Source organism: Phocoena sinus, chromosome 3 (assembly GCF_008692025.1).
Source record: "Phocoena sinus isolate mPhoSin1 chromosome 3, mPhoSin1.pri, whole genome shotgun sequence".
Lineage (NCBI taxonomy): Eukaryota > Metazoa > Chordata > Mammalia > Artiodactyla > Phocoenidae > Phocoena > Phocoena sinus.
The window spans coordinates 12,904,611-13,048,789 of record NC_045765.1 but is presented as its reverse complement, the minus strand read 5'-3'; the positions used below and the strand labels follow the sequence as shown (position 1 = coordinate 13,048,789).

At 45.4% G+C, this 144,179-nt stretch overlaps 3 protein-coding genes across 3 annotated transcripts in view; 2 read left to right on the top strand and 1 right to left on the bottom strand.

Annotated features, from left to right (window-relative positions):
* SMIM7 (small integral membrane protein 7) overlaps positions 1-9,930 on the bottom strand; it is a 15,664-nt gene extending 5,734 nt beyond the window's left edge. Inside the window, exons 1-5 of the mRNA XM_032626711.1 lie at positions 9,791-9,930; positions 9,668-9,709; positions 9,117-9,169; positions 4,973-5,063; positions 1-288 (exon numbers count right to left, since the gene is read on the bottom strand). The exon at positions 1-288 is cut by the window's left edge and continues 5,734 nt beyond it. Coding sequence (XP_032482602.1) covers positions 273-288; positions 4,973-5,063; positions 9,117-9,169; positions 9,668-9,709; positions 9,791-9,816 — 228 coding nt within the window. The 5' untranslated portion in view covers positions 9,817-9,930 and the 3' untranslated portion in view covers positions 1-272. The remainder of the gene's footprint in view (positions 289-4,972; positions 5,064-9,116; positions 9,170-9,667; positions 9,710-9,790) is intronic.
* A 952-nt stretch (positions 9,931-10,882) lies between these two features.
* TMEM38A (transmembrane protein 38A) lies at positions 10,883-33,571 on the top strand. The gene is made up of 6 exons (XM_032629141.1): positions 10,883-11,057; positions 26,396-26,552; positions 26,811-26,995; positions 29,274-29,361; positions 31,084-31,201; positions 31,981-33,571. The coding sequence occupies exons 1-6, from the start codon at positions 10,934-10,936 to the stop codon at positions 32,206-32,208; spliced, it is 900 nt and encodes a 299-aa protein (XP_032485032.1). The 5' UTR covers positions 10,883-10,933; the 3' UTR covers positions 32,209-33,571.
* A 29,735-nt stretch (positions 33,572-63,306) lies between these two features.
* On the top strand, positions 63,307-138,109 carry NWD1 (NACHT and WD repeat domain containing 1). Its single transcript, XM_032628158.1, is given in 25 exon segments — positions 63,307-63,340; positions 63,343-63,386; positions 65,563-65,679; positions 70,198-70,495; positions 74,214-74,473; positions 74,475-74,748; positions 74,751-75,473; positions 84,981-84,987; positions 85,045-85,248; positions 87,083-87,242; positions 89,142-89,259; positions 90,308-90,466; positions 95,302-95,499; positions 98,239-98,361; positions 105,976-106,184; positions 108,842-109,113; positions 118,187-118,278; positions 129,494-129,648; positions 131,346-131,460; positions 131,463-131,621; positions 133,236-133,565; positions 133,568-133,782; positions 136,155-136,260; positions 137,813-138,029; positions 138,031-138,109. Coding segments are annotated over 25 exon segments (4,668 nt in total).
* The last annotated feature ends 6,070 nt before the right edge of the window (positions 138,110-144,179 follow it).

Sequence of the window (144,179 nt, the reverse complement as noted above, 5' to 3'; positions counted from 1 at the left end):
CTAGATACCACAGCCCCTCACATAAACACTCTTCAAACTCTTTTAAGTAGACAGCATTTCAAGGCAGAGATCAAAGTGAAAATATCTTTGAAAAGAAAACAGTGACGTGGCTGGGAAACTGTGTTCATCTTGGTGAACATTTTTTCCACCCACCACAAGCTTGGACTTTCTGGGAAGGTCACCGGTTTTCTGGTCAGAAACATTCTTGAAGTCGTCAGGAATGGAGGAAGAGACACTCTGAGAAGGTGTGTTTCCGGTTCTGTACATGGAGCTCAGGAGCCAAAGAGCCTGGAAAAGTCAGAGGGCAGAAACATCCATGAGGATGGGAAGCGGTTGCCTTGAAAACACTTTCAGGAAATATTTTCTGGTTACTATCATTAAGATCATTTTACATCATTTTCTGATTTTGTAAGTAACTCTGTTACACAACAATGTGAACACACTTACCGCTGCCAAACTGTACACTTAAAAAAAAAGTGACTCTTTTAAAAAGTATCTACTTGGTATGAATCCGTAACATTTTATTTTAGCCCATTCTCTATCACTGCAAATCAGTGGTGACTTTCATAAATAAAAAGACCTTTGACTAAACAAACGATTATTAGAGATAACTCTGATAACTGAAGAAAATCTGGAATAGAAAAGGCCTAGAAACTGTATAAATGTTCATGAAGTTTGGGAATAGGTTGTGATACAGGCCTACAGGGGAAAACCACAGAATTGTTAAAAGGTACACAGTTGGCCCTTGAACAACACAGGTTTGAACAGCGCCAGCCCACTTATACGTGGATTTTTTTCAATAGTAAATACTGCGGTACTACACAATCCAAGGTTGGTTGAATCTATGGAAGCAGGACTGCAGATACGGATGGCCAACTGTAAAGTTATACTCAGATTTTCGACTGTGAGGTGGGTCGGCACCCCTAACCCCCGTGTTGTTCAAGGCTCAATTGTATATGGGAACTCTCTGTGTTACCTCTGCAACATTTCTATACATCTAAAATCTTTCCAAAATAAAAAGGTTATTTGAAAAAATAACAACAGATGGGGCAGGAACAACTGGGTCACCACATGCAAAAGAATGAAGTTGGATCCCTGCCTCACACCATATACGAAAATTAACTCAAAGTGGATCACAGACCTACTATTAAAACTATAAAACTTTTAGAAGAAAACTTAGGTGTAAATCCTTATAATCTTGGGTTAGGCAATGACTTCTTAGCTATAACACAAAAAGAACAAGCAACAGAAGAAATAGATACATTGGACTTAATCAAAATTGTAGGATTTTGCACTTCAAATGACACCATCAAAAAACTGAAAAGATGGGCTTCCCTGGTGGCGCAGTGGTTGAGGGTCCGCCTGCCGATGCAGGGGACGCCAGTTTGTGCCCTGGTCCGGGAGGATCCCGCATGTTGCGGACGGAGCGGCTGGGCCCGTGAGCCATGGCTGCTGAGCCTGCGCGTCCGGAGCCTGTGCTCCGCGATGGGAGAGGCCACAGCAGTGAGAAGCCCGTGTACCAGAAAAAAAACAAAAAAAACAAAAAAAAAAACAAAACTGAAAAGACAATCCACCGAATGGGAGGAAATACTTGCAAATCATATATCCGATAAGGGACTGGTATCCAAAACATAAAAAGAACTACAATTCAGTAATAACCCAACTAAAAAATGGGCAAAGGATCTGCAGACATTTCACCAAAGAAGATATACAAATGGCCAATGAACACATGAAAGCTCAATGTCATTAACCATTGGGGAAATGCAAATCAACGTTCACATCCACTAGGAGGGCTATAATCAAAAAAACTGACAATAGCAAGTATTGGCAAGGATGTGGGGAAACTGGACCCCTCATACCCTGCTGAGGGGAATGAAAATTACTGCAGCTACTTTGGAAAATAGTCTGGCAGTTCCACGAAAGGATAAATATAGTTACCATTATGACCCAGCAATTCCACTCCTGGTTATATACCAGAGAACTGAAAACTTAAGTCTGCACAAAAACTTGTACACAGATGTTTATATCAGCATTATTCAAAATGGAAACACTGCAAATATCCATCAACTGATGAGCAGATAAACAAACTGTGGCATATCCATAGAATGGACTATTATTCAGCCACAGAAAGGAATGAAATACTGATAAACACTACAACATGGAAGAGTCCAGAAGACATTATGCTGAATGCAGGAGGCCAGACACAAAAAGCCATATACTGTATGATTCCATCAACATGAAATACCCAGAACAGGCAAATCCATAGAGACAGAAAGGAGATCAATGGTTGCCCAAGGCTGCATGAAGGAGGAATGGGAAGGAAATGCTTAATGGGTACTGGGTTTCCCTTTGCGGGGGGGATGAAAATATTCTAGAATTAGAGAGTAGTGACGGTTGCACAACCATATGAAAATACTACAAAATACTGAATTGTGAAGACTGACTTCCACTTTTTACTTATTAAAACCCTTTTCCATGGTTTGACACTCTCATTTTCTCCCTATCTTCTCCCCGCCCATACTTTTTTAATGAAGATTTCAACATATATAGAAGAGTTATAACAGTTCGGCAAACACCTACATACACACCACCTGCAATTAGTGCTTTGCTTTACTGTGTATCTATCCATTGATCCATCTACTTTATTTTTCATGTTTCAAAGTCGCAGGTATCAGTGCCCTTGGCCTCTAAATGTTCAGACACCTTTCTCCCTGTATTTCAAGTTTTTTATGACTTTTTAAAATTTCCAGTTGAGCTCAGCTCCAACAATACAGAAATGAGTACATGGAATAGCAAACTAACCCCTGAGCCCACTAACCTCCTCAGCAGTCACAGCACAGTCACCTCCGTAGACAGTCTGGAGTAGATCCTTCCAACTCTCTCACTGGAAGTTATTTCCCTCACACACCCACTCAGCATTTATTCAATGTTTACTGCGTGCAAGTCACAACTGACACCAGAGCGTGCATACAGGTGACACCCGACCTTCTTTACTTTCAAACCATTCTCCTGTGTAGACAGAACCTTCAGGCACATTATCAATGATGGTGTTTTGCCAGTTGGTCGTATGGGTGTCCTTCGAGTTACCTGACTCTTCTCCTATTCTTGGAGACTTAGGTGATTTCCAGTTTTTGATATCCTGAAAAAGCCAGTCACTGCCTCCCTGACAGAGCCCTTTCTGGAGAAAAGCTTCCCTCACTCACGGCATGTGCTGAAAGAGCTGGCCTAGGTCAGGGATCTGTAGAAAGCCACACAGTAAGTAGTTCAGGCTTTGTAAGCCTGTCAAAATGGTCCAACCTTGCCATTGTAGTGCAAAAGCAGTGACAGACATGGGCTCCATTCATGAAAACTTCATTCATGAAAATAGGCAGAGGCCCATGCCCATGGGCTGTGGTTTGCTGACCCCTGACCTAAGTGGCTGGAAGCAGGAACCCCCAATCCAAGTAGATCTGGGTGACACCTACATACTCCCAGAAATCAAAATCAGGACACTGGGCTGCTGGCTAAGCTAGCCTTGGGCTGAGCTGGGAGGTCACAAAGCCTGAGGCTACCATCCTGGTCACAGGCCAGCAGGTAGAGCAGTAAAAGTAGCTAGTCAGGTAAGAGAGGACGATGAAGCCAACGGACAGAAAAGAACAAAATGATGATACCACACCGAGTTCTTCTCTGCCCCAGGACCTTTGCCAATGCTGCTTCTGGTGCTACTGTGCCTCTCTCCAGCTCTGCAAATGGCAGGCTTTCCTCTCGTTCTGTAGGTCTTGATTTGAATGGCATCTTCTCAGAGGACCTCTCCCTGACCCTCCTAAACTGGGAGCCCCCTTCCAATTCTCCATCTCACAACTGAATTTTCCCCCTATTTGCTTATTTTACATCCCTGTTATTCTGCGCATTTGCTGAAGGCAGGGACTATGGCTGTTTTGGTCTCAACTGTAATCCCAGAGCACAGCCCTCAAAAGACAGTTTTGAATAAATAAATGAATGAATGGATAGGTGGGAATCTAGAGAGACAAAGGCTGGAGGAGCCCCCCAACACTTCTACTTCCTGTGAGAGCTAGTTATACTTCGTACACTCTTCTGCAAATTCCTTGATCTCTTCATGAGCCCTCTCTGTACCTAGGCAGGCCTCATCTGAGCTCCCAAAAAGGGTCTCTCTGGGCATACATCACAGCCCTCATTCCGGGCTCTAAAATACTCTCCAGCAGCAAAGAAACCCCTCCTCCCCCGATCTCCTAAGTCCTGAAATCATCCCCTCAAACAGCCACTGGGCTGGCACAAGGACCACACGGCAACCCCAAATTCAGCATCTCAATGACTCAAGACAGCCAACTTTTCACTCTCTTCCTCTTTAGGGGAAGCACATGGAGATGGGCACAGCCTGGCCCAGAACCCCAGATTCTCCTTGTCTTTTCCCCCTGAGTCTGTTTACTATGAGTCTCATAATTCACTAACAGCATGGTCTTGACACTGAAAAGAAAACCAATCCAATTGGATTTCTTTAGTCTAATGAGAAAATAAAATAGGCATAAAAAGCAGAAATAAAGCCTGAATGCACTCCTGCTGGCTTCCAGCAGGCTGGGAGCAAGACCCGGCAGCACGCTGGCCTTTCAAGACGTATTTTCCACTTTGGCCAACGCCGAGTATGGGCTAAGCGCAATCAACAGAGCTGGCGAGAGGTGATGGAGCCATGGGCTCAGCGGAAGGCATCTCTTGGCAGCCTCTGCGGAGGCACCAGGCACAGCCAGGACTTGAAGAACGCCATGTTCCAATCGAAGCTCCAGCCTGGACTGCAGTGACACAGTTTAATTCCTACAGACCCCAGTTTCCTCTCTAGTGTGGAGAGTTCTTACTTGGAAAGCAGAAAGCATGACACGAAAGTGCAGACTGGGAGGACAGAAAACGACCATCAGAGGTTCATTCTGGAGAGCGACCCTGAGGATAATGACAATGAAGGAGAGAGGCGGGCTGGACTTACACGATCATGCAGAACATCATGAAGACATTCCATAGGGCGATGAAGATTCGAAAATATCTGAGGCTCAGCAAGAACTCCCGGATGTTGTCACCTGGAAGGTCAGAAAGCATTTTCACAAGCAGTGCTAACATTTCTGTTGTCACGGCTGCCGTGTGCTTCTGCCCACCCCACACTCACTGCCCCCATGTTCCAATGGCAGCATGGCTTTTCATTTGGGCCACCTCTGTTCCCCAGCCCTGAGCACTCAGGCTATAGCTGCCACTGACCAACCCCCTGAGGGGACCAAGCACTCAGCCTCTGATCGGCTCAGGGAAGGGCACGTGACCCCAGTCTGTCCGATGAGAGCCAGCCCTGGGACTTTTGCCCGAACTACCAGGAAAGAGGCACTTGCTTTCTGCCGGGCTAGCTGGACTGCAAAGATGTAAGCCCAGTCCTCTAAGGCAGGGTGCAACCCATGGCCTGTAGGCCAAAGCTGGCCTCTGCCACCTATTTCTGTATAGCCCATGAATGAAGAATGTTTTTTATACTTTTTAATGGTTAAAAAAAAAAAACCAACAAAGTATTTTGTGAGCCACAGAAATTACATGAAACTCAAATTTCAACAGCCATAAAGTTTTATGAAAATACAGCTACGCCCACTCATTTACATATTATCCATGACTACTTTCAACTTACAGAGGTGAACTGTTGCACCAGAGACTCTATGGCCCACAAAGCCTAAACTATTTATGATCTGGCCTTCTACAGAAAAATGTGCCAAGCCCTGCTCTAGGGTCACCTTTGTCAACACAAGCCAGCCTGATAGTAAAACCAATCCAGGAGGAAAAGAGAGCTGGGGAGGGTCACAAGCTGGAGAGCCAGTTTAAGCCCTGAATCCACGTGTGCCCGAGGACCATTCTACGCTTCGATGTTTCAATTTGCTTTAACCACTTTGAGCTGGTTTTCAGAGTTTACAACTGAAAAAGCATACTAATCCAGTCAAGCAAAATGGGAGTTCTGCTTTGGTGACGACTAACTCTAGTCCCCTCTGATGCCAAGGAACAGAAACCACTCCAAGAAGAGGGAATTTGGTACATTAAGACTCCAGGGGGACTTCCCTGGTGGCACAGTGGTTAAGAATCTGCCTGCCAATGCAGGAGACACGGGTTCGTGCCCTGGTCGGGGAAGATCCCACATGCCGTGGAGCAACTGAGCCCGTGTGCCACAAATACTGAGCCTGCACTCTAGAGCCCGCGAACCACAACTACTGGGCCCATGCACCTACAGCCCGTGTTCTGCAACAAGAGAAGCCACCACAATGAGAAGCCCACACACTGCAGCGAAGAGTACCCACCCCCGCCGCAACTAGAGAAAGCCCGTGTGCAGTAATGAAGACCCAACGCAGCAATTAATTAATTAATTAAAAACAAAAAAGACTCTAGAGACTCGGGTTCCAGGACCTTCCTCTGGGGTTTTGAGTTGATTGCCCAGCCTCTTGAGGCCTCCAGAATGAAATGAATGGATCCAGATTACATGATCTACAAGGGTGTTACCCAAAGTGTCATCCACAGACCAGAGCTGGAACACTGGGAAGCTCAGAAACTTCCACAGCAACCCAACATGACCGCCACCTGGCACTGCTGCACCATCCAAGCACATGAAGAACACAAGGTGTTGCTCTACATGGTTTAGACAAGTCCAGTGTTGTCCAAGCCACGGGGTTAGCAACATGTAGCATAGCCTATATAAGTGTTGGTCCAGCACAGACTGCAAATGTCAGAGACAGATCCGTTCCCAGAATGTCTACAAGGCACTGCTTGGCAAGGTCCTTCTCTGAGCCCAGGATCACAAAAATGGCCTCTCTTACCATGAACAAACACTGACTAAAGGCTACTCATCCCACGGAGTAGCTGAGTGCAGGGGATACAGGAAGGAATGAGACACATGTCCCTGCCTTAAGGAGCTCACAGGGAGGACAAATACTAATATAAAAGCAAGTAACCACACACCGGATTATTCACTAGGACAAGGGCCATGGGAGCTGTAATGGGAGAACCCAACCTGGCATGCATCGGGAGGCAGGTGGGGTCAGAAGAAGACTCACTGGGAAAGTGTGTGAACTCCAACCTTAAACGTGAGCTGGGGACTTCCCTGGTGGTGCAGTGATTAAGAATCTGCCTGCCAATGCAGGGGACACGGGTTTGATCCCTGGTCCAGGAAGATCCCACATGCCGTGGAGCAACTAAGCCCACGTGCCATGACTACTGAGGCTGTGCTCTAGAGCCCACACGCCTAGAGCCCATGCTCCGCAACAAGAGAAGCCACCACATTGAGAAGCCCACACACTGCAACGAAGAGTAGTCCCGGCTTCCCGTAACTAGAGAGAGCCAGCGCACAGCAACGAAGACCCAATGCAGCCAAAAAAAACGTGGGCTGGAGTTTACTGACCTTCCACACAGGTGACCTGGGCCTACATATGCCCCAGTTTCCTCCTGTGTAAATGGGCATGATGGGGGACTGGGAAGGCCGCAGCACAGTGCCTGATATATAGGACACTCTCAATAAATGAAGCCACTGTGATATTAGGGGTCAGCCAGGCAGAGGATGGAGGGAGAGGAGCATGATCTACAGGGGCAACTGCCAACAGAGTCCTAGTTTGAAGGAGCCTAGCAGGGAGCCCCGATCAGAGGGAAGCCACCGTTCTGACTATCCTTGTCACCAATGCTTCCGCCACTTTCGAGCCCACGTGGCCAATTTCCCACCTACCATAGCTCCAACACAGATCTATAGATCACAGCCCCAGGGGCTGGAATAGTGCCTTCCACGTAGTAGGTAAGCAACATATACAGCTGCTGAATGAATGCATGAATGAACAGACGGACAGTCTAGTGATTGAGAGGACAACCTCTGAGGTCAGAAAAACCCAGGCTCAAATCCCAATGCTGTCGCTGATTTGCTGTGTGGCCACAAACAAGTTGAGTCACATCTCTGAGCCTGAGTTTCCTCATCTGTAAAATGGGAAAATGCTCCTTACCTTTTAGGAATGGAGGTGGAGTGAAACACCCATAGGAAGTACCTAACAAGGCAGCCACCACCTGGCAGGCCCCCAATAAAGGGGAGCTGTCAGACTGCCTTCAGATTCGCTGCCCCTTAGGGTTCCTATAGTCCTCATGCAATGCTCCATCATAGCACCCACCACCTTGGCCGCAATGCCACCTCCTCAGAGGGCCTTCCCTCCACACAACCCAGCCAGAGCAGCAATCCCATTGCTATCCTCCCAACATCTTCTTCTTCACTGTGTGTTCCTTGTTTAGGGACTGTTTGTCCCACCCCATAGGAGTACAACCCAAAGGCAGGAATTACTTCTGTCTTGTTCCCTGCTGTGTCCCCAGCATCTAGCACAGTGGCTGTTACATAGTAGGTGTTCAATAAATGTTTGGTGAATGAATGAATGAATGGATACAATAGTCACGTACAGGTCCCATTAGACTCCAAATGGTCACATGTGTCAATTTAGCAGGAAGTATATATTCTAGGGCCTCCAGGGGCCAGTCATGTGAAATGATACAAAGAAAAGGGGGCGGGGGCTGGGATGAGGTAGAGGCCACAGGCCCGTTTTCAGTGGGGTCCTGCTTCTCAACTCCTATCCAACAGGTGTCAAAAGGTTGCTTGAACCCCAAGTTGTAGAATGTTCCAATTTTTCTTGAAAAATCATACATCTGAATCTTTATATGACATCTCCTGATTTATTTGAAAGCTAATCTAACTGAAAATTAAACAAACAGGTCTACAGCAATCTGGAAACAATAGGCTGTTCATTCATTCGTTCATTCATTCATTCATGCTGGAATGCTGGAACTGCAAGGACACAGATGAGCCAAAACAAGCTGGAGCCTCTTCTCTGGAGCTTAAGGTCAAGTGTGAGAACTAGATATTAGCCAGATGACGGCATACATAAAAGAAAATTATAACTGTAAGAAGTGATATGAGTGCTGACCTACGCAGGGAGGTCTGGTAGGAGAAAGCAGTGGATGACAGAGGTGGGTAGAAGGAAGAGCACAAACTCAGGCACGCACACACACACACACCCCTAAAAGAAAACTGGTGAAAAAGAACTGTCCTCTCTGAAATGTACCAATTCCAGAGTACAGAAAGGAGGCCTTACCTGTGCTGGGCTCCCTCGACTCCTCCCCAAAGCCTTGCGTGTCCTTCTTTTTCCTACAAACAGAAGCAGACAGCGACCACTTTCAATAGGACAAACAGACCACTTAGTCCCCGGGCCCTGATCCCCAGCTCAGAGGGGAGCTCTAGCCCTACCGTTGGTTTGCTGTGTGACCTCTTTTGCACGGTTCAGTGATGTTCCCTGGGCCACCCCCTGCCCAGCCAATCACAGCCATGCCTGCCGCCACCGACGGGGTGGAGAGAGTGGTTCGAGGCAGCCAGGTGCGGGGCTGCGGGTACAGATTAGGGCTAAGAGATTCTCGGGGGACGGGTCTGAGGCTCTCATGGGTGCGAGCAGAGGGATCCCGGGGGAACTGAGAGTCCGGAGTTCAAATCTCAGCGGCGCGGAGAGTCACAAAAGGATGGATCCGGTTGGAGGCGGAACTTGGGGCTGGGACCTGGGGGCGGGGCCGGCGGCGTAGGCCGTGCTCACGCTCGCGAAGGCGGGGCTACGGGTCCCCCGGATGGAGCCACGGTCCAACGCGGCCTACTCACAGCTTAAAGTTGAGCACCGCCCCGGCGTTCATCAACAGCGTCCTGCAGAGGGAGAATGCGGTTACCTGGACCGCCCCCACCCTGTCGGGCCCTCACGTCCCATCCTCTGGTCCCCCTAATTACCCAAACAGCAGGATGTCCCCGATCATTGTTACTGCCGGAGCGTCCGTCCGAACAGGAAGCGGAAGCCTCGGGAAGGGAGGGGAGAGGAACACGAGCCGACCAATCTTGAAGCAGCTCTAGAGAGGGCTGGACCACTCAGGCCAAGGCAGGCAGGGTCCCGCCTTCTGCAGGCCAAGCCCCCTAAAGAAAGAGCGAGCGCCGCTCCTTGCTAGGAAGGCCTGGGGAGGGTAACCAAGAAAGGGCGGGGCGGCATCATGACGTCACCCAGGGGCGGAGCCATCTGGGGGCAGGGTTGGGTAACGGATTGGAAGCCTTTCGCGCATGCGTGAGAGACCAGCCAGCCAGAGCACTAGCCTTCTGCTGGGCTGGGCTCTCCGATGCGGCTTTTGGAGAAACGGTGCCCCCGATCATTGAAATGCATAGGGGAATGAGTCCTGATGCAGTGGGCTCTGCCGGGCATGGACGCCCCGACTGTTGCATTCCAAAAGGGCCTCCTCCTGGGCCCCACGGAAGGCGGGATCCCCACTAGGCAGGCACTACCCGGGGCGGGGGTCCCGACTGAGCGGTTCCCTAGGAGGACAGGATTCCTTGCGCGGTACAGAAGTCACGATTTACAGAGGGCTGGGATCATGACAGCTCGATAGAGGACGGGGGTCCTGACCGAATGGACCCTATGGGGCACGGAAGTATGTGGTTCACAACTGATCTGGTCCCACGGGGGATGGAGGTCCGGATCCAAGGGCTCCACAGAGGACCTGGGTCCTGATCAGCCCCACAGGAACGCGGTCCTGATTGGTCCGTCCCGCCTGGGTGGCCTCCGTGAGGAACGGATCCCGCCCCCCTCCAAGGACAGATCCCCGGTCCAACTCACACTCCACGGGGACCCCGCACCCCACCTGGCTGGCCTGAATGGGGTCGTGATGGCCCGAGGGACAGTGTGGGACATTGGACCGACCGGCCTCCATGGGACTGGAGGGTCCCACCACCCTCCCCAAGATCAGCCAGCGGTCGCCCCTCCTCTCCCGCGGAGGCAGGGTTGGGGGCGGCGCCTGGCGGGCGGGGGCGGGTCCAGTGGGGGGGGGGCGCAGTTGCAGGCGACTGGACTCACCGGGCCGGGGGCTGGGGTGGGACCCGGCGGGCGCCATGGAGCTGCTCTCGGCGCTGAGCCTGGGCGAGCTTGCGCTCAGCTTCTCGCGGGTGCCCCTCTTTCCTGTCTTCGACCTTAGCTACTTCATCGTCTCCATTCTCTACCTCAAGTATGAGCCAGGTGAGCCAGGGCCGGAGGCTGGAGAGGACTGGCATTCCGGGGCGAGGGACGGCGGTTAACCCAGGGGTCTGGAGAAGGGGAAAGGCCTGAATCGTGGGGGAACAGTCCCAGGGACCGGTTTGGGGAAACAGGAAGGTGCTGGGATCATGGGGTTCTCCCATACGGGGCCGGACAGAGGGGAGAGACAAGAGAGAGGGCAAGGAGAGAAGCTCCTGAGATTGTGGCGCTGGGGGAGGGGAAGCAGATGCAGGCTGGAGGAAAGGAAAGGAACGTGATTGCTCAGAGGAGAGGGAACAAGTGCTGGGGAGGATGCAGGGAGAGAAGGTCAGGGGTCCGAGCAGGGTACGGTCGCAGGAACTTGGGCGAGGGGCGTAGGTCGTGGTGAGGGCGCAGGCGGGTCGGCTCTGCTGGCCTGGCCAGACGTCCTAGCTACCCGCAGCAGTGACCTCCCTCCTTGCCCTTGGAGCGGGGAGCCAGAACGGCAGCTGAGTGTCTATATAAGGGCCGGCAGTGCTGGGAGCTGTGATCAGGTTCAGAGAAAGTGACACTGGTGCCCCTTCCCCGCTGTGGCTCTGGGGCAACCTCCTCTCCCTTTCCCTGGGCCAAGGCTCTGCTGGATCTCGGAGCCCAGAGGGAATTCTTCCAGGTCTGGCCCGGATCCTTTTCACTTACTGAGCAGTACTGGCCCTAGGGCAGGATGATTTGGGGTCAGCCTCCTCCCACCAGCTCCAGACCCTCATGGAGAATCGCTGGGGGGAACACCCAGCTTCTTGGATTGTTTTTTTTTTTTTTTTTGAACCATTTTTTTTTAAATGATGGTAAATGGCTTCCTTAGAATGCATTCTATTTTTATACAAGGTTCTGGGAGTGTTTCTTGTTTATTTTAATACTTCTAGCACACCAGCAAATTAAATGGACAGTAGAATTTAGCTTTAGAGAAAAGACCAATCACCCGAAACTTTGTGATCTTTTCTCCCACTTAGATGTAAATTATCACTATATACTCTGGAAGTAGCTTTTTTAAAGATGATAAAAATAGGTGCTTGTGTATATTTAAAAAAAAGAAAAGAAAAACAAACTGAAAAGCCCAAAGGAAAAAGGGGATAGTTATAGTTGAAATGGTGGCCACCATTCCAGACCTCACTTCTCTGCATTTATACCCCTGTAGTTACGGATGTAAATGCACAGTCTTATGCAAATAAGATCATACGCTGCCTGGCAAGTGTTTTTGTTCCATTTTATTTTAGCTCGTCCACATGCCAGAGTCTGTTTCTCTAAAGGCTCTTCTGAAAAGCAGTTACTTGGCAAAGCAAAATAAGCTTTGTATTATCTTAGCCTGAACATGGGGCTGTATTTCCTGTCTGCAGATGAATTCCTGATGGCTCAGGCCAGTCCCCTGGGCAAGTACGGAACCTAGCACACATTGGGAAATCGAAAATTGTGAAGGGCAGCAGCCTAGTAGGGATGTAGGACACAAGTCTCGGAAGGAAAGAGGTCTCTGGGCTGGCTGGGAGCATGCAGAAGGGTTGGGATATTTCTGCTGGAGTCACAGAGTAAATCACCTGAACTTGAAGGACTGCAGCCTGAAGGTTCCTGAAGGCTTGAAAGGGTTCAGTGGTTCTGAACCCCAGCAGCACATTAGAGGCTCCTGGGGGTTCTTAAACCCCCATCTCATCTCCACTCCAGACCAATAGAATCAGAATATCTGGGATAGGGCCCTGGCATGCTCGTGTTTCAAGCTCCCCTCCCCCAAGGATGCTATATGCTGTCAAGGTTGAGAACCCCCTGGTCTGATCAACATTCAACTCCCTCCTTTCATAACTGGGGAAATAGGAAATAGAGGCTAAGCTAATTTACATACACAATGAGCCTGTGGTCCCAGGGCTGGTAGATGACAGCCTTGGAATTCAAACCCCAGTCTGCTTGATCCCAAGAATCACTGCGATTGCTCTGGGGTACTTGCCTACCCTTAGAAAAGGGAGGCATTGGACTTAGCTGTTAGTCCCCCAGTTTGGTATTCCTGCTAAGCCTCTCTAAAAGTTTCTTCTCAGAATCCGTGTGCTGATTGCAGGACCAGTTACAGAATATGTGTGACCCCTTGTACAGAAATTAATAATTTTGTGAACCTGAGAGCCAAGCTGGCTTTAAGGAATAATCTTCAAATTGGGAGTCAGTTCTGCTTCTCACAGTGAGTAAACACCAGGCTGGTTGCTTTGCTTACATGAGCTTCAGTTTGCTCATCTGTGAAATGGGCTCATTGGTAAAATAATCCTGGACTCCCTTTCCTGGCTAATGTGAAGATCTATTGAGAACTTTGTCAGTAGTCAGATCTAAGGCACTTGTGAGAGGTAGTAGAATTATTTGTAAGGCATGGGGTAATGTGTTTTCCAGGATGCAGGCATTTTCTGGGTCAGGCTTTTGTGAGAATCCTGAATGAGGATGAAGCACAAAGTGTGGTCCTCAGGTGAACAGCATCTGTGGCCCCTGGTTAAGAAATGCAGAATGCCAGGCTCCCCACCAAGACCTGCTAAAACAGACTCTGCATTTGAACAAGATCCCTGTAAGCATACTAATATTTGAGAAATGATGGGCTAAAAGAGGCTGGAGCTCCTTAATAGGGCAGGGAGGGCCAGGTCTGGCTCACCTCTGGAACCCTTAGCTCTATGCAAGAAGAAAGAAAGAAGTCGTGGATGCTGGCGGCTTGATTGAAGGAATGAGTGAATGAATGATTAAATGACAATCCTGCCTACCTTAAGCCCTGACCCATGCAAAGAGCCTTCCAGACCAGTGGTTCTCAAGTATGGCTACACATTAGAGTCACCTGGGGAGCTTTTAAGACTCTTGTTGTCCAGGTAGCACCGCTTTATCATTAGAATCAGAATCGCAGGGGGTGGTACCATCATCAGTATTTTTTAAAGTTCCCCAGATGAGAACCAGCTCTGCACCAGTGTTTCCCAACCTCAACACTAATGACAGAGACAGATCATTCTCTGTGGCAGGGGCCGTCCTGTGAATTTCAGGATGTTTTGCAGCATCCCTGGCCTCAACCCACTAGATGCCATGAGCATACCCCAGCTGTGACAAACAAAAATGTCCCCAGGGAATTTCCTGGCGGTCCCGTTGTTGGGACTCCGCGCTCTCACTGCTGAGGGCCTGGGTTCAATCCCTGGTCGGGGAACTAATGTCCCACAAGCCATGTGGTGGGGCCATAAAAAAAAGAAAAAAGTGAAAAAAAAAAATGTCCCCAGAAATTGCTGGTGTCCCTGCGGGGGGACACACTTACCTCCACTTAAGACTCATTGATCTAGACTGAGTCTCAAACCCTAATGCTTCCAAGGGCCAGGCAGGTCATATATGGAAAACAATAAGACAGCCAGGTGAGGACCGTCCCCAGGTGAGGTCCAGCCATGTGCATCTCTCCCTGATTGGAGCTAGAACCAGCAGAACTAATTTTTCAAGGGAAGCTAGAAATGTGATTTGTAGCTCCCTATGTTTATATGTTAGCTATTTGAACATGTCTTTTCTTTTTTAAAATTAATAGACAGTTTTTTAGAGCAGTTTAGATCCACAGCAAAGTTAAACTGAAAGTAGTTTCCATATACTTTGACTACCCACCCACACCAACCTCCCACACAGCCTCCACCACCATCAACATTCTGCACCAGAGCGGAAACATTTGCTATAGTCCATGAACAAACATTATCGTCAACACCATTATTGTCCTATTACCATTATTATCAGGTATTATCAACATCATTATCAACTAAACTCTGCAGTTGACATAAGGGTTCCTTTGTGTTGCACGTTTTATGGATTTTAACAAGCGTATAATGACATGTATCCATCATTGTAGTATCATGCAGAATAGTTTCACTACCCTCAAGCTCTACCTATTCATGCCACCCCCCCTTTTCCCTCCCCAAACCCCTGAGAACCTCTGATCTTTTCACTGTCTTCATAGTTCTGCCTTTTCCAGAATGTCATAGAGTTGGAATCATACAGTATGTAGCCTTTTCAGACTGGCTTCTTTCACTTAGCAAGATACATTTAAAGCTCCCCTATGTCTTTTCGTGGCTTGGTAGCTCATTTCTTTTTAGTGCTGAATAATACTGCACGATACAGATGTTCCACGGTTTAATTACTCACCTATCGAAAGACATGTTGGTTGCAGTTTGAACATTTAACAACTACTGTGGGAGCCAAAGAGAACTGTTCCTTGATCTCTGGTTTGAACTATAAGATTTTTGAGGGTTGGGGACTGCTCACCCTCCAGCCTTTTGAGGAGGGGCTGCTATTCCATTTTACAGTGGGGGAAACTGAGGAAGAGAGCTGAGCACAGAGGCTTGGGAGAGAGTGACTTGTCTTAGAGAAACTCTGTGAACACACTTCCTATGTTTGGACCTCACACTAAATAGCGCAGAATGGCAGCAGTGCTAAAAGTGCCCTGGGGAAGCTTCTAGCACTTCCTGGCCATCCACAGACAGGACACCGACCCCCAGAGAGGGAATGTTGTGGAGCCCATCACAGGTCAGAACGAGGGTCCTGATAGGGGTTTCTTCCTTCCTCCTTAGGCAGACCTGATTTTTATAAGTCCATCCACTAAAATTTCCACCCACAGGTACTTTCCATTTCAGTTCAGTTCCAGAAATAACTCTCATATAATTGTTAAACACTGAGCAATTTCTTTTCATCTTCACAGATGCCCTCTGAAATGAATGATAGCGCTGGGTGACCAACTCGCCCACATTCGCCCAAGACAAGCACCCAAAGTCCCAGAAACCCCTCAGCCCCAAGCAAACCAGGACAGTTGGTCACTCTAGACAGCATCCTCATTCTACACATGACTAAACTGAGGCCCAGATAGGGGAGTGAGCAACCAAACTCACCCAGTGAGAGAGGAGTGCTTTGGTGGCAAACCTGGAATTGAAACCCACATTCAGCTGCTTCTGGGTGCTGCCCCAAGTACTCAGCAAGAGAAACCAAAAAGGAGCATGGCACAGGGAAAGAGCCAGGGGGCAGTTTCTTGACCACTGCCTTGCTGTGGATCCTTGGGGCAGGACATCCCCACCAGCCTCAGTCTTCGCATCTGTAGCAATGGGTAGACTCATCCCGTCCTTCTAGGGTCGCTGGGAGGGTATTGATAATGAAAAGAAGCTCACAGACCTAGAAAACAAAATTGTGGTTGCCCAAGGGGAAGGGGGGCAGGGATAAAATAAGAGTATGGGAGTAACAGATACACACTACGGTATATAAAATAAACAACAAGGCTTTACTGTATACCACAGGGAATATATTCAATATCTTGTAATAACCTATAATGGAAAAGACTCTGAAAAAGTATACACAGACAACGTATAACTGAATCACTTTGCTGTACGCCTGAAATTAACACAATATTGTAAATCAACTAAACTTCAATTTTTAATTTTATTTATTTATTTGGCCACACCACGCAGCTTGTGGGATCTTAGTTCCCCAACCAGGGATCGAACCCAGGCCCTTGGCAGTGAAAACACGGAGTCCTAACCACTGGACCACCAGGGAATTCCCTTCAATTTAAAAAAAATGCATAATGATGATAATACACAGAGCACTGAATCATCAATATAACTTGGTGGAGGGAGTACTTTCATTCTCCCTTTGACAACAGAGGAAACAGGCTTGGTGGGGAGAGGGGGCAGGGGCGTTTATTTGCCCAAAGCCATGCCAGAGTGAGCAGTAGAGCCAAAACCCAGGTGTGTGACTTTTCTACCAGGCCTCACTCATAGTGAGGAGCCTACTTTGTTCCCGCAAAACCCAGGTTCCCATCCCCACCCCCACCCTCCCTGGCCTTATGGTCCCAGAGGGCACAAGAAAGACCCTGGAAAGAATTCAACCCCTGGGGGTTATTTTTAGTTGCAGAGGTATCCATTTCTGCAAAACATGGGTGCCTCACCTGACCCGGCCCCTGTAGGACCCACCAGCTGCTCAAAAGGATTAACTCTCAGCTGGTGACATTTTAAATAGATGCCCCAGAGGAGTAAAGAGAGCTTTCGGCTTCATAATGGAGGAACTTGGTAGATGTTGAGACTCAGGATAACCTTGAGGGCGGGGAGAAGATGCGCTTTGGGCTTGTGACTCCAGGGTGAGATTGAGGAGGGAAAATTTGATTCCAACCTCTACTAGGAGTTGGGCAAAGAAGGGATTAGGATTCCCACCTGACAGAAGGAAAGAGCTGGAGAAAGAAAAAAATGATTTGTCCAAGAACATGTGGTTAGTCAATGGGGGTGGTAAAGAGAAAGGGAAGAGTGTTGCTGACTTACTCTGAAACAACTTTTATGAGACGTGTTTCCTGATTCTAAAATGTATATGCAAGAAAGTGGATAAATAACTTGCAATCTGTTCCTATGATGGAATACTATACAGCAGTGAAAATGAATATTACCCTTGAAAATATTGTGCTCAGTGAAAGAAGCTAGATGCCAACGGCCACGTCTTATGATCCCACCTATATGTAATGTATAAGTTCAAGAATATTTTTATCACTTCAGAAGGAAGCCCTCTCCCTATTAGCAGCCACTCCCCATCCCCCCTCCCCCAGTCCCTGGCAACCATTAATCTGCTTTCTGTCTCTATGGATTTGCCTGTCCTGGACATTTCATAACAATGGGATCATACGTTATGTGGCCTTTTGTCTTTGGCTTCTTTCACTTAGCATGTTTTTGAGGTTCATCATGTTGTAGCATGTATCAGAACTTCATTCCTCTTTAAGGCTGACTTGTATCCCATTGTGTTAAGGGACCACATTTAGTTTATCCATTCATCTGTTGATGGACATTTGGGTTATTTCCACCTTTTGGCAACTGCGACTAGTGCTGCTGTGAACATGAGCATGAGTCTTCCAGAACCTAGTGATGGGTTCTTGTGCATAGGGCAGCATGGTACCATGCTGCCTACCCTAGGCTATGAGACCTCCTGTTCCTGGACCCCCATCCCCAGCCATCAGAGAGGGGGCAGGCAGTGAGGGGCCCACGAGGGGGCTTGGTACAGACTGTGGAGCCTAGTGTGATGAGGTGGGAGAGCACCCCAAGTCCTTCTTGCTTATCAGCTTTAAGGGGACCCTTGTTTTTTTGCAGTTATGGTGATTAAATATTTCAAACATACAGAATAACTATCCCCACTGATACCTCCGTACTCTCTCCGTACACAGACTTACCAGATGTGAATGTAGATTTGCTTCAGATCTGGGTTTTTTTGTTGTTTTTTTTTTTAAGAAATAGTGGCAGGCAGAGCCAACCCCATCCGTTCCTCTCCCTCCCTCTCTAGATGTGACCACTGCCCTAAAGGCAGCCTATATTCTTCCCATGCCTGTATGTATACCTTTACCACTGTTTATGTATCTATGAAGTGCATGGAGCATTTTGTGTTGTTTTACGTATATACATAAAATATACATAAACATAATCATTTTGCAATCTAACCTTTTGACTTAGCAATAACGTCATGGGATTTATCCATGTTGATACATCTAGAGTGGGGGTTCTCAGCCAGAAGGGAATTTGTCCTCAGGGGATACTTGGTAATATCTGGAGACATTTTTGGTTGTCACAACCAGGGTGGGGGTGGGCTACTAGCCTCCAATGAGTGGAGGCCAGGGATGCTGCTTGACATGCTGCAGTGCACAGGATGGCCCCCACTATAGCAGAGAATGATTCTGCCCCATACACCAGCAGTGCTGAGGGTGAGGAGCCTGGATCTAATTCATTTTTAAATATCTCCTCTGCGATGTTCCATTCTGCGTGACTCTACTCCCTCACTAAGAAACAGTAGACTCCACTTTTCTCCTGTTGTAACAGTGTGGCAGTGAAATCCCTCCCCATGTCTCTTTGCCCACACGCACTAGTTTCTTTTGAGCAAATAGTGAGGAGCGGAATTGCTGGGGCACAGGCGACTCACAGCTTCTGGCTTCCTCCGTATTGTCAGATTGCCTCCAAGCTGGTTATGCCTGTTGACCCTCCCAACTGTGTGTGTACAGGGGAAACCTGGGCTTTTTCCCTCTGGAGGAGGGGCAGATAGTCCCCTCCCCACTTCTCTGTGAGGTTGACAGATCTGAGAAGAAGGCAGCGCCCTCTATGGAGTACAGTGGACTTCATGTTTCTTTCCCCAAGACAGGCTTAGAACATTGGACATCAAACCCAGGAAAGAGGCTTGGATGCCATGTTGAAAGGTGTGGGGTCTGTGTGGCCCTGGCTTGGTCACTTGCTTTGCTGGATATCCAGCCCATGCCGACCTGACCAGTATATCTGGCATTGAGTGCCCCTTAGCTCTTAGGTTTCCTCTCTCCTCCCCCTTCCACCTTCTCCCATGCTCTCCCTTTGCCTGGATCATCTTCACCCCTCCACCCCCGTCCTCTAGGAAATCCCTGCTCATTGTTCAGATCTCAGCTTAAGTGCCACTTCCTAAATGAAGTCTGACCTCCTCAGCTGGGACAGTTCCCCAATTAAACCCTTCAAAGCACCATGTGTCTCTCCCTTATGAGGTTTAACCTTCATTTGTGGGATTATTTAACCACGTTGCCTCTCTACCGCACTACGGGCCCCACAAAGGTAATGCCTGAACCAGCTCTTGCTTATGGCTGCATCCCCAGTGCCTAGCAAGAGCCCAGCACATGGTCAGAGCTCAAAAATACTCACTGAATGCCTGGGTGATCTTGGGTAAGCCATTGACCTTGGGGAGACTCTGTTGCCTCATCTGTCAGATGCTATGTTAATTTCCTAGCGCTGCCATAACAAATGACCACAAACTAGAGGGCTTAGAACAACAGAAATTTATTCTCCACAGTTCTGAAGGCCAGAGTTCAAAGTCAAGGTGCCTGGTTCCTTCTGGAGGCTCTAGGGGAGGATGCTTCCATGACTCTTTCCTGGTTTCTGGTGTCTTCCAGCAATCCTTGGCATTCCTTGGCTTATACATACATTACTCCAGTCTTTGCTTCTGTCTTCATATGGCCATCTGTATGAATTTCCTTTGGCTGCCATAATGAAGTACCACAAACTGAGTGGCTTAAAACAGAAATGTATTGTCTCACAGTTCTGGAAGCTAGAAATGCAAAATCAAGGTGTCAGCAGGGCCATGTTCTCTCTGATGGTTCTAGGAAGGAATCTTTCTATGCCTCTTCCTAGCTTCTGGAGGTGGGTAGCATCCTTGGGTTCCATGGCTTGTAGATGCATCCCTACAGTCTCTACCTCCTTGTTTGTATGGCCTTCTTCCCTGTGATATGTCTCCTCTTATAAGGAACACCAGACATTGGATTAAGGCCCACCTAATGACCTCATCTTAACTTAATTACATCTGCAAAGACCCTATTTCCAAACAAGGTCACATTCACAGATACCAAGGGTTAGGACTTAAACATATCTTCTTGTGAGTTCAACTTACAACACCTTCTTCTTTGTGTCTGTGTCTCTTTTTCTTGTCTTTTATAAGAACACTCTCATTGGATTCAGGACATACCCAGATGCTCCAGGATGATCTCATCTCGAGAGCCTTACCTTATTTGCATCTGCAAAGACCCTATTCCAAATGAGGTTTTGAAGGACATGAATTTGGGGGGGGGGGTGTCCCTCCTATAACTCACTATAGGCAGGGATATTGATCCCTACATTACCTGTGGTTGAAAGCCTGGGCTCTGACGCTGAAGCCTTGAGGATGGTGTGAAGGTATGTGGTTGCCTGGGACACAATAGTAACTCAATTTAAAAAAAGAGAAGTAACTCAATAAATAAAGGGAGCAGGGGAAGTTGTTGTTATAATGTAACCAAAAGTGCCCAACACAACCTCAGTGCCTAGGAGTGTTCAGTCCACGTTTGCTAGAATGTAACCTCCGTGTGGACAGTTCTTTCACTAACAATTATTTATTGAGTAACTACCATGTATCAGGCACAGTACCAAGCACACGGGGTCAGGGGAAGGGGGTGGTTCAGCAGCAGATAAGACTGATAAGGTCCCTGTACTCACCAAAGGATCAAGATCAAGTCAACTTGTTGAGTGTATCAATAGTATATACAGGTATTTATGTCAGTAGCTTCACACTTAGTACACAGCATAAAGAGGCCAAGCGTTCAGATTTGACAATTTAGAGACAAAAGGCGTCCAATCTCTAGAAACAAAGAGAAACTTTCCCCCCAAACTCCCAAAACCTGAACTAATTATTTCTTTTGATTAGCCTTTTGACTAATAGATTACATATTGTAAGCGTGTCATCTCACATCCACACTGAGTAGAGTTTTCATTGGATTAAGTAAATTGTTTATTAAAGAGAGGCACTGGGGAATACTACTTGGCCATAAAAAAGAATGAAATAATGCCATTTTCAGCAACAGGGATGGACCTAGAGATTATCATACTAAGCGAAGTACGTCAGAATGAGAAAGACAAATACCATATGATATCACTTATATGTAGAATCTAAAATATGACACAAATGAACTTATCTACAAAACAGAAAAAGACAGATGTAGAGAACAGACTTGTGGTTGGCGGGGCGGGGGTGGGGGGGGGCGGAAGGGAAGGTGTGGGAGTTTGGTAATAACAGACACAAACTGTTATATATAGGATGATAAACAGCAAGGTCCTACTGTATAGCATATATAGCACAGGGAAGTATATTCAATATCCTGTGATAAGCCATAATGGGAAAGACTATGAAAAACAATGTTTATATATGTATAACTGAATCACTTTGCTGTATAGCAGAAATTAAAACAATATGGTAAATCAACTATATTTCAATAAAATAAAATTTAAAATAAAACTTAAAAAGTAAAAAATAGAGTCATTGGTACCAGCTCTGGCTGTGAGAGCTAAGTAGCTCTGTCTTATGACCTAATACTAAATTCATTCTCTGGAAGATGAAACTAGTGGGGGAGGGAAGGAATCAAGATGATGAAATAAGTTGTCACACCAGGAGGCACCCAGGTTCCAACTCAGGGGTGTGGCTGTAGAAGATTAGGACAGTAGTAGCATAAAGATAGAACCTAACTATCTCAAAAGATTCAAAAGACTTTGTCCATTTCTTCCTTTTGAATCTTTTGAGATAGTTAGGTTCTATCTTTATGCTACTATTGTCTTAAGATGCAGATCTACTAGAGAATGGACTTGACGATATGGGGAGGGGGAAGGGTAAGCTGGGACAAAGTGAGAGAGTGGCATGGACACAGACACACTACCAAACGTAAAATAGATAGCTAGTGGGAAGCAGCCGCATAGCACAGGGAGATCAGCTCGTGCTTCGTGACCACCTAGAGGGGTGGGATAGGGAGGGTGGGAGGGAGGGAGATGCAAGAGGGAAGAGATATGGGGACATATGTATATGTATAACTGATTCACTTTGTTATAAAGCAGAAACTGACACACCATTGTAAAGCAATTATACTCTAATAAAGATGTTTTTAAAAAAAGATACAAAAGACTTAAGTGTGTAGTATAAAGTGTATTTGACTAATAGACATTAATCCTGTACCTCTAGTGTTTTTTGTAAACGTGTTTTTAAAGAACTAGACCCCCTGCCTTCATTTTAATTTGGGATCTTAAAATACAGTTTATCTTGAAAGAGTTTAAGACTCATAAGAAATTGCAAAAATGGGTTCTTTCTTTTTTTTTTCCTGTGGCCATGCCACAGCTTGCAGGATCTTAATTCCCCAACCAGGAATTGAACCCCTGGCAGTGAAAGTGCTGAGTCCTAACCACTGGACCACCAGGGGAGCCCCAGAAGTTGCAAAAATGGAGAAAAGAGTTTTCAAGTCCCCTTCACCCAGCTTCCCCCAATGACAACATCTTACCTAATGGTAGCTCATTATTTAAACATGAAAACTGGCGTCAGAATAATACCATTAACACCAACTACAGACTTTATTCAGCTGTTTTTACATGCACTTTAAAAAATATAGTCCTTTGAAATTTTGTCACATGTGTAGATTGGAGTAACCACCACCACGATCAGGATTACAGAATGGTTCTGACACTCCAAAGAAACTCCCCTGTGATGCCCCTCTATAGTTAGATCTTCCTTTGAACCCTAACCCCTGGTAACCACTGATCTGCTCGCTGCCACTCATCACTATGGTTTTGTCACTTGGAGAATGTTATATAAATGGAATCGTATGCAGTATGTAACCTTCTGAGATTGGCAGTTTTCGCTGAGCGTCACACCGTTGAGATCTGTCTGGGTTGTTTTGTGTATCCCTGGTTTGTTCCTTTTTCATTACTGAGTAGTATTCCATGGTACAGATGTACCATGGTTTGTTTATCCATTCACCCATTGAAGCCATTTGGGTTGTTTACAAATAAAGCTGCTATGAATATTTGCATGCACGCCTGTGTGAATACCAGCTTCTCCTTTTCAAACAAAATCTTATGCCGAACTCTGAGGTGAAGCAGTAAACGAAGTTGTGCTCTGGTTGAAACAGGGGAGGAAGACCCAGGACATACTTGCTTGGTTTCTCCTCTGCCCCTGCAAACCCTCACGGTTCCCAGGAACACAGTTTGAAAACCATTGCTCTTGGGAGCCCATCCTCTCAGACCATGGAGGTCTTGAGTTATCAAGGCTGCAGGATGTCAGGACATGGGCCAGTTCATTCCCCTATCTCTGTGGTGCTTAACTTTGTTGCACAAAGGAATCACCTAGGAGCATTAAAAAATCCACAAGCCCAGCCACATCCCACACCGACAAACCGAGACCCTCTGGGATGGGAAGCAGGCATCAGGTGTTTGTAAAATCCCCAGGTAACGGATGTACAGCCAAGTTGGAAACCGATGCACTGAGCTATCTTCCTTAGGTGTGGGGTCCCTATTTCTGTTCGCTAAGTTAGTCCAGTCTTTTGCATTTTCTTGCCTTGGGTTTATAAGAAGACTCAATTTAGTATCATTTATGAATGTTTATCCTCAGTTGCAGAAACTGTGAACTGTTACGTTTTTTTTCTTTGTTATCCTTTTATTTTTTTAACAGCTTTATGGAGATGTAATTCATATACCACCCAATTCACCCATTTAAATCATCCCATTCACTGGTTTTTAGTATATTCACAGAATTGTGCAACTATCTCCTCCAAGCTGGATCCTCTAGCTTTTACCCTCCCATCTCCCCCATCGCCTCCAGCCCTAAGCAACAACTAATCTACTTCCTGTTTTTCTATGTGAAAAATTGAATAAAGTACAAAGACCAAAAATGGGGTGGAGTCCACAGAGTGGTGGGAGCCCAGAGTCGGGAGTGACTGGCTCAGTAAAGCAAGGAAGCCTTCCTGGAGGAAGTGGCATCTGTGCTTGGCCATTTTTGCTTGTGTCTTTGTTCCTTCCATGCTGCTAGCATGGGATGCCCTCTCTCCCTCCTCACCCTGTTAGTATAATTCTGCCTTCTAGGACTCCATTATCCAGCTTTGCTCATTGCTCTTTCTACACCGTTCCTCACATGTGGGCATGCCCTGCACTGTCCCCTTCGGTTCCAATACCTGGCGGCTTCCCTCTGCACTGATGGCTCTCCCCCAGCAAGATAGGGCTCCGGAGCTCTTCAGCTCCACCTTTCAAATTTCTTCTGTGCCTTCCTGTCTGGGGCCAATCAAAGCTCTTTACTCAGCAAATGAACATTCTCCATAAGAGCACAACTTAACAACAGAAGGACAACCCAATTTTTAAAAAAATACACAAAAGACTTGAATAGACATTTCCCCAAAGAAGATATAGGAATGACCAATAAGCACATGAAAAAGTACTGAATATCACTGATCACTAGGGAAATGCAAATCAGAACCACAATGAGATATCACCTCATACCCATCAGCATAGCTATTCCTAAAAAACAGAAAACAACAAGTATTGCTGAGGAGGTGGGAAGGTTGGAACACTTGTGCATTACTGATGGGAATGTAAAATGGGGCAGTTGCTGTGGAAAACAGTATGGAAGTTTCTCAAAAAATTAAAAATGGAATTAACATTTGATCCAGCAATTCCACATCTGGAATATACCCAAAAGAATTGAAAGCAGGAACTCGTACAGATATTTGTGTGTTCATGTTCTTAGCAGCACTATTCTCAATAACCAAAAGGTGTAAGCAACCCAGATGTCCATTGATGGATGAATGGATATGTAGAATGTGGTAGATCCATCCAATGGAATATTATTCAGCCTTAAGAAGGAGAAAATTCTGACACATCTTATGACATGGATGAACTTTGAGGACATTATGCTAAGTGAAAGAATACAGTCATAAAACAACAAATACTGTATGATTCCACTTACATGAGGTCTATAAAGTAGTCAAGTTCATAGAGACAGAAAGTAGAGTGGTAGGCGTCAGGGACTGGAATGAAGGAGGAATGGATAGTTAGTGGTTTTGTTGGCTGCGTTGGGTCTTCGTTGCTGCACGTGGGCTACCTCTAGTTGCAGCGAGCGGGGACTACTCTTCGTTTCAGTGCACGGGCTTCTCACTGCGGTGGCTTCCCTTGTTGCTGAGCACCGGCTCTAGGTGCACGGGCTTCAGTAGTTGTGGCGCACGGGCTCTAGAGCGCAGGCTCAGTAGCTGTGGCGCACGGGCTTATTTGCTCCATGGCATGTGGGATCTTCCCAGACCGGGGCTTGAACCTGTGTCCCCTGCATTGGCAGGCGGATTCTTAACCACTGCGCTACCAGGGAAGTCTGAGTTAGTGTTTAATGGGGACAGAGTTTCAGTTTTGCAAGGTGAAAAGCTATGGAGATGGATGATGGGGATGGTTGTACAATAACATGAATGTGCTTAATGCCACTAAACTGTACATTTAAAATGGTTAGAGTGGTACATTTTATGTATATTTTACCATGCACACAAGAATTTTTTAAATAAGGAGAGACCAAAAGTACAGGTATAAGCTTATAGGGATCTTGGCATCAGCCCAAGGCAGGAGTAGCTGCGTCAAAGCTTTCCCCAACTGCATGTTGTCCTGTCTCTTCAAGCTTCAGTCTCCTCATGGGGATAATAAGAGTGATCACTTGGCTGCAGTCATCAATGAAGATTTAATGTCCTTCCTATAAATGCTAAACCCAGTGTCTGAGACCTGGGAATGCTTGCTAATGAGCTGGTGTTATTGTTATTGCCACCTCTCTGAGCTTGGAGGAAAGAGCCCCAGCCTGGTTCTGTCTTCTCTCTGTGTGACCTCAGTCATGTGTGCACCCTCTCTGAGCCTTGGTTCTTCCTCTGAAATGGGCAAACTGCAAGGCATTGGGTGGGCACTCTCTGAAGGCAGCTGAATTAGGATGGGCTGAACAGAGGGCATAAAGGGTGAAGCATGTTCCAGATGCCCTGGTGATGGTGGGGGATGCCCCATGCCCCTCAGGAGCCGTCGAGCTGTCCCGGCGCCACCCCATGGCATCCTGGCTGTGTGCCATGCTACATTGCTTCGGGAGTTACATCCTGGCTGATCTGCTCCTCGGGGAGCCCCCGGTCGACTACTTCAGCAACAACTCCAGCATCCTGCTGGCCTCAGCAGTCTGGTAAGAATCACTGGTCTGGTGGGATGTGGGAGAGCAGAGCAGGTGGGCAGGGTGACCCTGCCACCTGGGATTGGGGAGGCGGGAGGTTGGAGGAACTAGAACCCACCAGCACAACCTCCACAGTGGTCCTGACCCACCACTTTCCACTGCCCAGCTGTCCTAAGCCCGGCAAGTGAGAGCGAGGGTCTGGACACAACCTCATCTCCGAGGGGCCCCAGGGTCTGTCTCCCCCTGAGGCTTGGCATTCTCTCTCCAAAGGTACTTGATTTTCTTCTGCCCCTTGGACCTCTTTTACAAGTGTGTCTGCTTCCTGCCGGTGAAACTCATCTTCGTGGCCATGAAGGAGGTGGTGAGAGTCCGCAAGATTGCCGTGGGCATCCATCACGCACATCACCACTACCACCACGGGTGGTTCGTCATGATCGCCACTGGCTGGGTCAAAGGTAAACAGGACCATGATGAGAACAATGGAAAAGCACCCCAGTTGAGAACCCCTGTTCAGTGGGACATATCGGGCACCCCAGCTGGCACAGCCATTGCTCTGGGCTAAGTGATGTCAGGACGGCCTCCTCATCAGTAGACACCTTTAGGGTAAATGAGAAGATTCTTCCAGAAATTTAACTATCAAAGGTAAATAGGACAACGAAGCAATGACAGCTGATGTCTCTAGAGCAGGATTTCTCAACTGTGGCCCTACTGACGTTTGGGGCTGGACCATTCTCTGTGGTGGAGTGTATCGTAGGATGTTGAGCAGCGTCCCTGGCCTCCACCCACTAGATGCCTGTAGCACCTACCAGTGCGACAGCCTGAATTGTCTCTAGACATTGCCAAATGCCTCCTAGAGAGGAAATCATACCCCTGTAACTACAGAGGTTCTTACACTTTGTGGACTACAGCCCTTTTATCAGCCCGGTAAAGCCTACAGACACTTTTCTGTTTTTTAAATGCATAAAGTAAAATATATAGGAGAATAAAGGAAGCCTATTATTTTAAAGTAGTTATAAATTTTAAAAAAATATGCTGTAGTAGCTTTATCCATCTTTACTGCTGATTAAATAGCAGACCTTACAGTGGCTCCTAATAACTCCCAGACTTCTGAAGTGGTGTTGAGCACAAATGATATTTTGAAACCACCATCTGCAACAATGGGAATGTGAAAAGAAAAACATCCGTGAATTCTGTTGGTGACAGAATCACAGACTTGCAAATCCTGCTGAGGTAACTGCCTCCCTTCATGATGGAAGGAAAGGCTGGATTTCAGCGAGGGATGTGAAAATGAAGATGTAATTCTGTTTCCTGTCTGGGTTCATAGACTCCAGGTTAAGATCCCTGACCCAGGGCAAGTTTTGAGTTGAGGCCTTTGTGCATCTTCTCTCATTTGATCCTTAAGACTCTCCTTTAGGAGAAGGCTAACATCATCTCTTTTTACAGAGGAGGGAAATGAAATGACATGCCCAAGGTCACACGGCTATGGGGACACAGCTGGATTTGACTCCAAGTCCTCTGAATTCAACATCCACGTTCCTAACAGCTTTGGAGCCCTCCTTTTTATCCTCCTCCATTTATGCTAAGAGGTAGACCAAGATAGACTTTGAGACAAAAAAATATTACTAAAAATATAGAGGGACAGTTTATAATGTTGGGTCACTCCACTAAGAAGATATAACCATTATAAACATATATGCACCTAAAAACAGAGCACCAAAATACATAAAGCAAAAGTAGAGGGAAGTTAAAGGAGAAATAGATCATTCAACAGTAACAGTTGCAGTGGTGGACCAAGGAGTAAAAGGAAGGCAGGGAAAGAAGACTTGAGCAGGTGCTAAACACCACTGGGCACCGAATCCCTGCTTCCTGCTGACCAAAGTGGGTACCCCCAAAATGCCTGGGTCTAGAATCATCATCCATTGAGTCAGAGTATCCTCAGTACCACTGACATTTAGGGCTGGATCATGCTCTTTGGTGGGGGCTGTCCTGTGCATTATAGGGTGTTGAGGAGCACCCCTAGCTTCAACCCATTAGTTGCCAGTAGCAGCCCCCTCCCCAGTTGTGACAACCAAAAATGTCTACAGATACTGCCAAATGCCTCCTTGGGGGCAAAGTCATCCAAGATGCAAACCCCTGGTCCAGGGGTGCATATCAGGCATCCCAGTTAGCACAACCACTCCTGGAGTGGGCGTCCAAGCCTCTTTAGCCAATACATTTGGGGTAAATGGGAAGATTCTTCTAGAAATTTAACCAGAAATCTTGACATGGGTCTCATTCTCTCTCCAGGAAGCCTGTACTACAGAGCAAATTCCCCAGGGGTATGACATGCCTTCCAGAGGGCAAGTGGCTTGAAAAAGGTTGAAAGCTCAGAACCCAGAGAGAAGAGAGGCTGGGGGTGGGGAGCCCTCTGGAAGCCTCATGCACAGCTCAGGGTCCTGGATTGGGAGCATCAGGGCAGACAACCCAGATTTGTCCAAGACATACCTTGCAGGTGGGATATGACCTCGATTACTTCGTGCTGGTTTTGTTCCAAATGTGCTGTGTGACCCTCAGCAAGACTGTCCCCTCTCTGGGCCTCAGTTCCCCCACCTGCAACTGATGATCATACACCCCAGGCTCAGTATCCCTCTGGAGGAGACTCCAGAAGCAGAGAAGCTGCTTCCTTGGGAATTCAGCCAAGAAGAACAGGGAGCTGGCAGTGGCGGGCTTGTTTAGAAGTACCCTGTCCCATAGGCTCTGGTGTCGCCCTCATGTCCAACTTTGAGCAGCTGCTCCGAGGGGTCTGGAAGCCAGAGACCAACAAGATTCTGCACATGTCCTTGTGAGTATCCCATCCTCCCTATTCCCTGGGCCTGACCCTGGGTTGGATACTCCTGGTAACTTGGAAGTCTCAGCCCCTGATTCTCCTTTCAGAAGCTTCCAGAGACCATGGCTGGGGGACCCCGGAGGTAGAGCCCTAACACTACCTGGGGGGCAGGGGCAGGCAACGTTGCAGGGTGATGAGACACGTGATTTGGGTTTTGAAGAGTGAATAAGAGTTTTCTGGCAAAGAGGGAGCTTCTGGACAGAGGCCAGCACTTCTGCCAACTCTCAAGTCAGAAAAGAGCAACGATTCTGCCTGGTTCTGCAGGGTCAGGGTACAGATTGTGGGTGGGAAGTGAGGGATGCAGGATGTAGAACACAGAGCGTGGGTGAGGAGTGTAGCTGGGGCTAAGTGGGGAACATTGGGCAGGGCCAGATGGCAACATACAGGACTCAACCCAGGACCCCACAGGGCATTTAGCCTAATACATTTTTAAAAGACCTAAAGGTTCAAGCTAGTTAAATTTTCTCCCAATCTACAATAAAGCTGTTGCCATTAAAATATGGCAACATTAAAAGGCTCACCCATATGCCAATGAAAACTATCTTCCATTTCATATGTTGGAAAACATAACTTTATCTCACTTTATGCCCATGAGAGGTTTGTTCCCACACTCAGTTCATGGACAGGGAAATGGGGGCTCAGACCGTTGTGTCCCTTGCTACTAAGAGGGCAAGTGGCTTCCCCTCTCAGATTCTATTTCTGCCTCATCATCTGAGTGTGAAGGCTCCATCACACACATAACCCTCTGACCCTGGTTCCTGGTGCATGCTTTGGAAATATCAGGTCGAATTATCATTCAGTACGTGCAGTGAGCGACAGACTTCAGAAACAGAAGTCACTGGTCTGTCTTCTGCAACAAGTCAAAATATCGGAAGCCTGTTCTTCAAGGAAGAAAAGGAAAATTAAGAACTGTGTGTTGTAATCCCACCTTCTGGGGGGGTGCACTGTTCAGAAGTCCCCAAGACCACCCTCAGGTTTGACAATTTGCTAGAAGGACCCATAGCACTTGGCCAAGCCATTATACTTAGGATTATAGTTTATTACAGATTAAAATTGGCAAAGGTAAAGACATGTGGGGCAGCATCCAGGGAGAGACTAGGCGCAAGCTTCAAACTGTCCTCTCTCAGTGGAACTGTGTGGACAGCACCTGTCTCTCCCAGCATCCATGTGTGACTGTATGCGTTGAAGATTGCCAACCAGTAGTGCTCCCCTGAGCCCTGGTGCTCAGGGGCTTTACTGGGGCTTGGTCACACAGACGTAGCTGACTGCCTGCATGGCTGACCTCAGTCTCCAGTCCCTCCAGAGGTTCAGCTGATACCATGTGGCCCAAGACCCCACCCTAAATCACACCATTACCATCTGGTATGACCCCAAATCCCCAGGTAAACAAAGGCTCTCCTATCAGGCAGGGCATTCCCAGGGCTTAATGGATACCTTCCAGGAGCAGGGCAAAGGAGAGACCTCTTTTGGGGCCAAGGTAACTCTTTACTGTACAGGGAGATCCCCCATCATCCATGTCACATGGGCGCCTTCCCACCGTGCACTCTGGAGAAGCTGGGACGGGTGCTGGGACGGGTGCTGGGACCAGCAGGGGTGGGCAGAGAAGGGGGCTTGGGACAGTGGTACAGAGGCCTGAGCCATGCAGAACCTCCCAGTAACCACAGCTACCCCCTCCAGCCCCACCAAGGCCAGCCTGTACGGAGCCATCCTCTTTACCCTCCAGCAGACCCGCTGGCTCCCAGTGTCCAAAGCCAGCCTCATCTTCATCTTCACCATGTTCATGGTATCCTGTAAGGTAAGCCTTCCTGTCCTGACGCCGACCCAAACCTCCCAGGCTGAGGTTAGGGAGCTTAGACTCATGGCCTTGAGTGTCTGGGGAAAGGACAGCCCTAAGGTCAAGGGGTGGGGAGCTTGTCAGTAGGTTCATGCATGGGAGAAGGGTATGAGAAGATTAGTGTCCAGCAGGTGGGGATGGCGGTGAGCAGAACAAGGTCTTCCAGGCAGAGGGCCCAGCAGGGGCAAAGGCCAAGATGGGGGCAGGAGTGTATGGAGTCTGTTTGGAGTATCAGGGCCTTGTGCCTCGGGCATGGAGAGCGGGCTGGACCAGGAATGGTGCTGGTCTGACCCTCAGGCCTTGAGTTAGGGTCACCCCCTACCCAGGAAAGGTCTTCTGGGGCCATGCACTCTTCCCTCCCCGTGGAGCTGAGGGACTTCGCTGCTGGCTCCCCTGGAAGGGACCACAGGCCATTGCATAGGGAAAGGGAGTGAGTGACTCCAAGCCAAACACAGCTCCTCTCTGAGCCCGGGTGTGTGTGTGGGATACTCCTGGGGAAAAGGTGACCAACTGTCTTGGTGTGCCTGGGTTTTTAGCACTAAAATCTCGCCTCCCAGAAAGCCCAGGACACTTGGTCACCTTCTTAGGGGTGCATGCAGCCAGAAGGCTGGGTCTGGGCTACCTCTGCCCTTCACCTGGCTGACCTTCTCCCTTTTTCCCCCCCAACCCCCCACTTTGCTTCTGCCTCATTCTCCCTCTGGCTCTGTCGCCTCTCCTGTCCCTCTGCCACACAACCTCAGGTGTTCCTGATGGCCACTCACTCCCACAGTTCCCCTTTTGATGTTCTGGAAGGCTACATCTGCCCTGTGCTGTTTGGGTCGGCCTGGGGGAGCGACCATCACCATGACAACCACGGTGGATCCCAGGGCGGCACTGGGCCCGGCCCCTCGCACTCAGCCCTGCCCACCAAGTCCAAGGAGGAGCTGAGTGAGGGCTCCAGGAAGAAAAAAACCAAGAAGGCAGATTAGAGGGCAGCCCTGGGGGTATTCAGGGCACCAAGGAGAGGACCCAGACCCAGGACCTGGGCTCATTTCTCCCCTCTCCAGGCCTCTACTTCGCCATCTACAAATTGGAGCCATTAGCCCCCCCTCCAGGGCTGATGCGGGGGTTAAATGAGATATGGGGGTGAAGGGCATTTGTAGGAATGGGGGTGTCCCTTTCTCTTTCTGCCAGGTCCCCACAGAGTTACAGCTTTTGGTGGGGGGGAGTTCACAGAATCCCAGCAGCAGCTCCAGCCGGAAACCCTGGCCGTTATGTTCTTGGTTCTATTATTTCCTCTCTAAAATTACACCTTGACTCCAAAAGAATTTCAAGCCATGTTGAGGCTCATTCATTTGACGGACGTTATACTAAGTGTCTGCTGTAAGGTAGCTGCTGTGATTTCCACGTCTCTTCTTGCCGACTTCCCCTGGGCATCCCTGGGCAAGTTGCCTCCTGCTCTGAGCCTTGCGTGCCCCATCTATATAGTGGCTCCTCACCCCATTCTGTATGCAGGGGCTGATGTGAGGCTGGACGTGAACCAGATTTCTAAGCTCAGAAGCACAATGCAGTTAGGAGGGGAGGCCTTGGTGGATGTTCATTGGGCATAAAAATGGCTTTGCATTTTAGATCTTTTGTGTTTGTGGACTGGAGAACCCCACAAGTTACTTGGCACAAAGGAGGCCTTCAGGAGACATGTCTAAGCCAGACTTGAGAGCATGGAGGGTGGGGAAGGCTTGTTCTGATCCTTGGCTTCAGGTTGTTCCTAAACCAAAGAAATGCAGCTGGCTGGTCAGGGGTTCCAAGATCTGGCTCTGTCCAGGGGCTCCAAGAACTCACTGTTGGACCTGGGAAGCTCCATGAGACCTCATGCTGTCATCCTTCATTGCCGCTCACTGAGTCATTCAACAAACACACGCCTACTATGTGCCAAACCTTGTGCTGCTGCTAGACAGGCTGGGAACTTGATTCAGGGTGTGTGAGGGGGATGGGAGCTGAGCGTCCCTCCTGGCCATCTTCATCTCAGCCTAGGTCACCAGGACATCTGAGAGGGGTAGGTGGGTTGGGCATGGCCAGTCTCAGATGGGGTTGGGGCCCAGACCAGGCCAGCTTGGGGCTGCCCTTTGTACACGGATGCTCAGAGCATGCTCAGGGCATCAGCCTACAGCTGTGTCAGAGTGGTGTGGGATTGTTGGGGTTCCAGGTGTTGCCCAGCTATTGGGAAAGTGCCTTGATCTGGTGATGCCTGGGAGCTAGGTGGGTCCTGAGGCTGTAGGGCCCCCAAATTCCTCCTTTTGCATGTCCATCAAGGCTCAGCCTGAAGGGTCAGCAAATAAATTTGTTGTGAAAGAACCCTGATGCGTGTCTGATTCATTCTTGCTCTTTTGGCCTCGCGTCACAATGGGAGTCCTGTGAACTTAGAGACACATGGGGTTTCCAGGAGAATGAGGCTCATGGCAGCCCTGGATCACCAGCGGGAGATAGAGGCAGTGGGTGAAGTCTGCGGGGCTTGGAGTTAAGCAGAAATGGGTTTGATCCTCACTCTGCCATTGACAGGTCATGGGGCTTCCCCTTCTCTAAGCCTGTTTGCTTCTTGGGAAAAAGAGGATGATGATTATCACTGCCCTTCAAAGACAGGTGGGAGGATTAATGGGAGTGGTTGGGATTTGCAGCTAAGAGTCTGTGCAAAACCCTGTTCAGAGAATGAAAGTCAAGCCACAGACTGGGAGAAAAATCTTTGAAAATCACACATCTGATGAAGGGATTGTATCCTGCATATGTAAGGAATTCTCAAGACTCAATAATAAGAAAACAGCCATTGGGGAAATGAGTGGGAAGACACCACTTCACACCCACTAGGAGAGCTAAGAGAAAAGAGACTGACCATACTAAGTGCTGGTGAGGATGTGGAGCAACTGGAAATCTCATACATGGCAGGTGGGAATGTAAAGTGGTGCAGACGCTTTGGGAAACAGTCTGGCAGTTCTTTAAAAAGTTAAACTTATAGGGCTTCCCTGGTGGCGCAGTGGTTGAGAGTCCGCCTGCCGATGCAGAGGACACGGGTTCGTGCCCTGGTCCGGGAAGATCCCACATGCCGCGGGGCGGCTGGGCCCGTGAGCCATGGCCGCTGAGCCTGCGCGTCCGGAGCCCGTGCTCCGCAACGGGAGAGGCCACAACAGTGAGAGGCCCGCGTACCGCAAAAAAAAAAAAAAAAAAAAAAAAAAAAAGACATGGACACAGATGTTCATAACAGCTTTGTTTGTAATAGCCCCAAACTAGAAACAGCAAACAAATGTCCATCACGGTGAATGGGAACTTCCCTGGTGGTCCAGTGGTTAAGACTCCATGCTTCCAATGCAGAGGGCTGGGATTTGATCCCTGGTCGGGGAACTAATATCCTGCATGCTGTGCAGTGCGGCTAAAAAAATAAATAAATAATTGAATGAATAGTGCTCAGCAATAAGGAACAAACTGTAACACGAATGAGCCGCAAATGCATCATGATGGATGAAAAGAGCCATACAAAAAAGTATGTATATGGGATGATGCCATTCATATAAAATTCTAGAAAAGGCAAATTCACCTGTAATAACATCTGATCAGTGGGTGTTCGGGGAGAGAGAGAGAGACAGGTGCTGGGGTAGAAGGGATGGCAAAGAAGCAGAAGAAAACTTTGGGTGATGGATGTCTTCACCCTCCTGATTGTGGTGATGGTTTCACAGGTCTATATACATGTCACAACTTATCAAATTGTATACTTTAAATCTGCGCCGTTTATTGTATGTCAATAGTATTTCAATAAAGCTGTAAAAAAAACTTAAGAAAAAAACTCGATAAAAATTGGGCAAAAGATTTGAACAGAGAGTTCACTGAAGAGAATAGATGTATGACAAGTAATCACATGAAATACACATTAAATCCACGATAAAATGCCACTGCAGTATCTGTTATATAGGCCGAATTGTGACACCCCCAACCCCCATTTTGGGAGTTGGAGTCTTTAAAGAAGTGATTAAATTCAAATGAACTCTTTAAGGTGGACCCTAATCCAGTATGATTAGTGTCCTTATAAAAGAGGAGATTAGAACACAGACATACACAGAGAAAAGACCATGTGAGGACACAGGGAGAAGATGGCCATCTACAGGCAATGGAGAGAGGTCTCAGAAGAAACCAGATGTGCTGCTGACACTTTGACCTCGGACTTCCAGCCACCAGAACTGTCAGAAAATAAATTTCTGTTGTTGAAGCCACCCAGTCTGTAGTGTTTTGTTACGGCAGCCCAAGCAAGCGAATACTATACCAGTTAGAGTGAGTAAAATAAAAATAACTAAAAATGCCAGGTGCTGGTAAGGATTTGGAGCAACTGGAATGCTCATGCACTGCTAGTGGAAAAGAATTGGGTTGTTTCATATAAAATTTAACATCACTGATCATATCACGCAGCAATCCCATTTCTAAGTAAAGCACAAACTCATGTTCGCACAAGAAATGTTTATAGTGGCTGGTTTTGGTAATCACCCAAAACCAGAAATATCCCAAATGCCCATCAGCTGGTGAGTGGATGAACATCATACAATGATCCCATCACACCATGGAGTACTACTCAGAGAAGGAATGGAACGAATTTTTGACACACACAGCAATGTGAATGAATTTCAAAAGAAGCCGGACTCTGGTTACATCCTGTGTGCTCCCTTTATAGGATGTTATAGGAAAGGCAATAATTATGGAGACGGAACACAGATCAGTGGGTACCAGGGACTAGGAGTGGGAGAGGAGATTGTCTTCAAAGGGGCCAGGGGAACTTCAAGCGGAGAGGGCAGCAGAACTGTTCTGTATCTTGATCGTGGTCAAAACTTACAGAAGTGTATGCTGAGAATTCTACCTTAATCAAAAGAAAAGGAAAACCAGAATAGGCTCTGAAGCTTCTCAGACCTGTTCCCATCCTGCCTTTTCACCTTCGAGGTGTGTGGCATTGGGCGAGTAACCCCCCTTCTCCGAGCCTCGCTTTCCTCCTCGGACGAACAGCAGGAGTGTCTGGAGTTGGATTACAAAGACAGCTCTGTAAGAGTGCACAGAATGCTTCTGCTTGGACTCATCTAGCACCTGGTGGGTGTTGGCAATAAGCTGGCTCACTGCCTTCCAGCACAAATGTTCTGAGATCTCATTTTATGAGAGAACAGATTGTATCAAAATAGCCTCTCAGCCTATTTTGGGAAGGGGGTGGGCAAGCCACTGGCTGGTTGGGGAATGACTGGCAGGGCAGGCTGACGCTGCCATCCCATGTAGGTGTGAGAACTCTGATGGCCAGCTCTCAAGTCCAGCCTAATTTTAGATGCAGGTGTCGCGCTCAGTAGCTTCTTTGGTCTTGAGTTGAGAGAAAGGTTCTTTTATTGTTATTGCTATTATTATTATCATAAAATACACAACATGGTTCTATTATTATTGTTATTATTGTAAAAGACACAACATAAAATTTGCCATCTTAACCATTCCTAAGTGCACAATTCAGTGGCATTAAGTACATTCACATTGCTGTGCAACCATCACCACCGTTCATCTCCAGAACTCGTCCATCTCCTCAAACTGAAACTCTATCCTCATCAAACACAAACTTCCCATTTCCCCTCCCCCAACCCTTGGCACCCACCATTCTACTTTCTTTCTCTAAGACTTTGACTATTATAGGGACTTCACATTACTGGGATCATACGGTAACTGCCCTTTTGTGACTGGACTATTTTACTCATCATAATGTCCTCAAGGTTCATCCATGTTGTAGCATGGGTCAGAATTTCCTTCCTTTTTAAGGGTAAATATTATTGCTTTATATGGATATACCACATTTTACTTATGCATTCATCCATTGATGAAAACATGGGTTGCTTCTACCTTTTGGCTATTTTGCAAAATGCTGCTGGAACATGGGTGTACAAATACCTCTTTGAGACCCTGCTTTCAGTTAAGAGGAAGATTGTTGTAGTAAAAAGGATGGGGTGGATGCAGAGCCACTGGGTGCCAGAGTCTAGTCCTACAGAGAAAGAGAACAGTAACCACATTCCAAGGGCTTTCTTTCTTGGTGCCACAACCTTTGATGAGCACTGTACATGCCTTATTTTCCTTGGTCATTGCAACAATCCAAGGTGGGTGTATGAATTTCCTGTGGCTATGGTAATAAATTATCATGAACTTGGTCACTTAAAACAAGAGGAATTAATTCTCTCACAGTTCTGGGGGCCAGATGTCTGAAATCTAGGTGTGGGCAGGGCTGTGCTCTCTCTGAAGGCTCTAGGGGAAGATCCTTCTTCGTCTCTTCCAGCTTCTGGTGGCTCCAAGCATTCCTTGATTTGTTGCTGCCATCACTCCAATCTCTGCCCCCATCTTCACATGGCCTTCTCTCTCTGTCTCTTTCCCTTTCTTTTATAAGGACACTTGTCATTGGATTTATAGCCCACTCTAAATCAAGGATGATCTTATCTCAAGATCCTTACTGCAAAGACTCTTATTCCAAATATGATCACATTCACAGGTTCTGGGTAGACATTTATTGGGGGGGTGGGGGTGGTTACAATTCAACCCATTATGGTGGGAAACTGTTATTCCCACTGGACTGATGGGGAAACTGAGGCTCAGAGAGGGGAAGGAACTGACACAAGAGACTTCTGCTGTTCCAGCCCTAGAACCAGCCATTTCTCCAAGGAGCCCTGGTTCTTTTGTTGGAGAATGGTATTTAGAAACCAAAACCTGTGCATGAGGTGTGCTCATTGCTACTGGGATATCATTGCTTCTAGTTCCAGCTCAGCAGTTGATGACCAACCACCCTAGGGTTTCCCAGAATGTGGGCATTTCAGTGTTGAAACTGGGATAGTCTCAGGCAAACTGAGACAGTTAGTCTCCATGTCCAGAGGTCAGAGCTTTGAAATATGTGTATGAATATGACACACACATCCATACAGGCACACCTAAGAAATATTGCAGGTTCAGTTCCAGACCACAATGAAGTGAATATCACAATAAAGTGAGTCACATGAAATTTTTGATTTCCCAGTGTATATAAAAGTTACACTATACTGAGATCTATTAAGTGTGCAATAGCATTATGTCTAAAAATTGTACATCTCAATTTAAAAATACATATTCGCCAAAAAACGCAAACCATCATCTAAGCCTTCAGTGAGCCATAATCCTTTTGCTGGTGGAGGGTCTTGCCTCGGAGTTGATGGCTGTTGACTGATCAGGTTGATGATTGCCAAAAGTTGGGGTGGCTATGGCAATTTCTTAAGACAACAATGAAGTTTGCCATACTTATTGACTCTTTCTTTCATGACCAATTTCTCTGTGGCATGTGATGCTTTTTGACAGCATTTTACCTACAGTAGAACTTCTTTCAGAATTGGAATCAATCCTCTCAAACCCTGCCACTGCTTTATCAACTAAGTTTATGTAACATTTTAAATCCTTTGTTGTCGTTTCAATAATCTTCACAGTATCCTCACCAGGAGTAGATTCCATTTCAAGAAACAACTTTCTCTGCTCATCCATAGGAAGCAATCCTCATTCATTAAAGTTCTATCATGATATTGCAGTAATTCAGTAACACCTTCAGGCTCCACTTCTAATTCTAGTTCTCTTACTATTTCTGCCACACCTGCAGTTACTTCCTCCACTTGAGTCTTGAACCCCTCAAGTCATCTATGAGGGTTGGAATCAACTTCTTCCAAACTCCTGTTAACGTTGATATTTTGACCTCTTCCTACAAATCACAAATGTTCTTAATGGCATCTAGAATGGTGGCGAATCCTTTCTAGAAGATTTTAAATTTACTTTGCCCAGATCCATCAAAGGAATAACTATCTATGGTGGCCATAGCCTTACAAAATGTATTTTTTAACATAAGACTTGAAAGTCAAAATTACTCCTTGATCCATGGGTTGCAGAATGGATGTTGTGTTAGCAGCCATGAAAACAACATGAATCTCATTGTACATCTCCATCAGAGCTCATGGGTGACCAGGTGTATAGTCAATGAGCAGTAATATTTTGAGAGGGACCTTTTTCTTCTGAGCAGTAGGTCTCAACAGTGGGCTTAAAGTATCCAGTAAACCATGTTGTAAACAGGTGTGTTATCATCCAGGCTTTGTTGTTCCATTTATAGAGCACAGGCTGAATAGATTTAGCATGATTCTTAAGGACCCTAGGGTTTTCAGAATGGTAAATGAGCATTGGCTTCAACTTCAAGTCACCAGCTGCCTTAGCCTCTAATAAGAGTCAGACTGTGCTTTCAATCTTGGAAGTCAGGCATTGACTTCCGTTCTCTAGCTATGGGAAGTCCTAGATGGCATCTTCTTCCAATATAAGGATATTTGGTCTACACTGAAAATCTGCCGTGTAGTGTAGTCACCTTCGTTAATTATCTTGGCTAGATTTTCTGGATAACTTGTTGCTTCACCTTATGCTTTTATGTTATGGAGATGGCTTCTTTCCTTAAACCTCATGAACCAACCTCTGCTTGCTTCAAACTTCTCTTCTGCAACTTCCTCACCTCTCTCAGCCTTCATAGGATTTAAGAAAGTCAGTGTCTTGTCCTGAATTAGGCTTTGGCTTAAGGGAATATTGTGGCTGGTTTGATCTACCCAGACCACTAAAATTTTCTCTGTATCAGCAATAAGGTTGTTTCGCTTTCTTATCATTCATGTGTTCACTGGAGTAGCACTGTTAACTTCCTTCAAGAACTTTTCCTTTGCATTTACATCTTGGCTGTTTGGCACAAGAGGCTTAGCTTTTGGCCTGTCTCAGCTTTTGACATGTCTAAGCTTAGTCATTTCTAGCTTTTGAGTTCAGGCGAGAGACACGTGACTCTTCCTTTCACTTCAACACTTAGAGGCCCTTGTAGGGTTATTAACCGGCCTAATTTCAATATTGCTGTGTCTCAGAGAATAGGGAGGCTGAGGAGAGGGAGAGAGATGGGGGAACGGCCAGTCAATGGAGCAGTCAGAACGTACACAACATTTATCAATTAAGTTCGCCATCTTACATGGGCATGCAGTTCATGGCACCCAAAACAATTACAACAGTACCATCGGAGATCACTGATCCTAGATCACCATGAAAAATATAATAATAATGAAAAAGTTTGAAATATTACAAGAATTACCAAAATGTGACAGAGACGTGAAGTGAGCAAATGCTGTTGTTAAAATGGTGCCGATAAACTTGCTCTACACAAGGTTGCCACAGATCTTCAATTTGTAAAAAATATACCCAGCAGCACAGAGTATGCTGTAGTCTTCTCCAGTAGGGAGAAATCTGCAACGTCTTTTCTTTTAACCATTAAGTGATGCCTCTTCCTACTCTCCACCTAAGAAAGGGAAGGAGGAAGCAAAAGAATATTTATCAAGCAAACTACTGTACATGAGGTATTTGCATCTCTTACAGATGTTAGCCATAGGAGGCCACAGAGCTGGTGACAGGAGCAGGGGCTCAGTGTCGGGTAAACTTATTAAAAATAAGCAGGTGACTTTACCTCTTGAAATTCAAGCATCTTGCCTCTACAATGGGCTATTTCAAGGATTAACTAAGAGCAGTGAGGATGTGGTCTCATCTTGAGGCTTGACTGGGGAAGAGTCTGCTTTCCAAGCTCACATGGTTGTTGGCAGAGTTTTAATTCTTGTGGCCTGTTGAACTGAGGACTCAGTTTTTCACGGGCTGTTGACAGGAAGTTGCCCTCAATTTCTTGCCATGGGGGCTTCTTCAACCCGGCAAATTCATCAAAGCCAGCAAGAAATATCTTTCCTGTTAGGAAAATGGAAGTCACAGTTGTTGTTTTTTTCTAAATTGAGGTGAAATTCACATAACATAAAACTAAGCTTTTTAAAGTGAGCAATTCGGTGGCACTTAGTACATTCATAATGTTGTATAACTATCACTTCTATTTAGTTGCAAGACATTTTCATCACCCCATCAGGAAACCCCATGCCCAGTAGCAGTCATTCCTCATACCCGCTTCTGCAGCTCTGGGCAACCACCAATCTGTTTTCTGTATCGATGGTAGACATTTCATACAAATGGAATCAGAGAGTACGTGACCTTTCGTGTCTGGCTTCCTTCACTTAGCATAATTTTTTATAATGGTTTTGAGCTTCATCCACTTTGTAACATATATTGAAACTTTATTCCTTTTTATGGCTGCATAATATTCCACATGTTGTTTCTCACTCATCCATTGATGGACATTTGGGTTGTTTCCACCCTTTGGCTATTGTAGATAGTGCTGTTCTAAACATTTGTTTGAATACCTGTTTTCGTATCTTTGGGTTATATACCTTAGAGTGGAATTTCTGGGTCATATATTTTTTACAACCTAATCTTGGAAGTGACATTTCATCCCTTCTCATCCCCATTTCGAGTGTACCATTTAATTAGTTTTGCAAAATGAATATGCCCACATAATCACCACCATAATTAAGATATGGAACATTTTCATCACCTACAAAGTTTTCTTCTGTATTCTTTTGGATATATGCCAAGAAGCGGAATTTCTGGATCATATGGTAATTCTATATTTAATTTTTTGAGGAATCACATTCAATGAGTTGTTGATTTATGTTCATTCAAAGCAAATTCCAAGTACCCTACAATCAAGGGTAGGGATTATACAAAGCTGCGGGCACCAGGTGCAGGGACCCACAGAAGCCGCCCACTATTTCTCGTAAGCAAATCCAGACCACAGTTGCAGCCAGAAATTTCTATTAAGCACTCGAAATATGCCAAGCACCTAAGCAGGTATTTTCTAAACAGTATGTCTTTGAAGTGGGTTGTTACACTCTAAGGGAAAAAATTTAGGCTCAGTGGCCAAGTGACTCGACATCAATCACACAGAGCCGACAGTGGGGCAGAATTGAAATCCATACCTATCTCATTCCAAGAGATAGGCTTCTTCCTTTACACTTCACTTCTCTGGTTTTCTTTAAGGAAGCATAAGATACACACGTGGGAAGAGTTTGGCAGAGTCTCTGATGCTGAGCAGGTGTTTAGCAAAGGTAAGACCATCATCCAAAGGTTACCACAGACGTGGGCGGTTATAACTGTGTTTATTTTGCACTTTCTGATTGGTACCTGCCTGGAGGCATCTGGGAAAAGTCATAGCTTAATCAGCGGAGGATACAAGCATCTGAGCTCAGAGAAGCCAGCTGAGAGGTCAAAGTGAAGGCACCAAGACAGGATGTTGGCAAGCCTGAGAGTGAGTTCTGAGGGTGAGTGCTTCTCACCTGCTGCATGATCCCGGGCAAATTCCTCCTTATTAAATGAAAATGTTGGACCAGGTCAAGGGTAGGTAAACTACAGTGCATAGGCCAAATCCGGCCCACTGCCTGTGTTTGTCAATAAACTTTTATTGGCACAGAGCCATGCTCATTTGCTTACACATCGTTATGGCCCCTCTCAAGCTATAACAGCAGAGTGGAGTCATTTCAACAGAGACTGGCCTGTGCAGCTGAAAATATTGACTGTCTAGCCTTTTGAAGGAAAAGTTTGCCAGCCCTGGACTGGAAGATTTTTAAGACTCTAACTCTAAAAATCTGATAATTAATGGAAGAAATGAACAGTACAATTAACTAGGTAAAACCAAGGCAGTCGTATCAAACTCTGTGCCACCCCACAAATGGGCATCTCACCATCCCTCAAGTATACACGTTTCCTCATAAAAACCTACCATAATTAGGTATCTTAGGTCAGGCTGCTATAACAAATTACCACAGACTGGGCTCCTTAAACAACATTTATTTCTCACAGTTCTGGAAGCTGGGAAGTCCAAGATCAAGTTGTCAGCGGATCCAGTGTCTGGTGAGGGCTCTCTTCCTGGTTTGCGAATAGCTGTCTTCTCCTCATATCTTCACATGGCAGAGAGCAGAGAGAGATCCACCCACCATGTCCTCTGCCTACCTCTTGTTTGTAGAAAAACCTTAGCCTCCTAGGCCTTCCCCAAGTTCCAAAGAATAAATTTAGAGAAGTGAGAAAGTGCAGAAGCAAAGAAAAACAGTCAAGCAAGACAAAATAATAATAGTTTAGCCATTAAACGAAATCAAAGACATTTAGTTCCTCCTCAAGGGCTATAGATAATATTCTCAGCCATGTTCTTGAGCTATTTTGCAGATACTGAAAACCCACTTCAGGTGGAAGAAGTTAACTCTATGTTGACCACAAACACATAGACCCCAGACCCGTTGGAACCAGAAGGTTGATGATGTTGACTCCTGATTACCTCACCACCAGCCAATCAGAAGAATGAACTGATCATGTACCTTGCAAGCCTCTCCCTCATCCTGTCCTTAAAAACCTTTCCCTGAAAGCCATCAGGGAGTTCAGGTCTTTTGAGCGTTAGTTGCCTGGACTCCTCGTTTGGTGCCTGCAATAATTGCTGTACTTTCCTTTAACACAACCTGTTGTCGGTAGGTTGACTTTACTGTGTGCTGGTGAGCATACTTAAGCTTGGTTTGGTAACAAAACCGTCACACAAATGAAGAGAATGATGAACATGAGATGCAAGTTCATGGCTGGGAACATGACTGGGTGAGGTGCAGGGAATTTTCAAGTATTGGAAATGTTCTATTTTTTAAGCTAGTTCAGGGTTGCCTGATTTTGTACAACCCTAGAGTTAAGAATGGATTTTACATTTGTTTAATGATTGGGGGGAAAAGAGATGACAATTGTGTCATGAGATGTGAAAATTATATGAAATTCGAATCACGTGTGTCCAGAAATAAAGTCTTGTGTGTGTGTGTATGTGTATTCATTATTTATTTATTTATTTATTTATTTAACATCTTTATTGGAGTATAATTGCTTTACTATGGTGTCTTAGTTTCTGCTGTATAACAAAGTGAATCAGCTATACATATATATATATCCCCATATCTCCTCCTTGCGTCTCCCTCCCACCCTCCCTATCCCACCCCTCTAGGTGGTCACAAAGCACTGAGCTGCTCTCCCTGTGCTATGCGGCTGCTTCCCACTAGCTATTTATTTTTGGTAGTATATATAAGTCCATGCCACTCTCACACTTTGTCCCAGCTTACCCTTCCCCCTCGTGTCCTCAAGTCCATTCTCTACATCTGCATCTTTATTCCTGTCCTGCCCCTAGGTTCTTCAGAACCATTTTTATTTTTAGATTCCATATATATGTGTTAGCATACGGTATTTGTTTTTCTCTTTCTGACTTACTTCACTCTGTATGACAGACTCTAAGTCCATCCACCTCACTACAAATAACTCAATTTCGTTTCTTTATATGGCTGAGTAATATTCCACCGTATATATGTGCCACATCTTCTTTATCCATTCATCTGTCGATGGGCACTTAGGTTGCTTCCATGCAGAAATAAAGTCTTATCAGCACACATTCATGCCCATCTGTTTATGTATTGTTTATGGCTGCTTTCAAGCAACAATGATAGAGCTGAATAGTTGAGCCATAGACCATCTAACCTGCAAAGCTGAAAATATTTACCATCTGGGCTTTAATAGAAAAAGTGTCTATTTTGTTACTTCTCATGGCTTATATCTAAATTTGTTATATCTTATGTCTAATATTGAGCCTCTCCAAACTATGCAATTCTTAGAACATGCCACGCTGTCTCTCACCCCAGAGCATTTGCATGTGCCATCCTCAAGGGGAGAATCCTTCTTTGCTTATTCTAGCTTCTGGTGGCTCCAGGCATTCCTCAGCTGGGGCTGCCTCACTCCAATCCCTGTCTCTATTCACCACGTAGCCTTCTCCTCTGTGTCTATGTCTTCTCCTCTTCTGTCTTTTATAAAGACACTTGTCATTGGATTTAGGGCCCATCCGGGTAATCCAGGATGATCTCATCCTGAGATCCTTAACTTAATTACATCTGCAAAGACTCTTTTGCCAACTAAGGTCACATTCACATGCCGGCAGTTAGAGCATGAATATGTTTTTGGCAGCCCCCATTCAACTCACTAGGCTTGGCTACATTAAAATCTATTGATCTGGGACTTCCCTGGTGGTGCAGTGGATAAGACTCCGTGTTCCCAATGCAGGGAGCCCAGGTTCGATCCCTGGTCAGGGAACTAGATCCCTCATGCATGCCGCAAGTAAGAGTTTGCATGCCACAACTAAGGAGCCCGTCTGCCGCAGCTAAGACCTGGCACAACCAAATCAAATCAAATCAAATCTATTGATCTGTCTTGCGCTCTGAATACATCTCCTGTGATGATTGTAACATCGATCATTTGGAAAATATTGGTTCCCTGGGTTATGCAGAAGTTGTCACATTTTATTGTTCAACATCAGAAAGCTACATTTGTTAATATCACCACCATTCTGTCTCATAAGAAAAGCCTTTTAAAAGTGTCAGAGGGCTTCCCTGGTGGCGCAGTGGTTAAGAATCCGCACGCCAATGCAGGGGACACGGATTCGAGCCCTGGTCCAGGAAGATCCCACGTGCCGCGGAGCAGCTAAGCCACAGCTACTGAAGCCCGTGCGTCTAGAGCCCATGCTCCGCAGCAAGAGAAGCCACTGCAATGAGAAGCCCGTGCACCGCAATGAAGAGTAGCCCTCGCTCGCCGCAACTAGAGAAAGCCCACGCACAGCAGTGAAGACCCAATGCAGCCAAAAATAAATAACTAAAAAATTTTTTACAGTGTCAGAAAGTGGTCAGACAGTGGCAGACATGGGATTTCCAAAATGTTGATTTTACCTTGAAAGCTTAAATCTTATGTTGGCAACAGAACTGTGTTGTTTTCCTTGAAGTAACAGGCTCCTTTTGTTTGTTTTTGAGAAAACGTCTGCCAAACAGCCAAGTCTGAATCATAGTTTGTCAGCTATTTCAGATAAAAATGCTGTTCCCTGAAAAAAGATGCCAGCTGGACTCGAAAATTTGTTCTAGTGCCTTTTTTTAGAGATGACCGTTGAACCTAACGCTCATTAGGAGGACTTTATGTGTATTTCCCATTTTGTTACACAAAATATTAAAGAGACATGGACTCACCTATTGTGGGGTAAATTGTGTCCCCCTAAAAGACGTACCTGAAGTCCTAACCTTCAGTATCTAAAAATATGACCTTATCTAGAAATAGGTTCATGGCAGATGTCATTGAGTTAAAATGAGGCCACCAGGCTGGGCCCTAATCCAGTAAGACTGGTGTCCTTATAGGAAGAGGAAAAGTTGAACTCAGACATAAAGAGGAAAAGGCCATGTAACAGTGGAACCAGAAATTGGAGTGATGCATCTACAAGCTGATTATTGTCGCCAAGGATTGACAGCCACCACCAGATGCTGGAAAAGGCAAGGAAGGATCCTCCCCTAGAGCCTTGGGAGGAAGTATGGCCCTGTTAATGCCTCGATTTTGAACTGCCGTCCTCCAGAACCCCGAGGGAATAAATCTGTGTTGTTCTAAGCCCCCCAGTTTATGGTGCTTTGTCATGGCAGCCCCAAGACTCTATCCACCACCCAAATATCCTGAGTAGAGACTGATACATGCGTACAATGGAATACTGCCCAGCGATGAAAAAGAGAGAGCTTTTGATACGTGACAATATGTACGACTCTGAAAGGCATTATGCTGAGTGAAAAGAAGCCTCAGAAAGTTACCTACCGTATGATTCCATTCATGTGACATTCTCCAGAAGAACTTACCTTGACAGAGAAACGGGGAGGTACCAGGCGTTGGGGAGGGATGTCCAATGGGACAGCCTAAGGATGTTTTGAGGGCTGATGAAGCTCTTCGGGTCAGCATCCTGATTGTGGCGGCGGTTACACGAATTGCGCATGCGCTAAAATCTGCTACACCCACCCACCCACCCACCCACCAAAAAGAAGAGTCAATTTTATCGTATGTGAATTATAAAATAACATGAGAAAGTGAACGAGGAGGAAAAACATACTCAAGGGTTGAAATTTTTAAAAATTAGTAATTTTTACTGTTTCACCAAGCTTCAGTAATAACATCAAGAGACACTGGCTCCCCCACCCCACCCCGCTTTTTTGCTTTTTCTGCGCGTGCGCTGTGGTGAGCAGCCGCGACTTCCTGTACACTTGGCGCTGCTGTCTTGATTCCTGCTAAGGCACCAGCAGGTTGCTAGTGTACCGTCAGGGCAGATGCCAACCCAGAGAAGAAGGCAAATGACGTAGTATTAATGTCATGGTCAGGGGTCTGACCTTGTAGATCCTGGAAAGGATTTCGGGGACCACATAGGTGCACTGAGCACATTTGGAGAAGCGGTTTCTAGCACATGGGACGCACGATGACCTTCCTATTTTGCAGGTGAGGAACTAACATTCAGAGAGGTGAATTCGCTTATCCGAGAAGGACAGGAAGAGGCTTAAAAACTGGACTGCCAGACACAGAGCAGGTGCATCTGTCCAGGGAGCTGAACTGTCCAGCACTTGCAAAACTCAGGAGGCATCGAATAACTTAGGATATCTAAATTATATTGAATATATAATTTTATATTTAATATCATTAGTATAACAGTATACTATGATATAGTATAAGTAAATTAATATATTATATGTAATTTGATTTCATACGTATATAAAATAGCACATAGTACGTTAATGTACTATATGTCATTTAATTTACTATGTACTGTAACAGCATATAGTAAATTAATATACTACATATAATTTGATTTATTATGTACTATAATAGCATATGATAAATTAATATAGTATCAATATATGTCATTTAATTTACTATGTGCTATCATATAGCATACAAAAATATGTGATTTAATTTACTATAGCATAACATATAGTAATTTACATTAATTTAATGTGCTATATATAATTTACTATACTATATACATTGTCGTATATAATATGCTATATAGAGAGAACAATACATACATATATTTCTAAAAATAATGTAAACTCACTACAGAACATTTGGAGAAAGAAAAAATAATCCCCATTTCCAGCTGTGGGTTGTGTTTTGGTTTATTTCTTGTCATTTTTCCCCCTTGTACTTCTAGCTGTTTTTTTTTTTTAACATAATATCCTCCAAATCCTACCTCCACTTCTGGACCTGGCTCTTTTCACCTAATATGTTATCCTAAGACGTTGTCCACGATGCTACACAGTGGCACTGTCCAATTTGGTAGCTGGTAGCCATTTAAATTTAAATGGATGACACTTGCATAAAATTGACAATTCCCTTTCTCAGTGGAACTAACCCTGTTTCAAGCACTCAGTCGTCAGGTGTGGTTGGTGGCTGCCTGTATTGGGCAGCACAGAGAACATTTCCATCATCATGGAAAGTTCTATGGGGGCAGCACTGCTCCAGCTTTCTAACCAGCATTTTAAAACAAAGGTGATCTCTGTGATACATGCATGTGATAAAATATGCAAAGACTCCAAAACATGAGCAGTGTTCCCAAGTCTCCTCCCCATCCCCAACTTCTGTCTCCCTCCCCCAGACACCACCATGCCCCCTTGCTCTCCCCACTTTAAAAATATTCTTTCCCGGGCTTCCCTGGTGGTGCAGTGGTTGAGAGCCTGCCTGCCAGTGCAGGGGAGGCGGGTTTGAGCCCCGGTCTGGGAGGATCCCACATGCCGCGGAGCAACTGGGCCCGCGAGCCACAACTACTGAGCCTACGCGTCTGGAGCCTGTGCTCCACAACAAGAGAGGCCGCGATAGTGAGAGGCCCGCACACCGCGATGAAGAGTGGCCCCCGCTTGCTACAACTAGAGAAAGCCCTCGCACAGAAACGAAGACCCAACACAGCCATAAATAAATAAATTTTAAAATATTCTTTCCCTATGTGAGCATGTATACATATATGTGTCCTCATCTTCTCTTTTTAAAATACCTGCTGTTTTGGATCTTGTTTTTTCCACTATGTACATTGGAAATTGTTCCTTATCAGAACCACAGAGCTCCATCTGAAAGCTCTAGGGGAGGATGCTTCCTTGCCTCTTCCTGCTTTGGGGGCCTCCAGGTGTTCCTTGGCTTGTGGCCACATCACTCCAATCTCTGCCTCTGTCTTCACATGGCCTTCTTCTCTTTCTTCCTCCCCAATCCCACTCTGCCTTTCTCTGATAAGAACACTTATTGGATTTAGAGCCCATCCTAATATCCGGGATGATCTCTTCTGAAGATTCTTAAGTTAGTTACATCTGCAAAGACCCTTTTACCAGTTAAGGTCACAGTCACAGTTTCCAGGGGTGAGGACATGGACATACACTTTGGGAGGGCCACCATTCAGCCCTCTACCATGGGTCTGTGGGACATACAGCAGTGATGAGGTCGAGGAGACAAATTGGGTCTTCTTTTAAGAAGACTGGATTTTGTTCTAAATGTCAGGGGAAGAGATTAGCCACCAGCTGGCTGAGAAGCGGAAAACAGACCTCAGGGGGTCAAGGTGGAGATGCGGAGATGAGTTGAGAGGTGATGGTGGAGCTTGGACTGGGTGGATAGCTCCTGAGGTGACAGACTTGGGGTGACGGAGAGGAACTGAGAATGACTCTGAGTTTGGGGCCTGAACAACTGGGTGTATGGGTGACTGTTAATGAGATGCAGAAGGCTGGGAGACAATCAGATGGGCCAGGAGGGGCGTGTTGGTCATCACCATGCTTTAGCAGAGTCTCAGAGAGGGAAGAGCTTGACCAAAGTCACAGTACTAACTAAATTAACCCCCATGCCTGTCTCCTCCAAACCCATGTATGGTGGGTTGAATTGTGTCCCCTCAAAAAGATATTTGATTCAAGTCCTAATCCCTGGCACTTGTGACTATGACCTTATTTGGAAATAGGGTCTTTGCAGATGTTAATCAAGTTAAGAAGAGGGCATAATTGAATTAGGGTGGATGGTGTCCTTATAAGAAAAGGGAAATTTGGACACAGACACATAGGAAGAACATCATGTGACAATGAGGCAGAGGTTGGGTGATGCAGCCATGAGCCAAAGAATGCCTGGAGCCCCCAGGAGCTGGAAGAGAAAAGGAAGGATCCTCCCCTAGAGCCTTCAGAAGGAGCTCGGTCCTGCTGACACCTTGATCTCAACTTCTGGCCTCTAGAATTGTAAAAGAATACATTTCTGTTGTTTTAAGCCATCTTGTTTATTATAACATCCCCGGGAATCCGATGCACCTGACTGGCTCCACCATGATGTGACCTGGTATGCAGCAAGCTCTGTCTCAATCTGCTCATGCTGTTATAACAAAATACAACAGGCTGATATGATTTCAATATTCTTAAATTTTCTGAGGCTTGATTTGTGACCCAAGATATGATCTAGCCTGGTTGAGAAGAAAGTGTATTATGCCACTTTCGGGTGGAATGTTTTATAAATATAAATTAAATTTATCTGGTCATTGTGTCATTTAAAGCTTGTGTTTCCTTATTTATTTTCTGTTTGGATGATCTGTCCATTGGTGTAAGTGGGGTGTTAACGACCCCTACTATTATCGTGTAACTGTCAAGTTCCCCTTTCATGGTTGTTAGCATTTATCTTATGTATTGAGGTGCTCCTATGTTGGGTGCATAAACATTTATAATTGTTATATCTTCTTCCTGGATTGATCCCTTGATGATTATGTAGTGTCCTTCCTTATCTCTTGTAACAGTCTTTATTTAAATTTTTTTTAACATTTATTGGAGTATAATTGCTTTACAATGGTGTGTTAGTTTTTGCTTTATAACAAAGTGAATCAGCTATACATATACATGTATCCCCATATCTCCTCCCTCTTGCGTCTCCCTCCCATCCTCCCACCCCTCTAGGTGGTCACAAAGCACCGAGCTGATCTCCCTGCGCTATGTGGCTGCTTCCCACTAGCTATCTATTTTACATTTGGTAGTATATATATGACCATGCCACTCTCTCACTTCATCCCAGCTTACCCTTCCCCCTCCCTGTGTCCTCAAGTCCTTTCTCTACGTCTGTGACCGTCTTTATTTTAAAGTCTATTTTATCTGATATGAGTATTGCTACTCCAGCTTTCTTTTGATTTCCATTTGCACGGAATATCTTTTTCCATCCCTTCACTTTCAGTCTTTATGTGTCCCTAGGTCTGAAGTGGGTCTTTTGTAGACAGCATATATAAGGGTCTTTTTCTGGTATCCATTCAGCATGTCTGTGTCTTTTGGTTGGGGCATTTAATCCATTTACATTCAAGGTTATTATCAATATGTATGTTCCTATTACCACTTTCTTAATTGTTTTGGGTTTGTTTTTGTGGGTCTTTTTCTTCTCTTGTGTTTCCCGCCTAGAGAAGTTTCTTTAGCATTTGTTGTAAAGCTGGTTTTGTGGTGCTGAATTCTCTTAGCTTTTTCTTGTCTGAAAAGATTTTGATTTCTCTGTCGAATCTGAATGAGATCCTTGCTGGGTAGAGTAATCTTGGTTGTAGGTTTTTCTCTTTCAACACTTTAAGTATATCCTGCCACTCCCTTCTGGCCTGCAGAGTTTCTGCTGAAAAATCATCTGATAACCTTATGGGGGATTCCTTTGTATGTTATTTTTTGTTTTCCCCTTGCTGCTTTTAATAGTTTTTTCTTTGAAGTTAATTTTTGTTAGTTTGATTAATATGCGTCTTGGTGTGTTTCTCCTGGGGTTTATCCTGTATGGGACTCTCTGTGCTTCCTGGACTTGGGTGACTATTTCCTTTCCCATGTTAGGGAAGTTTTCCACTATAATCTCTTCAAATATTTTCTCAGACCATTTCTTTTTCTCTTCTTCTTCTGGGACCCCTATAATTTGAATGTTGGTGCATTTAGTGTTTTCCCAGATGTCTCTGAGATTGTCTTCAATTCTTTTCATTCTTTTCTCTTTATTCTGCTCCTCAGCATTTATTTCCACCATTTTGTCTTCCACCTCACTTATTCATTCTTCTGCCTCAGTTATTCTGTTATTGATTTCTTCTAGTGTTTTTCATTTCAGTTATTGTGTTGTTCATCTCTATTTGTTCTTTGGTTCTTCTAGATCTTTGTTAAACATTTCTTGTATTTTCTCAAGCTGTGCCTCCATTCTATTTCCAAGATTCTGGATCATCACTCTGAATTCTTTTTCAGGTAGATTGCCTATTTCCTCTTCATTTATCTGGTCTGGTAGGTTTTTACCTTGCTCCTTCATCTGTGACATATTTTTTTGCTGTTTCATTTATTTTTCTTTGATGGGTGGGATTGTGTTCCTATCTTACTGGTTGTTTAGCCTGAGGCTTCCAACACTGGAGTTTGTAGGCTGTTGTGTAGAGCTGGGTCTTGGTGCCAAGATGAGGACCTCCAGGAGACCTCACTCCGATGAATACTCCCTGGGGTCTGAGGTTCTCTATTAGTCCAGTGGTTTGGACTCAGAGCTCCCACTGCAGGAGCTTCGGCCCGAACCCCCGGCTCATGAACCAAGTTCCCACAAGCCATGTAGGTTGGCAAAAAAAATAAATAAAAAAATAAAAAGGAGAACAATAACAAAGTAAAAATTAAATTAGACTAGGAAACTAACAGATATGTTAGAAAGAATATAAGAATTAAAAAATAGCTGAAACAACAACTGGAAGGTAAAATAGAGCCGCAATAGTAAAAAAGAGGAGACAAAAAAAAAAAGGGTGGAAAAGGCCTTGGCTGTGGAGGGTGGGGCCTAAGCAGGGGCGGGGTTTGGGCGGTGGGCAGGGCCTATGCTTAGGACCCACAGGGCTGGAAAAGGCCCTTGGGGGTGTGTATGGCGGGCTTAGGCTCAATGGAACAGAAGGGGCCCAGGCCGAGCCTCTGGCCTCAGAGGGTGGGGCATGCCGCCTGGGAGTGCCGCAGGCTTCCAAAGCTGAGTGAGCAGGGCAACGGGCCCCACTCCTCTACCGCGGTCCTGGAGGGCCCCTCCCGCCTGCCTCTCCTGTTCTCCCCCACCTCCCTCTTATGCCCCCAGGACCAACGCAGCCTGGAAGGGGCCTCTGAGGGCGTAGGACCCGGCCCGAGAGCTGGGCAGACTTCCCCTGCCAATTGGGCAGGAGAAACACTCCACACACTACCCGCTGATCCGAGCCTCTGAGGGTCCCTCCAGGAGTGGGACCACCCCTCGCCTTCAGGGGGCGCCGGTCCTGTCCTCCACGTTTTCTCCCCCCTCTCTCCCCACACGTCCTACGGATTCGCTTGGGGGGGTCCTCCCGTCTCCTTGGGCATTGAGGTCCCCCACCAGGGCCTGCAGGCACCCTAGTTGTGGGGAGACTGGAACTCCACGTCTTCCCACGCTGCCGTCTTGACTCCGCCCCTCAATATTTTTTTCTATTTAAATCTATTTTTTTAATTGAGGTAAACTTCACATATCAAAATTCATCATTTTGACACGTACAATTTTGTGCATAAAGTATCCATACATTCACAATGTTGTGCAACCATCACCTCTGTCTCGTTACAGAACATCTCCATCACCCCCAAAGGGAAACCCCCTGCCCATTATCAGTCACTCTCCATCCCCTCTCCCCCAGCTCCGCTAATCTCGTTTCTGTCTCTGTGGATTTGCCTGTTCCAGACATTTTATATAAACTGACTAGTATACTCTGTGACCCTTTGTGTCTGGCTTCTTTCACTCAGTGTAATGCTTCTGGGGTTCATCCACTTTGTATCATGGATCAGTGCTTCGTTCCTGTCTATGGCTGAATAATATTCTGTTGTATGAATTTATCATATTTCGTTTATTCACCAGTTGATGGACATTTGGGTTGTTTTCACCTTTTGGCTATTGTGACTAGTGCTGCTACGAATAAGTGTGTACAAGGATTTGTTTGAACATCTGTTTCAATTCTGTTGGGTATATACCTAGGAGTGGAATTGCCAGATCTTATGGTAATTCTGTGTTTAACTTTTTTAAAAATAATATTTATTTATTTATTTGGTTGCACCAGGTCTTAGTTGTGGCAGGCTGTATCCTTAGTTGCGGCATGTGGGATCTAGTTCCCTGACCAGGGATGGAACCCAGGCTCCCTGCATTGGGAGCACGGAGTCATCCACTGCACCACCAGGGAAGTCCTATGTATTTAACTTTTTAATGAATTCAAGCTGTTCTCCACAGCGGCTACATCATTTTACATTGTCGCTAAGCAGAGCTCATGAGGGCTCCAATTTTCCCACATCCTCACTAACACTTGTTATTTTCTTTCTTTTTTTTTTCGATACGCGGGCCTCTCACTGCTGTGGCCTCTCCTGCCACGGAGCACAGGCTCCGGACGCGCAGGCCCAGCGGCCATGGCTCACGGGCCCAGCCGCTCCGCAGCATGCGGGATCTTCCCGGACCGGGACAAGAACCTGTGTCCCCTGCATCGGCAGGCGGACTCTCAACCACTGCGCCACCAGGGAAGCCCATTTTCTACTTTTTGATGATATCTGTCCCAGTGGGTGTGAGGTGGTATCTCATTGTGGTTTTGATTTGCAAATAAAAAATATTTTAAAGTAATTTTTAAAAAATGAAAATCAATGCAAACAAAAATCCATGATAACCAAAATATCAAAATCTTAGTAAAAACAGGATCCTGCATTTGTATACTCATCTCACTCACCTCACTGTATTTTTTTTTTGGCCGTGCTCCTCAGCTTGTGGGATCTTAATTCCCTGACCAGGATCAAACCTGGGAGCAGGGCAGTGAAAGCGCCAAGTCTTAACCACTGGACCGCCAGGGAATTCCCACTTTACTGTATTTTAAATTGTGATATTTAATTGATGTGGATTTTTCTTCATTGATTTTGATTTTTAAAAAATATTGCATTGAAATATTATTTATCCTTCTACGACAATAAAAAAACATTATTTATCTCTACTGCTGTGTTGTTTTGGCGTCCCCCCCCCCCGCAAATATTGCACCCCAGGCCAGCCAGCACCTCTACTGCATCCCCCTCCTTCTCCGCACGGGGTTCAAGCTCACGAGCCAGGCCCAGCTATGGCCTCCAGGGGGCGCTGCTTCCCCACTCATGCTCACTCCCGGAACCACCTTCCAGGCTAAGAGCTTGATTCAGGTTATTAACATCTAGCCAAGATTCTTCTTCTGTAAGGTGGGAATGATAACATTAGGCTTACGGGATGGCAGAGGAGGTTTGGAAATCTGACTAGGGCTCAGGCCCTACTCAATACATAATGATAATCACGACTCTTTCCTAAGAGCAAGACGTAAGAATATTTTACAGTTTTACTACAGAGAATTGGAAACACAAAAGTAGGCAGAGTGGTAAAATGAGCCTTCAGCCCCAGCCCTGACCACCATTACCCTCTGGCCAACCGCACTCCATCCACCTCACCTTCTAAGATTATTATTTCAAAGCAAATCCCAGTCATTCTATAAATCTTATCATTCTGTAAATATTTTGTTCTGAGTCCCTAAAAGATAAAGACTTGGAAAAAAAAAAAAAAAACCTAACCACAATACCATTATCATGCTTTAAAAACTTTGTCAAGAATTCTTTAATACCCACAGATTCCAATGTAGCCAACAAATGGGGTTTGCCTCTCAGCTCTGTCATTTCCTTTCCAAGAGAACTTGGGCAAATTCTTGAATTTCTCTGAAGTTTATTTTCCTCATCAGGAAACCAGGGTAGCAAACTGAAGTCCCCAGGTCCCTGGGAATATTGGAGACAGTATGTGTATTAGCACCTGCAACTTCAGAGTCTCTCGAAATATAATAATATGACTATGCGCAGATGTAGAAAACAAATTTATGGTTACCGGGGGTGGGGGGGGGGAAACAGGTGTGGGGGAGGGATAAAGTGGGAGATTGGGATTGACATCTACCCACTACTACAGATAAAATAGATAACTAATAAGGACCTACTGTATAGCACAGGGAACTCTACTCAAAACTCTGTAATGACCCATATGGGAAAAGAATCTAAAAAAGAGTGGATGTAGATATACGTATAACTGATTCACTTTGCTGTACAGCAGAAACCAACACAACATTGTAAATCAGCTATCCTCCACTAAAACAATTTTATAAAATGACAAAAAATAATTTCAAAAAGTAAATAATATGACTATGGTGACATGAATATAGTAACACTGTATCCACGTGTTGCACGTGCCATACCTGAACTATCCTCCCCGAGCCCTTCCATGTCATTCACATTTTCAGCTTAAAAGCCACCTCCTGAGAGGCTCTCCCTGATCATCCCGTTACTCAATGACCTCCCAAGTCACTCTCTATTTTAATTCTCTCACAATACTCACCACCAGCTGAATTCTCCGCTTTGCTTGTTTACTGTTTGTCTCTCCTGCGAGAACATGCCTTCCACGTCTGCCGAGGTCGGCGTGCAGTTCTCAACCAGGCAGGGGAGGTGGGGACTCTGCCCCCCAGGGGATACTAGACCATGTCGGGGACGTTTTTGGTTGTCGAGACTGGGAGGGGTGGGGCTACGGACGTCTAGTGGGTGGAGGCCAGGGATGCTGCTGAACATCCTACAGGGCACAGGACGGCTCCCCAACAGAGCGATCTGGCCCCGAAGGTCAGCAGGGCCAAGGCTGAGAAACTCTGTTCTAGAGACTTAGAGTCCATTAACACTTGTTGAAACACTGACATCGGAGCCTTTGATTCCTGACTCTGCTACTAGTTGGGTGGACCTAGTAGCAGTAAAAAATAGTAATTAATTACAGCCAACATTTCGTGGATCCTTTGCATGACCCAGGCATGGTGCTAGCCTCACACTCTCTCTAAGTGTATTTCATTCTCTTACCCACCCAGGAGGTGGTTGAGAAAACTTAAGCCCAGGGAGACCAAGTGGCCTGCGCAAGGGGCTTCGTTTCTTTGGACCTCATTTCCTTCATTGGTGGCACTGGATCATGACGTCCGCCTCTCGAGATTGTTGTGAAGACTGCCCTCCACAAAGGGCATCTGCTAGGATGAGTTCAGTAGCCCGGCACACAAGAGTTAACGACCAATTCTGGCTAAGCGCCCAGCTAAACCAGGGCTGGAGAGCCAAACAACTTCTTTCATTATCCCAGTTGCTGGGAGAATTGGCCGGGAGAGACCTGTGAAGTACCTAAGACAAAAGTTACTAGGATTGCTGGGGGCACGCCTTCCCAGCAGCGCCAAACCCAGAAAACGTACTTCTCCAACCTACTTCCCCAGAAGATTCTAAATTGGCCCTTTCACCACCAGCAGGAGCCAGAGGGAGGCTGGAGTCCCCAAGGAAAACCTCTGTCCTTCCTGGGGAATCCAGGCTTGCTTAGGTGTCTGCAGTGACAAACGGGAGTTGAGAAAGATGGATAATTGTGGATGAGCCTGCCGATGTGACACTTATTAACTCAGCACCTACTATGTGCCAGGCACACCGACCTTGGCAGACATGGAAGGCATGTTCTCGCAGGAGAGGCAAACAGTAAACAAGCAAAGCAGAAAATTCAGCTGGTGGTGAGTATTGTGAGAGAATTAAAATAGAGAGTGACTTGGGAGGTCATTGAGTAACGGGATGATCAGGGAGAGCCTCTCAGGAGGTGACTTTTAAGCTGAAAATGTGAACGACATGAAAGGACTCGGGATGGTTAGTTCAGGTATGGCACGTGCAAAGGCACTGAGACTGAAATAAATTGGCCAGTGTAGACCAGGGATTCTCAATCGGGCAAGATTCTGCCCCCGGTAGACACTGGCAATGTCTGCAGAGATTTTTGTCACAACTTGGTGTGTGTGTGTGTGCGTGCACACATGCGTGTGTGTATGTGTGTAGGGGGGTGTCTGCTACTGGCATCCAGTGAGCCAAGGCCAGGATGCTCCTCAGTATCTTACAATGCACAACATGGCCTCCACTCCAAAGAATGACCTGGTCCCAAATGTTAGCAGTGCTGAGATTGGAAAAGTCTGGGCTAGAGGAATAGAAAGAAAGCTTAACATGTGTGTCAAGGTCAAAACCTTCCAATCCTCCTAGTCAGGAGGTGGTAACCAAGAGAACATGGCCATGCACTGGAGTGAGGTCTGGTCCAAGGGGTCTACTGGGGACCCAGGGAAATGGGGGAAGGAACAGAGATTTAGGGGATGCAAATTCAAGGTCAGGAGACTTGCGAGGAGGGGCTAAGAGAAAGCCTAAACCAACATTGGAGTCCAGAGCTGGGGCCTGGGTGAGGTCAGCAGGGTGCACCTGAATCAGAGGGTCCAGTGGGTTGTGGGAAGGTGGCTGGATGGCCAGGCTGGCCTTGGGAGTTCCCTGGAGGAGAGGGTCCCAGACCAGCACTCGCTCACTGACTGCCTTTCCAGGCTAGTGAAAGTTCTCACTCTGAGCCTCGGTTTCCTTATCCATAAAATGGTGACAGTCAGGGCTTCCCTCGTGGCGCAGTGATTGAGAGTCCGCCTGCCGATGCAGGGAACACGGGTCCATGCCCCGGTCCGGGAAGATCCCACATGCCGCGGAGCGGCTGGGCCCATGAGCCATGGCCGCTGAGCCTGCGCGTCCGGAGCCTGTGCTCCGCAACGGGAGAGGTCACAACAGTGAGAGGCCCACATACTGCAAAAAACAAAAAAACAAACAAACAAAAAAACAAAACAAAACCAAAAAATGGTGACAGTCAACTCAGTGTCACAATATTTATTGAGTCTGTGCGGCAAAGAATTAACTCAGCAGGCCTGGGCTGTCCACACTCTGAACGTGAAAGATTTGGCCCTTGCCCAGCTCCTGGGAGGTGATCTCTAAGTCCTTGGAATGTCCTGCCTGATAAAAGTGTCTTGGTTTACCTGGGGACCTTGGGATATGCCAGATAATCTATGCTAACAATGTGACTTATAGTTGGGGACTTGGGCCAAGTAGTATCAGCTGGACCTCTGGAGGGGCTGGAAACTGAGGTCAGCCATGTCTATGTGACCGACACCAGAGAAAACCCTGGACAACAAGGCTAAGGTAAGTTTCTGTGGTTGGCAGTACACCATGCATGTTGTCACACACTGTTGCTGTGAGAATTAAAGGCTGCCCACATGACTCCACTGGGAGGGGACAATTGGAATCTCAACACTGTTTTGTTCCTGGATGCTGCCTTATGCATCTCCTCTTCCCTTGGCTGTTTTCATCTGCATCTTTTTTTTTTTTTTTTTTTGGTGACTTTCTCAAAGAGGCCCCCATTAACTACCCAATCTCAAGTAGAACTTGCTTGTTAATCTTTTTCACAGAACCAATATTCTTACATTCACTATCTCCTTTCAGCTCACGGTTCTAGCGATAAAACATTTATGAAAATAAGACAACATCAAACAGACATCAAGTGTAACTGTTTTTCTCTCATTTAGAAGAGGCATTTTGGAGCTCTGAAAGACTACCAGGATGGCGTCCTTTCTGTTATTTACTAGCATTTAAAATGGAAAATGCAATATTTAAAATCAACCTTAAGTTGTATAAAAGCTTACATCATGAGAAGTAAGTTTCCCTTCCAATCAAGGCTTTTAAACTCTCTGCCCAAAGGCAACCACTGTTAATCTGTATCCTTTTTCTTTATTTTTTGGCCGCACCATGTGGGGGTCTTAGTTTCCCAACCAGGGATTGAACCTACGCCCCCTGCAGTGGAAGTCCAGAGTCTTAACCCCAGGGAAGTCCCAATCTGTATCTTTTCACTGTAATAAACCATCACCGTGAGTAAAACAGCTTTTGTGAATTCTGCAAGTCCTTCTAGTGCATCCTCCAAACCTAGGGTGGTTCTGGTGATCCCTGAACAGCAGAGTCTTTGCTGGGTGGACAGGCAGGGAAGGGAAGTTGAGGCAGAGAAGGAAAAGGTATGAAAAAGTTCAGCCTTTTAGGTAGAACTGATAACACTGTTTATTGAGTGCCCGTATGTAAAGTGGGGACGTTACATACCTCTCTCCCAAATACCTCGTTCACATTTTGTTCATCACAGACCTTTTGGCATTCATTTTGATTTTCAGTTACGTTGTACTTCCTTACATGTTGATCCTGAGGTGAATGCCTCTCTCTCCTCACCCTAGCCCACCCCTGAGTTGTCCTCACTCCCATTTCACAGAAGATGGAGCTGCTGTCCCAGGAGAGAGGCTGTCTGCTTAAGTCCTCCAAGAAGGTGATGGAGGAGCCAGCACTCCAAGCAAGGCCATGGATGCCAAGGTATCCATTTCTCCTGTCTGTGGTTTATTAACATTGAGAGGTGGGTGGGCGTGACCAAGATCACCAAAGAATTTTCAAAACTGCTTATTTTCAATAAACATTTTCACATCCTGAGAAGGTCTTTCCCTGATCATGTTTTTGATTATTTTCCCCCCAGCTTTATTGAGATATAATTGACACACACCATTGTGTAAGTTTAGGGTATATCACGTGTCGATTTGATGTACTTATGTATTGCGGGATGGTTACCACCATGCATTAGCTAACATGACTCCATCATGTCACATAATTACCATTTCGTTTTTGCGGTGGGAACATTTAACTCTCTTAGCAACTTTTGAGTGTATAATACAGTATCATTCATTATAATCTCCATGCTATACGTTAGATTCCCGGACTTATTCATCTTATAACTGGAAGTTTGTACCCTTTGGCTAACATCTCCCCATTTCTCCCACCCTACTGTCCCTGGCAACCACCGTTCTACTCTCTGTTCTAAGTTGGGCTTTTGTTAGATTTCACATATAAGTGAGATCATACAGTATTTGTCTTTCTCTGACTTACTTCACTTAGCATAATGCCCTCAAGATCCATCCATGTTGCTCAAGTGGTGTTTTTGATTATTTCAAAGAACACATCTCAATTTCATATGGGTAGGTCCTTAACTGCTCCCCTGGAGACTTGCTAATCTCCCTTCTTACCAAGGAGAGCGCTCCTCAGGCTGCACACTTCCTGCAGGCAAAGAGATCCAACTAGAGTTGATTTAAAGCTGCTTGCCCAGTTTCTCAGCACTGCTGACATTTGCAGGCTGGTAATTCTCCGTGGTGGCACCATCCTGTGCATCGTGGGGTGTTGAGCAGCGTCCCTGGGCTCCACCCACTAGATACCAGTAGCGCCCCTTCTCCCAGTCGTTACAACCAAAAATGTCTCCAGACATTGCAATGTCCCCGGGGGGGGGGGCAGAATGGCCCCCAGTTGAGAACTGCTGGCTTAAATAGTACACCTGGCACCTGTGCTTCATCGGTGAGCACAGGATGGGGTGGGGGGGTTCCACTGAGTTTGTCCTTCTTGCCTGTCCTGCCAGGACTGGACATGCCTCCCAGCATCGCACGGCCTCCATCTGCACACCTGGGCCCAGGCTCAACTTTCATGGAGCCCCAAGAGACCCAGGTGTTTGGGAGGCTGGCTGGTCCCTGGGCCCCAACACCAAGCGCCAGGAAACCACAGTTGCTATGGTGACCGCTGAGCTCCCGGGGTGAGGAGCAATTGGTTGAGGGGCAAAAGGCTCCGGTGCCTGGAGGAGTCAACATCCAGGGGCCTTGGCTGGGAGGCCACTGTCCAACATTCCCCCCATTAGCACTCGCAGACCAAGCAGAGCAGTGGAGAGCCACTGGTTCAGCCCCCCGGGGGTGCTGGAGGTGACAGAGCCTGCAGCTAGCCGAGGGGAGCTGAGAGAGTGAGATGGGAGCCCCGCTCCAGATGACCCTGCCTGGCTGGCCTCCTAGGAAGGCCATCTGGCCACTGGCGTGAGGTCTCTGAGGCCCAGGTCCTTTCCTGGGGAAGGACTGTCCAGGTGGGCAGGCAGCATGAACGTCAGGCCCCTCAGCCCGGGCACCCGCCGGCGGCCTCTCCAGGGTCAGTCAGGCCCCCTCCCGGCACTTCCATCCAGCAGTGTGGCCATCTTCATCAACTCGACGGTCTCAGGCAGGGCTGAGGGCTCAGGGGATGCCAGGGCAATGGGCATGGCTCGCAGGGTCCTCTAAGACACCTGGATGTGAAAGCAACCGGGACAGTGACCCACGTAGGAACTGGTGAGGGAGAGCCTCCCTGACCCTCTGTTTCCTCTTCCATAAGCCAGGCTCAGAGCCTGACTTGACACAGTTACTCTGAGTAGCAAATGATATTGCAACGAATATGAATGATGAACATTCTACACTCTAGGCTTAAAAAGTGCCTGAATCTTCCTGTAGCTACAAGGCTCTGCATGAAGGGGACCCTGTTCACTCCTCAGCTATATCTGGTTTGATTCTCACTTCACCCATGTGTTGTAGTCATACTGGGCTCCAGCAGGTCCTGGAACCCATGAAGCCCCAGGACCCATAAGCTGTAGTTATTCAAGTTATGTGTTTATTTAATGTCTGACTCCTCCAACCGGGTCGTAAGCTCCATGAAGGCAAAGACTACATGGTGTGTGCTGGTAAATGTTTAATAACCTCTTCTCCGGATATTAAAACAAAAACAAAACCAAAAACACCTGATTTATACCAAAAACAACATTTATTGAGCCCCTGGGTTGAGGGCTGAGAAATTATCAGTGACCTAGACAGGCAGAGGTTCTTGACTTTGGGGAGCTGCAGCCCTGCAAAGTAGAGGCATCACCCCCATTTTACAGAGGGGGAAACCGAGGATAGCCTGACACTGGGCACAAGGCCACACAGTGAAGTCAAGTGGTGGGAAAAGTCTCAGAATCCAGGTTTACTCTATAGGTAGGGCTGCCAGAGTTCTAGGAAAAATAAAAAACCAAACCGCCACCACCAGCAACAAAACCAGGGCTCCCAGTTCAACTTGCATTTGAGATAAACAACCAATAATCTTTTAAGCGTAAGTATATCCCAAATAGTGTGCAGAGAGGGGCATACTTATGCGGATAAATGATTTGGTGTTCATCCCAAGTGCAAGTTGAACAGGGCTTATCAGACATGCAAATTCTGGGATCTATGGAGTGGGCTATACTTAGGCTATCAAGTTTTTCATCGTTTATCTGAAATGTAAATCAACTGGGTGTCCTGTATTTTATCTGGCAATTCTAACCTGAGGTGACCAACCATCCTGGTTAGCTGGAACTGGGAGGTTTCCTGGGATGTGGGACTTTTAGCAGTAACAACAGGAAAGTCCTGGGCGTAGTTGGTCTTTCTGGTTTACCTCCTGTTTTTTGTATCTTTTGATTCACTGTGAAGGGTCCCAGCCTTGGTGGGAGCAAATGAGGCTAAAAGTAGAGCCGTGGGGCAGGGAAGAGTTCTGGGTTCTTCCTATTCATATCCTCCACGCCACTCCTTGCTGATACGGATGCAGAGAGGGAAGCCCTACAGAGCACCGCCTACCCCGTAGTACAGACCTTCTGCCAGAAGCACGGCCTGATGTCCGAGGTAATTGCCCCACTGTTCCTCACTGCCGCAGCGTCAGGGAACGAGGGTGTGCCACCCGGGCAGTCACACGGGCTCTTTGCTTAGAAGGACCCTGTGCCAGCGTTACACCACGGAGGCTTAAAGTCCTCTTAAAAAAGGAGAGTGGAGGGGTCGTGGCCACAGGCACTGTGGTCAGCACAGGTGGTGTGGCACAAAGTACTAGGCGTGGCTGCCTTGCGACCCTGCTCCTTGGGCATGTCATTTTTGTTGTTGTTTTGTCCTGCCTTCCCGGGCTCTCCCTGCACTGGGGCAGCTTCGGGGGCATCTAAGAGGGCATTGGGATATCCGGGGTGGGCAGGCAGGTGAGACGTGCCTTTTTCCTGGGACACTAATGGTGTACCAGCTGGGCAGTCACCACGGGCCCCAAATAGAGTGCACCGATCCCAGGGCGGAGATGTTGCTGCCTGCACGTTTCCAAGCGGAAACCAACAAACTGTCTTTGGAGTCTCAGCTTCAGGTGATGCTGCCTCCTTGCCATTTACGACTGTCATCCATCACACCAACGGCCCCCACCAGCATTTATATACTACTAAGAAAGAAGCAGTGCTGTGATGGGAATCTGACTTTGCCCGCCACTGATCATGAGACATAGTTCAATGGCAGAGACACTAAAAAGGAAAACATAGGTGCTGAGCACCGATGAAACATCCCGTGTTCATCCCTTTAATGTCCACCAGGTGCTGTGTAGCTAACACAGTAAACATCCTCAAGACGCAGTCGGAGAGACAGTGACCCAGAGAGATGAAGGTTCTTGCCCAGAGCTGGTGGCTGACACTTTTTCCTTCTCCCCTTCCTCCTCCAGCCACATCCAGTACTGCACTCCTTTCACCCCATGCTGTAGTTTATTAGGAATTTTGTCTTTCCCTCTGGACAAAGGAATTTAGGGAGGCAGGGAGCATTCTGATTCCCATCCCCCTCTCCTCACCCAGCTTTCTGTGGGGTCAGCTTCACTACTTGAATTGAACCCTTCTGCCTGGCCAGCTCCTGCCTAGCAGGCAAAAATGGACCACAAGCGTGCGGTTGCCAGGGAGACTTCGCCACATCCGATTCTGGCCAAACGAAAACCCTCCTTTGCAAAGAAAGCTCTGCGAACAAGTGTGGACATGTCCTCGTTTAAAAAGGAACAGTTTGAAAATGCCCAAGCTCTTTAAACTTTTTTTTTAATGTTTTTAAGTAAATTTTTGAGTTCAGAATTTAGACTGGCAGGAAAGTTGCCTATGGTACAGAGTTCCCATATGCCCCACACCTACTTCTTCCCCTATATTGTAAACATCTATTATCGGGGCATGTTTGTCATAACTAAGAAATGGACATCGGGACGTTACCATTAAGCAACCTCTGGACTTTACTTGACTGTCACCAGGTCTTCTATTCGTGTCCCCTCTCTGGTTGAGGACCCCGGCCAGGGAACCCTGTTACGTTTAGTTGTCACAGCTTCCCACTCTTCTGTGGCTGGGACAGCTCCTTGGTCTTCTCCTTTGTACTCATGACCATCGCAGTCTTGGGGATAACTGCCCAGGTGTCCTGCAGGATGTCTCCAATCTGGGTCTGTCAGATATTTTTCTCATGATTACACTGGGATTATGGGTGTCATTCAAATTCTTTTGATCCAGATATCCCTCTTTGAGGAGAGGCTATCAAAAATTATTGAAGAGGGACTTCCCTGGTGGCACAGTGGTTAAGAATCTGCCTGCCAACGTAAGCGACACAGGTTCGATCCCTGGTCCGGGAAGATCCCACATGCCTCAGAGCAACTAAGCCCGTGTGCCACAACTACTGAGCTCGCACGCCACAACTACTGAAGCCCACATGCCCTAGATCTACGTGCTGCAACTACTGAGCCCACGTGCTGCAACTACTGAAGCCTGCAGGCCTAGAGCCTGTGCCCCGCAACAAGAGAAGCTACCTCAGTGAGAAGCCCACACACCTCAATGAAGAGTAGACCCCACTCTCTGCAACTAGAGAAACAACAAAGACCCAACACAACCAACCAACCAATAAATACATAAATAAATAAATTAATTAATTTAAAAAAATTTTTAATTATTGAAGAAATTTTACACCTTTATCAAAGGTAATTTTTAAAAAATCACCCATCCTACCACCTTTCTGACAAACCCATGCTTGTTATTTCCAGGTGGTTGATCTGAGGTGGGGTATTCGGAACACCGAGGCCACCAACCACATGACCATGGAACTCTGCTTGGAGGAGCTTGGCTGGTGTCAGAAAACATCCATAGGGCCAGCTTTTGTTGTGAGTCTCTTGGGAGGGATGGATTAGCTCTTACTTCTCATTCTACCACCAGGATATGGCCCCTACTTCTTATCCAAACCCGTCAGTGGAGGGAAGTGGGTGGCATTTCTGCTATCATACCCAATCTTCGTAGGCTGCCTGTGGCAGACATTGCTAATCAATCACAGCACTCATTTTTCTGCAGAGCTAGCTGGGATCCAGACATTAGCAGTCAAGTAGAAGCAGCAGATGAGTTGGAGAGCAGTGTTGAAGCCCAAAGGGATCTTAGAATTTGCTCCGAAACTTCCCCCGGGTTTTTCACCTCATTCACTTTGTCTGGGGAATGTTGAGGTCCTAGAAAACCATAGAGAAAGTGGAAATCTACAGGGTATTGAAAATTTTTTTCTCCAATGTGCCCCATGGTGTTGGGAGCAGACTCTGTGGCCCTATCTGGAGCCTGCCTCAGGGGCACACTTCCCCCCAGGTGAGACCAATCAGGGTCTTCTCTCGCCCCCAACTACACTCCCTCTGACACCAGAACAACCCCCAGCTCACAATTAATGGTTTGGGTTATGACCAGCAAATGATATTCCAGGGTTTTGATTTATTACATCACCAAGTTTCAGATACACCAAGAGCTATGGCATTTTGGCTCATAAATCCTAGAGCAGGGGTCAGCAAGCCACAGTCTATGGGGCAAATCCGGCCCCCTACCTGTTTTTATAAATAAGGCTTTATTGGCACACGGCCATACCCATTCATTTACATATCGCCCAAGGCTGCTTCCCAGCTTCAATGGCAGAGTTCAGTAGTTGCCACATAGACCGTCTGGCCTGCAAAGCTGAAAATATTGGCTATTTGGCCCTTGTTGGAAAAATTTGCCTACCCCGTCCTAGAAAGTAAAGACGAAAAAAGTCAAGAAAGTAGCTTTGCCCAATACATCTTAATCACAAAGAAGCTTTGAGCAGCTCCCAGAAAAAAACCTCTCCTGGAGATAAGAATGTAGGAATTAGGAGAGGGTAGTCCCCATATGAAAACGGTTTTCTAGGGAAATAAAGACAAATAGATGAGGCCTGTTTGGCCTTAAAACTGCACTGCCCCATGCGGTAGCCATGAACCACATGTGGTGATTTAAATTTAAATTAATTAAAGTCAAGTAGAATTAAACTTTCACCTCCTTGGTTGCACCAGCCACATTACGGTGGTTCAGTTGTCACTTGTGTCAAGTGGCCAGCATATTGGACAGCAAGGATGTGAACACTTCCAGCACTTCCAGAAGTTCTAGTGCTGCCTTAGAGATTGTCTCCTTAAAAAAAAAAAGACTAAGACCTGGCAGCAGATGCGAAAAACTTTCTTTATTATGTATCAAGTTTTATCTATACAGTTACCATTGTGTTTTCATTCTTTTGTTCTATACTTTTCTTTGTATGTTGGCATCAATTTTTCTTTTTTTCCCAATCTTATTGAGATATAATTGACATGCAACACTGAAAGTGTACAGCATAATGACTTGACTTATATGTGTTGTGAAATGATTATTAAATAAGTTCAGTTAACACCCATCTGCTCATATAGATATGAAAAAGGAAAATGTTCTTCCCTAGTGATGAGAATGTTTAGGATTTAGTCTCTTAGCAACTTTCAGATATACTCTACAGCAGTGTTACCTACATTACCTCCCCAGGACATATTTGTCTTATAACTGGAAGTTTGAACCACTTTATTTTATTTATTTATTTATTGAAGTATAGTTGATTTACAATGTAGTGTTAGTTTCAGGTGTACAGCAAAGTGATTCAGTTATACATATATATTCTTTTTCAGATTCTTTTCCCTTATAGGTTATTAAAAAATGTTGAGTATAGTTTCCAATTTTAATTATTGCTTTAAAATACATCCTAACGTTTGAAAGGCTGTACCATCTGGCTTACGTATCTCCTTCACACATTTTTTTTCCAGTCTTCTAATTCTGCTGATGATTGAGCCTGATGATTGATCATTTTGTTGTGTTTCAAAGAAAAAAGAAAAGAAAAACATTTTGTAAAGAAAAAAGGGAGGTGGGGAGAAAATGAACTCCAGGAAGAATGCGATTTTGCAACTCAAATTGCAGGCAATCAAAAGCACAATGCAGGGCTTCCCTGGTGGCGCAGTGGTTGGGAGTCCGCCTGCCGATGCAGGGGACACAGGTTCGTGCCCCCGTCCGGGAAGATCCCACATGCCGCGGAGCGGCTGGGCCCGTGAGCCATGGCCGCTGAGCCTGCGCGTCCGGAGCCTGTGCTCCGCAACGGGAGAGGCCACAACAGTGAGAGGCCCGCGTACTGAGGTGAGAATGAGCACATTTATCATAGAAACAGAAAGGTCAATGTGACAGAAGCAAAATGGAAAAGGGCATTAGTGGTACAAGATAAACTTGGAGAGACAGGGAGGCGGGAACCAATTCACAGGGGCCTTACGGGCCAAAGCTAAGGGTTATGTTAAGTGTCGTGGAAATCCTTCATAGACGTTTTATTGTTTGTTTTTGTAAGCAGAGGAGTGATGATAAAATACAATTTCTGGTTTTTCAAAAAAAAAAAAGCACAATGCAGCTTCCAGGTGGCATGGGGGATGGGGGACAGGAGGGAGGATGATCTCTGAGCTTCCCCCAGGCCCAAATGGCCCAGGGACCTTGCAAATCCTTCCAAAATCTTAGTTATCAAGATAATTAATATTTTAATGCAATGTTTATTTTTAATATCAAAATTGACCCCCCAAATCCATGAGGAACAAAATATCAAATTCTAAAGACAGGATCCACCCGGCACTTTGGAGACCCATGTTCACCTCCCCCCTCATCTGGCCCTGCTCCCTGGCTGCTACTGGGGACAGTCCTGCCCCCAGGGCCACATCAGAGTGTGAGATTTGGGCAGAGCCAAGGGAGGCCTTCATTCTTGTCACAGCTCTATTGCTGGGACAAGCCAGCACCTAGTAATAGGTAAACAAGGTGTTTCCTGTGGCTGTCATAACAAATGACCACAAATGTGGGGGGCAGGGAGCTTAAAACGACAGAAACTTATTCTCTCACAATCTGGAGGCCGGAAGTCTGAAATCAAGGTATCAGCAGGGTCGCACTCCTTCCTAGCTTTCTCAGGGTGAATCTTCTTGTCTTCTCCAGCTTCTGGGGTCTCCAGGTATTCCTTGGCTTGTGGCTGCACTCCCCCAGTCTCTGCCTCTGTTGTCACAGCATCTTCTTCTTTTCTATTTGTGTCAGATCTTCCTCTGCCTGTCTCTTGATAAGGACTCTTGGGATTACATTTCAGGCCCACTTTGATAATCCAGGATAGTCTTCCAGTTTAAGATCCTTAGATAAATCATGTCGACTGAAAAAAAAATGCACAACCTAAAAGTTGAGTTATGTTTTATTTGGTGGACATTCTTAGGACTTCAAGCCTGGGAGACAGCATCTCAAATAACACAGAGAGACTGCTCCAAAGAGGAAAAGGGGAAACCAGCATATATAGATAGGAGTTTTTGCAACAAAGATCATGTAGTAAGAATATCAAAAGATTACTGTTAAAGAAAACCAGATATCTTAAGTCAAGGAATTTATTGCTTTCCTATGTATGGGAAGATGCAAGAGTTTGGGCTCACTGAAATTATTCCTTTGATATACACCTCAGCTATCTGGGGCCAGCATCCTGTGTTTTCACATCCTGAGTCTCCTCAGGGTGCATCTTTGGGGGTGGCTGCAGTGGCGGACTCCTTGACGGCAGGCACCCTGTTTCCCTCCTGAGTTTCCTCAGGGCTCACCGTCGGGGAGGCTGTAATGTGACGGTTCGATGGCTGCAACATCCTTTGTTTACTGGCATGGCAGGCAATATTGTTTCACTCACAAGTGGAAGATCAGGAGAAGGATTTATTATGACCTGCAGCAAGTAAGGGGGACACCGGGGACCTTTCCCAAAGCAGTGTCTCCCCGAACAGCAAAACTGGGGAAGTTTGAAGCTCAGGGTACGTGTATATTCATGAAGGGGCTTGAGCAGAGGAGACTTCAGCATAGAATTGGGGCAAAGGTTCACAGAGTCCAAACTTTAGTCGACTGAAGTCAGCAGGGTCCACGTCATCATTCTACCCTCCACTTGGGTGGGGGTCTTGGTTCCTGGAGAACTCAAAGATATATTATACGTATATCCCTTGAGGAGGAGCTGGGACTCTTTTTATCACTGGACTATTGTTTCTTGACTGCTTTTCCATTATTCGTGCATTCCCTCACTTCCCTTAAGATCATTGATTTACTGAGATGTGTTCAAGGACAAGCATTGCAGCCAGGCTTAGATCACAAAATGGCTTAGGCCAAAATGGTTTCTCTTATGTCTAGAAAGCCATTGCTGGTACTCTTCCTCTGGGGACCCACTCACCTATCTGCTTACTTTAATATAATTATCTCCATGGTACAACCACCAGGACCACTTTAAGGGCTCGGCATGCCTCACCCAGGGTCACGGATCTAAGTGCCCAAGCCAAGATCTGAACCTCTACTCCCCACACTCCTCTCTCCTCCAGGCCCTCGTAGGTGACCAGTACGGCCCCCGTCCCGGTCCCTCGCTGGTCGAGGAAAAGGAGTGGGAGGCGCTGAAAGCTCAGCTGAGCGCCAGGCCACGTGACCTGGAGCTGGAGGCACGACGCTTCCGGACAGACGAGAGCGCCGTTCCCCCCACCTACCTGCTGCAGACCCTGGGCAGCGGGGAGGCCCGTGGGCACGAGGAGGCCACCCTCATCTCTGCATTGCGCTCTGGAGCCCAGGAGGCCGCCAGGCTGGGCCTCATCACCCAGGAGAAGTGGCACCACTACCACCGGTCAGGTGAGGCTGCCGGGACTCCCCTTGCGGGTCCCCAGGAAACATCCACCCGTTTAAAATACACATGACGTTTTGTCCAAACGCCACAGTCTGCATTTCTATAAATGCCAAACCAACCTAGCTCCCGGAGCCCTAGTTCTGAGAAAGATTATTTTTCTGATCCAACAGAGTTAAGTCAAGTCCTGGTTAATTTCAGTCTCTTAGGATTCTTCTCTCCTTCCCTGGCTCTTTTCCTTTTCCCAAGCAGGCTCCTGGCTTTGGGGGACGTGTACTACGATGACCCCATACCTGTTTGCCTGGGACTGAGCCACTCCCACGATGCTGGACTTTTAGGACCAAACCTAGGACAGTTCCAGGAAAACTGGAAGAGTGGGTCACCCTGTGTTAGTCGAGAGCCGTCCCCTGCTAAGGAGTCGTCCTTCATCAATGTACCTGCCTCTGAGGTGAAAACTGAGGCAGAGGAAGAAGGAGTCTCTTTTGCCCAAGTGGGAGAATAGGGATTCCCCCCTGTGACTGTCTGAGTCCACCACCCAGCTCCCAGCTGGTCCCTTACCTCTCACCCCTGGCCTTGTCCTCTGCCCTTTCCATCCTCCACACTGGCTACCAGAAAGATTTTTCTAAAAATGCATTGTGATCAAGCCATTGCCCTACTATAGACTGTCAGCAAGAGATAGGTTCTTCTTATTATTTATGAGTTAGTAATGTCAGCTTATGGATTATTAGTATGTCAATTTACATCACCCAAACTATTAAATATATGAATTTATATTACCCACGCTATGAAATATATGTATTTATATTACGTACACTATTAAATATATGAATTTATATTATCCACACTATCAAATATATGAATTTATATTATCAAAAATATTAGGGCTTCCCTGGTGGCGCAGTGGTTGAGAGTCCACCTGCCGATGCAGTGGACACGGGTTCGTGCCCCGGTCTGGGAGGATCCCACGTGCCGTGGAGCAGCTGGGTCCATGAGCCATGGCCGCTGAGCCTGTGCGTCTGGAGCCTGTGCTCCGCAACGGGGTAGGCCACAGCAGTGAGAGGCCCACGTACCGCAAAAAAAAAAAAAAAAAAAATTAAATATATGAATTTATATTACCCACATTATAAAATATATAATCCATTTTATCAACATATTAAATATATTGATTTAGTTAAAGATATTGAATATAGTGATATTTATTAATAGTATTTTAATTTTATTAAAATATATGATTATTATCTATTATATATATACATTCTAGTAAAGACATACCAATTTTTAAAATTTTTATTTCAGGATAATTTTAGATGAACAAAAAAGTCACAACATTATAAAGCTACAAAGATAGTGTAGAGTTCCCGAAGGTTCTTCACCCAGCTTCCCACAATGCTAACATCTTACGTGACTGAGGTACATTTACCAGAACTCAGAAATGAACATCGGTATTTAATATTGGTGCATGACTAGTAACTAGACTCCAGACTTTATTTGGGTTTCCTCAGTTCTCCCATCAATGTCTTTCTGTCCCAGGATCCCACATTGTATTTAGTCCTTTGTCTCCTTAGGCTACTCTGGTCTGCAACAGTTTTTCATGACCTTGTTTTTCATGACCTTGACCGATTTTGAGGAGTACTGGCCAGGTCTTTTGTAGAATGTCCCTCAATCTGAGCTTGGCTGGTATTTTCTCATGATTAAATTGGGATTATAGATTTTGGGGAGGAAGACTGCAGAGGTAAAGTTCCCTCCCCATCCCATCGCATCAGGGGTACCTGAGGCCTACTTGACATCACAGGTGATCCTAACCTTGACCCTTTGGTTAAGGTTAGTAATGACATACAAATTTTTTTTTTTTTTTTTGTCCCCACTGTACGACATGCGGAACTTCCCCGACCAGGGATCGAACCCATGCCCCCTGCACTGGAAGCACAGAGTCTTAACCACTGTACCACCGGGGAAGTCCTGACATATCAATTTTGAATACACTTTTATATGGATAATAATGTTAAGGCTACTGTTTCTTGTGCACTTACCATGTTGCTATTGCTTGCTCTGTGACACAAAGCCAAGTGAGCTAATTGCTCTCATAGAGATGTCTGACATGGGGACTGTAATTAGCGTCTGGGGTCAACTATGGGATGGGCCGGGATTTACATCTCAGCCCTGCCCCCTTCCAGCCGTATTGACTTTTGGCAGCTTGGACTCTCCTTTTCCTCATCTGTAAAATGGAACTAGTCAGAGGTATTACCTAATGGAGTCATTAGAGGGATCTAAAGGGTCTTGTCCCGGCCATGATCTCATTCAACAATGAGATCTCTAAGCAATCATGTCAAACCTTGCCCATTAAGAAGTCCCACTTGAAAGAACAAATAGAAACTCCTTGACATCAGCAGAAAGCACAAACAGTTGTGGAGTTCAGGGGCACGTCATGGACGGCACCTTCAGAGCATATTATTTTCCAGGCACCTCGCCCAACTTTTTTTTTTTTTTAATTTTTATCTTGAAATAGAGATTCATAGGAAATTGCCAAAAGAAAAAAAAAAAAAAAAGGAGGAAGAGGTATCCTTTACCCATTTTCCCCCAAAGGTAACATCTTGCAAAACTAGAGTGCAATATTATTACACAACCAGGAAGTGGATATTGTCACAATCCAGAGAGAGCACACTTGTACAGACACCATTTGTGTGTGTGAGTGTGTGTGTGTATGTTTGTCTCGCCCATTTCCTTCTCTGCAATTTTCTCACCTGTGTAGCTTCGAGTAACCACTGTGGTCAATACACAGGGCTGTTCCCTCACCACGAGGATTCCCCCCACTGTCCCTTTAGAGCAGCACTCACCGCTTCCCACAAACCACAGCACTGGTAACCACTAACCCAGCTCCATCTCATTTATTTTGTTATTTCAACCATATCATAGAAGATAAGATCACAGACTGTAAACTTTTGAGTTTAGTTTTGTTCTTTCAGCATAAGGTGCTCAGCTTTTCGCAAGCATTATTTCACAGAAAATCCTCACAACAGCCCCTTCAAGGTTGGACTAGTACACCCATGTTACAAGGGAGGAAACAGAGACTCAGAGAGGTGCAGTGATTTGCCTAGGGTCACACAGCCTGCTGGTGGCAGAACAGATGGTATTGGATTAGTTCATGCCAAAATGTGTCCAAGAAGGATCCTGTTTGGGGACTGTTAGCTGCCTTCGTCTCTGACCTTCACTCGTGGGGCTGAGGGTCACATGAGGCCAGTCCAAGGAGGACTTTTGAGTGGTTCTTGTCTTTGGCTCTGAGACTAAGTCCTGTCTCCAAGGGCCTGACTCGCTCAGCTAGAGAGCTGGGATCCTCTGCTGAGCCCAGGGAGGCTTCAAAAATAACTCCTCAGTCTGACTGCTATTTCAAAACAATGGCCTCCAGGGAGAAGTCAGTGTGAGCTCTCGGCTCTGGAAAATACAGGTCCTCAGGGCAGCTGCTGCATGCTCTGGGACAGGGCTCAGCAAACCATGGCCCAAGGACAAAACCTGGCCCACTGCTTGTTCTTGTAAATAAAGTTTTATTGGAAAACACTGGAGTGCATTCGTTTGCATGTTGTCCGTGGTTATGCCAGGTGACTCTGAAACACACTAAGCTTGAGAACCAATGTTTCCATCCCCGGAATGTGTCTACCAAGTGCTCCCATTCGAGCCAACTGATGACATAATGCTGACCACACTCACTTCCCATCTCCTCCGCTTTTGCAGCCATCGAGGGGGAAATAGAACGGGACCTGCTGAACTCAACAGACTGGGACCAGGGGGCGACCGTCTTCCTGAGAGATATCCAAGACCTCAACAAACACATCCTGGAGGTCTGCGCCCTCAAGATAGTGGACCAGCTTGCAGCCGGCTGCCTGGACACAGACGCCCAGAACCTTCTCAGCAGCCTCAAGGAGCACATCGCTGACATGCAGCCCAGAGTTCTCAAGGCCCACCACCTGGCATGGAGCCGAGACCTGGTGGACCCCCCCAAACAAGGCTCATGTACGGTACCCAAAGGAACTGGGGGAGCAGTTTGTGGCCAGAGCTAACCATCAGGTCCTCGAGTGGCTCCAGAAACTGGAAGCAGGCAGGCAGGAGTTGGCTTGGCTCTATCAGGAGGTCTGCCACTACCTGGGGCTCAGTGCCGAGGCCCCCCAGACCTGTGGGCACCAGGAGCTCCTAACCCAGCTGGGGCAGCGGCTCCAGCAGAGCGACGGTCACCCCCACCCACCCCTGGTGCTTTTTGGACCCCCGGGCATCAGAAAGACGCTCTGATGTGCAAGCTGGCTGAGCAAATGCCAGGGCTGCTTGGCCACAAGACAGTGACCGTTCCGCGGTTTCTGGGGACGTCACAGATGAGCTCCGACGCCCGAGGCCTGCTCCAGAGCATCTGCTTCCAGATGTGCCTGGCCTATGGGCTACCCCTGCCCCCTGCCCAGGTCTTGGAGGCCCATACCAGGGTGGTACAATTTTTCCACACCCTCCTCCACACCGTCTCCTGCCAAAACTTTGAGTCCCTTGTGATCCTGCTGGATTCAGTGGATGAGGTAGCCTCTGTCCGTGCTCGGAGGGTCCCCTGGCTGCCTCCCAAGTGCCCCCCAAGGGTCCACCTCATCCTCTCGGTCTGCTCAGGACAGCAGGGTGTTTTAGACACTATGCGGCAGGTGCTCACGGCCCCAGGTGCTTACTGGGAGGTGAAACCCCTCTCTGGAAACCAAGGGCAAGAGATGGTTCAGCTCCTGCTGGCCGCCTCAAGGAGGACGCTGAGCCTGATGCAGAGGGACCTGCTCTGGGCCAGCCTCCCAGAGTGTGGGCACCCGGGGCAGCTGAGGCTGGCCTTCGAGGAGGCCTGGAAATGGGCCTCCTTCACCGTGCCAGCCCCTCTGGCCTCCACTGCTAAGGAGGCGATGCACCAGCTGTGTGCCCGCCTGGAGCAGACACGTGGGCAGCTGCTGGTGCCCTGAGTGCTGGGCTATACATTGTGTCTTCCCGGTGAGTCTCTGTTGTTTTCACTCTTTTCTGAATTGAGATAGAACACGTGCATTCTTCTCCAAGGGCAGCCATAACAAAATCACAAACTGGGTGGCTTAGAACAATGGAAATCTATTCTCTCATGGTTCTGGAGGCCAGAGTCTGAAATCAAGGTGTCAGCTGAACCACACTGCCTCCGGAGCCCCTAAAGGAGAATCCGTTCTAGGCCTTTTTCTTAGTTTCTGGTGTTGCTGGCGACCCTCAACATTCCTTGGCTTGTAGACGCATCACTCCAATCTCCACCTCTGACCACATTGTGGTTTTCTCCCTGTGTGTCTCTCTGTCTGAATTTCCCTGTTCTTGGAAAGACATCACTCATTGGATTAGGACCCACTTGCATCCAGTATTGTTACCGACTAAGGCCTCTCACTGTTGTGGCTTCTCCCGTTGCGGAGCACAGGCTCCGGACGCGCAGGCTCAGCGGCCATGGCTCACGGGCCAAGACGCTCTGCGGCATGTGGGATCTTCCCGGACGGGGGCACGAACCCGTGTCCCCTGCATCGGCAGGCGGACTCTCAACCACCGCGCCACCAGGGAAGCCCTCTTGGCCTATCTTAATCAACATAAATTGATAAGAGGCCAGAAAAGAAATTCAGGCAAGGCAGAGGGGAGGGAAAACAGGTAACAGGTTCCCCTGCTTGCTCACTCCCTGAGGGGGGAGTGAGTTTGTTCCATATATGGGGTGAGGGTAGGGGCAGGTCCAGGGGTCGAGCCAGAGGGGCGGCTTAGTTTGTTTGCCCACCCCTCTGGTGGGGTTGTGTGCAGGGGGCATGCTCAGTACCCTTCTTTCGCTCCCGACTCTTCAAAAGTGGCAACTGGGTTTTTGGTCTTTTTGTATCTTGTTGTCCATAATTTTCCCAACTGTGCGTGCGCGCAGTTCTATTTAGTCCCTTATAGTTTCTTTGTATTTTGTTGCTGGAAGAGACATTTGGCCAGGTGCAAGCACTGCAGCAAAGGGTCCCAGGTCCTAGGTCCCAGCCTGTCTCTGTATGACCTCATCTTAACTTGACTACTTCCCCAAAGACTGGTTTCAAACAAGGTCACATTCGCAGGTTCCCTGTGGGTACAAATTTTGGGGAACACTATTCAACCCAGTCCAGTTCGTATCCTAGTTTTCACTCATTTAAAGCGTATAGTTCAGCAGCATTTAGTACATTCACAGTGTTAGGCAACCACTATCCATCTCCAGAACAATTCCTCACCCCACAAGGAGACCCCGTCCCCGTCAGCAGTAACTCCCCTTCCCCGACCCCCAGCCCCTGGCAACCACTAATCTGTCGCTATGCATTTGTCTAGAGTATTTCTTCAGAAAACGTTTTACTTAGAAATACTTTCAAATTATAGACTAGAGGAAGAACTCCCATAGTGCAAAAATAGCGCCGAGAACTCCCATAGAGCAGAATTTTTCAGCCTTGGTGCTATTGACATTTGGGGCTAGGTCATCCTTTGCAGTGTGTAGGGCCATCCTGTGCAGTGTAGGGTGTTGAACGGTATCCCTGGCCTCTACCCACTAGATGCTGGTAGTATCCCCCATCTGGGACAACCAAAAATGTCTCAGGACATTGCCAAGTGCCCCTTGAAGGCAGGATAGGTCCTCATTGAGAAATACTGCCATACTTCTTACCCCCACAAACACCAATTTGCCATACTAGCTTTCTCTCTCTCCCTTTTCCTTTTTCCCTCTCTCCCTTTCCTATCTCTCCTTTCCTTCCTTCCTACATCCCTCCCTCCATCTCTCCCTCCCCTCCCTCTCTCCCTCCCCTCCCTCTCTCTCTTTATTTCTTTCCATTTTTCTATCTATCTATCTATCTATCTATCTATCTATCTATCTATCTATCATCTATCTATCCATTCATCTATCTGTCTCTGTCTATCCACACACACACCCACAAACAAAATTTTTTCCTGAACCATTTGAGAATTCATTACAGGTATCATTCCCCCTCACCCTTAAATACATCACATATATCCTAAGAACAAGGGCAATCAGAACCCCACATCACCACAAGACAATTTTAAAACTCAGAAAATGTATCATAAATGCAATAATATTATTTAATACACAGTTTATAGTCAAAATTTACCAATTGTCTCAAAAATGTCCTTCATAGCTGTCCCCTCCCCTTGCCCCCATCCCAGCATCCAATCCAGGATAACATGTTGCATTTAGCTGTCAAGTTTCTTTGGCCTCCTTTAATCTGGAATGTTCCACTCTCTATCTTTGTCCTCTTGAAGAGTGCAGACCACCTCTTCTGTAGCTCAGCACTCCTTAACCCTCAATGGGTATATGTATCTCAGGTCTCGTTTTTGAATAAAGACTGATTCAGCAGGTCTGGGGGTGGAGCCTGGGATCTTGTGTTTCTCAGGCTCCCTGGCGACGTTGATGCTGCCAGGAACGCACCTGGGGGTGCACTGGAGGGGAGTCGGTACACTGTCATCTGGGTTGATCTGATGTCTCCTCATGATGACATTCAGGTTAAACATGGATGGTGTTCGATCCTTCTTGTGCATTTTTTTCCTACCACAAATTTGCAACATACCCCTTTGTAATTAATAAGCAATGTGTGCGGATATCTCAGAAAAATCTTTTTAAAGCAAACTTCTCCGAAGAATTGACCACAAGCATGGGTCTACAGTTAATTCCAGGCTTTGTAGCATGGGAATCAGCAAAAAGCAATAGGAAAACCCAATTCCAATGTGTTTATAGAGTTTAAGGAATGAAGGTTTAAATGCAGTTGCTGAACAAACTCCGATAAACCAGGGTCACGATGGTCAGAGATGCCAGGTGTGGATGGTGAGTCAGAAATAATGAGCAGGAGAGAGGAGTGTGTTCATCACAGGCACCCAGCATCCCATGCGAGGGTGGGACGGAGGCCAATTCGCAGGCACACCGAGCAACAGAGCTTTACCTTAATGCAAACAGCCATCGGGAGACGCTCATGCCCATCATTAGAAATGCTGGACAATGCACATTTCTTCTTCTCAGCTTGGGGGGCAGTTTTCTCTTTTGGACCTTTGTCTTTTGCCACAAATCAAGGTGACAGCAACCATCCCAGTAAGTGGGCTTTTTATTTGTTTGTTTATTTGCCAGGAACAGAAATCCACTCACACTATCACATTAGAAATAAGGGCTTTATGTCATGGCCATGGGAGAAACTCAATGGATGCAGGGCTACCCGATAGCCAACTCCAGGGAGGGGTAGCCCAGATTTCATGTTGTACCCCAGATTTTGTGATTGATGCCCACAGCATGGACTCTACAAGAGCACAGAGACAGACCAGGGAATGTTCCAGAATAAAAGGGTGGGCCATCAGGCCAACCTGATGAAGTCTACATGGAAGGTGGGGTTGTCATGGGAACCAGAAAGCCACAGAATCAGGGAAGTTGCTCATCCCCTCTCCCTCTGGGTCCTCTCTGCACATTGGCTTCTGCTCTAGACTCTTCCTTTCTCCTCTGTAAGTGTAGCTTGCCTGCCACAGCTGCTGTTGGCATCATGGGCTCCCATTTTGGAGAACTGGCGCCATCATACTGGCTCCTTCTTGAGTCCTGGTTGGAAAATCTGGGGAGATAGACATCAATTGGCATTCCTGGCCCCATGTCTGGTCCAGTTAGTAAAGCTGGGGGCCTCCTGGGGTGGAGGACCACCCTCCTTTAGTGCCTGGTAAGGGAGGTGGTCTATGGAAGGTGACTCTAGGGGAGGTGATTTTGGTATGTCCTGTTGCATGAAAATATGTTATGTTTACACACAGAGTTGACCTAGAGTGATGGTTGAGAGCCTAGCTCTCAGAGCAGATCTGAGTACTTCTGGGCCAGTGGTTCTTACCTAGGGAGATTCTGTGCCCCCGCCCCCGGTGGACACTTAACAGTGGAGACATTTTGGTTGTCACGACTGGGGGATGGGGTGCTACTGGGATCTAGTGGATGGAAACCCGGGATGCTTCTCAACACCCTATAGTTCAGAGGACCCTCCCCCAACCAGAGGCTCATGGTGCTCCAGTTGTCAGTAGTGCTGGGGGTGCGAAACCCTGGCTTAGCATGAAAGATACTGTCTGGCTATCTCTCTATCCAGCTACCATAATACCTATCTATCCATCCATTCATCTATTTATCTACTTCATCTATCTATAATCTATCATATCTATCTATCTATAATCTATCATATTCGTCTGTCCATCCATACATGCATCTATGTACACCTATCTATAAGCTATCATCTATCTATCTGTCTATCTATCTCTCATCTATCTATCTATCTCTCATCTATCTATCTATCTCTCATCTATCTATCTATCTATCTATCTATCTATCTATCTATCTATCTATCTATCATGCTGGTGACACCTAGTGGGTGGAGGCCAGGGATGCTGCTAAACATCTTACAAAGTACAGGACAATCTCCACAACAAAGAATGATCCAACCCTTAGTGTCAACAGTGAGAGGCTGAGAAATGCTGTGTTAGGCATGCATTGTGACCTTTCCAAGCGCCCTCTGTACAGAGGGGTAGCTGGGAGAGTGTCTGTTCTGTGCGGCTTCTGGAAGGAATAACAAGATCATACTTGTAAAGGGACATCACTGGCCAAGATGCCTCAGCCAGGATCAAACACAGGGCTGTGTGACCTCACCCACAGAGTCTGGTCTGCAGTGCAGGCAAGGCAGGTCCCATGTGGGGGGCAGATGAGGTCTTGGATCCACATTGTCAAAGGGATGTCTCTGGGGATGGAGGAGGGCTCTTAACATAGTGGTTCCCTGTCCGCGGGCACATTCCCCAGTCTTTCCAGCACCGTCCAATAGAATGTTGGTGATGCGGGCAATGCTCTGTATCTCATTGTCCAACGTGGCAGCTACAGGCTGCAGTGGCAGTTGACCTCTTGAAAGGCAGCTTATGCAATCCAGAAACTGGATTTTAAATTCTATTTATTTTTAACTTTAAACGCCCATGTGTGGCTGGTGACTACTACATTGGACATCATAGCTCTAGACTTGATGAGACACAAAATCTTCAAGAGCAGGGATGAAATTGAATTCCTCTTCCCCTGGCCATTCAGGGACATGAATACACAAACCTCAGTTTCCCCATCTGACAAATGGAGGAAAGCTTTCTGCTCTGTCTCCCTCCAGCTGAGTTTGGAGACTCAGCTGCAAACTTGGATGAGGAGGTGCAAAGAGGTACAGGTCCTAGTATTGAGCTGAGCAGGTTTAGGAAGAACAAGAAAATGGCACCGACCCAGGATTGTTCACAGATCTTCACCTGCTCTTACGTCCCTTTGGAGTCTCCTTCCCCCTATTGTAGACTCCTGCTGTTGAAGCCTAGACAGACGAGGTTGAGGCATGCCCCCAGGCAGGGGGTTGTCAGTGTTGAGCACAGATGATATGACATATGATCCCACTTATGTGAAATGTCCAGTATTGTCAAATCCACAAAAAGTAGGTTAGTGGTTGCCAGGGGCTAAGAGGGGGCAGGTGTCACAAACATGGTGGTACTCATGACTAGCAAAGTCTCTTGCCCCAAAACTGCTCCAACAGAGGATTCCCCATTCCTTTTTTTTAATTTTTAAATTTTAATTGATTATTTATCTTTTTGGCTGCACTGGGTATTTGTTGCTGCATGCGGGCTTTTCTCTTGTTGCGGCGAGAAAGGGCTGCTCTTCGTTGCAGTGCGCGGGCTTCTCATTGTGGTGGCTTCTCTTCTTGTGCAACATGGGCTCTAGGTGCATGGGCTTCAGTAGTTGTGGCTCATGGGCTCAGTAGTTGTGGCTCGCGGGCTCTAGGGTGCGGGCTCAGTAGTTGTGGCACACAGGCTTAGTTGCTCCGTGGCATGTGGGATCTTCCAGGACCAGGAATTGAACCTGTGTACCCTGCATCGGCAGGCGGATTCTTAACCACTGCGCCACCAGGGAAGTCCCCCCATTCTTAGTAGTGGGGTCACCTTCTGCATAACCAGGAGTCATGCCTGTTTCCTCTCCTTCCACATCCTTTTTCCCTCCATAATCAGAAAGTCCTCTTGGCTCTGCCTCTAAAACATCCTAAACCAACCATTTTTTTCCCATTCCTACTGTCCCTACCTTGTCCTAGGTCATCCCCGTCTCCACCTGAACAAGTGTCCCAGGCCCTCACTTGTCTCCATGTCACTGTGTTTATCCCCCAACAAACCCCTTCCCCAGAGAGGCAAGAATGAGACTTTTTTTTTTAGTAAACCGCTATTTGGAAATAATTTTACATTTACAGAGGAGATAAAAAGGTTGAACAGAGTTCCCATAGATCCTGCCCCTTACTTCCCCTCACGTTAACATCCAACATAACCACAGCATTGCTGTCACAGCCAGGACATTAGCATTGATACGTGACCGTGCTCTCAACTCCAGACTTGATTTGGATTTCACCAGTTTTTCCACCAATATCATTTTTTCTGGTCCTGGAGCCAATTCAGTATCCCTCATTGCATTTAGCAGAGTGAGATTATTTAATTGAGGTAAAATTCACATACTGTAAATTTAAATTTTTACCGTGTTACAATTCAGTGACATTAGTACATTCACAATGTGGTGCAACCGTCACCTCTATCTAGTTCCAGGACGTTTCCATCATTACTGAAAGGAGACCCTGTCCCTGTTAGCTGTCATTCCCCATCCCTCCTCCCTCAGCCCTTGGCAACCACGAATGGATCTGCCTTTATGGATCCTGATCTGGATATTTCATATAAATGAGATCATACAATATGTGGTCTTTTGTGACTAGTTTCTTCCACTCAGAATGTCTTCAGGGTTTATCTGTATTGTAGTGTGTGTCAGCATTTTGTTCCTTTTTATGGTCAAATAATATTCCATCATATGGATACACCCCTGTCTTAGTCCATGTGGGCTGCTATAACAAAAATACGATAAGACTGGGTGGCTTTATAAACAATCTATTTCTCACAGTTCTGGAGGCTGGGAAGTCTAAGATTAAGGCACCAGCGGATTTGGTGTCTGGTGAGACCCTGCTTCCTGGTTCACAGACCGTCATGTTTCACTGAAACTTCATATGACAGAATGGACAATGGGTCCATTGGACAAGCTCTCTGGGGTCTCTTTTATAAGGGCACTAATCTCATTCGTGGGGGCTCCACCCTCATGACCTAATCACCTCCCAAAGGCCCCACCTCTTAATACCATCACCTTGGGGATTAAGACTTCAACACATGAATTTGGGGGAGACACACATATTCAGTCCATAGCAACCACATTTTTCTACTTTTCATCTGTTGATGGACATTTGGATTATTTCCACCTTTTGGCAATTGTGACTACTGCTGCTGTGAACATTCTTGTACAAGTTTTGGTAGGAACACCAGTCTGAAATGAGATTTTAAAATCATGAATGAGACTGAATTTCTTCTGTCCTGATTAAACCCTTCCAATGACTTCCCAATGCTTTTAGAAAAGTATCCAAACTCCTTACCAAAGCCTGTTGGATCTGGCTGCCTCCCATCCCCCTGCCTGGAGCACCCTGGCCCCAGATTTTCCCACACTGGCTCCTTCCCTCCTGCACAATCCCAGCTCTTGTGACACCTTCTCAGAGAGATCCACCTGCTCCAAGAAGCATCTCTCCCCTGCCACTCACCTTCATGTGATTTGGCTTATCTTCTTCCTAGCAATTGGTGTTACCCAAACTCTTTGTGTTTTGTGTTTTTTTTCTGTTATTTTCTATGTGGCTCTCTGCACTAGAAGATAAGCTTCATGGGCTTCTAGCTCTCTGTCCTCCAGGGGACAGCACAGAGATGACACTCCGTGAATAGTGGTTAAGCAAACATGCCAGTACTTTACTGATGTCAGTGGCCTTCCAGGTTGCAGCTGTCTGCTTCCCTGAGAATGAATGGACTGGCCTGGCCCCTGCCCAGAGGGCCCTGTACAGTGATGTGATGCCAGAGAAGTATGGGGCTGTGCTTCCCTGGGATATCCATGTCGAAAGCCTGCTGGGATGTCCCATTTTTATCTGGCGGATAAACCATTGTGCCTGAAACCACGAAGAGAAGACCCAAGCCTGGTTTGTATTGAGGGTGTATTGAAGAGTGAGAAAGAAGATTCTACTCTTTTTTTTTTTTTCTTTTGGCCGCACCACAAGGCATGGGGGATCTTAGTTCCCTGACCAGGGATCGGACCTGTGCTCCCTGCATTGGAAGCACAGGGTTTTAACCACTGGACCACCAGAGAAGTCCCAGAAGATTCTATTCTGATGGAGGAAATTTTTGAGGAAACACAGGCCCACGCCATGGTGCTACCAAGTAAACCCCAGTGGTGTGGCTCCCAGGAATTTTGGTTTGGAAAGACCCGTCAAGAGGAGAAAAGCAGGTTAGGGAGAGGGCCTGGCTACCCCAATGGAGAAAGTGTGGAGAACACCACAAGTGACATACCTGTGATTGTCAAAGATGAGATGGTCTCAGTGGAAGAGATCTCAGAGAATACTGATGTTAATCGCCACCTCGCTGGACAGCAGAAAATTCCAAGTGAGCAGGTATTCTATATGTGTAAAGAATATGGCAAGTGTTTTGATCAAAATGAAGACTTTGATCAATATCAAGGAATTAAAAAAAAAACACAACTCTTGGCCTTAGCGCCATCTTCTGGGAAACCTCTGCGCCATGAGAGCAAAGTGGAAGAAGCAAATGCTCAGGCTGAAGCACAAAAGAAGAAAGGTGAAGCAGAGGTCCAAGTAAACTTGTACACCCATGGAAGCCACAGGAGCAGAAACAAGGGAAGCCAGAGGACAGGGACGATGGTACAAATTGTTGGACTGCTTGCCTACTGTCTAGAACTTGTCTCAGTGGATCTGGAACATCTATGACTATTCTGATCACCTCGACCACCTTTGAGAGACCCACCTTGCTTGTATCAAAACGGTCCCTTCCTTTGCCCTGGACCTGTGACAGTCTGGACTGGTTCTGTTCTCAGTTGTGGCTGAATGTAACATGTGTACAATAAATCATCTCTTTTGCTGTCTTAGCTAAAGAAAACACAGGTGTTTGTACTCCCTGTAAGCAGAAGCCAGCCTCCCTCTCTCATCTGCTCTGAAATGAACTCTGATTGTTCTCCAACCCTGAGGAAATTTGTCGGCAAGTCCCGTAGTTTTTCCAGGCAAATGCTCACAGGTATTACGAAGTCCATTCCAGTCCAACGTTTATCCTGTTTAAAGCCACCTCCTTTTTAAGGCAAGGACACATCGGGGTGGTTTCTGCATTAGTTTCCTAAGTTACCTCCTCTCTCCCTCCCGGTGCTGCCTGACTCCTCTGAGGTCAGGAAGGGGATTGGTTCAGGGTTCTGTAGGTGAGTGAGAAAAGGAAAGATCAGGAAACGTCTTACTTGATGGGTACAGCTGTAACCAGGTGTTGGTACCGGCTGGCCGTGGGCACCGTCCAAATAATGATCCCCATGGTGAACACTTTGGTGATGGGCCGGATGCCATAGAGCTGTCCCTTCCTCAGCTTCTGAGTCCTCCAAGTACAGAAGACACAGGTGTGTTCCAATGCCCGTCCTTTCTCCCTGCAGGCATGGGCTCTCGGAGGCGGAGATGAAGGATGTCCTGTCCTTGGATGACAAGGTCCTGCAGGCTGTGTACCAAGACTGGACCCTGCCCAGCAAAGAGCTGCTGCGTTTCCCACCCCTGATGTGGGTGAAGCTCAGTCGAGATCTGGGTAACCGCTTGGCCAGGCGGCCCGTGGATAGCTTCATACTCCTGACCATCGCCCACAGGTAGGTCGAGAGGGTTGGTGACACTGTCTAGGTGGGACCCCGAGAGCGAGGACTCACTGACCAGGCTCCTCCTTCTTCCAGATCCTTCTTCACTCCCCATTCCCAGGAAACCAAGTCCACATAGTACAGCATTTACCATCAGCTCTAACACAACTAACTTGTTTTTTATTTTTATAATCATCATCATTATTATTCTTAATTTTGGCCACACCTCACGGCTTGTGGGATCTTAGTTCCCTGACCAGGGATCAAACCGGGCCCTCGGCAGTGACAGCACAGAGTCCTAACCACTGGATTGCCAGGGAATTCCCACAACTAACTGCTTTTTTAAATTGAGGAGAAATTCACATAACATAACATTCATCATTTGAAAGTGAACAATTCAGTGACATTTAGCATATTCACATGTTGTGCAACCATCACCTCTAACTACTTCCAGAACATTCCTACCACCCTAAAAGGAAACCCCGTCCCCATGAGCAGTCACTCCCCATCCCCCCGCCCCCAGCGCCTGGCAACCAAGAATCTGCTTTCTGTCTCTATGGATTTGCCTGTTCTGGAAATTTCGTATGGATGGAATCACACACATCGTGGTCTTTTGTGTCTGGCTTATCTCACTCAGCATAATATTTTCATGGTTTATCCACGTTATAGCATGTGCCAGTGCTTCATTCTTTTTATGGCTGAAAATATTCCCTTGTAGGGATGGACCACATTTTATTTATCCACTCATTCGTTGATGGACACATGGTTGTTTCTACGTTTGCGTGATTGTGACTAGTGCTGCTGTGAACATGCATGTACAAGTTTTTGTTTGAAAACCTGTTTTTCCATTCTTTGGGGTATGTAACCAGGAGTGAAATTGCTGGGTCATACAGTAACTTACTTTATGTTTAACTTATTGAGGAACCCAAATGTTCCTTTTTTTATTATTATTGTTTTATTTTTTTGGACATTTGGGTTTCCACCTTTAAAAAATATATATTTATTTATTTATGGCTGCATTGGGTCTTCTTGCTGCGTGAGGGCTTTCTCTAGTTGTGGCGAGCGGGGGGGCTACTCTTCATTGCGGTGCGCGGGCTTCTCATTGCCGTGGCTTCTGTTGTTGCGGAGCACAGGCTGTAGGCACGTGGGCTTCAGTACTTGTGGTGCACGGGCTCAGTAGTTGTAGCGCACAGGCTTAGTTGCTCCACGGCATGTGGGATCTTCCCGGACCAGGGCTCGAACCCGTGTCCCCTGCATCGGCAGGCGGACTCTCAACCACTGTGCCACCAGGGAAGCCCCCTGTTCCTTTTTTTAAATTGAAGTATAGTTAATTTACAATTTTGTGTTAGTTTCAAGTATACAGCAAAGTGATTCAGTTATATATATATACTGCCATATATATATATATAAAATAGTTATATATATACATATATATATATGTATATATATATATATATATATATATATACACATATACTGCTGTGGCCTCTCCCGTTGTGGAGCACAGGCTCCGGAGTGCAGGCTCAGCGGCCATGGCTCACGGGCCCAGCTGCTCTGCGGCATGTGGGATCTTCCCGGACCGGGGCATGAACCCGCGTCCCCTGCATCGGCAGGTGGACTCCCAACCACTGCACCACCAGGGAAGCCACAAATGTTCCTTTTTAAAGTAAATTTCTTTAAGGAATAAAAGTAAGATGGGCCGATTGAGAGATAAATAATAGGTAACAAATAGTGGTCAGCTAAGCCAGCCAGCATCTGGAAGGTGGTTTAGGGTGGACTGGCATTGGGGAACCGCCTCCTAGAAGGCCAGTGGCCACCTCTGAGCTCGCCCAGTGTCCCCTCTCTGCAGACAGCTGGCCGAGGTGGTCCGAGAGCGCTACCTGTCCTGGCCCGAGAAAGCCAAGTGTCACGGAGTCTTGGCCGACTTATTCTCAGGGACCTGGAGCCAGGGAACCAAGAAACTCATCATCCTGCCACTTGTGGCGCAACCCCTGAACCTGGGCCGCAAGGTGAGGTGCCCAGGGCCCCCTGCTCCTCCCACTTGGAGCCTCCAAGCTGCTGCACCTGCAAGGCAGGGACCACATGCCTCCTTCTGTCCATCATTTCCACCCCAAACTCCCTCCTGACCACCTTCTCTTCTCTACCCATGTTGGGTTAGATGTCACCTCCGCCGCTGAGCATTATTTGGAGGGTGGCGAGCAACAGATGAGGACTATGCAACCCTCCTGCCCAACTTTCCAGAGGATAAATTTTAATTTCCTACGCTTCGATTCCTCCTGAGACACACCAGTTTCCTCCCTGTTTTTTTGTTTGTTTGTGTGTGTGTGTGTGTGTATGTGTGTGTGCGGGGAGGGGGGTGGGTTTTGACGTTTTCCTTTGTGAATTTCCTGGATTTCCTTTGTGAATTTTCCTTTGTGAATTCCCTGGAACAATCCAATTTCCAGTTATTGGTACCCCCAAAGCATTGCTCATTTTAAAAATAACACATTCTGTTTTCCACTTAGGACAGTAGTGTGTGATTGTTGGAGAACACAGAGAGGATCAAACAGTAAAATAAAACTGTCCACAATTCCCCCTTTTGGGAAGATCTGCTCCTATACTCCCTCCCCCAGGTCACTCACTATTCATACATTTCTTTCCAGTCTTTTTTTTTGTTCCAGGCAGCTCTAAGACTTGGGGTCCTTAGCTTGCAAGTCACTACCTCCTTTTTTTTTTTTTTTTTTTTTTTTTGTCTCTCAAACATCCTCAAGGCTCAGCTCAAATGCCTCTTCCTTCAGGAAATCTTCCGTGATTTCCTTCCTTCTTGATTAGTTGTTTTGTTTTGTTTTCTGGCTGTGCCTCGAGGCTTGTGGGATCTTCCCAGACCAGGGATCAAACCCATGTCCCCTGCAGTGGAAGCTCAGAGTCCTAACCACTGGACTGCCAGCGAAGTCCCTTGATTACTTGTCCTTTACTCCATGCTCTCTTCACTCCGAGGCAGAACTCAGACTTTTCAAAAGAAACTTTTAGTTTCAAAATCATTTTAGATTTCCAGACAAGTTGCCACGAGTATTCAGAGTGTTCGTGTGGACACTTCTTTTAAATTCCCCTGTTGTTAACATCTTGTGTAACTGTAGCACAGTGATTTCAACTAGAAAATACACTTTTAAGTAGTGGTTATAGTTTGATTTTTTTTTTTTCTTTGTCTCTCCTCCTGGACAGGGGAGGCCAGAGGCTGGGCCATGTCTGATTCTTTCTCAATGCTTCCCTTTCTCCTCTCCGGTACCTCACAGATCCTCTCCCGTGGACCCAGAACCCCTTGCAGGCTCAACCACATCCTCTCTTTGGGATGTGGTTTGACGCCATTCCTGGTCTCCTAGCCTCAGGATCTCCGCTCCAGTCCATCCTCCATGGTCAGATGCTTCTGACCATCCAATCTGATCATGCTTCTCCTCTAACACCTCCCATGGCTCCCCAGTGCCCTCTGTCTCCAGTCCAACCTCTTCAGTACCTTTGTGATCTACTCTCTACAACCTCCCTAGCCTCAGTCCCCACCATGATCCCCCACTCTGTCTTATAATTCAGCCCTTCCCAAACTCTTGTCCTGCTCTCTCCCACTTCCTGGCCTTTGCACATGGCAGTCCCTCGCTATGAAATGCCAATGGTTCCGACATACTTCACCAGAGAGGCTTCTATTTATCCTGTGAGACCCAGTTTCAATGCCCCTTGGATCCTGAGCCCCAAGCCCCTCCTGTCCCAGCCCAGCCTGTGGGTGGAGGATGGTGTGGGCCATCTCTGTCTGGAATTGTGTCCCCACCCCCACACCCTCCAGCATCACTTGGTGGTGCCTTACCTGGCCCATGTTTGTGGAGTGAATAAATGAGCTTGTGTTGTAGTGGCCTGGCTGCCAGCCCCCTCCTCCTCTGCAGGTGGCCCCTCAGCCCCTGTTGTTCTCAGACACGGTTGCAAACCTGCGGAAGCTGAAGGAGTTACCCTACCACCTGATCCACTCAGGCTGCATTGAGGAGCTGAAGCAGGAGGTGCTGGGTAAGGACCAGACCCATCTCGGAGGGGGCTGAGCAGGTCCCCAACCCTCTGCGGTGCTCCCGCCTTCCAGAGCCTGACAAGGGGGAAGGGGGAAGGGGGAAGTTCAAAATCCTTGGCTCCTTTAAGGCACTGGTTCTCATCAGGGGCGGTTGTGCGCCACCATCCCCTGCCCCCCCCCCCAGGGGACACTAGGTGATGTCTGGAGATATTTTGGTTGTCACGAATGGGGGAGGCATGCTGCTGGCATCTAGGGCTAGTTGATAGTACACAGGGCAAGAAACTGCCTTAGACTGAGAGAGACCCTGTCTATCTATCTGTCAATCTATCATCTACCATCTCTATCTCTATTTTTCTACCATATATAGTTGTCTGTTTATCTATCTATCCTTTATCTATCTATCTGTCAATCACCTACCTATCCACATCTATCTATAATCTATCATCTCTTCCTCTCTCTCTATATATATACATAAATATAAAATCTCGTCTGTCATATCTCTCTCTCTACCATCTGTATCTATCATCTTTATATCCATCCATCTAAATGTGTCCTATCTACTTTCTTACCTACCTATAATTTCTATCTCTCTATCTACCACCTATATCTATCATCTTTATATCTATCCATCCATCTATCTATCAATCTTTTATCTCTATCTCTATTTATCTACCATCTATGTCTGCCTATCTATCTATCCATCATCTACCTGTCTATCTCTCCATCCATCCATCCATTCTTTCATACGTCATATTCATTCCTATGATTCTCAACCAGGGGTGATTCTGCTTCCCAAGGGACACTTGTCAATGTTTATATTTTTTATTATTGAGACTGCAGAGGAGTTACTGGCATCTAGTGGATGGAGACCAGGGACACTGCTCTATACACCCTACATGACGGCCCCACCACAGAGTATGACCCGGCCCCAAATGTCAGCGTGGCTGAGAGTGAGAGCCCTTGGGAGAAATGGGGAGGTGAGAACCCACCTCCCAGGATGAGCTGGAAGGAGACGCATGCTCCCCACAGCACAGCGTCTTCTCCCCACAGGCAGCATGAACTGGATTTCCGGCCGGGGCATCTCGGGGGGCATTGAGGGTCTGTTGGATGACTTTGACCTGTGCGCCCCTCACGTAGACTGTCCTGAGGTCAGCCTGGTCCGGGAAGCCCTCCAGCTGTGCCGCCTGGCAGTAGAGCTCCGAGGCATGGGTGAGTCGGGCTGAGCGGGCTGGGTCGGGGGGAGGGGTGACCCACTTTGCGCTGACTTCTAGAAACCCACTGTCCTCACCGAGCCGCCAGATGGATTTGCATTAGTTCATACACCTTTCCTGTCTATAGCTGAGAGGTTTCTCCCAGCTCCAGCTTCTAGAACTTTGAGCTGAACCTGGGAGAGCTTAGAAGTGAAAACTACTAAGGCAGAGCCGATCCCCTCACCAGGATGGCCCAACATCTTATTCTATTTTTTTTAACTTTGATTTATTTTTATTTATTTTTTGTCTGTGCCGCGCGGCTTGTGGGATCTTAGCTGCCCGACCAGGGATCAAACCTGGGCCCTCGGCAGTAAGGGCGTGGAGTCCTAACCACTGGAATGCCAGGGAATTCCCCCAGCGTCTTATTCTGGAAAGGGCCACATAGGAGATATTTCAGGCAAAATTGAGGAAATTATGTTGACACTTAATATAACGAGAGATAAAACATGTTCCCACAGATTTTTTTATTGATGAAATTCAAAATAGAATGATAATAATTGAGCATGACTTTTTAAAATTATTTATTTGGTTGCACTGGGTCTCAGTTGCAGCACGCAGGCTCCTTAGTTGTGGCATGCATGCGGGATCTAGTTCCTTGACCAGGGATCAAACCTGGGCCCCCTTCATTGGGAGCGCAGAGTCTTAACCACTGCGCCACCAAGGAAGTCCTGAGCACAACTTTTTTGTAAGTCAGTTCTACTCACGAGAAAGATGAGGGGAACTCTTGTTCGGGGGGATAACATTTTGCTCAGCTGGGGTTCAAAGTTGGTATTTCCTGTCATCCCACTAATTACAAACATCGATCTGAAAACATTAATGTATTTTACAAAAACCATTCTTAGCTCTCAGGACAAACCGTTCAGCTGGATTTGGCCCACACTCTGCCCTAGAACTTTAAGAATCTCTGAATCCTCCGTTGATACTCTGTCCAGGATGGTGTTTCGTTTGTTTGCGTTTTTTAAAATTGTGGCAAAATACACATAACATAAAATTAACCACTTTAATTGTACAGTTCCGTGGCATTAAGTACGCTCACACTGTTGGGCAGCCATCACCACCACCCATCTCCAGAACTTGCTCATCTTTTCAAACAGAAACTCTGTCCCTGGGCTTCCCTGGTGGCGCAGTGGTTGAGAGTCCGCCTGCCAATGCAGGGGACACGGGTTCATGCCCCGGTCTGGGAAGATCCCACATGCCGCGGAGCGGCTGGTCCTGTGAGCCATGGCCGCTGAGCCTGCACGTCCGGAGCCTGTGCTCCGCAACGAAAAAAGAAACTCTGTCCCCATTAAACACTCACTCCCCATCCCCCCCTCCCCCAGCCCCTGGCATCCACCCTTCTACCTCCGTCTCTATGAATTTGACCACTCCAGGCACCTCATATAAGTGGAATCATGCAGTATTTGTCCTTTTTGTGTCTGGCTTATTTCACTTAACATAACGTCCTCAAGGTTCACCCATGTTGTAGCATGTGTTAGAATATCTTTCCTTTTTAAGGTTGAATAACATTCCATTGTGTGGAAGAACCGCATTTTGCTCATCCACTCATCCTTCAGTGGACACTTGGTTTGTCTTTACCTTTTGGCAATTGTGAATGATGCTGTTGTGGATATGGGTGTACAAATATCTTTTCGAGACCTTGCTTTCAACTCTTCTGGATATATACCCAGGTGTCGAATTCCTCAATCATCTGATAATTCTGTGTTTAATTTTTGAGGAACTGCCAGACCATTTTCCACAGTGGCTGGACTGTTTCACATTCCCACCAACAGTGCATAAAAGTTCTAGTTTCTCTGCATCTTCTCCAACACTTGTTACTTTCTGATAAAAAAAAAAAAGCCATCCTAATGAGTGTGAAGTGACCAGGATGGTTTTTTATCATACATTTCTAAGCTGGTTCCTTTTTTCTTTTTTTTTTGCCACACCACGTGGCTTGTGGTATCTTAGTTCCCCGACCAGGGATACCCCCGGGCCCCAGCACTGAACCTTGGAGTCCTAACCACTGGACTGCCAGGGAATTCCCATCCCAGCTGGTTTTGATTTGAGGGCTTTTACAAGGGGTTTTATAAAGGTGCTTAATTCCTGTATCCCTTCCGTGGCTTGCTCAGACCTGACAACTGTTGCTTGTCCGAGAAGCCTGTCTGGCCACCACTGACGCTGGACACCCCTGGCCACCACACCCCTGCATATTTCATCATTGCATGTTGTTTCCATCTATCTTAACTCTTAGTTATTATTTCTGCTGGCTTTCATTTGCATCATCTGTCTGCCTCTGCTCCCTGCCAAATGTCATCCCTACTACATGGACCAGTCCAAGAGTATGGATTTTGAGTCCCATCATGCTGATTCAAATCTGGGCTCTGCTACTTACTGGCAGAGTGACCTTGCAAGCCCCTCACTACCCCACCCCTCCCGCATCCTCACTCCCACCTTGCAGCCTTCAGTTTTCCCATCTGCAAAATGGGGATGTTGGTCGACCCTCCCACCTAGGGCTGCTGGGAAAGGTTTGCTAGTCAATTCATGCTGAGCCTGTCCCCATGGCGCCATCCGAGGATCCCGTTATGGTCATGTGACAGCACCAATGTTTTGACGTGAACGGCCTTGGAGAAGCCATTTCTGTCCTCTGCTTCCCTCATCAGCAAAATGTGGGACAGAACTAAAGTGTGTCTAGGATCCCACCCAAGTGGGAGATACTGGTGCCCATGATCAGTTACACCTTTCTCCTACATTCACGCTCGCCAGCAGTTTTAAACCTCGAAGGGAGTGATTTCCCAGGAAAACAGCCTTGGGCTTACATGCCCAGTTTAAGGGAAGATTTAAAAGCCCAAATCACAGTATGTTCTTTGCAGTGTTTCTTGATTGACAACCTGTGGCTGCCCAGAACAAGGAGGTGGTGTAGGAATGAATATCCCCACCAGATGGCGCAGCTGAGCAACCATGCGCTCTCACCACATTCCAGTACTGTACGGCCAGCTCCTGAAAGCCCGTTGGTATTCCCTGTTTCTCCCATTGCCTCAGGCTCCAGGATGACTTGGTGTGGTGCCATTTCTGTCCCTGTTTTTATTTTAAAAGACTGATATTTTGTTCATCATGGATGAGGGGGCGGGCGCATCCGTTTTGATTTTTTTAAATATTGCATTAAAATAGTACTTATCTTGATGGTTGAGTTTGTTGACACCACTTTAACTTTTGTACCCGTGGTGAGTGGGGCACTTGCCCCGATTCTGGCCCTGCCCCGTTCCACCCACCAGCAAACCCAGGCACAGGGCATTGCCACCGTTGCCCCAGGCTCCACAGTTAGGGTGCTCCAACAACAGGGACAAAATGAACTGTCTACCTTCAATGTCCCTGGTCTTCACTGGACATTGCAATCAAACGTTGGGGGTCAGATTCCCACCTCTTACTGGCTGTGTGACCTTGAGTAAGTTGCTTAATGGAACCTATGACTATTACTTTATATGGCAAAAAAAAATGTGATTAAGGTTCTTGGGATAGAGAGTTTATCCTGGATTATCTAGGTGGGCCCAAAATTCAATCACAAGTGTCCTAATAAGAAGGAAGCAGAGGGAGATTTGAAACAGAAAAAGGGAAAATGCAGAGATGCACAGATGAGAAGGCCATGTGAAAACGGAGGCAGAAACTGGGATGAGGCACTTCTATACGGCTGGTGGGAATGTCAATTGCTGCAGCCACTGTGGAAAACAGCATGGAAGTTTCTCAAAAAAACTAAAAAATAGAACTACCATATGAGCCAGTAATTCCATTCCTGGGTAAAACAAAACAAAACAAAAACACTAATTCGAAAAGATACATGTGCCCCAATGTTCCTAGTAGCATTATTTACAATTGCCAAAATATGGAAGCACCTAAATGTCCATCAACAGATGAATGGATAAAGAAGATGTGGTATATGTATACAATGGAATACTACTCAGCCATAAAAAAGAACGAAATTTTGCCATTTACAGCAACATGGATGGACTTGGAGGGCATTAGTCTAAATAAGTTAGAGAAATACAAATATTGTATGATATCAATTGTACGTGGAATCTAAAAAAATACAACATACTAGTGAATATAACAAAAAAGAAGCAGACTCACAGACACAGAGTAAAAACTAGTAGTTACCAGTGGGGAGAGGGAATGGTAGAGGGGCAAAATAGGGGTGGGGGAATAGGAGGTACAAATTACTGGGTGTAAGATAGGCTTCAAGGATGTATTGTACAACATGGGGAATATAATCAATATTTTGTAATAACTGTAAGTGGAGTGTAACCTTTTAAAATTGTATAAACAATTAAAAATTTAAAAAGAGATTGTGGTGATGTGGTCACAAGCCAAGGAGCACCTGAAGCCCCCAGAAGCTGGAAGAGGCAAGGAAGCATCCCCCCCCAGAGCCTCTGGAGGGAGCACAGCCCTGCCGACACCTCGATTTCGGACTTCTGGCCTCCAGAACTGTGAGAGAAGGAAGTTCTGTTGTCTGAAGCCCCCCAGATTGTCTTGTTATAGCAGCCACAGGACACTAACCCACTCAGAAACCATGAAGTGCTGGAGAAGTGATCATTATTTCTCTAACAGACACTTATTGGGTGCCTGACACTCAGAACATAGCAATGAACAAGACAGGCATCCTCCCTGCTATCTGGAAACCCAAGGTCTAGGGTAGGAGAGGGGGAAACCACCTGGTGCACTTGAAGTAGGGGCAAGTGTGTGTGGAGCACAGAAAAGGAGGCAGGAGAGGGGCTCCACCCAGGGAAGCAGGGCCCCTCCCCTTAACCAGCATCTCCTCTGTTGCAGAGAGAAGCATCCTGTATACAGAACTCCTGGCCAGCCTCCATTTCTTCGCCACCTCACATCCGGCACTGGTGGGACAGCTGTGCCAACAGGTGCAGAGCTGGTTCCGGATGTGCCCACACCCTGTGCTGGTGCCCCTCAGAGGATTCCTCCAGCCCCCGGGAGGACCCCTCCAGGCAACCCTCACCGGCTGTCACAAAGGTGCGTCTCCCAAGCGTAGCCAAAATCCCGCCAGGCCCCTGCCTGCCTGGGGGCAGTGGACTGTAGGTGTTCTGGGCTGCTCTCTGGGTCTCCCCTCTGCCAGCTGGGAAGCCCCAAGGGTGCTATCAGGACCTGGCCCTGCGGTCTCATGCTGACTCGGCTCCCTCTGCCCGCCAGGGACTGTAGATTACTAGTGTAAATACTGCCAATGAGCCCAGATCGAGGGCATGCCAACTGCCTCTGGGGTTTCATCTCTAAGAGTTCGGTGCCCGTCTTATAGATAGCTTCTGAGATTTACAGCCTAATGCTAGTAAGTCTGGAAACTAGGAACTGGTGCCTGACTGGACCCTGAGAGGCTGGTGGAACTTGTAGGTTCTCCCTGGGACACCAGAATGTCAGAGGGACAAGAGGATTTAGTTCTCTCCATCCATTCTTCATCCTTCCTTCCTTCCTTCCTTCCTTCCTTCCTTCCTTCCATCCAGCTGTCCATCTGTCTGTTCATCCCTCCACCCATCCCTCCATCCATTCATCCTTCCACCCTTCCTTCCATCTATCCATCTGTATGTCCTTCCATCCTTCCTCCCTCCTTTATTCCTTCCTTCCTTCCCATCCATCCATCCATTCATCCATTCACCCATCAGTTGTCCGTATTTCCAATAGTCACCCTTCCTTCCACCCTTCTATCCACACCACTTACCTTCCATTTCCCCCAGTTTGCCATCTCCTATCCCCTCGCTTTACCCCTTCACATACTCAGCCAACTCACCCACCCATCTATCAAATAATTCATCCAGTTACCCATCTAACACCCACACATTCACTCACCCACTCATCTAACCAGCCATCTATCTGTCCACTTATCCACCAGTTCACCTCCATTCATCCATCCCTTTATCTACCCACCCATAATCTCTCACATTAATCATTGAATACAGTTAGCTTTGGTTCAAATGCCAGTTATTGTGACTCAGGCCATTTTTGTGCCACATAGCCTTGTAGGGAAAGCTACACTCCCAAGGCACAGAGCTTCCAAATCAGAAATTCTAAGAGATGCTAAGGACAATGCATGGAAGAATTGATTTAGGGACAGCTACTAGAATGCTGTGTTGAGAAGGATTCTGAGACTGAATCTGGTTTAATGGTATATTGGTTACAATACAAGTTCTGATGCTGTAACAAAGGCCAAAGTAGCAGTGGCTTAAATAAAACAGGAGTTCATTTCTCTCACACACAATAGTCCAGGCATAAGAAAAGGTAATATGGTATCTCCAGGGGGTCAGGGACCCAAACTCTTTCAAATTTTTTGCTCTGCCATTTTCAATGTGAGGTTTCCATTAAATGGCCCAAAATAGCTGCTCCAGCTCTTACCATCACAATGGCATTCCAGCCGGTGGGAAGAGGGAAGGAGAAGTAGATGGCAGGCCCCTTCCCTTCAAAGGCATGGCCTTGAAGCAGAGCTTACCACTTCTGCTCCTGTCGTGCTGCTAAGAACTTGGCCATCTTCAACTGTAAGGGAGCTTGGGAAAAATGGTCTTTGAGTAACCACGTACTCACCTAAAACCTGTGGGCTGTGGGTTTTATTACTGAAGGAAGCATGATAGAATGGCAATTGGGGGGGACAAATCACAGAGAGTGCAGTGATTGATTAGTGATGTCTGCCACAGCGTAGGCAAAGGAAGTTACAGCTCAAAGTGAATTTTTTCTTTTTCTCATCTCAGTAGGGAAATGTGCCACTTGTACGAGCTCTAGTCAGGTTGAAGTTGAGAAAGTTCCTACGCACTCTGGGCTTCAGTTTCTTCATTTTTAAAATGAGAAGTTTGAGTTCACATTTCCAGGGTCACACAGTGAGTGAGTGATCCGCCCCCCCCAAAAAAAAGGGAAAAAAAGAAAGAAAAAAAATCTCGTCTCTTCATGCCCTGTCCCGATGAGGTAGAAACAAAATTCTGGATTCTCAGACCTTGACTGGCTCTGATTTCAGCACCTCCCCCATCACCTTAAAAATGAGGAAACTGAGGCACAGAGCAGGAAAAGGCATCAGGGCATTCAGAAACTCTGGCCTCCTGATATTTGGGCTGTTTTCTCCAGTGTAACTTGGTCCCTGTTTGTCTTCAGCGATGATCCAATCAAGATCCACCCGGCAGAGAGCCTTGGGCTGTGTTTGCTCAAACTATTGGCAAATATTTTTTTCTTCGGGGCACCAGCCCTTCTTTTCCCACACAGCTCAAGCTCAAAGAGAAGTCGAAAGCAGGGTTCTCATCCTCAGCCAATATAATTCCATTCCTGAGTCTTCTCCAACTGTGCACTCAACCATGCATCACTGACATTTGCGGCTGGATCCTTCTCTGGGGTGGGGCCATCATGTGCACTGCAGGATGTTGAGCAGCGTCCCTGCCTCCACCCATCAGATGCCAGTAGCATCCTGGTCCCCAGTTGTAACAACCAAAAATGTCTCTAGACATTTCCCAGTGTGCCCTGGGGGGCAGAATCGCCCCTGGGTAGGAACCGCTGAACTAGAGACACTAGAGACACATTTTCCTACCTCAGATCAACATAAACATTTCAACCCAGAGTCTTCATCTGGCATCTGACAGCGCTGGCTTTGAAATCCTGGCTCTGCCACTTCTAGGTGTGTGACTCTGTCTGTGCCCCAGTTTCCTTATCTGTGAAGTGAGGGGCCCATTAGAGTACCTCATGGCTGAGCACTCAGACACATGAGCTCTTGTTTCTGTGTGGCTGCAGGCATCACTGCCATGGCACGGAGCCTGGAAGGGAAGCTGCTGGTGGTTGGCACCCAGGAGAGCATGGTAGCTGTGTGGGATATGGAAGAACAGCAGGTGATCCACATCCTACCTGGACACACAGGTGAGGCTCAGGAAGTGGGGTTTATGATCAGCTTCCTCCTAGAGTCCCACAGCAATCAATGAGTCCCCTGGGGCCCCTTCAGTACCAATTCATTTCTCTGTATTAAAACCCTGGCCTTTGTTCCTGCATCAGCTAGCTATAGCCACATAACAAAACACCCCAAACAGGAATATAAATTGGTGCAGTCACTGTGGAGAATAGTATGGAGGTTCCTCAAAAAACTAAAACTAAAGTTGCCATGTGATCCAGCAGTCCTACTCCTGGGCATATATCTGGACAAAACTGTAATTTGAAAAGATACATGCACCCCTGTGTTCATAGCAGCAATATTGAAAATAGCCAAGACTTGGCAACAACCTACACGTTCATTGACAGATGAATGGACAAAGAAGATGTGGTGTATATATATATATATATATATATATATATATATATACACACACACACACACACACACACACACACACACACACACACACACACAATGGAATATTACTCAGCCATAAAAAAGAATGACATGGTGCTATTTGCACCTACATGGATGGCCCTAGAGATGATCATACTAAGTGAAGTAAGGCAGAAAGAGAAAGACAAATACCATATGATATCATTTATATGTGGAATATAAAATATGACACAAATGAACTTATCTACAAAACAGAAACAGACTCAGACATAGAGAACAGACTTGTGGTTGCCAAGGGGAAGGGGGGCAGGGGAGGGTTGGATGGGGAGTTTGGGACCAGTAGATGCAAACTATTATATATGGGATGGATAAACAACAAGGTCCTATTGTATAGCACAGGGAACTATATTCAATATCCTGTAATAAACCATAATGGAAAAGAATATGAAAAAGAAAAAACCCACCCCAAACAGAGTAGCTTCAAACAATAGCTGTTTATTTAGCTCACCTCTGTGACTGGGCAATTCAGGCTGGGCTCAGCCAGGCAGCTCTTCTGGTCTCAGCCAGGCTTGCTCATGCATATGTAATCAGTTATGGGGCGTCTGGGAGCTGGCTGGTTCAGGACATTCTTAGCTGAGACAACTCAGCTCTGTTCCACATGATCTCTCATCCTCCAGCTGGTGAGCCTGGGCAGAGGCAGGGTTTCAGGAGGGCAAGCAGAAGTGTACAAGGTCTCTGAAGGCCTGGAACTGGCCTTGGAACCGGCACCCCTTCACATTCTATTGGCCAAAGGAAGTCCCAAGAACAATCCAGAATCAATGGGTAGGGAAATTGGCTTCATCTCTTGATGGGAGAGGCAAAGTCACACTGCACAAGGTATAGACCTTGGAGGGTAAAGGATTGTGGTCATTTATGCAATTTGTCTACCACAGTCTCTCAGAGCCTAAGTAACGTTTTCATTTCTACAAAACCATCACAGCTGTGGTTGGTTCATTCCAACAATTAGTGAGTGCTTACTGTGTACCAGGCCCTGATCTGAGGCTGAAGAGAGACAGATGGGGGCCAAAACTCGGGTAAGGAGAGTGAGGCACACTCCTTGGGTGTAAAATTTAGGAGCATCCCAAAGTTAAAAAAAAACTTGGTCATCATGATAATATTTCAATGCAATGTGTTTATTTTTTATTTATTTATTTTGCTTTGGCCGTGCCACACAGCATGCGGGATCTTAGTTCCCCAGCCAGGGATCAAACCCATGCCCCCTGCAGCGGAAGCATGGAGTCTTAACCACTGGACCGCTGGGGAATTCCCGAATGCATTTATTTACTTATTTATTTATTTATTTATTGGCTGCATTGGATCTTAGTTGCAGCACATGGGACCTTTCGTTTCGGCGCACGGGCTCTTCCTTGCAGTGCATGGGCTTTTCTCTAGTTGTAGCGCACAGGCTCCAGAGCACGTGGGCTCATTAGTTGTGGCGCGCGAGCTTTAGTTGCCCCGCCGCATGTGGGATCTTAGTTCCCTGACCAGGGATCAAACTGGCGTCCCCTGCATTGCAGGACGGGTTCTTAACCACTGCGGAAAGTCCTGCAAATGTAATTTTTAAAAATGCTTTTAAAAATCAAAAAATTAATGCAAAACAATCCACGATGAATAGACATCAACCTGTCTTAAAGACAGGATGAGTAATAGTGCTGTGTCAATCCATACTGAAGAGAGAGGCAAAAGGAAAACTCAGCAGTTTGGTACCTCCTTAAACTTTGCACCCGAGGTAAGTGCCTTACTTGCCTCACCCTGATCCCGGCCCTGAGTCAGATCCATGTATTTGAGAAGGCAAGCCGGACAAAAGTGTAGTTACAAATTGCAATAAGTGTAATGAGGAAAACAGGGTGTCATGAGCTACAATAACCAAAGTGACTGACTTAGGGCAGTTAGGGAAAGGATTTCTCTGAGCAGGGACACTCAGCCAAGATACAAAGGCTATGAATAAGTGTGCAAAGGGCAGGAGGGTAGAGCATCCCAGGTATGGGAAACAACCAGTGCAAAGACCCTGAGAAGATGAGGTTGGAACATTGATAGAGCAGCAAGGAAGCTGTAAGGCTGGAGCTTAGGATATTGTATCAAATGAAAGGAGCCACTCACAAAAGACTACATTGTATGTGATTCATTTATATGAAATGTCTGCAACAGGTAAATCTGGAGAGACAGAAAGCAGTTTAGTGGTTGTCAGGGGCTGGTGGAAGGGGGATGGAGAGAGACTGCTAATGGGGACGGGGTTTCCTTTTTGGGTGACAAAAATGTTCTGAAATCTGATAGAGGTGACGTTTGCACAACATCGTGAATGTACTAGTATCACTGATTATACAATTTAAGATGGTTTAAATGATAAGGAGAGAAAAGGGAGGGAGTGACAGTTTTTGAGGTTATGAAAATACTCTAAACCTAGCCTGTGGTGATGGTTGCACAACTCTGGGAACGTTCATTTCCCAGAACAGTGAATTATACTGTTGTACATGAATAGGTGAATTTTATGCTTGTGAATTATATCTCAATAGAGATGTTAAAATATTACATGATTGCAATCTCAGTATGTACATGGTTTTATTATTTTTTCCTCAACATTTCGCCATAAGCATTCTTTTGTTTTCATGGAATCTTTTTAAAAACAACTTTATTGAGGTATAATTTACATACCATACAATACACGTGTTTTAAACATATAGTCAATGATTTTGTAGTAAATTTATCAAATTGTGCCACCATCACCGTAATCCTGCTGTAGCACTTTCCTTCACCCCAAGGAGATCCCTCCTGCCCGCTTTGCAGTCCATTCCTCCTCCCACCCCCAGCCCCATGGTAACCACCAATATGCTTTCTGAGTCTACAGGTTTGTATTTTCTGGACATTTCATATAAATGAAATTGTATAGCATGTGGTCTTTGGCATGGGACTTCTTTCACTCCACATAACGTTGTTTGAGTTCATCTGTATTGTTACATGTATGGTTAGTTTTTCCTTTGCATTGCTGAGCCGTATTCCATTGCATGGAACGAACAGAGGTTTTAATCCATTCATCACTTGAAGGACATTTACACTGTTCCCAGTTTGGGGCTGTTATGAATAATGCTGCTGTGATTCACTGAATCTTTTTTTTTTTTTTTTTTTTTTTTTTGTGGTACGTGGACCTCTCACCGCCGCGGCCTCTCCCGCTGCGGAGCACAGGCTCCGGACGCGCAGGCCCAACGGCCATGGCTCACGGGCCCAGCCGCTCCACGGCACGTGGGATCCTCCCGGACCGGGGCACGAACCCATGTCCCCTGCATTGGCAGGCGGACTCCCACCAACTGCGCCACCAGGGAAGCCCTCACTGAATCTTTATAATACTTAACTGCACCAAAAATATTTCATTTCTCTCGATAGATCGTGTTCCAGAATTTATTAAACTATTTAAAATTTTTTGGGGGCTATTTAGGCTATTTCTAGTTATCTGCTATTTGTTTTTGTTTTTGTTTTTTTTTTGCGGTACACGGGCCTCTCACTGTTGTGGCCTCTCCCGTTGCGGAGCACAGGTTTCGGACGCGCAGGCTCAGCGGCCATGGCTCACGGGCCCAGCTGCTCCGCGGCATGTGGGATCTTCCCGGACCGGGGCACGAACCCGTGTCCCCTGCATCGGCAGGCGGACTCTCAACTACTGTGCCACCAGGGAAGCCCTATCTGCTCTTTGGATAACACTGGGATGAATCTGTTTTTACACTTGCCAATATTTTTCCATTCTGCTGAGTATTTCTAGTGAGTGGTATTCTTGAATTGAAAGGTATGAACATTCTTATGGGTTTTGAGAAGTGTTATCTTATTGCTTTCCAAACAGATTGTAACAGATTAAAACACTCTCCAACCCCAAAGCTCCCAGCATTACATGTTTTCATTTTACTCTTTTTGTCTGAGGGGTTGGAGTGGGGTGGATACTGACAGAGTATCTGTCAAATAAGATTCCCTCTATTTTATCATCATCAGGATAGCTATTTTCCTAGAGGTCTATTCAATCTCTGTATCTGTGTGTGAGAGCCATCTCTTCAAGACCTGAGCCCATTTACCAATGGTGACCTTGATTCAGTTTTTAAAGTCCTCAAACTCTTATTATTTGTAATCAGAAAAGCTCAATAATCAATTTACTGAAAAAACTGAAAATATTTTAGACCTACATAATAGGGGAAGTGAAAGTTTCTGATCCTGTGACAGCATGCTGGAGGTGGTTGGTACTGGCTTGTGAGAGCTGTCTGAAATTTTCAAGAATTTGGTGAGGTGATTGTCAAACACAACCATTCTTTTTTTTTAATTTATTTTTTTTATTGTATAATATATTTACAATGTTGTGTTAATTTCTGCTGTACAGCAAAGTAACTCAGTTATACACATATATACATTCTTTTATTTTTATTTTATTTATTTATTTTTTTCAGTATGTGGGCCTCTCCTGTTGTGGAGCACAGGCTCCGGACGCACAGGCCCAGCGGCCATGGCTCACGGGCCCAGCCGCTCCGCGGCATGTGGGATCTTCCCAGACCAGGGCACGAACCCGTGTCCCCTGCATCGACAGGCGGACTCTCATCCACTGCGCCACCAGGGAAGCCCTATATACATTCTTTTTTGTATTCTTTTCCATCATGGTTTATCCCAGTATATTGAATATAGTTCCCTGTGCTATACAGTAAGACCTTGTTGTTTATCCATTCTGTATGTAAGTTTGCATCTACTAACCCCAAACTCCCAGTCCATCCCTCCCCGACTTCTCTCTCCCCCTTGGCAACCACAAGTCTGTTCTCTATGTCCAAACACAGTCATTCTTAAACATTAAATTATAGAAACATACAATTAAATAGATTATATTAAAACAAGGTAATAAATACTCAAAGCTCATCACTTTCTAAATATTTACCACACTCTACTCTTATCTCTCTTCTTGGCTGTTACATCCATGTGATGGAAATGGTGTGTTACTGACCACCTCTTTACAACTGCATATATATATATATATATATATATATATATATATATATCTCCAATAACCAGGTTGCACAAGCTTATATGACTATATATAACCATGGTCTTTTTTTTTTTTTAGTTAACATCACATATTTTGCCTCTTTCCATATCATGTATACATCTCTAATTCACTTTAGTAGTGATATAGTATCCTATGTATGGGGATATATTATAAAGCATTACTATTTATAGAAATTTTGGTTGAAAAATACCACAATTTTAAGAAATAAAAATCACCCCTAATACTGCTGGCATATGAATTCTAAAGTAAAATTCCCTTCCTTTACTCTCCCCTCACCCTTCAGTGTCCCCCGGGAAGTGATCAGTGCAGACAGTCTGTTATATGCCATTAGCAATTTTTCTCTAGGCTTATGCAGACATAGCTCTGTCCTTTGAGCTTTTGTCAAAAATTACATCATGCTGTTTTATATACTGGGTTGCAACTTGCTCTTGTTGCAGTAGGTTGTAACGATGTTTTGTGGTGATTGAGAGCCTGGACTCCAAGCTGAGATCCTACCTCCATTACTTATTAACCATGTGTCTTTGGATAAGTTACTGTACTCAGCTGTGGCTCAGTTTCCCCATCTATACAATGGGATAACAAGAGTACCTCACGAGCTGTCATGAGATTAAAAGAGTTTAATGCATGTTAACCACTTACAACTATGTTTGGCACACAGAAAACACTAAGTATTGGCTGTTGTAATAATAATTATTATTAGGTGTATGTATATATCCATTTTATTATTTTTAATGCCTGCCTAATATTCTTTACATGGATGTACCATATTACTTAACCAACTCCCTTTTCATAGACAGGTTGTTTTCAGTTTTCTTTTTCTTTCTTTCTTTTTTTTTTTTTGCGGTACGCGGGCCTCTCACTGTTGTGGCTTCTCCCATTGCGGAGCACAGGCTCCGGACGCGCAGGCTTAGCGGCCATGCCTCACGGGCCTAGCCACTCCACGGCATGTGGGATCTTCCCAGACCGGGGCACGAACCCGCGTCCTCTGCATCGGCAGGCGGACGCTCAACCACTGCGCCACCAGGGAAGCCCTCAGTTTTCTTTTTACACAGACAGTGTTGCATTTAAAGTCCTTCTCCATCTTCACACACTTACGCTATTATTTCTGTAAGACACATTCCTGGAAGTGGGATTTCTGAGTCAAATTGTACGCACATTGTTCCTTTTCCCCTCTTTTTCTTAGCTTTTTATTCTAAAAATAACTGTAGACTCAGAGAAAGTTGCTGAAATAGTACAGAGAATTCCTGTGTACCTTTTATCTACCTTTCCAGGCTAGCAATGTCTTACATAACTATAGTATATTATCAAAACCACGATATTGCACATTTTAACTTTTAATAAATGTCACCAAATTACCCTTCTGCAAATTTATATCAACTTATACTCCCATCAGCATGGTATGAGATTAACTGATTTCTTGTACCTTTGCCAGCACTCCAGCAATTAATTCATAGTTTTTGCCAATACTATGGATAATAATGATATTGGTATTTCATGTTGCATTTTGTGACTACTAGTGAGATTGAACATCATTTTCAAATGTTTATTGTCCACTTGTACTATTTCTGTAAATCTCTTGTTATATGATTTGTCCAATTTGTAAGTTGTTTGCGTTTCTGTTGCTTATTTGTAAGAACTCTTTGTTTATTAAAGAGGGTCTCCATTTATCTGTTATATACTGCAAATATTTCCTCCTAATGTGTCATATGCCTTTCAAATTTATCCTCCTGAAATTTTACACTTTTATGTAATCCAGTTTGTCAATTTTTCCCCTTTATGTCTTCCAAATTTTGTTCTCCTTAGAAAACTATCTCTCCAGGAGTATGAAATCTTCTCTTATAATTTTATTTTGGTTTACTTTTTGTTTATTAATTTTAAATACTCCCTGGATGATGATAACCTTTTATACATTTCAATGATCTCTATTTAATACAGATTCAGCATTTGGGCAATTGATTTAATCCCAACCAGTTGTTACACTCAGTTTAGCTTTGCCACATTCCATTATTTGTAATTTGGATATGTTCTAATCTATCCATCTTTCCTTTGGGAAACCAGGGAATTTCTAAGCCAGCAGAGGTTATGGTAGTTGGAAGGTCAAAATGTTCCCAGCTAATATACTATCCTCCACCCTGGCCTGCTGCAGGAGAGGTGAGGTGTGTGAAAGTGTTTGCCAAAGGATCGCTTGCCATCTCTACCTCGAAGGATCACACCCTGTGCTTGTGAAACTTACTCTCTGACCAGGAGAAATTCACCATTTGGGATGGAGGCTCAGAAGGTCCCACTGAACCTCAGATCTCGAGCCTTCATGTGGATGAAGCAAAGAAGGTTGTGTATTCAGCATCTAACTCAAAGGTAACAAACACTTGCCCCGTTTGCAAAGTAAAGCTGAGACCAGAGCAGTCAAAGGTGGCATATGGTGTTTATATAAGGAGGGTCTCCCTGATATGGGACAGGGGGACTGTAAACAGAGGTACACAACTACTTGAGAGGGTGCCATAAAGGGCTTCAAAACTTATAGTTGGATTAGATGATCTTGATAGATCTTTCTGATCCTAAGGGTTAAGACCTTTCACCATTTTTAATGCAGTCATTTTTTTAGTGCTATAAATTTCCCTCTGAGTGCTGCTTTACCTACATCCCATGAACTTTTATATGTTATATTATCATTTACATTCAGTTCAAAATATTTTTAGCATTTCCCTTTTGATTTCTTCTTTGATCTATGGGCTATTTAGCAGTGTGATATTCATTTCCAAATATTTGAGAGGTTCCCAGATAGTGTTCTCTTATTTTTTTCCTAATATAATTCCATTTGCATTATGTGAATCCTTTCAAATTTATTGAAATGTTCTTTCTTGGTAAATGTTCCACATGCATCTGAAAACAATATGTTTTCTGCTGTGTTATTCCATCATGTCAATCATAACTCTATAATCTGATCATTTTATGAATAGAAACACACAACAGAATAATGGGTTAAAGCTTAGCAATTAAAGGCATGGGCCAAATCTGTATCTAAGTCCCAGTTGACTTCTTTGCAAGCTGAGTAATCTTGATTGTATCACCTCATCTCTCTGCCTCAATTCTTCCTCTACCTCATGAGATAATGAATGTAAAACACCCTTCATAGTGTTGGGTACATTGTAAGCAACAAACAATTAATAGCTATTAATTATTCTATTTTATTAGTAATTGATGGTTGTTAATGTAAGTAATATTGGTAGCTTACAAACTATGCTGTCCAAAGTGGAGAACCACCAGCTAGATGTGGTTATTGAGCACTTGAAATGTGGCTATTCCAAATTGAGATGTGCTGTAAGTATAAAACACACAGTGGATTTCAAAGACTCAGTATCATAAAGAAAAGTAAAATATTTCAATAATAATTTTATATTGATTACATGTTGAAATGATAACATTTGGATATACCGGGTTAAATAAAGTATATCATTGAAATTGATATCACTTGTTTCTTTTTACCTTTTTTAAGGTGGCTAATAAAAAATATAAAGTCATGTGTGGCTTGCATTATAGTTTTATTGGACAATGTAGGCTTAAATATTACAGAAGTGTGGGTTGATTTCAAGACTGATTATAGAAATCAGCTTTGTTATCAGCAAAAGTTTGGAAAATACAGTAAAGAAATAATATATAATAAATAATTACAAACATTACCATTATTAACATTTACATGATTTTGCTTTACGTGGTGCATGTGTGTGTATGCACGTGTGCATGTGTGTATGAAACAAAATGGGGATAAAACCATATACACAGTGTTTTAAAATAAATAAATTTATTTATTTTTGGCTGCATTGGGTCTTCATTGCTGTGTGAGGGCTTTCTCTAGCAGTGGAGAGTGGGGGCTATTCTTCGTTGCAGTGTGCAGGCTTCTCACTGCGGTGGTTTCTCTTACTGTGGAGCACAGGCTCTAGGTGTGGGCTCAGTAGTTGTGGCGTGTGTGCTCTAGAGCGCAGGCTCAGTAGTTGTGGCACATGGACTTAGTTGCTCTGAGGCATGTGGGATCTTCCCAGACCAGGGATCGCACCCATGTCCCCTGCATTGGCAGGTGGATTCTTAAACACTGTGCCACCAGGGAAGTCCCTAAGCAGTTTTATAAAGCTATTTTTGCCCATAACCTTAAACATTCTTCAAAAACAGCATGATTAGTGATTTCATAAGATTCCGTTGCATGGCTCTGCTGTAGTTTATTTAGCTAATCCCTCATTACTGGACATGTAGGTTGTTTCAATTTCTTTGCACTTTCAAATAGCTGAGGTAACTTTCCTTGTACGTGTATCTTTGTGTGTATCTCTCCTTATTTCTTTAGTGTAAATCCCACAAATAAAATTAATGGGAAATGTTTACTATTTAAATGACTACTGCTGATAAAAAGGTACTTTTGGGGGTAAGGTTAAAAATGAAACCTCTTTAATTATTAATCAGCAGTTACTTGGAATGAACATATAGGCACATGGCATAGCTGACTGTTCTTCTATTTTTAAAACTTTTTATTTTAGAACAATTTTAGATTTATGGAAAAGCTATAAAGATAGTAGAGAGAGTTCCCGTATGGCCTTGTTCCAGCCTTCTCCAAAGTCAACATCTTATATAACCAGTGTACATTTGTCAAAACTAAGACATTAATATTGACAGTTACCATCAACTCAGTTCCAGAATTTATTTGGATTTTATCCATTTTTTCATGAATGTCCTTTTGCCATTCCAAGATCCAATCCAGGATTCCTCCCCCTTCCCCACTCCTTTTTTAAAAACTGGCAGAGTGTCGACGTTAAAATGCATGAACTATAAAAAAAAATAGGTCTTAATATAGCCAATATTTTGTAATAACTGTAAAGGAAAGGAACTTTACAAAATTGTACAAAGATAAAAAAAATTTTTAATTGCAATGACAAAAAAAAAAAAGAAGAGGTCTTGCATTTGACTCTGGAAAACTTGCAGACTAGGTCTCCCTCTGACATGGCTCTTTCTTTTCATCATTCCTTTAGACCAATGCTTGGAATCTGGAAACTGAAGAGCTGATTTTCCATATCCTGGGGGATGCCTCTGACCGCTGGGTGTACACGGCAGTGCTGGCTTCCAGGGCCACGCTGTTGATGGTGTCGCAGGGTGACGTGGTCAGTCTGTGGAGTTCAGCCACAGGAACACTGCAAAGGAAGCAACATTTGTCCAGCATCAAAGAAGAAACAATTACCTGTGGGGTCTCAGTCCAGAAACAAAGAAAGATGGTGACCGGGTCCAGCAAGGGCTCCATCTCTTTGGTAAGCAACTTGACCGAATAGGATGCCAACATTAATTCAGCTCCAAAATGCTCAGATGGCCTAGAAGTTGGGAGAAACCATCTCACCTTTGATCTTTTAATAAATGACACTGGGCTTCTTCATTCTAGGGATCTGCAGTTCAGTGCAGTCCAGGAAACATCTCTTGGTGTCTCCTGGGGGCTGGCCAGTGTGGGGGATTGTTGGTGCTCAATCCTGCTGGAGATGATCTGGGAGGAAGTATAGAATGTGCATCAGAACTGTCCCTGCTGAGGGGTCAGGAGCTGGGGTTCTATCCACCAGCTCCATCAGTGGTTAGGTGAGGGCTGCTGCCAGGAACATTAACACAGAGGCCAAGTGTGTGGAAGGATAGGGTCAGAAAAAACAACCCAGTGCAGAGTTGCAGGTGTGTGGTGAGCAGCCTTCAGGAATAGAGGAGTACGCTGAGGAGATATGGATGGGGCACCAAGAGTGAGTTGTACAGAAGTCGTAGGTGGAGGAACAAGGGCAGCTTTCCAGGCATTGGAGGGGCTGTAGAAGTATAAGAGTCCAGCCACATCCTCAAGGAACTCAATCTAGGGAGGGAGCCAGGTTTGCCAATGACTTATAGTGACACAGAGTAACAGGGTCTGTTTTCAGTAGAGGTAGAAATAGTGTGTTCTTGGTTGGGGGAAGGAACAAATACTTCTGAAAGAGGCAGTCTGGGAAGGCTTCCCTCCGGGGCGGGGGGAGCCTCAGAAGAAGAAGGATTTCCAAGATGAATAAGGGAAGACGAGGAGAATAGGGGATATCATGGTGGGAAAGTAGGAACATGCCTGGTGTTGTAGGGAAAAGAGAGGTGGCGTGGAAATGGATCGCAGATGGTCTTGTATGTCCTGTTGAGGAAGTGAGAGTTTGAGGACGGGAGGAATATGGCCTCTAAAGAATCATCCCAAAGCTCCACATTTCTGGACCTCATACCTTGTAGCCTCCCTGAGCAATCAAGGCACCAAACACGATCGTGGAGGACATCCCCAGCCCTTTCATTAGGCCTCTCGGTTGCATCCCTTTACTCCTTCATTCACTGATTGTCCTCAGTAATATCCTTCAGCCTAGCAAGGAACTTGGACTTTAGGGTCAGACACACTTGAGTTTGAAAATCTAGTCCTGAATGAAAATTGGTGCAGCCACTATGGAAAACAGTACGGAGGTTCCTTAAAAAACTAAAACTAGAGTTGCCATATGATACAGCAATCCCACTCCTGGGCATAAATCCAGAGAAAACTCTAATTCAAAAAAATACATGCACCTTAGTGTTCATTACAGCACTCTTTACAATAGCCAAGACATGGAAGCAACCTAAGTGTCCATCAACAGATGAATGATAAAGAAGATATGGCATATATATACAATGGAATACTACTCAGCCATAAAAAGATGAAATAGGGCTTCCCTGGTGGCGCAGCGGTTGAGAGTCCGCCTGCCGATGCAGGGAACACGGGTTCGTGCCCCGGTCCGGGAAGATCCCACATGCCGCAGAGTGGCTGGGCCCGTGAGCCATGGCCGCTGAGCCTGTGCATCCGGAGCCTGTGCTCCACAACGGGAGAGGCCACAACAGTGAGAGAGGCCCACGTACCACAAAAAAAAAAAAAAAAAAAAAAAAAAGATTGAAATAATGCCATTTGCAGCAACATGGATGGACATAGAGATTATCATACTAAGTGAAGTAAGCCAGAAAGGGAAAGGTAAATACCATATGATAGCACTTATATGTGGAATCTAAAATACGATACAAATGAATTATTTACAAAACAGAAACAGACTCTCAGATGTAAAAAACAAACTTATAGTTAGCAAAGGGGAAAGGAGGTGGGGAGAGGGCTAAATTAGGAGTTTGGGATTAGCAGATACAAACTACTACATATAAAATAGATAAACAACAAGGTCCTACTGTATAGCACAGGGAACTATATTCAATATCCTGTAATAAACCATAATGGAAAAGTACATGAAAAATGGAAAAGAATATATATATATATATATATATATAAAACAGTCACTTTGCTGTACACCAGAAACTAACATAACATTGTAAATCAACTATATTTCAATAAACAAACAAACAAAAACAAAAAAAAAACAGAAAAGAAAATCCCACTCCTGCCTTTACCTAGTTGTATTCTTGGGCTACTCAACCCTTCTTTGAGCCTCAGTTTTCTCATCTGTAAAATGGGGAGAGGGAACATGGCACCTACATCCAGGGCCACAACAAGAGATGGACAGATGGGCACTTGTTCAGGCTTCCAACCAGCAGGGGTGGGGTGGGTATGCTAAGATAACACTGGAGTGAATTGGAAACATGGTGCTAGTTAACTCAGATTTCTCCCTATATAACTCACCTTTGGTGCCCCATCCCGATCCCCTCAGTTCTGAAGACTATTCTGTCAGTCCCAAGCCTACTGATGGCAGTGCCCTCAGTTAGGAATGCCTATGGTGCTTGTCTGGGCACACATCACTCATAGGGGGCTCTACACACATTTCTCCCACGGAGCCCCTATTTATGACTGGACTGGCTCTTGTGGCTCTTCTTATGATCACAGGATGCACTTCAGCAAGAAACCATCAGGGAACCTTGAGGAAGGTGAATAGCATGCCCAAGGGCCACACAGTGAAGTTGAGGGGAGAGAGAGAGTTGAGAGAGGGAGTGAGCAAACATGGACTTGGGGCTCTGCCTTTATTGGGGTCTGAGGGTGGGGTGTCTAGCATTTTGTGGATTCACTCTTTATTGGCAAATTTAAAACATATGGGGAGGAATTAGGACACAGGAAGGGGAAGGGCGTCACCCAAGTCGTCAGTTATCTAGGTTCTCCAGGGCTTTCTGAAAGAGGAACCTTCATGGGTGGACATCCTGGTTCCTTATCTAGTTGTTTTGCTAGTAGCTGCCAACATGTTTATTCAAGATGGATGTCTTTTGAAATGGCTGCCTCAGCAATCAGAAAGCTTGTTGTCAGGCACCTACATTACAGCTGCACACCTGTGACTCTGCACCTGGTTGAGGTTTTTTTCTATCTCCTCTCCCCCCAAACCAGCACACTTGGCTTCTGTGTTAATGCGCCTGGGAGCAGTCCTCAGCCAACCTGAAATAGAGGTGGTGCATAGAACCCCACCCAGCTCTTGGCCCCCCAGTGGGGGCATCTCTGATGCATGCTCTACACTCTCTCTCAGAGCATCCCCAGCAGGACTCAGCTGTTTGCCTGCATTGGTAACTGGCTTGATGAGCCACATTTACTGGCTGCCTTCCCTTCCCTGTCTCAATTCTCCACCCTCTACCAGTCAAAAGAAAGAAAGCCATAATTCAGCAATCATAATCAAACTGCCAAAAACCAAAGATAAAGAGAGAAATATTAAAAGCATCCAGAGGAAAAAAGACCCATTACATACCATGGTTGTCCATGATAAGATCTACAGCTGATTTCTCATTGAAAACAATGGGGACAGAGACAATGGAAGGAATGGCATCTGTAATTTGAAAGAAAAAGCCAAAACCTGTCAACCTAGACTCCTATTTACAGGGAAATTATCCTTCAAAACTGAAAGCAAAATAAAAGACATTTTTAGGCAAATAAAGGCTGAGAGAACTTGTCTCCAACAAATCTGCACTATAAGAAATGCTGGGGAAAAAAAAAAAAAAGAAATGCGGGAAATAAATTCTTCAGGCTGTGGGGATATAACACCAGATGAAAGTCCAATGAATAAAGGAAGAGCACCAGAAACGGTAACTAGAGGAGAAAGCTCAGCTCAAAGCTGTCTGTGTCCTAGGAAAATCAGAGCTTGAAAAAGTAGGTACCCAAAGACTCTAGAACTATTTGGTCTTGGGAAAAGCAGTCGTCTTGCACCAAAGTTCCTGTGTGGTACCCAGCCATCACTCCTCATCCAAGCTGGCTCTGAAATATTCAAGTCCAAGTGGAACTCAAGATGCTAGAGCCTCTAGACCTGCAAGCTATGAAAGAAGATCATGTATATGTCAGCCAAGAGCCTGGGGTTGAAATAACATGAAACCTACAAGGTAAAAATGTAAATAGGGCTTCCCTGGTGGCGCAGTGGTTGAGGGTCCGCCTGCCGATGCAGGGGACGCGGGTTCGTGCCCCGGTCCGGGAAGATCCCACATACCGCAGAGCAGCTGGGCCCGTGAGCCATGGCCGCTGAGCCTGTGCGTCCAGAGCCTGTGCTCCGCAACGGGAGAGGCCACAACAGTGAGAGGCCCGCGTACCGCAAAAAAAAAAAAAAAAAAAAAATGTATCCTGCTCTGAAATAAACACATGCATTTCTTCTGAGCACAACTTAATGTTGCATGTGCTGCCTGCATAGGGCAATTCCAACCTTGAGACCAGAGAGCCTACTACCACCTGCCTTTAGTGATTACAATTCAGTGAAACTTTGAAACTGACTAATGCATGGAATGATGATTTTGTCAGGAATGGGAGCTTTATTTTACTATCTAAATGTTAATGTTTTAAAAACACCTCCCCAAATTTATCTGGTTCAGCAAAGTGCATGTAATAGAGCTCTTATTTTGAACGTAAAAAGTATGTATTTTTGTGAAAAGGAAATCCATTTCTTGGGCACTTTGCCTTCTTCATGGGGGTATAGATTGGTGAAACCCTTGGGAGAGAAATCTTGCAGAGTCTAAGATTAAAAAGTCACATCCCCATCTTAAATACTTGCCCATGGGCACACAAATGTAAACAGAGTGTGGCCTCATTTCATGTGAATTTGACTTAGGTAAATACGAAATAATATTATAAAAGTATTCAGTCTCATTTTATGTGCACATTTAGGAAATACGCACATAAATATGCACATAAATAGGGAAAGTGCAAACACATTTAAAATTTATTTAGCATCTTATGATCTCGCAGCGAGGGGTGGGGGCAGGTGAATTGAAGACTGTGTTTACACTAGTGTGAGTGGCAGCAGCACTGTAGCTGGTGGACAGAAACACCTACCATCCTTCATCCATCGAAGGGGAAAATCCCTCTCAAATCTGTCATGTTTTGTATTATCTGAGATCTTCAGGTATATACCCCTCACTTAAAATGAGACCAGCCTTGGGCTTCCCTGGTGGCACAGTGGTTGAGAGTCCGCCTGCCGATACAGGGGACGTGGTCTCATGCCCCGGTCCGGGAAGATCCCACATGCTGCGGAGCGGCTGGGCCCGTGAGCCATGGCCGCTGAGCCTGTGCGTCCAGAGCCTGTGCTCCGCAACGGGAGAGGCCACAACAGTGAGAGGCCCACGTACCGCAAAAAAAAAAAAAAAATGAGACCAGCCTTGAGGATAGTATCCCTCCGTGTAATAGCAAAACATTGACATGATCTGAAATGTCCATCTATGGGAAAATAGTTAAGTGAATTAAGGAAATGTTATACCATGGAAGATTACATAACTATAAAAAATTAGATAGTCTTGAGCAGTGGTCAGCTAACACTGGCCCACTGCCTGTTTTTATTCAGCCCATGAGCTGAGAATGGTTTTTCTGATTTTAATGGTTGAAAAATGATTTTTAAAAGAAGAATATCTTGTGACATGTGAAAATTCCATAGAAGCCAAATTTAATGTCCATAAATGATGTTGTCTTGGTACATAACCACACCGTTTGTCTACATACGGTCTGTGGCTGCATTTGTGCTCTCATGGCAAAGTTGAGACCACATGGTCACAAAGTCTAAAGTGTTTACTATCTGGCCCATTACAGGAAAATTTGCCGACCCCTGGCCTAGAGATACTTTCGTGGAAATAATAAACTCTCACACAGTGCTCACTGTGTACTAAGGGCTATTGCAGGGACTTTTGTACCTATTATCTCATTTAACCCTCAAAACACAGCTAAGATGTAGCTGCTGCCATTATCTATATGTTACAGATGCGTTAAACTGAAGCACAGAGAGATGAAGTCATTTGCCTAAGGTCACACAGCTAGGAAGTGTCACAGACAGGATTTGAACTCAAGCAGTCTGGCTCTAGGATCCATGCTCTTAAGTGCTATGCTACACCTGGGTGCCATTGACAGCTGGGGCCAGGTCCTTCTTTGCCATTGGGGGCCGTCCTATGCGTTGTAGGGTATTCAGCAGCATCCCTAGCCATTGCCCACTCGATGCAGAGCATCTGCCCTATCTTTACAACCAAAAATGTCTCTAAGGCGTTGCCCAGTGTTCTCAGCGGGGAGGGACAAAATCACCCCTTGCTCCAGTTGAGAACCGCTACCCCAGACACATTAAGTGAAAAAAGCAACTTGCAGAACAATATCTACGAGGGATGGTGGAGAAAGGAGGCTTGTGTAAATGTTTACCTACACAAACGGATTCTCAGCAAACATAGACAAAGATGCCTTCCAGGGAGAAAGCAGAATGGTGGGGAAGGTGAAAAGATGCTCGTGGGGAGCTCTGGCCATTTCTTTTTTTTTTTTTAATTATACAGTATAATTTTTTTTAAGTTTTAAAAGAATCACGTTTTTGAAAAAATCAGCAATAACACTGTCGACGAAAATTCAATTAACCATCAAGTGAAGAAGAAAAAAGGGAATTTTATTCGAGCTAAACTGAGGATTATAACCCGGGAAGCAGATTCTCAGAAAGCTCTGAGAACTGTGCTGCCTGTTGGAAGTCGAAGGCACAGTCATATACATTTTTGAGACAAACGATCATACATCAAAATGACATGCTGGTATTTTACATAAAGTTCACCAAGGATATAGAGGCCCCATAAACAAGTACAAAACGAGCAGCGAGTCACCATGACCCCCTACAGAGATGGGAAAGAACACTATTCTTTTTTTTTTTTTTTTTAACATCTTTATTGGGGTATAATTGCTTTACAATGGTGTGTTAGTTTCTGCTGTATAACAAAGCGAATCAGTTATACATATACGTATGTTCCCATATCTCTTCCCTCTTGCGTCTCCCTCCCTCCTACCCTCCCTAGCCCACCCCTCTAGGTGGTCACAATCCACCGAGCTGATTTCCCTGTGCTATGCAGCTGCTTCTCACTAGCTATCTATTTTACGTTTGGTAGTGTATATATGTCCATGCCACTCTCTCACTTTGTCACAGCTTACCCTTCCCCCTCCCCATATCCTCAAGTTCATTCTCTAGTAGGTCTGTGTCTTTATTCCTGTCTTGCCCCAGGTTCTTCATGACCTTATTTTTTTCCCTTAGATTCCATATATATGTGTTAGCATACGGTATTTGTTTTTCTCTTTCTGACATACTTCACTCTGTATGACAGACTCTAGGTCCATCCACCTCACTACCAATAACTCAATTTCGTTTCTTTTTATGGCTGAGTAATATTCCATCGTGTATACATGCCACATCTTCTTTATCCATTTGGACACCTACATTGCTTCCATGTCCGGGCTATTGTAAATAGAGCTGCAACGAACATTTTGGTACATGACTCTTTTTGAATTATGGTTCCTCAGGGTATATGCCCAGTAGTGGGATTGTTGGGTCATATGGTAGTTCTATTTTTAGTTTTTAAGGAACTTCCATACTGTTCTCCATAGTGGCTGTATCAATTTACATTCCCACCAACAGTGCAAGAGTATTCCCTTTTCTCCTCACTCTCTCCAGCATTTATTGTTTCTAGATTTTTTTTTTTGTAGTACGCGGGCCTCTCACTGTTGTGGCCTCTCCCGTTGTGGAGCAGAGGCTCTGGACGCGCAGGCTCAGCGACCATGGCTCACGGGCCCAGCCGCTCTGTGGCATGTGGGATCCTCCCGGACCGGGGCACGAACCCGTGTCCCCTGCATCGGCAGGTGGACTCTCAACCACTGCGCCATCAGGGAAGCCCCTGTTTCTAGATTGTTTTTGATGATGGCCATTCTGACTGGTGTGAGGTGATACCTCATTGTAGTTTTGATTTGCATTTCTCTAATGATTAGTGATGTTGAGCATTCTTTCATGTGTTTGTTGGCCATCTGTATATCTTCTTTGGAGAAATGTCTACTTAGGTCTTCTGCCCATTTTTGGATTGGGTTGTTTGTTCTTTTGATACTGAGCTGCATGAGCTGCTTGTAAATTTTGGAGATTAATCCTTTGTCAGTTGCTTCATTTGCAAATATTTTCTCCCATTCTGAGGGTTGTCTTTTCATCTTGTTTATGGTTTCCTTTGCTGTGCAAAAGCTTTTAAGTTTCATTAGGTCCCATTTGTTTATTTTTGTTTTTATTTCCATTTCTCTAGGAGGTGGGTCAAAAAGGATCTTGCTGTGATTTATGTCATAGAGGAACACTATTCTTTTAAGAAGTTACATTGCTAGTGTCAGAAGAAAGGGGGAAAAAAATTGATGTTTACTGTTGAGCAGGCACTCCCATCTTTGAGGAGCTCTGGTTAACGTGTAATGCAAATCACACCGCACCTTAGGGGAGGAGAATACCCAAACTAACACAGAGAGAGAATTTTATGTTTAATTTTTTCTTGTCCTGCCTTAACATATAAATTAGTTTTGTAAACTATAAATTAAAATATAATTTTTATTTCATCAACAGCTATGTAGAAATTGACTTCCTCCAGCCCTTGCTTAAAACAAAAACAAAAGCAGAAAAAAAAAAAAAGAAAGAAAGGAAAAAAAGAAACCCCAAACCTTCCTCTTAGATCTGAACAAAACCAGTTCATTTCTGCAGCTCGGGAATGGGAAGAATGATGCTGCCCTCCCCTGGCTCCAACCTACCTTTCGACCTTATTTGAGATCTTCAGAGCTCCTCTGGGGGTAGAAAACTAGAGTGCTGGGATGTTCTCTGGGTCCCCGAGTTGGTTATGACAACAATGTCAACAGTAATAATAGTAGCTGCCACTTTGGGAGGACTGATTATGGGCCAGAGGGAACCATCCTATGCACTTCTTAACCACGATAGCTCTGTGAGGCAGTCCTGGTACCATCTCCCATTAAACAGATGAGGTAACTGAGGCAGCCAGGGGCTAAGGAATTTGCTTAGGATCACAGAGCTGGTGAGTGGCAGAGCCCTGCGTCAAATGCAAGCTCTTGACCCTGAACGCTTAACCCAGTGGAAATGCTTGATGGGCATCCTTGCTTCTGCACGGGTTTCCTCCGAAGGAGACAGCCTGCTGGAGAAGCTTCCAGAAGCCGTGGGGTTCCTGGTGGTCTCTGAAGATGAGTCCCTTCTCGCTGCAGGTAGCAGTTAGCTCTCATTTGGAGTCCTGAGGCGGCAACTCCGGATTTGGTTGGAAGTGGAGAGGGGCTTGGGGAAAGGGGGAAGAGGCTCAGCAAACTTTTTCTGCAAAGAGCCTCATAGTAAATAAACATCATTGCCTGTCTCTGTCACAATTATCCAACCCTGCCCTTGTAATTAGAAAGCCTCCATGGACGATATTTCAAGTGAGTATGGCTATGTGCCAATAAAACTTTCATGGATGCCGAAATTTGAATTTCATACCATTTTCATGTGTTATGAAATAGTAATCTTATTTTAGTTTTTTCAAGCATGTAAAAAACTTAAAAACTATTAGCTCACATATAAAAATCGGGGACCAGCCAATTTTCACCCATGGGTTGTAGTTTGCCAACACATGTTCTGGATAAATCTCTGAACCTTTCTGGGCTTCCGGTCCATTATCTTGGAAATGGGAGTGGTTATTCCTGCCAGAGAATCACAGGGATAGAGGGAGGTAGGGTGAGAGGTTAGGGTACACTCAGCCCACACTACCCCAGCCACAAGAAAGACTGGTTGGTGCTATGTCAAGATAAGAAACAGGGGCTATAGGAACATGTGACAGGATTCCCTTTCCTTAGTCTGAAGCAATCAGGGAAGGCTACCTGGTAGAGGTGACCAACAGGTGCTCCACATCCCGATTTTTTTTTAAAGAAAAAAATTTTAGAGCAGTTTTAGGTTCACAGCCAAACAGAAGATACAGAGAGTTCCATATACCCGTGTGTGGGGCTGTGCTCCCACTCACACACAGCCTCCCCCATTTTCAATATGGCCCACCAGAGTGGTGAATTTGTTACAACTGATGAACCTACACTGACACAGCATCCTCACTCAAACTCCAGAGCTAACATTATGGTTCACTCTTAGTGTTGCATATTCTGTGGGTCTGGACAAATGTATAATGATGTATATCCATCGTTATAGTATCATACAGATTACTTTCACTGCCCTTAAATCAGTCTGATTTTTACAAAGCCATTTCCAGGGGCCAAAGACACTTCAGACCAGCACTGTCCAGTAATGCAGACTACGAATGTGAGCCACATTTATACTGTGAATTTTCTCCTGACCTTAGTTAAAAAGGTAAAAAGAAACAGGTGACATTTGTGTTAATGATGTATCTTATTTAATACAATAGACCCCAAAAACCAACATGAAATCAGTATGATTTTAATGGTATATTTCACATTACTTTTAAAATTCTTGTGTGAAGTTTTTGATATCTAGCATGTATTTTATACTTATGGCTCATCTCTTGAGACCAGCCTCATTAATAGCCACGTGTGACTTGTGCCAACCGTATCGGAGAGTGCAGAGGTCCAGTAGATAAATGCTTATCCTCTAAGATTGACTGACGGCAGGTTGAATGATGTATACCCTCCATCCTGTTTCCAAAAGAATTTCAAGTGACTTAAGTGTGTATAAAATAAGCATGGGAAACAGGAACAGAAGACAAAAGAAAATGAGCATGGTGGCACAAAATAGAATCAAGACTGAGACCAAAGGCATTGAGGACCTCAGTGACCTAGAAACCTGCTACAGTTGAGTTTCAAGTGCGGCTCTTTCCAGCATCCAGTGAGAAGAAGGAGCCTCAGCAGTTTTTCCATCCACAGTTTTGGGAACCAACCTTTGCTTGCAAGATGTACCTCAATCTTAAGTCAGCTAAGATCAGGCAAGGATTTCATTGATAAATAGAATCAGGGGTCCCCAAGATCATCTTCAGGTCTGATGATTTTTTAGGGCTCACAGAACTCAGAAGAGCTGTTACATTCACAGTTACAGTTTATTGCAGCAAAAGGGTACAGATTAAAATCAGCAAAAGGAAGAGGCACACGGGGCAGAGTCCAGGAGAGACCAAGCACGAGCTTGTCCTCCTCCAGTGGAGTCTTGCAAGCAGTGCTTACTTACCCAGCAATGATGTATGACACCATCCATGGCATACTGCCAACCGGGAAATCTCACCCCAGCCTTGGCGTCCGGGCTTTTTACTGGTAGATGGTCATGTAGACAAGGCTGATCCTTGCACAGCTAACTTTAATCACCAGCCCCACCCCTGAGGTCAAGCTGATACTGCATGTCCCAAAGCTCCCACCATACATCACGCTCTGAGCATAGACCACGCAGTGTGGCCCAAGGCCTCAGGGTAACAAAGATACTCCTTTTAGGCAGGACATTCCAAGGGCTCAGAGGTCACCTTCCAGGAGCCAGACTAGGACCAAACCTTTCATGTGCAGGGTGTGGACGACGCAGGCCTGCTGAGCTCATCCTTTACTGCATAAGAGTATAATGCAAATATCCTTGGAGAGCAGATATTTTGGTGCATTTCTTCAGTTTCCCACACACATGTTTCATCCATAACATCCTTCCATGTGAGGCTATCATTCAAGCACAATTCAATAAAAGTAGTTCCACAGGGAGCATGGAGAGACATAAGGCATACTCAGCCCCCAACCCTCAGTGACCTGACTTGATCCAGGGATTGTCTTGAGGCTAAACTGAGATGTCACATGTGAGGTGCACAGCAGAGAGCCTCATACCATAACTCCTCAGTGAGAGAGTTAACCTTGTAATAACAGTAGTTAATACTTGGGTATTACAGTGTGTTGGAACCCATCCTAAACAGTTAACATGTGTTAATTCCTTTATACCCCAATAGCCCTGGGAGGTAGGCACTTTTATTATTCTCATTTATAGATGAGGAAACTGAGGCAGAGAGAAGTTAGGTAACTTGCTTGAGGTCACACAGCTGTAAGTGGAGGGGCTGGGATTTGAATTCATAGTCAGGCTTGACTCTGCAGCCTCAAATAAGATGCTCAATGTTTGTTTATTTACCGACAATGTTTTATTTCTGAACCTCTGGAAGAATTGATGGCTTGCCTATCTTGTCAGCAATAACTCCTGGGAAAGCACAGGGTATCCACTTGAATGAGATCATGCTAACACAGCACCCACACCGAGACCTGAGCTGTCGGTGCCAATGGAAATGCGTGACTTAGCAGGCCATCTGTGGTGTTCCAGACACAGAGATCTTTTTATAAAGTAAGGGGGCGGCTTCCTTCCCACTCAAAAAAAAACAATAAACACACAAACAGCTGAGTTTCTCTGCCAGCTGCTGCGGTGTGTCCCATGGTGCATTTACTGGCTGAGCAGAAGCAGGGCCTGCACTCTCTCCTGTATGGGGCCTGGAAGGCCGTGCATAATCTGGCCTTCACCCACCTCCCTGTGCTGCTAGGGGTCCTCTCAACAAAACGTTCACTCACACAGTATTTGGAACACAAGAGGACAAGTCCCCTTGGGTAGGGTTGCCAGATAAAATACAGAACACTCAGTTAAATTTCAGGTAAACAACAAATCAAGTTTTTAGTATAAGTATATCCCACATAACATTGTGGGATATACTCATGAAAATTTCACTGTTCCTCTGAAATTCCAATTTAACTGGGTGTCCTGTTGTTGTTGCAGTTGTTGTTTTGCTAAATCTGGCACCCCTTCCTCTCACTCACTTCCCCTTCCTTCACTCTGCTACAGCTGCACTGGCCTCCATGCTGGTCTTCAAACACACCAGGCCTTTCCTACCTCCTGGTTGTCCCATGCTAGTCCCATTATTCCAGTGCCTGCCACTTCCTCATCTCTCTAACCTCAAAATAAATGTACTGTCACAAATTACCATACAAACCTGGTGGCTTAAAACAACAAGAATTTCTTCACTCACTGTTCTAGGGGCCAGAAGCCCGAAAGCAAGGCATTGGCAGGACTGGCTCCCTCCAGAGTCTTCAGAGAAGTACTTTTTTTTTTTTTAACGTCTTTATTGGAGTATAATTGCTTTACAATGTTGTGTTAGTTTCTGCTTTATAACAAAGTGAATCAGGGCTTCCCTTGTGGCACAGTGGTTGACAGTCCGCCTGCCGATGCAGGGGACACGGGTTCATGCCCCAGTCCGAGAGGATCCCACATGCCGCGGAGCGGCTGGGCCCGTGAGCCATGGCCGCTGAGCCTGCGCGTCCGGAGCCTGTGCTCCGCAACGGGAGAGGCCACAACAGTGAGAGGCCCACGTACCGCAAAAAAAACCAAAAAAACAAAAAAGCGTGAATCAGCTATACATATACATATATCTCCATATCTCCTTCCTCTTGAGTCTCCCTCTCACCCACCCATCCCACTCCTCTAGGTGGTCACAGAGCACTGAGCTGATCTCCCTGTGCTATGTGGCTGCTTCCCACTAGCTATCTATTTTACATGTGGTAGTGTATATATGTCCATGTCACTCTCTTACTTCATCCCAGCTTAACTTTCCCCCTCCCTGTGTCCTCAAGCCCATTCTCTACATCTGCGTCTTTATTCCTGTCCTGCCTCTAGGTTCTTCAGAACCATTTTTTTTTAGATTCCATGTATATGTGTTAGCATACAGTATTTATTTTTCTCTTTCTGACTTACTTCACTCTGTATGACAGTCTCTAGGTCCATCCACCTCACTACATATAACTCAATTTCATTTCTTTTTATGGCTGAGTAATATTGCATTGTATATAGGTGCCACATCTTCTTTATCCATTCATCTGTCAATGGACACCTACATTGCTTCCATGTCCTGGCTATTGTAAATAGAGCTGCAACGAACATTTTGGTACATGACTCTTTTTGAATTATGGTTTCCTCAGGGTATATGCCCAGTAGTGGGATTGCTGGGTCCTATGGTAGTTCTATTTTTAGTTTTTTAAGGAACCTCCGTACTGTTCTCCATAGTGGCTGTATCAACTTACATTCTCACCAACAGTGCAAGAGGGTTCCCTTTTCTCCACACCCTCTCTAGCATTTATTGTTTGTAGATTTTTTGATGATGGCCATTCTGACTGGTGTGAGGTGATATCTCATTGTAGTTTTGATTTGCATTTCTCTAATGATTACTGATGTTGAGCATCCTTTCATGTGTTTGTTAGCGATCTGTATATCTTCTTCGGAGAAATGTCTATTGAGGTCTTCAGCCCGTTTTTGGATTGGGTTGTTTGTTCTTTTGATACTGAGCTGCACGAGCTGCTTGTATATTTTGGAGATTAATCCTTTGCCAGTTGCTACATTTGCAAATATTTTCTCCCATTCTGAGGGTTGTCTTTTCATCTTGTTTATGGTTTCCTTTGCTGTGCAAAAGCTTTTAAGTTTCATTAGGTTCCATTTGTTTATTTTTGTTTTTATTTCCATTTCTCTAGGAGGTGGGTCAAAAAGGATCTTGCTGTGATTTATGTCATAGAGCGTTCTGCCTAAGTCTTCCTCTAAGAGTTTTACAGTGTCTGGCGTTACATTTAGGTCTTTAATCCATTTTGAGTTTATTTTTGTGTATGGTGTTAGGGAGTGTTCTAATTTCATTCTTTTACATGTAGCTGTCCAGTTTTCCCAACACCACTTACTGAAGAGGCTGTCTTTTCTTTATTGTATATTCTTGCCTCCTTTATCAAAAATAAGGTGACCATATGTGCATGGGTTTATCTCTGAGTTTTCTATCCTGTTCCATTGATCTATATTTCTGTTTTTGTGCCAGTACCATACTGTCTTGATTACTGTAGCTTTGTAGTATAGTCTGAAGTCCGGGAGCCTGATTCCTCCAGCTCCGTTTTTCTTTCTCAAGATTGCTTTGGCTATTCGGGGTCTTTTGTGTTTCCATACAAATTGTGAAATTTTTTATTTTAGTTCTGTGGAAAATGCCATTGGTGGTTTGATAGGGATTGCATTGAATCTGTAGATTGCTTTGGGTAGTATCGTCATTTTCACAATGTTGATTCTTCCAATCCAGAAACATGGTATATCTCTCCATCTGTTTGTATCATTTTTAATTTCTTTCATCAGTGTCTTAGAGGTTTCTGCATACAGGTCTTTTGTCTCCCTAGGTAGGTTTATTCTTAGGTATTTTATTCTTTTTATTGCAGTGGTAAGTGGGAGTGTTTCCTTAATTTCTCTTTCAAATTTTTCCTCATTAGTGTATAGGAATGCAAGAGATTTCTGTGCATTCATTTTGTATCCCGCTACTCTACCAAATTCATTGATTAGCTCTAATAGTTTTCTGGTAGCATCTTTATGATTCTCTATGTATAGTATCATGTCATCTGCAAATAGTGACAGCTTTACTTCTTCTTTTCCAATTTGGATTCCTTTTATTTCTTTTCTTCTCTGATTGCTGTGGCTAAAACTTCCAAAACTATGTTGAGTAATAGTGGTGAGAGTGGACAACCTTGTCTTGTTCCTGATCTTAGAGGAAATGGTTTCAGTTTTTCACCACTGAGAACGATGTTGGCTGTGGGTTTGTCATATACGGCCTTTATTACGTTGAGTTAAGTTCCCTCTATGCCTACTTTCTGGAGGATTTTTATCATAAATGCATGTTGAATTTTGTTGAAACCTTTTTCTGCATCTATTGAGATATTCATATGGTTTTTCTCCTTCAAGTTTTTAATATGGTGTATCACGTTGATTGATTTGCATATATTAAAGAATCCTTGCATTCCTGGGATAAACCTCACTTAATCATGGTGTATGATCCTTTTAATGTGCTGTTGGATTCTGTTTGCTAGTATTTTGTTGAGGATTTTTGCATCTACGTTCATCAGGGATATTAGCTTGTAGTTTTCTTTCTTTGTGACATCTTTGTCTGGTTTTGGTATCAGGGTGATGGTTGCCTTGTAGAATGAGTTTGGGAGTGTTCCTCCCTCTGCTATATTTTGGAAGGGTTTGAGAAGGATAGGTGTTAGCTCTTCTTTAAATGTTTGATAGAATTCTCCTGTGAAGCCATCTGGTCCTGGACTTTTGTTTGTAGGAAGATTTTTAATCACAGTCTCAATTTCAGTGCTTGTGATTGGTCTGTTTATATTTTCTATTTCTTCCTGGTTCAGTCTTGGAAGGTTGTGCTTTTCTAAGAATTTGTCCATTCCTTCCAGGTTGTCCATTTTATTGGCATATAGTTGCTTGTAGTAATCTCTCATGATCCTGTGTATTTCTGCAGTCAGTTGTTATTTCTCCTTTTTCATTTCTAATTCTGTTGATTGGAGTCTTCTCCCTTTTTTCCTTGATGAGTCTGGCTAACAGTTTATCAATTTTGTTTATCTTCTCAAAGAACAGCTTTTAGTTTTATTGATCTTTGCTATCATTTCCTTCATTTCTTTTTCATTTATTTCTGATGTGATCTTTATGATTTCTTTCCTTCTGCTAACTTTGGGATTTTTTTGTTCTTCTTTCTCTAATTGCTTTAGGTGTAAGGTTAGGTTGTTTATTTGAGATGTTTCTTGTTTCTTGAGGTAGGATTGTATTGCTATAAACTTCCCTCTTAGAACTGCTTTTGCTGTTTCACATAGGTTTTGAGTCATCGTGTTTTCATTGTCATTGGTCTCTAGGTATTTTTTGGTTTCCTCTTTGATTTCTTCAGTGGCCTCTTGGTTATTAAGTAGTGTATTGTTTGGCCTCCATGTGTTTGTATTTTTTACAGATTTTTTTCCTGTAATTGATATCTAGTCTCATAGCATTGTGGTCAGAAAAGATACTTGATACGATTTCAATTTTCTTAAATTTACCAAGGCTTGATTTGTGACCCAAGATATGATCTATCCTGGAGAATGTTCCATAAGCACTTGAGAAGAAAGTGTATTCTGTTGTTTTTGGATGGAATGTCCTATAAATATCAATTAAGTCCATCTTGTTTAATGTATCATTTAAAGCTTGTTTCCTTATTTATTTTCATTTTGGATGATCTGTCCATTGGTGAAAGTGGGGTGCTAAAGTCCTCTACTATGATTGTGTTACTGTCGATTTCCCATTTTATGGCTGTTAGTATTTGCCTTATGTATTGAGGTGCTCCTATGTTGGGTGCGTAAATATTTACAATTGTTATATCTTCTTCTTGGATCGATCCCTTGATCATTATGTAGTGTCCTTCTTTGTCTCTTGTAATAGTATTTATTTTAAAGTCTATTTTGTCTGATATGAGAATTGCTACTCCAGCTTTCTTTTGATTTCCATTTGTATGGGATATCTTTTCCATCCCCACACTTTCAGTCTGTATGTGTCCCTAGGTCTGAGGAGGGTCTCTTGTAGACAGCATATATACAGGTCTTGTTGTTGTATTCATTCATCCAGTCTGTGTCTTTTGGTGGGAGCATTTAATCCATTTACATTTAAGGTAATTATCGATATGTATGTTCCTATTACCATTTTCTTAATTGTTTGGGGTTTGTTATTGGAGGTCTTTTCCTTCTCTTGTGTTTCCTGCCTAGAGAAGTTCCTTTAACATTTGTTGTAAAGCTGTTTTTGTGGTGCTGAATTCTCTTAGCTTTTTCTTGTCTGTAAATGTTTTAATCTCTCCTTCGAATCTGAATGAGATCCTTACTGGGTAGAGTAATGTTGGTTGTAGGTTTTTCGCTTTCATCACTTTAATTATGTCCTGCCACTCCCTCTTGGCTTGCAGAGTTTCTGCTGAAAGATCAGCTGCTGACCTTATGGTGATTGCCTTGTATGTTATTTATTGTTTTTCCCTTGCTGCTTTTAATATTTTTTCATTGTATTCAATTTTTGATAGTTTTATTAATATGTGTCTTGGCGTGTTTCTCCTTTGATTTATCCTGTATGGGACTCTCTGTGCTTCCTGGACTTGATTGACTATTTCCTTTCCCATATTAGGGAAATTTTCAACTATAATGTCTTCAAATATTTTCTCAGTCCCTTTCTTTTTCTCTTCTTCTTCTGGGACCCTTATAATTCAAATGTTGGTGCGTTTAATGTTGTCCCAGAAGTCTCTGAGACTGTCCTCAATTCTTTTAATTCTTTATTCTGCTCTGCAGTAGTTATTTCCACTATTTTATCTTCCAGGTCACTTATCCATTCTTCTGCCTCAGTTATTCTGCTACTGATTCCTTCTAGAGAATTTTAAATTTCATTTATTGTGTTTTTCATCATTGTTTGTTTGCTCTTTAGTTCTTCTAGGTCCTTGTTAAACGTTTCTTGTATTTTCTCCATTCTAGTTCCAAGATTTGGGATTATCTTTACTGTCAATTACTCTGAATTCTTTTTCAGGTACACGGCCTGTTTCCTCTTCATGTGTTTGGTCTGGTGGGTTTTTACCTTGCTCCCTCATCTTCTGTGTGTTTCTCTGACTTCTCATTTTGCTTTACTTACTGTGTTTGGGTCTCCTTTTCGCAGGCTACAGGTTTGTAGTTCCTGTTGTTTTTGGTGTCTGCTCCCAGCGGTTAAGGTTGGTTCAGTGGGTTGTGTAGGCTTCCTGGTGGAGGGGACTGGTGCCTGTGTTCTGGTGGATGAGGCTGGATCTTGTCTTTCTGGTGGGTGGGACCGCGTCCGGTGGTGTGTTTTGCAGTGTCTGTGACCTTATGATGATTTTAGGCAGCCTCTCTGCTAACGTGTGGGGTTGTGTTCCTGTCTTGCTAGTTGTTTGGCATAAGGTGTCCAGCACTGTAGCTTGCTGGTTGTTGAGTGGAGCTGGGTCTTAGCATTGAGATGGAGATCTCTGAGAGAGCTTTCACCATTTGATATTACGTGGAGCTGGGAGGTCTCTGGTGGGCCAATGTCCTGAACTCGGCTCTCCCACCTCAGTGGCACAGGCCTGACACCCAGCCGGAGCAGCAAGACCCTGTCAGTCACACGGCTTTTGGGAAGTCTGGGGTCTTCTGCCAGCATTCAGTAGCTGTTCTGTAGGAGTTGTTCCACTTGTAGATGTATTTCTGATGTATTTGTGGGGAGGAAGGTGATCTCCACATCTTACTCCTCTGCCATCTTGAAGGTCCCTCTCTGCTTCACTTTGACAGTTTTGCGCACTACTGGTGGGTAATAAGATTGCTTATGCAAAAACCTTGGAATTCTTACAGAGTTGCCAAGAAGGTTAAACTAGATAATGCACCTAGTATAAGCCCAGCATGAAGAGGCACTCGATAACACCCAGCTTCATCCTCATTGGCTGCTTTCAGTTGGCAGGATAGGAAGACATAGGGCTGCTTGAAGATTAGATGAGCCAAGTAGCTGCCCAACATCACACGTCCTGTAAGTAATGTCCAGCTGTGATATCAAGCCAGCCATGTGGCTCCAGCATCCATCAGCATTTCTGAACCACTCTGTTGTGCTGCCACTTGTTCTTTTCTTTGTGCTTGGTCTAGTTCCGCTTGCTCAGAGGGTGCCGCATGCAGAGTCCTTGCACCCAACACTTAAGACTGGAGTTCCTAGTGTGAAACATCAGCACCAACACCTGGATTCAAGATGATGGTGGCGGGTCGTGTGCCAGAAGTACCTTTTTTTTTCTTTCCTGCCTCTTCCAGCTTCTGCCAGGATTTTTTGGCTTGTGGCCACGTCCTCCAGTCTCTGCCTCCGTCTTCACGTTGCCTTCTCCACTCTATGTGTTTCTATGTCCTTTTTTCTCATGGCATCCAGTCCCTGACTTCATTGCCCTTTTCACAAACTGTAATCATTTTATTTTCCTTCCTTCCTCCTGCCCTCCCACCCTTCCTTCCATCTTCAAAACATATTACTCTGTGCCCAGCTTTGTGGTGGGTTCTGGGAGACCAGAAGCCACCCAAACAGGCAGAACCTGCCCTCTCATAGTCTTGTGATAATAAATAACTTTACTGGGCTTCCCTGGTGGCACAGTGACTAAGAATCCACCTGCCAAGCAGGGGACACGGGTTTGATCCCTTGTCCAGTAAGATCCTACATGACATGGAGCAACTAAGCCCGTGTGCCACAACTACTGACCCTGTTCTCTAGAGCCCGTGAGCCACAACTACTTGAGCCCGTGTGCTGTAACTACTGAAGCCCACGTGCCTAGAGCCCATGCTCCACAACAAGAGAAGCCACCGCAATGAGAAGCCTGCACACTGCAATGAATAGTAGCCCTCGCTCACTAAAACTATAGAAGGCCCTTGTGCAGCAACGAAGACCCAATGGAACCAAAAATAAATAAATAAAGTAAATTTTAAAAAATAACTTCACTGTTTTCTGAGAGATTATTGATCACTGTTGTGCCCCCATCCCCCCAACTGTAGGCGCTGTGAGGATGGGGGCCTTGCCTATCTTTTTCACCCCTGTATTCTTTCCACCTGCACGTAGTAGGTGCTCCAAAACAATCTTTGTTGATTGAATTGAATTACTCTCAAGCTCCTCAAGGAGTGAAACATGTAATCCCTGTCTTTGCCGTTTTAGGTTTTGGAAGATCCATCCGGATATTCTCGGCAGACTCACAGGGGTTTCATCGATTCATGGTCACCGACCTTGAACATGAAGACATGGTGGAGATGGCCATTTCTGGTCCTGAAAACAATCTGATTGTCACTGGGTCCCAGGATGCACTCATTCAGGTAAGGGGGAGATGCATGTCCCATCATCCTCACCTCCACCTCCGGAATAGAAAGTATGATTCTTTAGGGATCTTTTGGCTTCAAAATACAGAAACCTGTAAAAACGAGTGTGGGCGAAACAGAGCAGGTCATTGGGCCAGATATGGGGGTGTCTCCTGGGACCCAGAGACAGACCTGAGGGGAATTACCAAAATATTCAATGAAGGTTATAGCATTCCCACTAAACTTGAAATACTGGGAAGATTTTGGCCTTCAGAGTGGAGCAGGGATATGTAGAGGGGAGGAAAATTCCTGTTAAGCTCAAAGTTCTCCAAGCTAGGGAGAAAAGCATGTGATAATTTTCCAACATTCTGGTCTTAGGACCTCTTTAGATTTTTAAAAATTATTGAGAATCCTCAAGGAGCTTTCATTTATGTGGGTTATATCAATATGATTCATATATTTTTTAACAAATTATCTATTTTGGAATGGTTTTAGGATTTACAGAAGAGTTGCAAACAGAGCACAGAGGGCATATATATATAGATAGATAGATAGATATAGATATAGATATATAGAATAGATATAGATATAGATATCTACTCTTTATCCAGCTGCCCCCAATGTTAACATCTCATATCACATTGATCCCATTACCAAAACCAAGAAATTCACGTTGGGACAGTATTATTAACTCATCTACAGGCTTTGATTCTATTTCACTAGTTTTCCCCCAAATGCCATTTTCCAAATCCTGTCTTGCATTTAGTATCTATTGATAATTGCCATATTACAATTTTTATTTTACTTTTTTATTTTTATAAATTTATTTATTTATTTATTTTTGGCTGCATTGGTTCTTCATTGCTGTGCGCAGGCTTTCTCTAGTTGCGGTGAGCGGGGGCTACTCTTCATTGCAGTGCGTGGGCTTCTCATTGTGGTGGCTTCTCTTGCCGCAGAACATGGGCTCTAGGCATGCGGGCTTCAATAGTTGCGTTACACAGGCTCAGTAGTTGTGGCACATGGACTTAGTTGCTCCTGGTATGTAGGATCTTTCTGGACCAAGGATCAAACCTGTGTCCCCTGAATTGGCAGGCAGATTCTTAACCACTGCGCCACCAGGGAAGTCCCATATTACAATTTTTAAATGACAAAATCTAAAAATACTTCTGCATTAATTCATTAACATAACATGTCAACATAATAAATACTCTTATGAAAAAACGTATGTTTTCTGAAAACAACAAAAAAGTCGTGAGAAGGGTGTCATCGTTTCAACATTTTGGCATGCCTCTTTCTTGTCTGGCTTACTAGAAGAAGTGTCATATTTGATTCTGCATTCTCCTATCTGTTGTGATAAACATGTCCCATAGCTTCTGGAAGACTCCACTGGTTACTTATGAGAGTAAGAGGGTGGAAGAAGGCAAGTGACTTCTTAAATTATTGTGAAAATAATTCTGCTTTTGCAGAACTCCCTGAAAACCCTCTTTTGCAGAACCACCCAGCGGGGTACCTTCCAGGGTTTCCCTGGAACACACTTTGAGAACTGCTATGGTAGCTGATTAGTGAGATGTAAGGAAGTTTGACGGGGTGAGGAGATGTGAAGGCCCTCGAGCTAGAGCCTAAAAGTTTACTTTAGGTGGACAGATGAACTTAAGCCTGCTTCTGAGCTACGGCAGCATAAGAAGTCAGCTCTGCCCCTCTGCTTCCGTCCTCAGGTGTGGAGTCTATCAGAGCAGTGGAGTCTGCTAGACGTCTTGGAAGGCGTTGGGGCCCCCGTGAGCCTGCTGACTCGGGGTGGGCCGTTGGTGGCATCTGCTTCCCATTGGTCCTCATCTTTAAAGTCTGGGATCTCACCCATGCTCAGAAGCCAAGGACCTCTACCTCATTTCTAGACCGCACTGGCCTCACTGCAGTGTCACACATTGGAAGCTATGTTTACTTCCCTAAAATTGGGGACAAAACCAAAGTCACCATTTGAGACCTGGCAGAAGGTTTGTAAGATATAAGCACAGTCATTTGTGTGGGTAAGAACTGAAGCCCCTGTCTAGGTCTGTTTGGGCTCTTATAACAAAACACCATCAATGGAGAGGGGGGCAGATTAAACAGCAGACACTTATTTCTCATGGTTCTAGAGGCTGGAAAGTCTGAGATCAAGGCACTGGCAGATTGGTGTCTGTTGAGATCCCACTTCCTGGTTCGCAGACGGACACATTCTCATTGCATCCTCACATGGCAGAGAGCAGAGAAAGAAGCAAGCTCTCATGTCTCCTCTGATAAGAGCACCAATCCCATTCACGGGGGCTCCACCCTCATGATCTAATCACCTTCCAAAGGCCCCACCTCCTAATACCATCACATTCTGGGTTAGGACTTCAACATGAATTTTGGGATGGGACACAAACATTCAGTCCACGACACCCCACTCCAGTTAGGTTAAAAGTGGCTAATAGAAAACAGGACCTGATTTTATAAATTTCCAGCATATAGTAATCGATTATCTGGTGGTCAATTCCTGTTTCAGTTGAGGCTTCCCTGGAGGTAGGGCTCCTGATGGGGATATTTGCACAAATAGTGTATAGAGGGGAGCTCCCAGGAGGGAGAAAGGAAGCTGGGCAGGGGCAGGACTGAGCATGGAGGTGGGCTCAGCCTGACCCCATGAGGAGCCCTGGACTGTGAACTGTACTTCACAGTTGTCCCATCTTAAAGCAAGGGGGCCGGCCTTTTCACTCCTATATCAGGCTGTCCTTGGCCTGGTGCAATCCTGGGTGGTGGGCACAGCCCCCAGGCATTTCCAAATGAGGTGCTTCCTTCAATCAATGGCTCTAGGAGGCCTCGGATCTGGGTGAACTGACCGGTAAAGGGGGTCTGGGCATGTCACCAATAGTATCTGCTCAATCCCCACTGGGTGGGTGGAGGTGTAGAAATTCCTCATTAATGATAAAATAATACGAGAAAAGAAATTTGCTCTCAGGTTCATGTCTGGATTTGACAGACATTTGTTTAGCACTAGCCTCGCGGCTGAGCTCTGGGAGTTAGCAGTGAACAAGACAGATGAGGTTACAAATTTTGAGGTGCTTGCCTGCTAGTTATGGGGCAGAGCAAGATGCAAAGAAATAGAGCAGGGTGGAGGGCGATGAGACAGGAGTCAGCAAACTACAGACCAAGGGCCAAATCTAGACACACCCATTTGTTTACATAGTATTTTGGGCTGCTTTGGGGGCTACACCAGCAAGGTTAAGTGGTTACAGCAGAGAGTATACAGCCTACAAGGTAAAAATATTACTCTCCTGTCCCTTACAGAAGTTGGTAAAAGGAAACATTTGGGATGAGAGGTCACGTGAGGCCATGAACACCAGGGAAAGGCATGTACATTTGTTCTGTTCTGAGGGGAGTGAGAAGTCTTCGGAGGGTGTTAGGCAAGGCAGTGAGATGCTGCAATTTTCATTTTTTAAAGCTTGGATGATTGGCAGGCAAGAGTGGAAGCAGGGAAACTGGCAGTAGCCAAGTTGAAGAGGATGGGTAATGTAAGCATTTTTTAAAATCCTTAAAATTTGGAACCGGCACCCCTGTGATCTGGTCTTGATCCAGTCTTCTTCCCATGGCAGGCGGGAAGCAAGATGCCCTGGACACCTCTAATGAGGTCAGGTGTCTGGAGGTCGCTGAGCAGGCCAATCTCCTTTTCACCGGCCTCGTTTTGGGGATCGTCCTGGTGTTCCCACTGAATTCCAGACAGGATGTGATGTGCATCCCTCCTCCAGAAGCCCAGAAAGCCGTCAACTGCATGGCCCTTAGTAAGGACGAGGGACACCTGGCCATCGCCTATGACAACATTGTCCTGGTGCTGGACACCAGCCCCGGGGACCCTTGACCAGTCATCGACAGGCCAACCTACAGCTTCTATAGCCAGCTGCCTGACACCATAGCAAGCGTCGCTGTTCTGACTACCGCGTGATCTATGGCATGACCAAAAGAGACCTCTTCCTTTATGAATGTGAGAATTCCAAGGTGTTCCTTCTGGAGGCCCACGGGAGCCAAGTCACCTGTGTGAAGGTCAGCCACAAAGAGCAGCTGGCAGTCAGTGGGTCCGAGGAAGCCCTGCTGTGTCTCTGGGACCTTCAGGCATGCAAGTGGAAATTTGAGATGAGCTACACGGTGAGTAGCCCATCCCCACCACGTACACACTAGGTTCTGGCATTAGAAAACTGATGACACATTTATTAAGTGCATGCCAGGTGCCACCAACCAGGGTCGGGGCTATGGTGAGTCAAGTGAGAAGTCCTCGCCTCTAGAACATGGTTTAAGGGGGTGCCAAAATCCTTGGCCATCCAGAGAGATATTTTAGTGCAGTGTTTAAAAAAATCAAAATAAATGCAAAAATCCACAAAGAACAAAATATCAATATTTAAAATAAAGACAGGATCAAATCCTGCACTGGCACAGCCCTGCCTCACTCTTCTCACCCTAATCCTGACTGGCCTTTCTTTCACCCAAATGTTTTGATTGTACAACCTATGCCGGGCTCTTTCTAGTGCCGAGGAAGTAGCTGTGACCAGGGCAGACAGTGTCCCACCTCTTGGAGGCACATTCTAGTAGGGGAGACACTGTGAGCTCTGGGAAGGCAGGATTTTTGTGTGTTTTGTTCACTTAGGTGGCCCCTGTCCCTAAGAGAGCTCTTGACCACTAAATGTCTGTGAAATAAAAACAAAGCAGCAGGGGCTTCCCTGGTGGCGCAGTGGTTGAGAGTCTGCCTGCCGATGCAGGGGACACGGGTTCGTGCCCCGGTCTGGGGGGATCCCACATGCCGCGGAGCGGCTGGGCCCGTGAGCCATGGCCGCTGGGCCTGCGCGTCCGGAGCCTGTCCTCCGCGACGGGGGGGGCCACAGCAGTGAGAGGCCCGCGTAACGCATAAAAAAAAAAAAACAAAAACAAAGCAGCAGGGCTTCCCTGGTGGCACAGTGGTTGAGAGTCCACCTGCCGATGCAGGGGATACGGGTTCGTGCCCCCGTCTGGGAGGATCCCACATGCCGCGGAGCAGCTGGGCCCGTGAGCCATGGCCGCTGAGCCTGCGCGTCCGGAGCCTGTGCTCCGCAGTGGGAGAGGCCACAGCAGTGGGAGGCCCGCGTACCGCCAAAACAAAAACAAAAACAAAGCAGGAAATACATGATGGTTGGGGTGCAGCAAGAGCTTTGAAGAAAAATAGGGCAAGATAAAGAGAGGTAGAGATGGGCAAGGGCTGCTATTTAAGAAGGTCAGATAAGTCTTGTGGAACAGCATTCTAGGCAGAAGGAACAGCAACTGTGAAGGCTCTGAAAAGGGAAACTGGTGACTTCTTTTCGTACAAAATGTCTAAGACAGTTTGCACTGTCCATCTCGTAAGGGGTTATAATTTTTGTATCAATATGATTAAGAGCTGTATTATATATTTACAAATTCACATTATGTAATTATGCAAAATATACATATTAAAATATCATTCTATAATTTAATCCTCACAACAATCTTGTAAGGTTGTTGCTATTATTCCAGTTTCTCAGATGGAGAACAAAGATTATACCTTAGGTTGCAAGATATAAAAATTGTTAATAAACTAAGGGAGACGATCTTGTAACTAAGAGAACAGAATATGTGTAGTTTTGTCTTAAAAAGCCTTCATCCCACTTGACATTTATTTTTATGAAGCCACTATAAGGCTCAGATGTAAGTAATCTTTTGCCTCGTTGAGATGGGAAATGTTACCACAGCAGTTAAATACACCTAGCTTTTTGGTTTTTTTAAAAAAATAAAACTTAATTTGGAATGATTTTTTTCTGAGATTTTTTTTTTATGGGGACCATTTTTTAAAGTCTTTATCAAATTTGTTACAACATTGCTTCTGTTACATGTCTTGGTTTCTTGGCTGCAAGGCATGTAGGACCTTAGCTCCCCAAGCAGGGATCGAACCCACACCCCCCGCATTGGAAGGTGAAATCCCAACCACTGGACCACCAGGAAAGTCCCTGGAATGATTTTAGATTTACAGATTAAGTTGTGAAGATAGTGCAAATGTTCCCATTTACCTACCCCTCACCCAGCTTCCCCTGATATTAACATCTTATGCAACTAGAGTACCTTTGTCAAAACTAAGAAAGTAACATGGGAAAAATATCATTAGCTATCAACTTTATTGGGATCATATGTTTTTCAGTGAATTCTCTTTTTCTGTTCTAGGATCCCAAATTGCATTTAGCATATAGCTTTTAATTAAATACAATTGGAGCTAATACTTGTATAACCAAGGTCATTTAAGAAATTAAACCCTATAATTCCCATTCTCCAGTGCAAAATGTCACTAATCCTCTCAATCCAATCTCTTTGAAGACGTGTTTTGGTCCTGGGAATATCGATGCTACCCATCTTTCCAGGTTTTAACTTGATCCATCTCTCAAAAGGTGCCTATAAGTCTGGCTTCCCATACGAGTGCCTTGAGGCTGCACTCCTAGGTGTCTTTCAGTCTGAAATCAAGATCACATTACCTTTTTCATCAGAGTTCTTACTGTAGAGGAGTCCAATGTGCTTGCTTCTCCAAGGATGACAAGTACGTCTACGCAGGCTTGAAAGATCGCTCCCTAATCGTCTGGAGTGTGCTGGATGGTGAGTCATTTTGCTTTGCAGGTAGGACTGAGCTTAGATCTGGAAATGAAATGACTCTGTTCTGGATCCTGGCCATTAGAGGGCCCCACTCCAGCCTCCCCTAGCTGGGTCCCTCTGCTTAGAGAAGTATCTGCAGGCTCAGGGGACAGACCCAATGGGAGCTTACCTCCTCCTCTAGACCCATGCTCTGGGTACCTAGAACTCCAGAACACCCTCCCCACCTGCCCAGGAGCCCTCTTTAGGGCCTGTGCAGGCCTCTTCCCCAGCTCTATCTTTCTGAAAGTAGGCTGTGCCTCTTGTGTATACACCCCCAGACTTGGAGGGTGGTCTTGGAGTGGTGTGCATGGAGTCTGGAAGTGTGAGCTAGGTTGGGGGGTTCACATGAGACCTCTAGGGATATAAGATGGAGCTGGATGTGGGAAGAGAAGCGGGCAAGCCACAGACAGCTGGGCTCTCCCACACCATTACATTCTGGTATGTAACTGAGGAGCCCAAGAATCCTCAACCCAAACCTGATCTTCCAGGTGGTTCTGGAGGTACATCCATCAGCATAGAAGGATAGAACATGTTTCATTTAATAGTTTATTAGCTAGATTTGCAATGTTCACATGTTGTATCTTATAGGATGTTGACCTTCATTCATTCTCTTTCCTTAGACCCTGTAAATGTTTGGGGCATCTTAAGATCAACCACTTTGAAAACCTCACATCTCTCACTCTGTTCAATATTACACTAAGGACATAGTAACAGGAGTTAACATTTCTTGTGTCCTGGGTACTGTCACCATGCCATTTAATTCTCTCAATAGGCATCACCACTTTACAAAATTTGAGGCTCTGAGAGATGGGGTGGGCTGTGGTTTCAAGCTGGTCTGCCTGGTCCCCATGGTCACCTCTGTCACATTCTGCTGTAGAGAAAGGAACCCTTATGACACTGGCAGGGGTTTAGGAGCTATTGTTATCTCCATCTGACAAATGAAGAGCTGAAGTTCAGAGTGATTAAGGAACTTTCCCAAGGTCACAAAGCAAGTAAGTGGCTGAGTGAATATCAGGTAGAGTTGAATACACTGTAATCGAATACAGTATAACTGAAAACATTGTGATTGCATCATTATAATTGAATACATTATAATCTAATACATTGTAGTCTAATACAGAGTAACAAAGATGCCTGGCCAAAAGATGATGGCTCAGAAGGTGAGGTCTGTGGATTGTGGCCTTAAAAGCCCATCCGGTGCAGGTTCACAACATGTCTTCCCATTCCTCCTCCAATAATAATATTTACTGAATTCGCTCTGGCTGAAACTGATAGTTAGCACCTGACATGCATGACATCTTCAAATCTTCAGAATTCCCCTCAGCAGGTAGGCTCAGTTATTGTTCGCATATTGCAGATGAAGCAAGAGGGACTCTGAGAGGCTGGCTTTCATGCCTAAGCTAGTAAGGGGCATAGCAGAGATTTGACCCCGTGCAGCCAACTCTCAATGTGTGAGATTGGATCTCTGTGGCCACATTTTTATCAGTTGTACCCTCCCCTCCACTTCCCCCGACAGGCACACTGCTGGCCATCCAGTTTGTCCATGCCGTGGTGAACAGAATCATCCCAACCTCCAATGGCTTCATTGCCCCCACCACACATGGCTATCTCATCTGTGAACGTTTCCAGTGCCCTTCATCAAGAATCTCACAACAGGACTCTCTCAAGAACTTCAAAAAAGCAGTGTAGATGGTCAAATCCAGGCAGAGAGAAGAGCCGGTTGCTGCTGCAGGAGCAGGACTCAAGATCAGGGAGTGCCCAGGGAAACGAATCTAAATCAAACAAATGCTCACAAGTCTGCCTGCTAGTGTAAACCCCCTGTGTCTCCAGTGAGTTAGCCCCATTCAACCTGAAGCAAAAAGACTGTATGTGTTGATGTATATCTGGACCCAAAGCCTCCGATTATGTGACCCAGACCTTGCTTCCTACCACCTTTCAGTTTTTTTTCTCCTCCTTGTCAGCTTCATTTACAGACCCAACACCCCCAAGTTAGCAACATGACAGCAAAGTTCAGTAGAAAAGAGAGTTTCCCTTTTCCAACAGTTTGAACCAAAGTTCTGGTTCTAAGTCTATTAGCCCCAATTAACTCATACACCCATCCCGGAACACAAAGCTATCTCTGGGAAGAATGCAACACGCTGATTGGTGGGCCTGACCCCATGCCCATCCAGGCTGAGGATGGAGTCAACATCACCTAACCATGTAGACTGAGAAGGGGAGAGGCTATTCCCCAGGGAAACTAGGGGCTTGTAGCAGGTCAAGGGGGGATGGATGGATGTGAGACCAACTAAAACACAAACGTGGACCACAGAGCTTTATAGATTATAAAGCACCAGGTGCTATAGTCTGATCCTTACCACAGCCCATACGTTAGGGAGGGCAGGAGTTTCTGCATGCATTTCAGAGATGAAAAAACAGCCTAGCAGAGGTAGCTGTGATTTGCTCAAAATCATGAGCTCGAGGTGCAAGAACTCTGAGAAATGAAAGCCCAGAGCCTTCCTGTCCCAATTATTATTGGGACCACCTCACTTTAATTTTAGACTCAGAAGCACAAATATCAATTCCATGGGTGGCACATTCAAATGCCCACAGGGGCCAACGAGTAATCTAGACAATTGCTGTGCACCTGGGTGACCAGCAGAGCATGATAGTGACAATGGGAATATGGAGGGCACTGCTGTGTCTTGGGTAGACACAAGTACCTTGACTCTACCCCAGAATCACCATGGGGAAAGCAGCCTACTGGTGCCAGAGCTTCCTGTTGTCATAAGTAAAGCCAGAAATCCAAACTTTTGTGAGAAACGTTCTCATTTTTTAAAGTTGACAATTGGTTCAAATTTACACTTATAGGCACATTTGGCCCATGTCTCTAGTTCCTGAGCTGACTCATGACCCAACTTGGCATTAAAACAGTAAACCTGTTATCATTCTTCCACCTCTACTCCCTGGCTCCCGCACTTTGAGAATAATGATACTTTTAATCTTAAAAACTGGAGGCTCTTGGAAGCAGATGGAAAAAGTTACCGACATCTCCCTGCTGTGCTTTTGGACCACTTCTGCCTTGTGCAAGTTCAACAGTCCAACTGTTTGCGCTCCACTTAAATGGCTCTTTCTTCTTTGCCTGCAGCCTTCTAAAAGCCCCACTTGCTTCTGGGCCTTTTGCTATATGGATAGTAGAGTCCAAACCTTCAAGGTGCTATTCCTTCCTTCCCCCCACCATTGGATTCCAGATAAGAGTTTCAGAAAAAACAACCTTAGAAACAGAAGCTTTTGAGCTGCATGTGACCTGACTCTCATTCAGTTGTTTCTCAAACGAGTGTTCCAATGAGGGCTTTGACAGTTCTGCGAACATTACTTAGCATCAAATTCCATTAAAAAATATTTTATAACTGTAATTTTAAAATACATGTTGGGTAGCAGTTTTTTAAGGTGTTGGACATAACTAACGTAGGATTCTCCTGCCATATCCATTTAACTTAGATTGTGAAAGGAGCCCTTGAAAAAATAGCTACTCTTTGCCACCATGTCTTCTGTGAATCTGGGGTTTACCCAATGTGGAAATAAAGTGGATGTGACTAAGATTTCAGCTACAACTTCTGGCTTAAAATGTGTGTGTCCATCACAACAGCCTCAGTGAGAATCAACTGCTTTGTACGTAAACACTAATTTGAACATAGGAAAGAAATTTTTACGAATAAAATGCTACTCCCAATTGTTGCTTACATTGGGGTTTTTGTAGTGAGTTTTCATTTGAGAAGGCGTTTGGCTGCTATGAATGTTTGACAAGCACTTGTTTGAAGTCCCCCAGCCATGGTGGAGCCAGAGCGAGAGCGTGGTTATTGTGTGAACAGGACTATATTAACACACTATCCAAACTGGGACACCTCTAGAGAGTGAAAAGGAATGCTCTTAACAAGTACTCTAGGACAACTACAATAAACTGGACTGTCCCAAGGCAATTGGAATATACAGCCCCTCTAGTTGCAGCAGGAATTAATTTATATTAAATTCTAGAGAATCCTTTTAAAAGTGAGGTATAAGTAACATAACATTATATTAGTCTCAGGTGTACAACATAATGATTTGATATTTGTATGTATTGTGAAATGATCACAGTAAGTCTAGTTAATGTCCATCACTGCACATAGTTACAATTTTTTTCTTCTGATAAGACCTTTGCTTTTAATTGAAGTGTAGTTGATTTGCAACTATACTTATACATTACCTATGTTAATTTCAGGTGTACTGCAAAGTGGTTCATATGTATGTATACACACACACACACACACACACACACATACACACACACACACTTTTTCAGATTATTTTCTCTTATAGAATATTACAAAATATTGAGTATAGTTCCCTGTGCTATACAGTAGGTCCTTGTTGGTTATCTATTTTATACATAGTAGTGTGTACATGTTAATCCCAAACTCCTAATTTATCCTTCCCCTTCCTTTCCCCTTTGGTAACCGTAAGTTTGTTTTATTTACTTATTTTTTCAATTAATTAATTAATTTTTATGTTTTGGCTGCATTGGGTCTTCATTGTTATGCACAGCCTTTCTCTAGTTGCAGCAAGTAGGGGCTACTCTTCGTTGTGGTGCGTGGGCTTCTCATTGCAGTGGCCTCTCTTGTTGCAGAGCACAGGCTCTAGGCATGCAGGCTTCAGTAGTTGTGGTGTGTGGGCTCAGTAGCTGTGGCTTGCGGGCTCCAGAGAGCAGGCTCGGTAGTTGTAGCACATGGGCTGAGTTGCTCCACGGCATGTGGGATCTTTCCCAGACCAGGGCTCGAACCCATGTCCCCTGCATTGGCAGGCGGATTCTTAACCACTGCACCACCAGGGAAGCCCCCATAAGTTTGTTTTATATGTCTCTGGGTCTATTTCTGTTTTTGTATATAAGTTCATTTGTATCGTTTTTTTTAGATTCCACATATCAGCAATACCATATAATATTTGTCTTTCTCTGTCTGGCTTACTTCACTTAGTTTGATAATCTCTATGTCCAACCATGTTGCTGCAAATGGCATTATTTCATTCTTTTTTTGATAAGAACTTTTAAGACGTATTCTCCTGCAACTTTCAAATATACAATAGAGTATTATTAACTATAGTCACCATACTGTACATTACGTCTCCAGGACTATTTATCATAAATTTGTTTTTGATGAGAAATCAGTTTCTTTATTAGGTAGTTATGTAAATAATAATAATACATATTCATGGTAAGCAAATCAAATAGATCAGAGGAATAAGAAGGACATAAGGTAAAAATAAGAAGTAGGGTGATCATGGTGACCCTGTTTATAGGGGACTATCCCAGTTAAAAGTGAAAGGCCCATGTCCTGATAACCCTTCAGTCACTGGGAAATCAAGACACGTGATCACCCAAACAGCTCTTAATTCCCCAATTCCTCTCCCCGGAGATGTACCTTTTGCCCAACTTCACCCATTTCACCCACACCCACCCCCTACCTCTGGCAACCACCAATCTGTTTTCTGTACCTATGAGTCTGGGGGGGTTTCAGTTAATTAAAAAATTTTAACTTTAAAAGTCTAGAGATTTTTAAATTTATTTACTTAACTTGAAAACGCTCGGGACTTCCCTGGTGGGACAGTGGTTAAGAATCCGCCTGCCAATGCAGGGACACGAGTTTGAGCCCTGGTCCGGGAAGATCCCACAGGCTGCAGAGCAACTAAACCTGTGCGCCACAACTACTGAGCCTGCGCTCTAGAGCCCCTGAGCCACAATTACTGAGCCCACGTGCTGCAACTACTGAAGTCCGCACACCTAGAGCCTGTGCTCTGCAACAGAGACAAGCCACCACGATGAGAGGCCTGCTCAGTGGACTGAAGAGTAGCCCCCACTTGCCGCCAACTAGAGAAAGCCCGCACACAGCAATGAAGACCCAACACAGCCAAACATAAATAAATAAATTTATTTTAAAAAAAAAGAAAATGCTCAAACCCACAGCAAAGTTGCAATATTGAGAATAGTGAACACTCATTTAGTTACTCTCGAGATTCCTCTATTGCCCTATCGCTGCCAATCTCCTGCTAAACCAGTTCAAAGTGACAGCTGGGACTAGGGTGAGGAGAGTGGGGCACTCAGACACAAAGTTTAAGAGGCACCAAAGAAATTGAACCAAAATAAACATTGTATTACCATAACTTTTTAATCAAAATGAATAAAAATGCATGATGAACAAAGTACCAACATTTTAAATAAAGATAGGATCTGATCCTGTACTTGGCACAAACTTTCCTCACTGTCCTCATCCTAATTCCGGCCCTGGTGATATCAAGTCACTTCAGTCCCTAAATACGTCAGGAGGCATCTTTAAGGAATAAGGTCATTCTCCTACATAGCTGCATTCACCTACCGAAACTAACAATCACTATTTAATATCTTTTAATAGGCATTCCTACTTTTCCTAATTAGCCTGAAAACATTCCTAATTAGCTGTTTCTTTCAAACTAGAACCCAATCAAGATTTCTTCACACATTACATTGCATGTGGTTGTTTTATCTATTTAGCCTCTTATATTCTAGAGCAGGAGTCAGCAAACCACAGCCTGCATGCTTGTTTTTTGTGTTTTTTTTTTAAATATTTATTTATTTATTTAGGCTGTGCTGGGTCTTAGTTGTGGCACGCAGGATCTTTTTTTTAGTTGCAGCACGTGGGCTTCTTAGTTGCCGCATGCTGACTCTTAGCTGCGGCATGCGAGTGGGATCTAGTTCCCCGACCAGGGATCAAACCTGGGCCCCCTGCATTGGAAGCATGGAGACTTAACCACTGGACCACCAGGGAAGTCCCTGCATGCCTATTTTTGTAAATAAAGTTTTATTGGAACACAGCCATGCCCGTTCATTCGCATATTGCCTACAGCTGCTTTCATGCTACAGTGACAGAGAATGTATCGCCTCAAAGCCAAAAATATTTATAAACTGGCCCTTTATATTTATCTATATTATACACATTAATATTGTATATATAATATATAAATATTGTATAATAAGCATACATATTTGTATTATATATAGCATTTATAATATTATTTTTATTATATATTTTTGTGTGTGTGTATATAAAAAGTTTTGTTTTTTTTATTTTTTTAATTTTTATTTTTTTAACATCTTTATTGGAGTATAATTGCTTTACAATGATGTGTTAATTTCTGCTTTATAACACAGTGAATCAGCTATACATATACATATATCCCCATATCTTCTCCCTCTTGCGTCTCCCTCCCACCCTCCCTATCCCACCTCTCTAGGTGGTCACAAAGCACCGAGCTGATCTCCCTGTGCTATGTGGCTGCTTCCCACTAGCTATCTATTTTACATTTGGTAGTGTATATATGTCCACGCCACTCTCTCGTTTCGTCCCAGCTTACCCTTCCCCTCCCGGTGTCCTCAAGTCCATTCTCTACGTTTGTGTCTTTATTCCTTTATTTATTTCTTTCTTTAAAATATAAAATATTTACAATCTACCAATCCTGGTCTTAAAAAGCTTGATTAGATTTAGGGTAAACATGTTTTTTAAGAGACTATTTTGGGGAGCAGTTTTAGGTTCACAGCAAAATTGAGTGGAAGGTACAGAGATTTCTCATATACCCCCTGCCCCTACACATGTGTAATTTCCCCCATTATCAACAGCCTTCACCAGAGCAATACATTTGTTACACTTGAAGAACATACATTGACACCTCATCATCACAAGGTAAACATTTTTTTTTTTTTTTTTTTGCCATACACGGGCCTCTCACTGTTGCAGCCTCTCCCATTGCGGAGCACAGGCTCCGGATGCGCAGGCCCAGCGGCCATGGCTTACGGGCCCAGCCGCTCCGCAGCATGTGGGATCTTCCCGGACCAGGGC

Bases quoted from the DNA above. Each gene is read 5' to 3' on its own strand.
- TMEM38A (XM_032629141.1), top strand. From the start codon at position 10,934: ATGGAGCTGCTCTCGGCGCTGAGCCTGGGCGAGCTTGCGCTCAGCTTC. The intron at 26,553-26,810 runs GTAAGAATCACT...CTCTCTCCAAAG, and splicing joins CTGCTGGCCTCAGCAGTCTG to GTACTTGATTTTCTTCTGCC. The intron at 31,202-31,980 runs GTAAGCCTTCCT...ACACAACCTCAG, and splicing joins TGTTCATGGTATCCTGTAAG to GTGTTCCTGATGGCCACTCA.